Source organism: Candoia aspera, chromosome 13 (assembly GCF_035149785.1).
Source record: "Candoia aspera isolate rCanAsp1 chromosome 13, rCanAsp1.hap2, whole genome shotgun sequence".
Classification (NCBI taxonomy): domain Eukaryota; kingdom Metazoa; phylum Chordata; class Lepidosauria; order Squamata; family Boidae; genus Candoia; species Candoia aspera.
In genome coordinates, this window is record NC_086165.1 from 10704530 (window position 1) to 10848708 (window position 144179).

Consider the following 144179-nt stretch of genomic DNA (forward strand, 5'->3'; position numbering starts at 1 on the left):
CTGCAGGGTATGGTGAAAAAAGTCAAGATCCCGGGCACAACAGTGAGACTGAAGCTCTGCCTGTTGTTCATGTGTCATGTCTACAACACATATTAAAGAAATAGGGGAGCTTCGATCACGTTGCCAGGGCGCCATCTTGAATACTTTTTTCACCATATTCTATGGACGCCCATGGAATTAACCCCTTCCCGTGTGCATTTTCCCATTTTTTAAAAAATCCCATGATCGATTTGAACCACGGAAGAAGAAAACAACTTTAAGTACCAGCCCTTCTGCATCTTTCGAAGGAGTTGAATAATAGGCGAAACGGTTGAGGTTATCTCTTCTTTTGCCATTGCATTGCTTATTTATTTTTTCTATCTCTCTGCTGCTGTATTTTTTCTACTGCACAACATTTGTAACAATTTGCTACATTAACTGTGCTTCCATTGGCTTTATCTGTAACCCAATTTAAGTTTTTTTTATAGTATAAAGAAAAATAGCGTATCTGTGTTCATGCAAAACATTTACTTTGCTTACTAGATGAACCTATTTTCTGGGAGCATGCAATACACAAAATCATTATCTAGCCAAACAGGCTGAGTTTGCAAAAAGCAGTCAAGTTGCAAAAACAGCAACAAAACCCCCCACAATGCACTAGGTTAACACTAACCAAGTTTAATATCTGTATAAATGAAACTGTTAGGACTTCACCTGATCAGGTTAAGTGTTTTTGTGTATAAACAGCAAGAGACACATTTTAAAGTGTTCAACAGCATTTACTCTATGCACAACATGGTCTTGCCTCAAACACTAATAAAGTTAATAAATAAATAATGCAGAAGTTTTGGGGAGACAGAAAAGGCTGGGAGGGGGAGCCGAAAGTGTGCTGCATTGCATATAAAGAATGCCGTCTTGCTATCCTTAATCACAAAACAGCAAGTGGGGGTACTGCGATGCCATTCCGAATCTTGAGCACACCAACTTCTTCCAGTGCAAAACAGGGACACACAAAATCTTGAAAGCTGCTGTGGAAGGTATACAAGTGTTGCATGATATCAGCGTTAAAAAACGAGAGAGTCCCTTCATCGTAGTCCAGCAGGAGGCCAATCCTCTGGGGAGGAACGGTGATCTTGATGTCCGGTGTCATCCCATTATTCAGAAATTCATAGACATGGCTGCAAAGAGGAAAAGGGACCCTTTCACATCAGAAGCTTTAAAAGGTAAATTGGTATTAGCAAGAAGTGGATTGGCATCTCATGAAAAAGTAGCCCATTTCCATCAGGTCCGAGAGCCCATGTGGCTTCCCAGGCAAGGATCTAGTAATACAGATCTGTACTCACAACCTTGAGGTGTTCAACAACTAATTCTCTTTAGGAGAAAATGCGGCTGTACATACATATCTGAACATCCCATTTAGTACTGCTCCTCTGAGCTGAAAACAATTCAGGAGAAGGACTGGGAGAAAAGAACTACTGTCCTGTACTTCTTACATTGCTGAATGTGCTAAACTTTTGTCCCAAGGTAAGTTGTCTTTCAGAAGGGGATTCTACCCATCAAGTAGATCAGGCCAAGTTACGCCTGGTTCATCAGATAGAAGGCAAGTAATAATAGCCCCTGATTTCTTTTCTTAGGAGGCGGGATGATTCCTTCACTCTGAAGATGGATAGGGAACTTGGGCATCATTTGAGGTTATGGGATTTGTAGTCCCTGATGTGGCCTTCACTGCACTCAGCTGTTTAGGAAATCCATGGACAGTAAGGGTAAGCTGGTTGCAGTATAAAATCTTGCAGACTGGTTGCAATTCCATCACAATGACTAAGATTAAATTGTACCTGGAGGGAGTAATGGTATGCTTCATACACCAGGAGGAATGGCTTGCGCCCAAGTAGTTGTCTCTTGGTACATTTTCAAAAGCCACACCAATGCAATATTCAATGTTCTCCTCAACATCCACCTCCCAGTAATGTTTTCCTCGGAATGGGATCGGGTATCCCAATATACCAATGGATCTGGAAAAAGAGAGAGAGGGCGGGAGTGTGGGTCAACTTTTAAGATATTCGCTTTATTGATGGAGTTGAGTCCATCTCCTGCATCCTCTTGTTATCCCAAAAATTGGGCGTTAGTTAACATGTGGATAAGATGATTGGATCTTTGAGACTTCCAGGGAAGAAATGGCAGACTGAAGATGACTCCAAAAAACAGAGCCAATGACCACAGCAGAATGAAGAGCCAGCAAGTAGACCAACCGTTCGATAATTGAACAAGGAGAGGGCTTAAGATCCACCCACAAGTGCTCCAGACAGATGCTCCTTGCGAGGAGAATGCAAGATAGCAGTATTTGGTGGGTTTATAGCTCTGGGAGATGAGGGAATAGCCATCTTGCTCAAACTGTGATTGGCACCTTTGAAAGGACACTAAGTTCACATACTTCCTTTTCTAACTTTTGGAAATTGCTTGTTAATTGCTTTTCAGCTATTAAGATCGACAAGTTTTATAGCACCAGGTGAGTTTCCTTCAATCCTTAGCAAAAGAAGTTTTAACTACAAGTTTAAGAACTTTAAAAAAGTTTTTATTTTTGGAATAAACAGCAAAAGGGTGATCAAAACTTTGATTTTAGAAAGTTACAAATGGACTAAGGGACCAGATAAATTTGAAATAAGATTTTAGAATTAAATATAAAGAATCCTTCCAGTGGGAAAATGCTTTTGTTTTGAATTAAAAAAAACATAATAAGATACGATTTTAAAAATTGGACACTAGAGGGAACTAAAGATTACAATTAAAGGAGAAGGACACTTAAACTCAGCTTACAGAATGAAGCAAAATATTTTAACATTGGACATATTGGAGGATATTTTTGAACAATGGACCCAGAAGTTAGTTTTAATTGTGTCTGCCTTAATAGGCTGTGTCTAAAAGATGTTATGGAAGAGGAACAAGTTTTACCTGACACGATTGAGACTGAGTTGAAAGTGGATTTTAAAATGACAGGCTTCAAGAATGACATTGGAAAAGATGTTACACTGGACATACAAAAGAAACCAACTGATGTCTTAAAAATTAAAAGGGGTATACAAACAACAAACCTGGATAATTTTCCTATATGGGATTTACAAAACAGGCTTGTTAAAGTTTTGAAGAATTTTGTGAGAAGTGGCAAAATAAAAATGAAAAGAAATCAAGTTCTACGACATTATTTGAAGGGACTAAAGATTAAGATTGTTAGAAGTAAAAGGAAGGAATATGAAGTTGGATTATTTGATCAAGGTCAAAACAGATATGTTGTTATCTCTAGTAATCCTTAAATGGACTTTTGCTGACATCAGGACTGAAATGACGAGGCTTTATGGATTTGTTTATAGATAAGAGATGGGATGTGGGAAGAAGATATCATTTGTTGTATTTTGAGAGAAGGTGATAAGTTACTAAAATAGTTTATAATTGTAATGAAGGTGGGAAGTCACTTCTTTTATATATTTCTTTTCTTTTTCTTTATCATACTCTTATTTTTTCTTTCTTTTCTGTTGCCTACCTATTTTTCCCTTCTTTCATTTTTTTCTGGACCTTCTACTCTTTCTTTTTACTCTTTACTCTTATTTTTTCAGTTTCTATTAGTTTTTACTGTTGAAATTATAATCTTTAATAAAATTACAGATAGATAGATAGATAAGATGATTGGATTTTTGTGGGGTCCACAGATCTGACTCAATTGTCTTTATTATTTATTTATACTGGGCATGCTCACTCACAAAAATTAGATGAAGAAACCTGGAATTTCCCAGAAACTGGACCTCTGTGGCTTGAGACATTGTAGGTGGTCACATGCTTTGGAATGCATTATAATGGTTTATGTAGAAAATAGCTGTGGAATAGGACTTTTTCCCGTTCAAGTAGTCAATTCTTTTCCTTTTGAGAATGATCCTAACCTGGGTGTTGCCACCAAGAAGCCCTGCTCTTCAATCCCAGATTAAGATGAGAACCAGTTTGGTCTAGTGGTTAAGGCAACGGGCTAGAAACCAGGAGTCTGTGAGTTCTAGTCCCGTCTTAGGCATGAAAGCCGGCTGGGTGACCTGGGGCCAGTCACCCTCTCTCTCAGCCCAACCCACCTCACAGGGTTGTTGTGGGGAAAATAGGAAGAGGAAGGAGTATTAGGTATGTTTGCTACCTTGAGTTATTTATAAAAATAATAAAGGCTCTTTGAGTGAGATAGGTGGTGACTAAATTTGAAAAATAAATAAATAAATAAAACAAAACAAACAAATAAATAAATAAATAAATAAAATAAAATAAATAAAACCCTCCAATGGGTCACAAGCAAGGCCTTCCCAGCTGATCTTGGCCACAAGCCAGAAGGCATTTGGTGAGAAGATCTGGTATGTCATTATGAGTAGCAGTATTAATATTATTATCCACCACAGTTACTATTTGATTTATTTAGAATACATTGATGCTGCCTTTAATCTACAAATGCGATATCTTAATTCACTAGCAGAATAACAAAAGCTCCCAAACTCAGCCCCAAATGACTGTTTCCCCACTTTTGCTCTCCGCTGTTGCAAACGGTTTTAAACTGTCCAACGTGCATTTTCAGAGGACGTGGGTCCTTTTAAAAGAAAGGATAGTGACGCAATAAAATGGGATTTAAAGAATGCAGGAGAGGCATAAGGATCCCGTACCTTGTAAAGCTGTCCTCACCAAAGGATATGTCGCTTTGGGGACACTCAATTTTGTGGCAGGCCAACGTCAGCCCATCTTCCAGGATGGACAGCAAGGGGTGGGCTGTCTTTTCATGGAGGGTAAACACAGTTCCTGTAGGAGGAAGTGACACGCCGATAGTAACTATTCAATCCTATGAATCTGGAGCATGTACAGAGTACCACCTCCCTCATCCAAGCCAGCTTCTTCAGAAAATGTCTGTAGGTTAAGTCATGGCAACTGGATTTCTTTCTTTTTGGTAGAAAGGTTTCGCTGCTTGTCCAAGCAGCTTCTTCCGTCTGGGCAAAGGTTGGAGAGGGGACCCCATATATGTCTTCCAGGGTGGCTGCATTGTCCCTACACCTGAATGGCTGTTGTGCCATGGAGGCTGTTGTGCCATGGAGGTGTGGAATGCCTTTGGGATAGTTTTTCATCAGTCCCCAGGAAGATGAAGACCACCAGGAAGGCCACTCTTAACGATCCACTTGGGGATGAACAAGGGATCTAGGAATAAGACATCCCAAGGACAATCCACCCCTGCTGTACGAATCATCAACATTGACTCTAACATTGAGCCGACTTAATGCAAGGAAGAGTTGGCTGACGAATACCATTCCAACTTTCACCACCTCGTCTTCAGACTGCAAAAGAACGGGTGATTTTATTCCAAAGTGAATCTGTTTTGGAAGGGGGGATAGAAAATGGGGGTGTAATTTAACACTTGAAGATGAAGTAAATGTAACACTTCAAGAGTTGCAATCAACCCTGACATCTTAGGCAGAGACTGATTCAGCCTCAATCTCTCTTTTTTTAAATAAATTTTATTGAAAGTTTTACAAAGAAGATAAAAACCAGAGACTTTCCTTTTGGGATAATGGACAGCCATCTAGAAAAAAAATCATGGAACTCTGTTTTTATATGTCCCCCGCTTCCTTTTTTCTATGTGAGCAGCATTGGATTCCCTTCGAAGGGTGCTGAGCTGACATTATAACCCAAGCAAACTACCATTTCCCCACAGCATCTATGGAATAATGTTATATCACCATGTAGTTTCCCAAAACAGGAGGGGAAAAGGAAAAAAAAAATGGCACACCAGATGCCAGTTTATCCCATTTATAAGGACTCAATAATACCTATGGACCAGTGTTCTGCATTGTTGACTGTTTGACTAAATCAAGTACAGTATTAAATTCAACATGGAAACCATTTCTGGACTATACTTTTTAAAACTGGCTTGTATTGCATCCAAATTTAATTTTTTTCTTAATGTAAAGTTTTTAAATTTAAGCTTGTTGTGTTTGTTTAATAAGGATTGAATTTTCAGATTGGACAGAAACTATCACAATCTTTTATCTTGGCTTATAATTTATAAATTATATTATACTGCCTACTATCATTGGTTATTAAGTACTAATTCAGTTTTAATATTGATTTAAAGCTTTAGATTGATGTAAGATATCCAAGATGCTAGCAGGGAGAGATGAATCACTGTTACTTAAAAATGTTTTCTCTAGTATTTATCAATATTTGTAAATTTCTTTTATTCCTTTTTTTCTTTTTTTCTCTTGGATGATTTCTGGAAATGAAGTAAAATAAACTGTTTACAAACTGAAAACATAAAACAGGATGCCACAATTTGCAAGTGGAAATGCTAAGAGTATGTTCTTACTACCTGTGCTAAGAATGGAGGCAGGCTCACTTCTTTCACTCGATCCTCCCATATTGATGGCCTTCACAAACAGGAGGTAATTCTGTCTTGGCTCCAGCTGAATCACTGTCTCACAGTTTGGAATTCCAACAACAGATCTGGAAAAAAGTGGAAAACATGCTTAGAGTCACACTTGAATCTAGTCACACTTGAATTTAACACTTCAAGAGTTGCAATCAACCCTGACACCTTAGGCAGAGATTGATTCAGCCTCAATCTCTTTTTTAAAAAAATAAATTTTATTAGAAGTTTTACAAAGAAGATAAGTCTTTTGGGACTAATGGACAGCTATCTAGAAAAAGTCATGTAACTCTGTTTTTATATATGATAATTGCAGTGAGAGTATCCTGTGCTCAAAAGTGGAAAGGTTTGACACCACCCACAACAGAGGAATGGCTGGTGAAGATAATGGAACTTGCAGAGATGGCTAAATTAACTTCTTTGATTAGAGAAAATACAGTAACTATATTTATGGCTGACTGGAAACCCTTATAGACTTTTGCCATGAAACAGAAAAAAATGCACTCATGATTTGTGCTTCTGATGATTAGAAAAAACTGCATAATAGAAAAAAAAGAGCTCTTTTTTGCAATCACAGAGTAAGTGTTAATTTTGTAATTGAATTTATATTTGCTGCAGAAGAAATTGGAAGCTTCTTCTTTCTATTACTTTTTGTTCTCTCCGTCTGCACTTCTGCACAGACCGTCTCTCCACCTGTCTGTCTATCCATCTGTCTGTCCGGACAGACAGACGACGGACGGCCGGACTGACAGACGGACAGATGTACAAACAGATGGACAGACGGGCAGACAGAGGGACAGTCCATCCATCCATCCATCCATCCAGCCAGCCAGCCAGCCAGCCAGGATTTTGAAATTGACCAGAGAAAAGCAAAGTACCAAGGGAATGGTCAGAGGGAGATAGGACCCCGTTGTGCATCTCTGCTTTCTTTGAGGCATTGCTAGGCAGGAAATAATTTATTTCCCTTTCTTACAACAAATATGAATGAATATTCTATGAGTGTTTCCAGACAGAAAAGTAATTTTTTAAAAAAAAGTAGGAAACAGGGTCTGGAGCAGCCATGTTGTTGGTAGCCAAAAACACAAAAAAACCCCTATTCTGCTCATTGGTTGGTGTGCTTTTCCTGCCCACATTCGAGACCCATTAGATCTTGTCCTGTGCTGCTGATCCCATGCCTACTGAGCACTGCAACCTTTTGGGAAATGAGAGAGTCCTTTACATCCCCTTTGACCTGAGGTTTCAACGGTTTCAGGAGGGTTGAGTAAGCGTTTGCTTCTTGGCCTTGTGCCCAAGTGTGATTTTATGCTCTGCTAAAAAGATCCAGCGTTATCACTCAATATCCCCATAAAATCATGTTATATTTTCACAAGTATGAAACTGATAATTTGTAAAACCAACCACAAAAATTTTGGAATAGTATTGGTGCTTTACTGCATCGTTGTAGCCCTGATCATGGAAATGGAGGGTATGCCCTTTAGAGTTGGATACAATTGAAGTGGCCAGTAGGTCTGAGTAATAAAGAAAGAAATAAGTATTATCAAATCAATGCAACATGTGCATTTCAAACCCTGTGCAACTTACTCAGAAAGAATTTCTCCTCCATCTCCACCGGTCAGCCTGGATAATTCAACAGTGTAGGAATCCACAGGATTCGTATTTCCACATTCCCATCGCACCAATGCAGAGTGTTGGCAGCTCTGAATCACCTCCTCTTTGATAACAGGCGGCAAAGGAGCTAAAATCATAAACAACAGTCTTTTGAAGCACTAGTTCTAATTTCACTGAAAAAAGAAAGCTGTTTTTTGTTGAGTGAAAATCTAGACTAGAAGCCCACTGATGAAAAATTGGGCTTTGGATTCTAGGCCACCTTTCCAGCCAGGAACAGCATTCAAGCCAATAAACCACACAAAATAAATCCTAAAATAACATAATTCAAAATCTAGCAAATTCAATTTAAAAGCTATGAATAAAATGGCAGTATTGATTTAAACTCCTTCCCCACCCTTTAATATAACTAAAGTAAGACAACAATAGAGGATATATGATTGTTTTTATTATAAAATTATGGTGAAACTTAAAAAAAACCCATTATTTAAAAAATTAAAAGGTGGCATTACAAATCCCCACTTTCCTCAAAATATGAAAAATCTTCACTGTTCCTGAGTTTCTGAGAAAGATTAGTACCTCAATTCAGTGCAGTCTGGATAAACCTTCATGGATAGGATTGTGATCTTAATCTCTCTCCCATACCTTACAAAATATTAGGTTTGGATGGGTTGCTTTCCACTTGGCATATGTCAATAAAAGTTTATTGTTTTTCTAAACCAAATCATAACATTGGAAGCCATTTACCTGTCATATACACCGCTCTTTCACTTACTGAGCTGATCCCAGCTTTGTTGGCTGCCTTTACCCAAAATTCATATTGTGTATTAGGTGCCAGCTGAACAACTGTACAGTAGGTTTCTTTCACATTCAGCCTAAACTCTGCAATTGGAAAGTACAAGGTTTAAGGAGCTGTTTATAATTGCGTATTTCATTCAGGAGTATCAGCGTATTATGCTCTCGCCTTTCTTTTTAAACTAGGCTAGGACTGAACAAGCCACAGACCAGATAAACACTTTGGAAATCTCCAGATCCAGAAAACTGAATGGCCTGGGGGCAAAATAACAAGTAAAATGGTTGTATTAAACCTCCAGTAACTGGAGCAATCATGATGCTAATAAGAAATGCAGCAGGTTGCCAAGATAGAAATGCCACCTTCATTTCTATCTTGGCAGATCCACCTCAAGGCAGATGGTGCCAGTAAGAGTTTATTTAGAGCCATTTTCTTTCATTCCACCTGATCTGGCTTTGGCCTCTTTACCTTCCTGTTCCTTGTTTGATGCATCATTGCTCGCTCGTTTGTAATAGAGTTGGTAGCTTTCTACAATATCTTCAGAGAAAAAGCTCCAGCAGACTTTCACAGATGTCCCCGTAGCTGAATTGGGATCCTGAGCATTCATCACTGGTGCACAAGGAGGTGAAGGAACTGAAATCAGGAAGAGGGAAATCTGTTTTTAGATTTTGCGTAAGAGGACTGGAAACTTTCAATCTTTAGCAGTTGCTCACTGGTGAAAGCAGGTTTGCCCCAGGATGGAATTTAACTCAGGAGATGGACTTCCTTTTCTATCAAGATCCATATTACTTCCATGAGCATCTGTGAGATATGCATTTCAACAGCAAGAAATCTTATTAGCTACATTTTATTACGTTTCATCCAACTTCAGTGTAAATTAAATCAAATCATTTTTTTTTGTCTTGGCCAGACCTACTTGATTCTTCTAGACTGAGCCTACTTTTTGGAGTGTGGCTTCCAGCACATCTTCAAAGGTCTACTGTAGCTTTTAGATGAAACATATTGCACATCCCTGACATGTTCCATTGTCTACTGCATTTCCTTCCCTGACAGAATTCTGCAGCCAACTGAGCACATGGAGATTTCATTTATGGAGATCTCTTCTCTTTATTTTTTTGCAAACTGGTGGATTGTCCAAATTTGCTGATATGTTGAGACTGATATAAGCCATGGGCACATGAAGTAGGAGCATCAATAACAGAAATTCTCCAGTAGTCTCTCATGCAGAAGAAACTCTTCCAAAGGTCTAATGATATCTTTGGGCCTGTTCCTTTGCTGGAGAAGTTCTAGTATTCTAACTGTGCATTCTGAAGCACTTCCTCTAGGAAATGAAATCACAGCTTTCAACTCAACCTGCTGTTTTGTATTTGGTATCATAATGGACTTACTTGGGAAAGAATTAACAGACTCCATTAGTTCCTGAATGTCTGAGAAATCAATGACTTGGTCTTCAAACTCAGCTGGAGTTGAGAGGTGTACATTCACATCCTTTTTCAAGAAGGTGTGCAATCTGAAAATGCCACAGAAATCAGCATTAGCTGGCCTATGTTAATATTTATGCTATTTCAAAACATTTCTATTACATTATATATTTAATACAGGGGTTTCGCTCTTCTATTCAATACAGAATCAATTCACAAAAGAAATATCTGTAAAATACAGCATTAAAATCCCAAATTAAACATGATAATTAAGAACTGCAGGCTTCCAAATAATGCAACATTATTTTAAAATAGTAGTTCAATGACACATGCAAGTTCAAATGAGAATGTTTCTGGTTTCTGTTTAAAAGACTATGGGGAAAGGTTATATATAAAATATGTAAAAGATTATAGGGATAATTAGATTATAGGGATAAAGATTATAGGGAAATTGAATCTCTACAGCATCAATGACATCACCACCAAGACCACCACATCATATATGCTCAGCTGGTTGCAACAATGACATCCATGGTCATTTTAAAGCTTACGTAAGGTTGATATGGAACTAATCATCCCAAACAAAAGTCTTTTAAACTGAGCCCAGTAACCATGTTCAAAAAGTAGGACAATAGTGGAGAAGATACTCTGTTTGCTGAGCACAGATGCAGGTCTGACACCAGCATCTTGAAAGATATTCTGTTTATTTATTAATTTATGTAACCCCTGCCCCGTATCAACAGATCTCAGGATGGGATGCAATTAATAACTGAGGAACCCCACTACATTGACCCATCCCACCTGGTCAGGCAGAGAGGGCATGTTAAGGACCCTGTCCATGAGAGATTGCCAATTGACAGGGTCCAGGAGGAGGGCCTTCTCTGCCGTGGCCCCTGACCTTTGGAATAACTTACCCCCAGAGGTGAGGCTGGCCCCCACTCTCCCACCCTTTAGAAAGGGAGTTAAGACCTGGCTTTGCCACGTTGCTTGGGGCGAGAGGGGGGACAGTCAATCGTGCAGGTGGCTGGTGCCATGATGCAGCCCTGGTAAATTCCATCATGACCACCTTAGATTTTATATTTATATGTTATATTTTACATTTTACATTTTCTATTTATTTCTATTATATTGTATAATGAATTTTTATCCTTTTATTTATTGTAAGCTGCCCAGAGTCGTCACTGAATGCAAAAACAAAGAAATAAATAAATAACAGCAATTAAAAACAATCTAGAGACCCAACTGCTTGGCACTGAAATGAAAGCTGTTCAGTTCAATTTTATTACGGTCACTGACCAGTACAAGACACAATTCTGTAAAGATATACACATTAGCCTTAAAATATGAACCATCTGATTTAAAAGAATTTCTAAATTTGAATTTACAAGTTCCAATTAAATGTTAAAATACGTTTAGATCACAATGTAAATGAGCCCCTTAATCAAATTTAAAAACAATCTTATTAATTTACATTATCATGACTAATATTCTATCCCATATAAGTAGAAGTAGAAGTCTTTCCATAACTGACAACCCACATATAATATTGCTCCCAACAGTAGTATACCAAGGAAATTAACCGTAAGGCCAGATTTTAATTCTGTGACAGATATATAGAGGGATTAAGGAAATTAAGGAAAGCTCTTATATTACCTGTGAACTGTTGCAACTGCAGTCTGTTGAAGAAAGAGAGATTGATGATTACATTAATACATCACATATACACACACATACGCACACGGACATGTAATAATGATGTGCTGACTTCTCCCCAAGTCACTTCAAAATGAGACAAGTTATTAAAAATTGCTGTATTATTTTCATGGCAAAATCCTGTGCAGATTTCCTCAAAAGTATATCCTAATATGTCTAGTGAGGTAAATGCCTTAGAGAATTGCGACTGAAATCACAAACTAGAGGTTGAAATAACGTCTTCATAAACGTCACATGATGTCTGATAAAAATGGCAGAATATATCTCTCATAATTCAAAGCCAATCTTGTACTGAGGGAAGAGGAGGCAAAATAAAAATGCCGTCTCAGGAGCCTACTAGGAACAGCAAGTTATAATTTTAATACTTCCAAACTAATAATTTAATAATTACAATAATTTAATAATTACACAGCAATAGCCCCTTTAGCAGCGAATCCAGAACAGTGACTCCCGCAGAGACCCGCTGGTTTTGGTGAGGAGCTCTGGACTCACGTGATCCTTTCAGTATTGTAACTGTGGGTTCTTTTTGAGAAAATATTAGCAATTTTCTCTGGCACATACCTTGAGAATGGATGCAGTGGAAATATTTTTTGTTTTTGTACTGAAGGAGCATTTAAGAGAGGGAAAAAAAATCAAGATTTGTTGTTGTTGTTAAATCTAAAGGTAAAATAAAGAGATGGCTCCAAATAGCAAAGAAAAAAAAAATACTGGAGAATTCCAGGCAAAGATGCAAGGCATGTCCATCTCTACAATTCTTAATAAAAGTCAGACAACCCCTCCTCCATAGATAGCCCAGAGCAAAATTAGAGAAATCAGTGTAATGAAATTACCTGTAATATCCTTACTGACACCATCTGCCCACCCCTCAAAGCCTCTGCTAACACATCAGCAAGCAATTTGTTTAAACTGGACTGTTAAACCTTCTGATTTAGTACACTGCTGTGATGTCTTGTGTAATCATCTTCAAACTGTTGATAGATGAATTATTCCCCCCCCCCAGGGCATTTTATAAAGCACCTGTCACCCTGAACTTATCATAAGTTAGGGCAGTATATAAATGTTGTAATAAATAAATGAATTCAATAAGTAGATTGAGTGCATCTCCTTGAAAACACATAGCTGTTTATAAGGCATTCAGTTCTAACTTCAATACCTTTACTTACGATTGAATGCTGCAGCTTTGTTTGTAGAAAACAGATGTTATGCTGTGAAACCACAGACCTTTCCTTGAACTAGCTTCTCTAGTCGCAGACCTATTGAGCCGCAGTTAAGTTAGACATTAATGATCTGTGCTGTGTCTCAATGCCACCAAATATATTTTGGGACACCTCCCTACAGTGGTTGCCTTTATTCGGTGCTTAACAGAAAGCTCAGCCTCAAATAGATAGATAGACATTTGCTTGAGAATACCAGCTTTTCTTGCTTCAATTTTGCCATCTAATTTGTGTGTTCTTGGGTGAGAGAAATAGGGTGAAGATAAGAAATCAGATTTAATTTGCCTTGGGTCTTCATGCCATAGTTGACTGCCCATGCACATGCATCACTTTAGGCAGGACATAGGTCAGTTTTATGTGACAGAGAATCCTCTCTTGGACATGTAAGAATATTATATTGCATGCTGCCAGAGTTATCACTGGGTACAGTAACTGAGATTTTAAATTGTAGTAAGTATCTGGAGTTATCAGCTTTTTGTGTGCATAAATGATTATGTTAATTATATTGAATGGCAGCATGTCCCAATCAGAAGGACTACACAACGTGACCTCATACTATACTGAAGTTTAGATGCAATGCTATATAACTTTTGGATCTATATTCACTCTCCTGACTGAGTGTTCTCTTTTTCCCAAACAAGTGATCTCCTAACGCTAGCAGTGTTATCTTCTGAGCTTCCTTTGTATTTTTCAACAAACCCTAACGCAATGGTTTTGAGATTGAAGACCACATTTCAGCATGGCTTCTTTTTGCCCTGTACCTTTATGGCTTCCACTTTTTTTTCACCCTGGTCAAGATTTTCAATGGTTTCCATCAGATCTTTGCAAGTATCCAGGTTTTCTCCACAGTTGACCAGCTGTTTATACAAAGCTTCCAGATTCTCTTTCTTTTCCTCCCCCAAAGCTTGCATATTTTCTTCATATCTTTGCTCAAGGATCTGTATTATGTCATTGTAATGCTTCTCAAAGTTCTGCTCCTGCCTGGTAAAATCCTCCTGGAAGGAAATATTTTGGGTTCAATTGAGCATGCTTAGAGAGTTAACAACCAAACCTGGATATGGCTTTAAGAAAAGAAAAGATTTTATATACTTTTATTTATGCAACATCAATTTAACCCTCATGGATTCCTGCAAAGAATCCTTGGAACTGTACTAAGTTCTAGGAATTAGAAAATGCAGGACTGCCACACCACAGAAAAATCAGAGAATTTTTAAAAGGATATCTTAAGGTAGGAATGACCAAACAGTCTTCCAGGTATGCCATGACAGTTGGAACAATGGCAATTACACTCAAATATATATGGCTAGGTTACATAAGGCTCTAATCTGTACCCATTTACCAAAATAGATAGAAAATATCTCATTGACCAAGATTGTTTTCCATATCACTTGGTTTTGTCTGGTTCCAGTTTCTGATTATATGTACACATCTGCAATAGGGACATTCAGTCTACAATCAAATAGAGGATGAAGGAAAGGTTAATGGATCTTAGTCTGGAGGTCATAAGCTAAACAGCACGTACAGTAGTTTGCTAGACAAGCCACAAGTGAGATGCTGTAATGGCAAGTAAGTAGCCAGTTATACTTCAATAAAATATTTGTTAAGTATATCAAAAAAAGGGTGCAGATTCCTCCTTCCAGGTAGGGATGAAGCTACTTAAGCTACAGGTGACTGTGTGTAAAGAGGAATTAATAGGATAGGACAGCAACTTTGGATTCTGTAAGCCAACAATACTTGTGATGTTTTGATCTCTGATGGCAGAACAACAGATTTTGGACCGTTGGAGCATCTAAGTGTTAAGTCTTTGACTTACTAAAAAACAATCCATCATACCTTCTTCTTTATCCATGTACGACATGGCAAGACACTGATGGACCTCTATGATGGACCTTCCTTTCCACTTCACTTAGGATCATTAACTTAGCTCCTGAGAGCATCTTACCTCTACAGTAATAAAAATTTCCTCCAAGTGTCTAGAAAAACTCTCCAAGTGAGTGATTTGGTCTTCCAATCGGCCAATGTTTTTCAGAAGCTCATCCTTTCAAAACAAAAAAAACAGTTAAGGATCTTGCAATATTGCCTAGCAAAATGTTTCCCGCTTCCTATCTGGATTGGCTTACGCTATCCTCACCTTTGCAATTTCCACCACAGCAGCAAGAGACATGACTTCATGCTCCTGGTGTTCCTTACACTTGCTATTGAGGGATCTCACTGGAACACAGCAAGTAATACAGTACAGTTCTTTCTCTTGGTAGGACTGTCTGCTTGCTTTCTCATCCCCAAGAATGTCATTGCCACCTTTCTCATTATCTTCTCTTGCATTCTCTGTGAGTTGCTGATCCTGACACGCCACACAAGGTGTGGTTTGCTTCTCTGTATCTTGTGTTGCCCTGTTTTCACACACGGATAGATCTCGCCTTCGAAATGGTTCCTCTGGAAAAAAATCTAAGTCTTCAAAGGAGTCATAAAGACCCAAATGATCTTTATGCCTGGTGCTGTCTGGCTCATTCTTTGTGAATTGGGAGTCCATTGCGGAGAAGGAATATTGGGCACCAAGTCAACAGGCAAAGGAAAGGTCTTGTGTGTCGCATCCCACCTTTCCACTATTGAGCACCTGTGAGAACAACAGAGGTATAACTTGCAAGAGAATTGTACTTGACATCTCCAAAAGCTAAGAAGGATCAACTTGATTAATATCAGAAGACCATAAGGAAATCCAGTGGGATTGGAAATCCCGGGAACTGGAGAAAACATTTGGGAAGAAGGTAACGTTAACCCATTTCCTTCTCTTGCCAAGAAAAATACATAGATGTATCTTGAAGTCATCAGGATGCATGATGGAAGAACTGGATGTCTAGGATACAGATAATAAGGAACAAAAAAGGACTGTAGACCCCAGTTAATTTTCTGATAGCCAGAGGTTGCTGTGGTTGAGACTGATGTCAAGTAGGGGAGGTTGTGTCACATATGCAGGTGGACCTGATATTTTTAAGCCTTTTTCCTGTTATTTGGAGGTTGATTCCCTTTCCTGTTAAAATACATTAATTTGGGCTTCCAGTATAGTTTTTCTCTCTCAGAATGATAGGAAGTCATGTTACCAGTTTTAAGCCATTGTGGACTATGCACAACTCAGAGCTTTGTTTGCTGCCAAGGGCTGCAAGGAAGGTTTTGGCCAACCTTTCCTCATTATTGAAGTCACTGTACTAACTTATGAGAGCCAGTTTGGTGTAGTGGTTAAAGGCATCAGGCTAGAAACCAGGAGACTGTGAGTTCTAATCCTGCCTTAGGCATGAAGCCAGTTGGGTGACCTTGGGCCAGTCTCACTCAGTCTTCTTCTTCTCATGAAGAAGGAAATTGCAAACCACTTCTGAAAAACCTTGCCAAGAAAACTGCAGGGACTTGTCCAGGCAGTCTCCAAGATTTGGACACAATTGAACAGATTAAAAAAAATACTAACTTAGTGTAGCGAAGTCAGAGGCTTGGGACCTTTGAATGTGGCTCCATGGGACTCCTATCCCTGCTCAGAGGAAACCAATGAAAAGACAACAAGAGTACAGAACAGCAGCGAGGGACAGAATCCAACAATCCAGATCTCTAAAACTGATTCTAGATAGAGAGCAAAAGGATTTTCCTGGCAATTTCCCCCTTCTATTCCAAGCCTTCCATTAAAAGTTGCTCCTATCTGAGAATTGAAGGAATGCTAAACAACATTATATATATAGTATAAAGCCAAGCATTTGATTCAGTTCAATTTATAAAACATGAACAGAGTTTTCAAAATACCACTTTCAGGCATGTAGGAAAATAGGTTGTACGTGTGGTGGATTGTAAGAGAAACACTGCTGTTAAATTGCCCTTAATCGAAATTAGTTGATCAGGCGTGAGATCTTAAGTAAAGATTGTGCAGCAGGAATAACTACATGCAAACACAGAGGCAGCACTTTTAAGTAGCTTAGCTTGAAAAATGTGCTTGTGCTTTTTTAAAAAATTGAGGCATTATGTTCTTAGAAAGAATACTTGCCTTTTGTGTTAAGGATCCATAATTTCTTCTTATGGTCAAATGATCGTGAAGTACTTCTGTTCCTCCTTATCAAAACTTGATTTTCAAGATCCTTGCCATCTTTCTGCAACTGAAAACTTACTGCTGTAACATTAGACAAGGGTTTTTTCCACGAGTAGCATGCCAGCTATTAGCGAGGGAGCAAAGATAGATCAGCACCTGCTGTCATGTCACTAAATCTTCCTTAAATGTCATGGAAGAAAATGTCAAATCCAAATCCTACTAAAAACATCGAGGCCTGAAAGTTTGGAATCCCAGAGAGACCCATTTAAAAATATCTTCTTTAAATCTCTGGAAGGAAGAGCATATAGGAGCATCAATTGCCAACTGTGAGGATGAAGAGAATTAGGAACTAATACACTCCATTTTGGGGGGGAAATGTGAAATTATCAAAGTCAGATGAGTAGTTTTAGAGAATGCCATTTATGCTTTAGCAAAATGTCTACTGTAGTAGAGTTGCTGAAGAACAAAAGGAAAAAGAAGATACAAAAATAGTCAATCACACATGTCATGGAGCATTAAGGTATTTTGCACTTGTGCTTTGCTTTTGTTTTTGCTTTTACAGTTTTTGGATATAATGGCTATATTTCAGATTCTAAAAAGCCTGTCCTTTACTGGAGGAATAACACTCTCTGTGGGACCAAAATTATTCATAAGCATATTTGCTCCTGCTAGGAGATTGACTATTTGCAGCCTTACATTAAAGAAAATAAAGGATAACGACAAACTTTATTTATTGTTCTTATTGTTAGAACAATAAATAAAGTTTGTCGTTATCCTTTATTTTCTTTAATGTAAGGCTGCAAACAAAACTGGGGGAAAGAATCTGGTCCAAAGTTTCAGTATTTAATTTCCTTTTGGTTCTCTTCTCAGTTTATATCCTTGTATTCCCCCCTGCCCTCCTGTCCCGCTCTGCCCCAACTATTGAGGCAGCTTAATTCCCTCTGTTTTGGAAATTTCTGTGAATTCTGCTCACCAAAATGTCAGACCCAGGCTTCCCTCGAAAATTGTAACTGATTATATATATTCCTCTAAAATCTGTGGGCAACTAGCAAAGATCCACTTTTTTTTCTTTGGTTATATTAATACAAACTAGCACTTCCTGTGTCTGATCTTGAGCGAACACAATCCTTCCCCAGAGAGGATATAAAGTATTACAAACCTCTGAGTGAAACTATCTATAATTCCATTGGGCTTTCAAAATATACGATTGTTTGCTTATTTTCTATGCTATGTTACTAGTGTTGTTCACAAGTTACAAACCATTTGGGGGACAATATTTAAAATCCTCTAGATCAGCCTTTCTCAACCTTTTGACCCTGGAGGAACCCTTGAAATATTTTTCAGGCCTTGGGGAACCCCTGCACATTCAGGCTCAAATATAGGCCAGAAGTTACAAAATCATTATATTTGTTTCATGGGTAGGCCTGTATAATGTGCATTAACAGTGTTCCTAAACTAAAGAATGAAACTTACCTCTTGAAAGTGAAGTTGCCCAAATTTGAAATAATTTTTTGAATAAATTGTGATCTCCCAGGGAACCCCTAGTGACCTCCCATGGAACCCTGGGGTGCCACAGAACCCTGGTTGAGAAACCCTGGTCTAGGTGACCCCCAGTTTAGAAGTGGAAGAATTGGTATTTTCCAACCTTGAGGAGCTACAATCCCTGCTTGGTATTATTAACAAAATCCAAAATGAGTATTTTTATATCCAGGGTATGCACATGTGAAGTGTGAGCACATTAAAACCAAAATGTGTTTCCTTTCTGGTTTATTCAGCATTGGCTTTGCAATTATGGGTGGGTGACATATTCTTCCCAAATCCAATCCAGGACCCAGTGAAACCAAAGGTTGCTGAGCATTTCATACCAACTGATAGCAGAGAAAGAAAAATCTCTGTTTTCAAGCTCTTAACATCTTCAGTTGTCACTGAGGTCCTAGAAATCCTGTTCCTCCTAAAATCATAGCAGAAGGGGTGTGGGGAGAGACAGAGAGAGAGAATGACTGCGCAGGCTTTCTTGGCAGTCATCCTGAAGGGCAGACCTCCAAGGCTAGCCCTGAACATCCCGCGATTTGTTGACCAGAGTCGGAATCGCGCATCCCTGCGAACTCAGAGGCTGCTCGCTTCCCTCCCCCGCTTTGAAGCTTGGCAGCCAACTGAGAGTCCAGGAAGCCGCGCACGACGTCAGAGAAGGAAGCCAACAACGAGGCTTTTTTTCCCCTCTGACACTTTCTCTTTCGTTCAAAGGGAGGCGAGTTTTCTGGGCGTTTTAGAACGTTGCGGCGGCGAGGAGGCGCTTTTGAAGTTCTCGGGGCGCGCCAGGAAAATCGCCTTCCTTTCCTCCCCGGCTTAAGCGCATTCCAGGGGCCGCCATGGAGTCGGAGGAGGCGCAGCCGGACAGCCTAGAGGGTTGGGTGGCCATCAAGGAAAACCTTTTCGGCCAGCCCGAGCCGCCCCACAAGCTGCGCTTCCTTGTGGCTTGGAACGCCGTGGAGAGCAAGTTCGCGGTGACTTGTCACAACCGGACTTTGCAAGAACAAGCCGGCGGGGAGAAGGAGAAGGAGGAGGCTGGCGACGAGCAGCGGCTGAGCTGGGCCGGCTTGTACTCTCCGCAGGCCTTGCTGGGCGTCCATCGGCAGCTGGCGGCGTTGAACCAGCAGCTGGAGCCCTGCTTCCCCACGCTGCCCCCCGCGTTGGCCGGCCCCAGCGGCTTCTGGGCGCTGCTGTTCCCCAGCTGCCCGGTCTTGGGCGAGGCGGAGCTGGAGACCCTGTGCCGGCGCCTGGAAGCCTACCTCGGTTGGGCCTTGGAAGTGTGCGGGCGGAAGACGCTCCTGGACTCGCTCTTCGCCCACGACCAGGACGAGGAGGACGAGTATTTTGAAAATTTGCAGGAGTTCCGGAGGAAAAGTCTCAAGGGGCGGCTGAGCGCGACCAAGGAGACCTTGAGAGGGGTACGGCGGAGAAGGACGGGGGTGGGGGGGGAAGATAGGGTTAATCCTGACAACGCGTCAAAAGGCACGCGCAAAAAGGGCGTAAGGCTTACAATCAGCAGCTCTCGGGTGCTTTATTTCCTTACTAAAGCAGTGTTTCTCAACCTTGGCAACTTTAAGATATGTGGACTTCAACTCCCAGAATTCCCCAGCCAGCATGCTGGGAGTTGAAGTCCACATATCTTAAAGCTGCCAAGGTTGAGAAACACTACATTAAAGCAACCAACACTGAAACTAATCCAGCTGAGATGGCTGTGCAGGTTCAGCTGCATGGTAAGGTCTTTTCCTGACCTGTGAACTACAGCTCCCAGCATCCTTAGGAATATTGGGTAATGGTGAGAGGCGCCAGCAGTTGCAGTTAAGCAACCTCTGGAGTGCTACGGTTGCCCTTTCTTTGCTCTAAGGCAATGTTTCTCAACCTTAGGAATTTGGCAAGTGGGAATTAAAGTCCACCCATCTTAAAAGTTCCTAAGGTTGAGACGCACTACTATAAGCCATAAACCGTGTTTACAAAGCAGACACTAAGCTAAATCAAAGAAACCACAGGACTGTGAACCCTATCAAAGTCTGTAGGTACAGTCTGTAGGTACAGCCCAGCCTCCCTTCATTTCGAACCAGCTGTAGCTTCTGGATGGTCTTCAAGGGCAGTCCTCCAGATTCCTTTTGACTTTAATTCCCATTAACCTTCAGTCAGTATTCCCATGCATGGGGGGCAGGCATAGTATCTGGGAAGAGAGGAGGGCTGCAGGCATTAGCAGATTGCCTGACCTCGACCAAATCTGATCAAAGATTTGTGTGGGTGTGGTGGTGGTCCTCGAACAGTAACATTTCATTGGAGGTTGTTTCCTGAAGATCAAAAGAGAAGGAGGCCACATTCCCAGTTCAGGCCAAATGCCTGAGCTCTGCTGCCCCAGACATGAAGGATAGTATTGCCCTCTCTCTGTTTCCCTTGTGGCTGGAACCTGGAGATTGCAAACTACAATTTTCAGTGTGCCGTCTTTAATGGATTTAAATTTAAATTCAATTAAAGTTAAATTAAACATGTCTTGGATTCCCAAAACCTCTTCCGCGAAAGTTCCCATTGTTTATCTTACTTATTTGTCCCTGGTTAGGTTTATATCCTGTCTTCTTCGAGGAGTTCAAGGCAGCACTCGTGGTTCTCCATTTTTATCCTCAAAACCAGCCTCTAGTAGCACAGGCTGAAAGATGGTGTGCACATTATCATGATCATTATGATCCTCCACTCCAAAAGACTCTGGACGGCTCACAACGTATCAAATATACAATTAAAACAGTTAAAAGCGTAACAAAAGTAACAGCCTGGACAAGAGAACAACCATAACAGTCAAAAGCATGACAGGGCGACCCACAAATGTACTAACCTCAAACATACTAATCCCAGGCCTGAGAACAGAGCCAGGTTTAAGGACCTTTGGGAACCTTAGGAGATGGAGCACCATAGATATCTCAGGGGGATGCTATTCCAGACAGAGTAACAGAGAAGGCAGACTTCCTTGGTCCCAAAGGATGACAAGATTTAACTGAGGGAAGGAACCTGGAGTGTGCCCACTTTGCCTGAACCTATGGGGTGGGCAGGAGTGATTGGGGACAGGTGGCCCTGCAGACAACCAGGGCCTATGCCAGGAAGAGCTTAATCAGTGATGACCAGCACCTTGAATTGCACACAGAAACCAACCAATGCAGCTCACGTAGCAACAGCAACACATGGGCATAATGAGGAGTGCCTGTTACTGCCCACACAGCCTCATTTTGAACCACCTGTAGCTTCTGGATGGTCTTCAAGGGCAGCCCCAGGTAGAGCGCATTGCAGTAGTCCTGTCACATGGTAGGCAAGGGTTGAGTAACCATCTGAAGGGCCTCCTGGTTGAGAAAAGGGCAGAACTGGCAAAAATGAACCTATGCAAAGGCCCTCCTGGCCACAGTGGCCTCCCACTCATCTAAATGGCTTATTTAGTTTAGACTAACAATGTTGTACAGAGCTGATCATTGTGGTTTGAAAAATACAACTGATGGCTTGGCTCTAGATGGGAGACTACAACGTGTTCAGCAAGTCATGGTTAAAAGAAACCATGATTTAATATGGCACGTGGAAAAAAATGGGGCTGGGCGGTGCTTTGGATCTGAAGGCACAAAGTGCTCTGGAGGCTGTGGGGTGTTCATGTAGCCCCATCTGGAACTCCGTAGAAGAGCCACATGGTTTTTGCAAAAGATGTGAGCTCCAAAGAACCTTGTTGCCTTCCAACCTGAATTGCTTTCACGTACTATTTTGACATACATGCCCAAGCATACCTGCAACTTGGTGCCTGGTGATCTGCTGCTGTTGAACATGGAACCTGATAAACCAGCAACAGTCTCAGTGGACTCTCCCTTCTCTCAGTGTTCCTTGCTGGCAAACCTCCCGTCTTGCTTATGTCAAAGGAGTCTTTCTTTTAGCTGTCTGGCATCGGTTGCCAGTTTCCATCACATGAGGCTATATTCCTGGGGGCAGGGCAAGGGGGAGAGAGAGAGAAAGCTGTCTTTACTCTGTGTGTAGTTTTATTTAAGTTGCTATAATATCTTCTCCCCATAAGTTTTCCATGCCTGTGAAAAGTTAGTATGGCAGGAGGAACATTTCAGAGTACACCATCTTCTCCTTTATGGCATAGTTTTCTATGGAGCATTTAAAACACACACGCACACACACACACACACACACACACAGGAATATAACTCTAACAAATAAAACAGAAAAGCTGAACATTGAGGTTTGGTTGGAAATAGGACAGCCCCTGGAATTTGGTGTCCTGTGCAGAGAACAAGAGAGATACCATGTGCAGCATGGGAAATAGACTGCTCAGGTTCCTTACCACCTCAATTCCAATTGAGCATGAGAAACAGTTGCTGGGCCTGTTCTGAGTTGCTCTGTCCCCCATTAGTTGGGAGCTTTCACTTTTCTGAGAAATGTCCATATTTGTAGAACTTAAGCTTCTTTGGTTGAAAGCGTCTTCTGCACATCTGTGTCAGTCCACCACTGGATGAGCGTTGCACTGTGATGGAAAAAAATCAGAATTGTGATGAGTTCATCAATAGCCCTTCTTTCTTGCTGGATGTAAACCATTCTGTGGTCATGGATTCTTGTGTCTAACTGTGTGACCCCTTTGTCCTGGAATGTTCTGATATGGTCATTTGACTAATCAATAAAGTTATTCATTCCTGGAATGTTAAGAGTTGACTTTCAGACACCACTGCCGTTTTCACTTCTATAAAAACTGAAACTTAAACCTTGTGCCAGCCCCACTAGGTAGACCAGACCAGGAAATCAACTCCACCAGGGTGCTAAAACTTCTATTCCATACATTATCTGACATGAGCAGTAACTGTGCCAACTGGTGAATGATGGTTGTTGTAGTCCAACTCATTTGGAAGGCACCAGGTTGGAAAAAGATGCTATAGAGCAATTAATGCATTCAGAAATAGTATTTTAAAAAACCCATTCCCTGCCACTATCCAGCCTCTGTTGCAAAGAGTGCAACTGCTTGTTACTTCTCAAACTTTATTATTTTGGTAGGTTCTCCACAAGCACAAAGATGCTGATAAGATGGTAGATTTAATGGAGCTGTACAAGGCGGAAGATGAAGCTTATTGGGAGCTGGTTACTGTGGCAACTGAATTCTATCAATATTTATTGTTACCATTCCGAGACATGCGAGAACTGGCCACGTTATACAGACTTGAGATTCTGGTAGGTTTCTCTTTCTCCTCTTTCAAAATTCCAAGTCTTAAGGGTGTACAGATTTCAGCAGTTGTAGCTTTTTATATAAAATATCCCTCCAGAATTTCCCTCTTTTGTAACACATAATAGTGCAGGAACTTTTAAATCACTTTTTCGTCTGGCTGTCCTGCTTTTGAGTTGCTGAGTTTCTTCATCAGGCAAGAAGATTAAAAATGAAAGGTGGGTGTGGGGAAAGAACTGGGGTTAGGGTTAAGACATATCTGCACCAAATTAAAGTTTAGTCTGGGGTAGGCAGTCTATGGCCCTCCATGTTTTGCTGAACAATAATTCCCCTGGAGATTAATTTCTGGAGTTCCCACCATGCACTAACTCACCCTCTGCTGATGGAGTTAGAAATCTCGTGGGAACAAGCTCATTTGTGTGTGAGAAAGCTAAATTTTGTTTCTTGAAGACCAACATATGGGCTACTCATGTTCACTCCAAACAGTATGACCACTGCTTCATTGGGTAAACTACTCAGCTGCAATTTATGGACCGTGAGAACCTGAATAGACCTCTCAAGCTTGAAACCTGTTCCCCTTTGCACAGTGAGGAGCAGAGCTGCATTAATAGATGAATCCAGTTCTCCTCAGTGCAATCTTGAGCACCAGTTTGAACGGAGATGTTAAAATGGCTGTCTTTGCAGAAATCCTTGCAAGCTGACCGGCTTGGCCCCAAAAGGGTAGACGCTTTGCAGAAAGAGGCCAAGGAGTGGACAGATCGGGCTGAGGAAACTGTGAGCTCCATTCAAAACATCACGGTTGGCTACTTCAAGGAAACTGTGACTGCACTTGCAGGTGAGCAAGAAACAAACAAAACAGACTTTCACTGAGGAAATCTGAAGTGGTTGCCATGATGGCAGTAGTGGGCCAAGGTAGTAGCAGTAGACACAACCTGAAGTCCAAGGCTGAGTGTGGTCCCTACATTTCTGCCTTTCAGAATTTGCTTCTGGTTTATAATCTTTAATGTGAGAAATATAAAGATGTAAGCTGGTATAATGTTCCCTGTAAAGCCAACAAGATGCGAGATTCCAAACAAAAGCTCCAAATTCCAAAACTAGAGCATATTTTAAATCTTTTATAAAATATTATTTCATTATTATCTTTTGTTAATTATGCAGAACCCATTGTGAGCTAGCTTGTGTCCTTCGTTTAATATAATCACTGTTCGTTTCTATCATCCTATATTTCCAAATCATTAATTATTCCTTCTTAAATATTTTCAGTTGTTTGTCATTTAGCATAAGATGTTTCATCCTGTATTTTGAGTTGTATAAATTGAGCTTTGTTTTGGTTTTAAACCTTGTACACTGCCTAGTCACTTCAGTGAGCTGTGTGTCTGTCTGTCTATCTATCTACAGTAGCTATCTATCATCTGTCTGTCTGTCTGTCTATCATCTGCCATCCATCTATCATCTATCTACAGTATCATCTATCTACAGTATCTATCTATCTATCTATCTATCTCTATCATCTATCTATTGATCATCTATCTATCCTATCTATCTATCTACAGTATCTATCTATCTACCTATCATCTGTCTATCATCTGTCTGTCATCTATCTATCTATCTATCTATCTATCTATCTATCTATCATCTGTCTATCATCTATCTATCCTATCTATCTATCTACAGTATCTATATATCTACCTATCATCTGTCTATCATCCATCTATCTATCTATCTATCTATCTATCTATCTATCTATCTATCTATCTATCTATCTATCATCTATCTACAGATTGGGGAGCAATCATATTAAATATTTAAATATTTAATCAAATGTATCTTTTGCCTTGAAAAGTTTGCAGCCTGCCAGGCAGACAAATGCAGCACTCTTGTTTTAGAGTATTTACAGGAGACAGACAGATCTGATTCAGGAACACAGTTGTGAAAGGCATGCTTTGATGGCAAGTCCAGTTTGTCAGGTTTACTTGGGAGAATTTTGTCCCCTGTTAGAAATGAGGAAGGGCAAAAGATCATTTTGTTACTTCTACATAGCATGTACTACAACAAAAAAGGGTCTAAGGTGTGAATGGCCCAATTGAAAACGTGCGTATTGGGTGTTCATATTCTGAGTATTTAGTAGTGGATTTTAACTGTTCAAAGGGCTTCACGGATATATTATGTTTTGAAGTATTTTTAATTTGGGGGCACAGCATATAAACAAACAAAAACCACCCTATGTAATGGGTCAGCTCATTTTGGACTTGTGCCATGTTACATTTTGTGACTGACCTGATAAGTCAGGGGCTGCCCAGGGGTAAAAAAAAAAGTCTAAGCTAAGAATTTGGACACATGAACTTGTATGTTATGTTTTTACCTTTTTCCCAGAAGTTTATGTAAATTGGACTTCCAGGGCCAGAAGTTCTCTGGATGTCTTGGAATCACCCTCCCAGAATCCTCATACAATGGCTCTGTGGGCTGGAGTTAAAGGTCCGCACATCTGGAGGACAAATGTTTGGAGAAGGCTGATGTAGGTAGAGATGGGAAGGCCTAGAAAACAAATATGGAAAATTAGTGCTTTTTGAATCTGTTTGCTACTTTCTCCTAAATAAAGTCAAGAGATGCTCCATTCCTTAGCAACAACTAAGGACAACTGCATTCCTCAGCAGTTCCTAACTCCATTCATAATAAAAGTTTAAAATGTTCTAAAATAAACTCAAATTTAGAGTTACCAGGCTATACTCTTTTACATTTTATATACCTCAAACATTCTTTCCTTTTTCCGGAGGAGGAAGTGCAAGACCCTTCTTAGCCACCCCAAGAATTACTTGAACTTTGGTTTGTTTCTTACTTGTTCACCAGCAATGCACAAACAGATGGAGCAAGATCAAAAGCGATTTGGCCAAGCTGCCTGGGCGTCAGCTTCTCCAAGATTAGAAAACTTAAAGTATCTGCTAGCAAAAGAAACCCTTCAGCATATGAGAGCCAGGGAATTGTGCCTGAAGCACAAAAGAGCTGATATCAGAAAGCAAGTAAGGACATTTCTCCTACCCGCCGCCCCTCAGCCAAGTTCATCATTCATCCATGCTCTGACCTACATATCCAAGAGGCTTTGTGTGTGTGTGTGTCTGTGTGTGTGTGTGTGAGAGAGAGAGCGCGTGCATGCGTGCGTGCATGCATGAGGGTTCACTTGCTATAGTAGTGTTAAAACTGAGAAAAAATTGGCAGAAGAACATCATGATGAAATTTTTGCTGGGCTAAAGTTGATTGCAGGGGAAGAGAGCATACTCAAATGCTCTCCTGAGTATAGAGGACTCCCTGCATATACATTCAGATTTATTTATTTATGGTCATAGACCAAAATACAATATAAAACATCAACAACCTGTGAAGTAAAATATTAGAAAAGTAAATCTGGGACAATTTTTTTTTAATGTGTTCAATCGTGTCCGATTCTTGGAGGCTGCCTGGACAAGTCCTTACAGGATTTTTGGCACGATTTTCGGAAGTGGTTTGCCATTGCCTCCTTCCTAGGGCTGAGAGAGAGTGTCTGGCTGAAGGTTACCCAGCTGGCTCTGTGCCCAAGGCAGGACTAGAACTCACTGTCTCCCAGGTTTCTAGCCTGGTGCCTTAGCCACTACACCAAACTGGCTCTCGGGACAATATAACTGAGCTTAATTATACTCAAAGTTTCCTTACTGCATTCATGATTGATTAATATCTTGCCACCTTTTTTGAAATTTCTTGGGATTTATTGACAAATAAAAAGAATGTCTTCTGGAAACCCAACAAGGAGAAGGCCAACCTGATTTCCACCAGGAGACTACTTCAGAGCACCTCTCCCACAACCTGAAAGGGTGATATAAATTTGAATGTCATCAGCATACTGATGATAAGCACGCCAAACTGTCAGATAACCTCCCCCAGCAGTTTCATACAGGTGTTAAAAAGGAGGGGAGAGAAATCCAACACCTGTAGACTCCACATTTCAGGTGTTACCAGGCCAGCTTCTCTTCCCCCCCTCCCCCCCACATCTGAAGCTGATCCTGAGGAAGGAGCAGAACCATTATAAATCCCTAACCCCATAGGCATTCCAGCAAGATACTATGGTTGATGGAATCAAAAGCCATCAGGAGGTCTAAAAGGACCAGAAGAAGTGCACTACCCCCATCCAGGTCCCAACAATGTCATCTAGGAGAGCGCCCAAAGCCACCTCTTGTGAATGGAATATGAGGGTGACCTTGGAAGATGTGGAGAAGAGACGCCACCTAGGGAATGATCAGATAAAAGAGAAAGGAGCTTGCAACAGAGTAACAGCCAGAGAAAGAAACTTAAGAAGGACCCGCCCTAGGCTCCTTTCTGTTTTATCTCATCATCCGCTAGGGGGCATCTCTTCACCCCGTCTTCCAAGGTCACTCTCACATTCCATCACACCTCTGTCCCATACCTGGGCCTGAATCCTGACTGAAAAGGATCCAGATAATCCTACTTCTTCTTCTAGAGTGCTGCAAAGTTGTCCACCATCACTGTCCTAACAGCCAGGAACCACGCTGAGACAAAGAATAGGTCTCTAGTGCTTTATTACTGCTACATTAGACAGAAAATCCTAACAAACTGAAGAAGCGTGGGAAAAAACCAGACAGATAAACCGCAAAAGTCAAGGTGGGTCTGTTCTGTGTCTCTTTGAATGGCTGCTCAACTCCTCACTACTACGCATGCGTTTTCCCCCCCGGATAGAGGCCCCCTCCTGCTCGCCATCAGTGCTCACGACAATCACTGTCTCGACCATCTTCCCCCCTCCAATGCCTCATTTTGCATGTAACCTTTGTGGCCCTAATGATGCTTCTTGTTTTGTTTGGGAATTCCAAAGATGGAGACACTCGGCGAGCAGAAAAACGATGTGGCTCAAGTGGAAAAGCTGGAACTAGAATATTATGAAACCCAGTTGGAGCTGTATGAGGTACAGTTTGAAATACTGAAGAATGAAGAAATGTTGTTGGTTGCACAGCTGGAGACTTTGAGGAGGCAAATAAAAGGTGAGGACTGGAGACAGGATGAATTTCTTTTGTTTTGCATTTTAATCTGAACCAGGCTATTTCTTGTTGGCATTCAACTAAAACAGGAGGACTCTTCCATTGCTGCCTTTCTCCAAGTTCTGCAATGCAATAAAAGTATTCACTGGGGGGGAAAGCTTGCAAAAAACATGTCAGAGAAAATTGCACTGGAAAATGGGTAAAAATTTTGATGCACACCTATAATAAGTATACATTTCACGCGGAGATGTTTTAAAATTGAAAACTGATACAGAAATAGGATTAATAAACTTGTCCTTAGGAATAAAATAATGCTAAACGGAGTGGAACAGGCAGATTGTTAGGTCCCTAGTAAGGACTGGAAAATAATTTAGGTCAGGGTAAGCATCTAATTTTATATATTCTTCCTTTTCTCACCAAGCAGGCTGCAGGGAAGTCGTTCCCATCTTGTTTTAATTCTGAAAAAAGCGCCTTGTGGTTTCTCTAAATCTTTCTAGATATTTCATTTTCAAAATACAATTTTCAGTTTTGACCATATCAGCTTCACGTTTTGGTTGTTCTGTGTTATAAGGGGGAGATGGGCAGTGATATAAGTTTAATAAATAACAACAACACTTAACAACAACAACAACACTGTTTTTCCTTTATCTACATTTCGAATATTGCGACATTCATTATGAATCTGTCTTATATCATGAGTTTCTATAGTGCCATTTCAGAATTTTTAACAGAGTCATTAATTTTTTTCTGGTAGATATTTATCTGTTTTCTGAATTAATTCATCCAGCCTCTTCCCACCTCCACCCCCACCCCCACCGCCCCTTGTGTAGTATAATGGTTAAGGTCAAGGAGCTAGATTTGGACCAGGAGATTCAGGTTCCCTTCTCAGCCATGGAAAGTCACTGAGGAACTTTAGGTCAGTGATTCTTAGCCCAGCCTACCTCACAGGGTGGTTGTTGTGGGGCTGAATAAGGGGAGAGCCCCATGTAGGCTGCTTGGGCTCTCAGAAGAAAGGTAGGAATTAAATGCAAGAGTAAACTTATACATTCATTCCCTTTCCATTTACCTTACATGGACTTTAACAAAGCCTTCCCAGTCTGCTTTGTCTTCAAAAGTATCTCCTTCTCAAAATTCCTTCGCTAAAACAGTCTTGGTTATCTTTGATTTGGATCTACTTTCAGTTTTTCCTTCAGTAGAAGCCATGCCACAATACGAAGTGCCAGGAAAAAACTAGGTAGTATCCGTAGAACCAACCATTTAAATCTGACCACTCCATGTCGAAAGAATTCTAAAAAAATTCATAGTAAAGAAACTACAGAAAAAGAGGAGGTTTTTAATTTTGCAATCTGTTAATTATAGCCCAGCCCCAAAGCACTGCATTAGCTAATTCCCCAGGTACTATTAATACAATCAGAACATTGTAATCTGAAAACAAACAAAATAGAAATATCTTCCTCCAGCAGCGTGTACCGGGGAGGCTGAAATAGGCAAGATGGGGAAGGAGTGTCACAATGCAAGCCCCGCCTCTTTTGTAAATATATCAACATTGTGCTTGCCCCTTGCAGATGCCACTATCCCCACTGATAGTGCATGCATATGAAAAAATCAGTCATTACTCCTCGTATTGATCCATTAGACACTAGATACTGTACTAGTGGGTCTTAAAGACTTCTGGTTGTTCAGCATATTTGCTACTCCAGGTCTTCAGCTGCTGTTTCTGCAAGAGTGAGAGAACTGCCAGTATCAGTAAATGCCTGAATTTTCTAGCAAAGCAATAAAACTGGAAGGCTTGGGAGAGGAGTGCTGCCTATTTTACTTAACAAAACCCTCACCCCTTCTTTAGAGATTCAGGATGAAGTGATTTATTATGACACGTGTGAAAACTCTGATGAGTTAGAAGCTATGGATCAGACCCTGGAAGAAATCTGTGCATCTTCCTCTGAAGTAGCCCAGCTCAGGCAGAAGACCCAGCAGCTGGAGAAAAAACGGGGGATTATCTGCTCCAGGAGAGCTTATCTCAGGAACAAGAAGGTAACTAGTCCAGAAAGGGGAGCCTTGATGAAGGTAGCAAATCTGTTGGATCCTGGACACTTCTGCATTCTTCTTGAAAAAACAGAATTTAAGATTAACCCTGTGCTGTGGCTTTTCCCCCCATGGGAAGACAGCATCTCCTAGACCAGTGTTGCTCAACCTTAGCCATTTTAAGATAGGGCTGGAGTATTCTGGGTGGGGTATTCTGGGAGTTGAAGTCCACACATCTTAAAACGGCTGAAGTTGAGAAGCGCTGCCCTAGACCTAACGTCTCTAAACCATACATTGGGAATTTGTGCCCCTTGAGAAGTTGCTGAACTGCAACTCCTGGCACACTCATCCAGCACTGTCATTAAGGAAAGATCCTGGGAACCAAAGTTCAGTAAGATTTGGAGGATCATAGGCTGCCTTGGAAACAGGATAGCTGAATTAGGATCCCTGTGGTTCATAACTCCAAGGTTTCAGACCCTGCAGCTCCTGTGTTGTTTTTTTTAATGTGTGTAAATTAAACACCAGGACAAAGATCCATGCATTAAAAAACACACACACAAAAAATAGAGGCTTAGGTATCCAGGCAGAAATTTTGTTTCCTTTAGCATGGAATTTGTAGAACTGTAGTATGTTCTGCAAAAGAAGGCTTGTTGGAATTCTTTCAACCTGGGAATTGCAGTTTTGTGGGCCAGAACAGACTTATTCCTTCTTATTAAGCAAAGGGGAAACAATGTCTCCCTTGTGTCAGGAGAGAGGATCAAAGGCATCAAGGAGACCCTGTGTTAATGTTCTCACTGATAAACTGGGGCTAAAATATACATAACCAGTTAGCAAGCATCTGTAACCCAACCCCTTTTCCCATGCAATAGATTTGACTAATGAGAATCAGTGAGAATCTGATTCTCTTGGTTGGGAGTGGCCATTAGGAGTTCTTCGATAGAAGTTTTATTTGAAGATAAGGATGGCCCACCTAGCTCCTCCTTATCATCAGTTGGGAGGAATGCTCCAGAGTTGCAGACAGGGACCTTTCTCAGCCCTACCTGGAGATGGTAGGTCTTAGGCCTAGAACAACTTTGTCTACAAATGATGCTAAGTTATGTACCTTTCCCACAACCCTTTGCATGGGGGCTTGAGTTGTTTTTTCGAAGGTTCTGGGCAAGTAGAAAGTTGAAAAACTACAAACCCAACGTTCTGATTTGATGGGATTAATTTTTGCCTGAATGTTCAGATTTGGGCTAGTGGGATTTTTGCACTAGTTTCTTTCCTCTTAGGATCAATGTGAAGAGAGCCGGCATCTTAGGCTCCAGCAGGCACAAGAGAGCACACGCTACTTCCTACAGCATCACAGCATCCAGATCGTATGTATTAAGAAATGGAAGGTGGGGAGAGCATTGTTTCAGCTGGAGTTATAGCAGGGGTATGGATGGGTCAATTCTGTGCAAAAAAGCAGTAAATATGCAGAGTTGTTCTTCATTCCCAGAATCTGAGTTTATTTTAAAGGAAGTTCTGGCCCTCATAATAGAGGATGGCTGCTGCTGTTTCAAAACCAGAAAGGTATCCATTGGTTGGGAGCTGTGACACCCTGCAAATTGATGGGGTACACATTGGCCCCATTTGCATATGTTGCTCTAAGCTGTAGACTTTCAGTTTCATGGAATTTGGAGTTCATAATACAATTTTACTTTGTGTCTATTTGTAAGTAAGCTTCATTGTGCTCACTTTGGTTTACCCCAAGCAAATAAACATTGGGATTGCTTATGAGTGTATGAATCTCATGGGGGATTCTAACAACAACAATCATCATAATAAAATTCATTTATGGCCCAGACCAGTAAATGAGAATCTAAACAAGGTATCCAACTGTTAAGGAAAGAGATATTTACGTAGGCTCATAGTTAACTCTATGTAAATTCTAGGGCTGGGCAGAACTTGTTCCAAAAAAATGCTTCAGAGAATGCAAAAGCACAAATATAGCACCCATCTGCAACTCCATAAAGCACCTGCAACTTTTCCTGGGATTGCACATCTGCCTTCCACAGCTGCTTTAAGGTGTGGCACTCAGGGCCTGTATTTGCATTCCTACATACTCCAAAGAAGTTTTTCGAGATCAAAAAGTGCTGCACAATGATATTCCATTCCATTCCATTCATTTTTCCCCATTGCATAATTTTAGGCAATCTGTTACTAGACCCCATTTAGCAGTGCAAGTTAGAGGCAACTTAGTTGTATTGGGAACAGAGTCCTATATATGTGCATTAAGGGTTGTCATTCAAACTGCAGAAAAGAGAGAAGAGAAAAGAAGATGAGAAAAAGAAAAATGCTTGGATAAAGGAGGAGCGGCAGAAAACTCTGGAGAGGCTAAAAACTTTCAAGGAGGCAAGTATCACAATTTATCTTGTTCCTCAGCACCTGAACAGAATCTTTTGCTTTTGAAGAAAGAAACAGGGACTGATTATTAGTGGTCTGCAGTGGTCAGCAGCAAGAGCAACATCAACCATGAGAGATAACTCTGGATTTAGGAACCACAAGAATGGTATCGTTTTGCACAGAATTTAATCAGTGTCACCTTGACACAACTATGCTTCTGTGACATAGGAAGTAGAGTATTAGAATGGAAGTGGCATCATGGAGGTGGCATGGAAAATGATGAAGCTCATCTGTCTGCACAGACACTGCTGCTTTAACAGTGGTGGGGGAAAATGAGGTTTTTGCTAGTTGCTGCTGGGTTGTTGTCAAGCCCTCTGGATATAAATCAAAATAGAGACTTGCTAGAGCAGATTGAAGCTCCACCTAGTTTACAGTCAAATCCATCAAATCATAAACTAACCAGATAGGGCTGAGCTGGAAGAACATGCTAAGCCAGAGAGAAACCTCCCCAAGGTTAACATTCATCCAGCTTCGCTTGTTGAGCAGATGAAACTGTTGGGCCTTTCACTGAGCTGCCTAAGCATGTTATGTGAAGACCTCATGGGGTATGTAAAACATGTCTAAGGGTTTGATGGCCACAGTGGATTAATGCAGTCAGCTCATCTGCTGTTTTCAAATGGGGCTGCTGGTCATGGGCAGTTTTCAAATCTGATGCCTTCTCAACCTTGCAGAAATGTCCTGCTCAGTTTGTGCTGAAGACTTCCCGGTTCCAGCCTGTCAACTCCAAGCAGGCTGGACCACGACGAGCTCCAGCAGTTTCCCCCCAAGCTGGGTCAATAAGCAAGGGGCCAACTGCTAAGCAGTCCAGGAACATGCATCCAGCAAAAGTCAGAACTTCCAAAGCACCATGTCAGAAGCCTTCCAGAGATGTTCCCATCCAGATTTTTGTACCACCACGTGGCCTGGAGCCTCCCAAGGAAGGTGAGGGGGCACCACTACCCGTGCCTCCGCCCCCGCCCCCGCCCCCACCATCAAGTGTCCAAACTATTTGCTTAAAAAGCACAGGAGCCAAAGATACATCACAGCCTCTTGTGTGTGAAGGCTCTCCTAAAGGAAGTACCTCCCTGGAGAAAGCAGACCCTGCATCCAGATGCCCAACCAAGAATTACACAGGTAAAGAGATGAGGTACTTTTTTCTTCCTGGGCACAGTATTTCCATTTATACCACATACTTGTAGTAACATCGGGGGATATTACCTTCTACAAAATAGTATCAGAAAAACTTGCCCAAGAAGTCTCCATTGAAAGACAATGAAACGTTAGAAATGCTGCAGATCCAACATCTTTTATTGCATAGCAAATTACATTCAAAGGTCCAGTTGAAGCCACTGCATCGGAAGATAACACAGTGCCTTCTTCTGCCTACGATGTTCACCTAAATGGTCAACCTTGACTGGCAGAGGTTTTTCCCAGCCCTATTTAGAGACTGAACCTCTTCGCATATTAGGTATGATCTCTATTACGGGCTACAGTCCTTGTGCAGAGTTCATCCCTTTTTCTGTCATTCTTGCGCCTCCACCCCCTGATGAAAAGGAATACAGAGGACATTTTGATCAAGGCCTCTGGAAACCGGAGTGCATGCTGAAGAGCTGGGAAGAAGACATTTTCTTGGGTCACTAAGAAGTTTTTGCATTATTTTTTTCTGAAGGAAATAAAATCTCTGTGATATTACAGAAAAGGGGGCCTTTTCTGTAATAGCCCCCACCTTGCTGCCACTCTTCCCCCAGAAGTATGTGCAGGACCCTCCTTACTGCAATTCTCTAAACAGGTTAAACCATTTTATTTCAGTGTGTTTTTTGGTCCTGACTGATTGTGAGTACCTATTTAGGGCTTTATCTTTGCTTTCTCTGGTTATTGTTTTTTAAATTGTTCTGATTCAGCTATTTACATATTATTAGGGGGAGAGTTGTTTGTTTGATGTTGCATGCTGCCCAGAGTCCTTTGGGATTTCATTCATTCATTCATTCATTCATTCATTCATTCATTCATCACATTTATATAGCCACCCATCTCATGAATGTGACTCTGGGAGGCATACAATAAAAACAGCATCAAAAGAAACTAGCATTAAAAATTATTCCACAATAATTGGCCGTAAAATAAATAAAACAGAACACCTACATCTGGACAATTATAAACCAGTAGGCAGCTCTGTTTTTGTCAAAACCAGGTCTGTAAGTCAACATAAGGTTGCATTAGGCAGCCTTCTCCTTGGAATCCTTTTGTCCAAGGATGACATTGTTGTAACTTGTTCCACCACAGGGACCATGGATGAGGTCTTGGCTTCCCTCAAGCGTGGCGAAATCCTCCTCCGCAAAGTGGACCTGACCCACCAGGCACCTCCCACTGGCAACTCTCTCAATGACAGCATTCTCGCTGCCATTAGGCAGGGTGTTAAACTGAGGAAAGTCAATCAAGAGCCCAAGGCAGACATTGCGAGGGGTTCTGGCAGTGAGCTGGAGCAAAGCATCAAGGCAGCCATCCAGAGAATTAAGAATGTGTCAGCTGATTCAGATGATGATGAAAATGGCGAGTTCAACAGCGAGGAATGGAACAGTTAATGGAATGGTTGGCTGGTTGCATTTAGGAGCCCCTCAGAAGCTCGTGAGGGATTCTTTGGTGAGAAGACAGCTAACCGCAAAGGAGTGCTGAACAGGAAGCGTGGTCTGGGGCCCACAGGTTGGCTAATGTCCTGCATGAATCAGGCATCCCAGAATCCTCAGCAGCTCCTTGGAGTTCTGGGGCAGCTGAGGAAGTGTGGGAAATGTTCCTTGATCAATGTCAGAAATGTCCAAGCTGTCAAGTGAATTTGGGACAAGTCCTTTACTGACACCGAGCTTTACGCTCTGAAGTTTGCACTTTTTCTTTCTTTTTTGCAAGGGAACCAGCACCCCTTAGGGAATCGAAGTGTAGTGACAATGTTTCAGAGCTTTAAAAAGCCCTCTTGACTCCATCCCAAACTCACGTTACTGTATGGAAACACTATTCATTTGATTAAGCCTGTTCCAAAACCATGGTTAAGATTGTCCTAGGAAAATGAATTACTCCTTGGAAACTACTACTCAGGTGCATAGGAACAGAGGGAAATCATCTCCATGGGATACATTTGTAAAAACTTTTTGAGTATTCTCATACCAGTGAAAGGTGAGCTCTTTGAATACCTTGTCCTGTGAAAATATGGTCCCGGTTACACCGAATATTTGCTGACTAGAAAGGTTTTGGTTTAAGCGGAAATGGCTTCTTTCAACACTGCCAAGCCAAGGGAGACCTGAGCTGGTGGAGGGGATCTGGTGTCTTTGTCAACTACAAGGTCAACATGAGCCAGCAGCGTGATGCATCTGTTAAAAAGGACAAATGCTCATTTGTCTCAGCATAGAGTCCAGATCATGAAAAATAATAGTTCTACTCTATTCTGCCTTGGCCAGACCCCACTTGGAATACTGTGTCTAGTTCTGGATGTGGTACAAAAAGGACAGTGACAAATTGGAATAAAATCAGAGGAGTTCTGTCATTGATGAGGAGGAGTCTGGAAATCAAGCCCCATGAGGAATAGTTAAAGGACTGGGATATGTTTAGCTGCAGAGAGAGACAAATGAGGAGAGACATGACACCTGAGGGGTGGTCATATAGAAGAGGGAATGGCCTTATTTATTACTCCAGAGACCAGGACCAGTGGTTAAAACCACAAGGAGGTGTGAAAAAAATATCTGAAGTACTTACGTAGGAAGGGTAGAGCTTATGACTTCAAGAGAGGGCTGCTAATTTTTAAAAATGCTGGGCACTCCTGCTTGTTTTAACAGCTCCATCATCAACTGACTATGAAGAATTGCCAATCCACAGTGTGCTTCCCTTTTCCAGGATAATTTTGCCTCTGCAAGCTAGCTTTGTTTGGTAGATGGGGACCTCAGCTGAAGGAATAGCCCTCAAACAGCACTGGCCAGATTATTCATCTCCTTCCATCCTTTGACAATGGCAGCTTAAAAAAAAGTCAAGTTCCCATCAATATGGAATGAGTGTAATCAAGGCCCAGGACCATCTTGGGTTGTTGAGAGCAAGGCATCCTGGACTGGGAGTGTCTGTACATCATGCTTGGTTGCCTCAGTGAAGGAACAGGGTCCTGTTTGCATCATGCTTGTTGCATTTACCAGATTCCATCTTCACTACCTTCACAGCCATCCTGCCCACTAGGAATATTGGCTAAGATAAGAAATCATGTATTATTTAATGTATCCTTTGTCTGCAATGGCCAGAGTCTTGAATGAGCCTCGTCCAAAATGAACTTCAACTTCAGTCCATGTCAGAATAGATTGCATATCTCATCTCTTTTGCCATATTTTGCATTTCTGTGTATTTTTTTCTGACCGTGTCCAGGGTGCCAAGCATGAAATCTCTTCTATTTGGTTAAATATATTCCTGATTTGCATCAGACTGTTCCAAACTAATTGTATTGAGACTTTTCTCCAGTATCTGTGGTTTTCCATCTGTTTGCAATGTCAGTGTTAAGTTGTACCAGAAGGCTTAAAATGAATTCTTAATCCTTTTTAAATTAGCAGTATTTCTAATGCATCCCAAAAGCCAATGGTTGTAAAACTTTTACTAACCGTTTTCCAACAGAACATTACAACACTTGTCTGTTTTGTCTCCATCAAGTATTCTAACCTAAAGCAGGGGCTACTGAATCTCTACCCCTTGTGATGGTCTTCAGCTCCAGCTCCCACAATCTCTTATGCTAAAAACATGGGCCCAGCAATAATGGAAGAACCAGCACTCTCTTTGACCACTTTCTAAAATTCACATGGGTCTTAAAGTTAATTTTAAAGGATTTATTTTGTAATAAATATTTACCTTTTCAGGTTAACTTCGATAGAAAATCCTTTCAAATCTTTGCAGGAACCAATGTACACTTTTTTCCCATTCATAATGAAGAAGTTTATTTATTTATTTATTTATTTATTTAATTTATTAATCAAATTTATCACCACCCATCTCCCAAAAGGGACTCTGGGCGGTTTACAATAAAAGATAGATAAAAATATAAAACTATAAAGCCCTATAATACAGATAGAATAAATATAATAAAAACCTTGATGGTTAAAAGTTCTTTATGATTTGCAGGCAGAACTGGGTCCTTCTAAGAAACTAACCATCCCCAAAAATGGCTACTCTCCCTCCCGCCCCAGGCATAATTACAGAACCAGGTCTTTAGCTGTTTCCTAGCGACCACTTTCTCAACCACCTTCCCCAAAAAGGGGAGGTGGGAGACTGGGCGAAAATTGTCCAGTATAGTAGGGTCCAGCGACGGTTTCTTGAGGAGGGGGCACACCAGCGCTTCCTTAAAGGCTGCTGGGAACACCCCCTCTCTCAAGGATGTGTTTACCATTGCCTGGACCCGGCCACGTTACCTCCCGTGCTGCTTTCACCGGCCAGGAGGGGCATGGATCTAATTGGCACGTGGTAGCATTTATAGTCCAAAGGATCCTGTCCACTTCCTCGGGTTCAACAGGATCAAACTGGTCCCAGATAACCTGGTAAGTACGTTTCCTGGGTATCTCCTCCGACTCTGTCTCACGCTTGGAGTCTAACTCAGTCTGGATCCGAGCGATTTTATCCTGCAGGTGCCATGAAAATTCCTCCACATGGCCCTGTAGATGGAAATCTGACTCCCCTTTCCCTAAAAGGGATCGGGTAATTTTAAACAGGGTTGCCAGGCAGCAATCTGCGGATGCAATAAGAGCGGAGAAGTACTGGTGCTTCGCCGCTCTTACCGCCACAAGGTAGGCCTTAATTGTGGCTCTAGCTTGTGTTCGGTCAGGTTCGGCTTTTGTCTTCCTCCAGCGGTGCTCTAAGCATCTCTTAACCCCCTTCAAAACCCTGAGCTCCTCCGTAAACCACGGGGAGTGCCGGGTTTGAGTGGGCAAGAGAGGCTGCACAGGTGCGATCCTGTCCAAGGCTCCGGCTGCCTCCCTATTCCAGGCAGCAGCCAGGGCCTCTGCTGGACTCTGCAGGGGAGACTCGGGTATAACCCCCAGCTCCCTCTGAAACCCAGCTGGGTCCATCAGTCGCTGGGGGAGGACCAATGGAATGGGTCCTGCCTCCCTGCGGAGGGGGGCGGCATGAGAGAATCTCAAGGCCACCAGGGCATGATCCGACCATGACAAAGGGGAAAGCTGTAATTCTCCCCTCAGTTCATCTTGCCACTGCTCCGACAAGAAAACTAGGTCTGGGGTGAGGCCATTGTCTCTAGTTGGGTCCTGAATAATCTGGAACAGGCCCATGGCTGCCGTGGTAGCCATGAACTCCCATGAGGCCCGCCCCAAGGAAGGCAGATTGAAGTCCCCCAACACCATAAGCCTGGGGAACTCCACTGCCAAACCTGAGACGGCCTCCAGCAGCTCAGGCAGGGAGGTCGCTACGCAGCAGGGAGGCTGGTACAGTAGCAGAACTCCCAACTGTTCTCGAGAACCCAGCTTGAAGAACAGGGTCTCACACCCGGCCACTTGAGCAGGGCCCGACGGCCGCTAGGGATTCTCAGATGACAACAGCCACCCCTCCTCCCCTGCCCTGAGGTTGTGGCTGATGCCAGACTCGAAACCCAGCCGGGCATATCTCCGAAAGAGCAACACCTCCTTCAATGCCCAGCCAGGTTTCAGTAATACACGCCAGGTCTGCCCCCTCTTCTGTGATCAAGTCACATATGAGGGGGGCCTTGTTGTTTATTGACCTGGCGTTAAGAAGTTGATGTATCTCTTACTAAACTTTACAAAACATAGTATACCAATAATCACTTTTAAGACCCAATATGGTTAAACCATATTAATCTGATGCATTCTTTGTTTTCAGTTATAAACTTCCATCTCTGAACACCCTGGAATAATGCTTATTATGTTCTCAGCATGGTAGTTTTCAAACATGATGCTCAGATGGAGAAATACTTGTATGTATTTACAGGGCCGTGCAGAGGAATTTGCTGAGCATCTGCAGGACAAAATCGCTCGGATCCGCTCCAAGTTGAACTCCAGGCGTGAGGCGTGGAGAGATAGGCTTACCCAGTTATCTGGGAGCAGTTTGATCCTGTTGGACCTGAGGAAGTGGACAGGATCCTACAGACAGTAAATGCCACCACATGCCATCTAGACCCGTGTCCCTCCTGGCTAGTAAAAGCAGGCCGGGAGGTCACATGTGGTTGGGTCCATGCGATGGTTAATACATCCTTGGGAGAGGGGGTGTTTCCGGCAGCCTTTAAAGAGGTGTTGGTACACCCCCTCCTCAAGAAGCCATTGCTGGACCCTACTGTTCTGGACAATTTTCGTCCAGTCTCCCACCTCCCCTTTCTGGGGAAGGTGGTTGAGAAAGTGGTCGCTTTGCAGCTCCAGAGGGTCCTGGAGGAAACGGATTATCTAGACCCCTTTCAGTCAGGTTTCAGGACCAGTTATGGGACAGAAATGACATTGGTCGCACTTATGATCTCTGGCGGGAGCAGGATGGAAGCAGTGCATCCATCCTCGCTCTCCTTGATCTCTCAGCAGCTTTTGATACCATCGACTATGGTATCCTTTTGGGGCGGCTCAGGGAGTTGGGGGTGGGCGGCGTAGTCTTACGCTGGTTCACCTCCTTCCTCCAGGGCCGATCCCAGTCAGTGTTGATAGGGGAGGAGAGATCGGCCCCGCAGCCCCTTCTTTGTGGGGTGCCACAGGGATCAGTACTCTCCCCTCTCCTTTTTAACATCTACATGAAACTGCTGGGTGAGATCATCAGTCACCATGGGATGAGGTATCATCAGTATGCTGATGATACTCAATTGTATATCTCCATCCCGGGTGAAATAGGTGATGCCGTGACCACCCTCTCCAAGTGTCTGGGGGCTGTGGGGGCTGGATGGGGAACAACAGGCTTCAACTGAACCCTGGTAAGACCAAGTGGCTGTGGGTTAATGGTTCTTCTGTATCCGGGACATTAACAACTCTGGTTCTGGATGGGGTTGCACTGCCCCAGACAGACCCGGTGCGTAACTTGGGGGTCCTCCTGGACTCACGGCTCCTGCTCAAAGAGCAGGTGGCAGCCGTGGCCAGGAGAGCCTTTGTGCAGCTACGTGCTGTGCACCATTTACGCCCCTTCATGGACCAGGAGGCCCTTCGAACAGTAACTCATGCCCTTGTTCTCTCTCAAATAGACTATTGCAATGCGCTCTACATGGGGCTACCCTTGAAAAGTATCCAGAAACTTCAGCTGGTCCAGAATGCAGCTGCGCGAGCTGTTTTTGGTGCCCCCAGAAGGGCACATGTAACACCACTGCTGCGCAAGCTGCATTGGGTACCAGTTTGTTTCCCGGTCCAATTCAAGGTGTTGGTTATCACCTTTAAAGCCCTACATGGCATGGGACCAGGTTACCTGAGGGACCGCCTCTTCCCCATTACATCAACCCGTCCCACCCGATCGTGCAGAGAGGGCATACTACGGACCCCGTCTGTAAAAGAATTTCATCTGGCGGGGTCCAGGAAGCAGGCCTTCTCTGCAGTAGCTCCCACCCTGTGGAACATGCTGCCCCCGGAGGTGAGATTGGCCCCATCGCTCCTGGCCTTTCAGCGGAGTCTGAAGACCTGGTTCTGCCGCCTCGCTTGGGGTGGAGAGGGGAATAGAGTTACATGGGGATGGTTGTTATAGACCACTCCTCCCACACTTGGACTGTTTTAGATGTTTCATCGCTTGGATTTTTATTCTTTATTTTTATTTCTATTTATAGTATTTTTATAGTATTTTATTATTCTGATGGTTTTAATCATTTGTTGTAAACCGCCCAGAGGCCTCCGACGGGAGGAGATGGGTGGGGATAAATTAGATAAATAAATGTATCTACTCAAAAGTAAGTCCCACTGAACTCAGTGGGAATTATTGGCAGCTGGGTAGTCTTTTTGCGTTTTACTTATATGTAGAAAGCAGGCCCAGGGATATCACTCAATGAATGATACGTTTCATGGTGACTTAGCTTCATTAGGGATCAGTCCAAAGATTGTAGGTAAGCAGAAAAACAGGGCTGGGGTGCTTGTGTAAGGGTTTGGGTAGGTTGGCAAGGCATTCCCTGGCTTTTCAAAGCAGGTGGATGATATGACTGGCAGTTTTAGGGCATCTCCTGAGTGGGTGGATAAACACATGATGAAACTCATGCCAGTTCATTTCCAGGTAGAAAAGAAAACCTGGTTTTATAGTCCATTTTATTTTGTAAGCAAATGACAAAGAGACACCTCTGTATGGGTAGTCCTCAGCTTTTATTGTACGCTGCCCAGAGTCACTTTGGGTGAGATGGGTGGTGATAAAAATTTAACAAATAAATAAATTTCTCGCACTAAGCAATGTGGTCATAAAGCTTGAGGTCATAGGACCGCATTGCTTAGCAACGGCAATCCTGGCAGTCCCAGTTGCCGTCATAACCTAGAGGCCACATGGGTTGTTAAGAGAGGACTTCACGTGATCAGAGTCCTAGGCAAGCAGGTTGGTGGATGAGAACTGAGGGCAGGTGGGTGAGTGTGGTGGGCAGGCACTACTGAGCACGGGCAGGCCAGTGGAGGCTGCTACAGAGCCTAGGCAGGCAGAAGGGTGCTACGGAGTACAAGATCCCTGGGATATTGTACTCTGTAGTGTGGCTCCTCTGGAGAAAAAGCGGTGGGAATGACTTATGACTTGCTACCTTCCCTACTGGCTTTCCCATTGGCTTTGCTTGCGGGAAGCCAGCAGGGAAGATTGCAAGCAGCAATCGTGGGAGTCCCCCTTTGCGGGAGACGGGTGGTGGTATAAATTTAATAAATAAATAAAAATAAGGCGGTGGGACGCTGCAACATTGTAATTGTGAGCCTGTTGCCAAGCACCCAAATGGCAATTGTGACCGCGGGGACTCTGTGACGGCCGCAACTGTGCGGACCGGCCATAAGTCCCCCTCGCCCAGCACCGTTGTAACTTCGGTCACTGAATGAGTGGTCATAACCCGAGGACTACCTGTAAGCAGCAAGAACAAACTGGTTTTGTGACTATGTGTGTGTGTGTGTGTGTGTGTGTGTGTACACCTATTTTTTGATTAGGCCATGGGCATCCCTGATTACGAAGTTAAAGACACTTCAGAAAGCCCCGGTGTCTAGCTAGCATCATTACATATATGAAAAAGAGGCCTTGTTTTGTTCCAAAGGGAGCAACGTTGCAAATCTTTCCTCTGTATTCACAAAGCTGCTGCTGGTTGCTGCTTTTAAACTTTAGAGCAAAAAGATGGAGTACTCCTGAGAACATTTTATTCACTCCCTTTGGCGAGTTTGGTGAATCATTCGCAAGATTTCCCCTCCGCTGCTGTGGGTCTGTATCTCTCCATTCTTCTTGCTTTGCTTGTCTCTGATTTTGGTTCAGACAAATTAGTGCCTAATACAGTTTTCCCGAAGAGGGATAGCAGTAACAGAAGGAAGTGCTAAGCTTATTTAAGTTGAGGGTTTAAAATAGAAATGAGACAGCATGTTAAAAGTCGTTGGTAGAAACCCAGTATGGGGTTGACACTCCAGCAACAGTTTAGAGAAAACGCCATTTCCATATAAAAAGCCATTTTACCATAGAAAGTTGTTTCCTTCTTCCTCCACTTTGGCATCCTCAAAAACTCTGCAGAGGCACAATAAGTAAATCATCACAATGCCTTGCTGTAAGATAGGGGCCGTTTTAGAATTCAGTGGCAATGTTGGGAGAGCACTTACGGGGGTGCAGTCATTTCTCCAACTCAGAGGGAAAAACAGCCCAATTTGTTAGGAAACCCATCATAGCTGAAACGGGGGATACAGAAGACACCATCGCCTTATTTAACCTCCTGCCAACAGATACCAGGCAAAGGTACTAAACTAATTGTGCAGGAGACAGACAAAAGAATGTGAGCATTAGACAATTAAAAAAAGCAACTTTGTTCCATACTTTCTGGATGATCCCCAGGATTTCCACCCCACCATTTCCCTAAATATACATTTAGTCAAGAAATACTTATCTGGAGCTCTTAATGAGAGAAGTAGTAGTAGTTTAAAAATGCTGTAATCCCCAGATCAGTGTCACTTGAAGTAAAACAGATGACTGTATGTATGCCAGTGTTAGGTTATTGTTTCTGTGATTTCATGCAACTTCATGCCCGTTCTGGGCTCCAAGTCTTGGCTTCAGATGTGGCTTCTGAGTAATAGGTACAGTAATACTAGAGTAAAGTATGGGGAATCCAAGTTTAAAACTGAAGAATGAAAATAGTTCTGAAAGAGAAAACCACTGGCAGAATGCTATGCAAACGTTTGACTAAACTGGAATGTCTTCATCTATCTTCTAGAACCTAGCAGTGTGTCTACTAAAGGTGGCTCTACAGGCAGAGATTTCCACAGCTCTTGCTCCAGATAACCATCTGCCAATTGCATGGGAGTCTGCAGCAAAACACAAGGCCAAAAAGACATTGAAGGCTTGTTCCTGCTGCATGTCTTAGAAATAGCTAAGGCAGGATTAGAAATAGCTCCTCACAGTGAGAATGGATTAGCAATGAAAGAGCCTGTCTTAAGAGGAAGAAGAAGATGTCTCCTTCCTGCAAATGGAGGCTAAGTAATATCTGCCAAGTCAAAGTAGCATATCGACTTAGAAAAGAGACTACCGTTTTCAAGGGTAAACTGGATTAACTCTTAACACTCCTTCCAGATTGAAACTTGTGAATTCAGCGAACGCTTAAGATCCGCACAGACAGCGACAGGAATCTGACATAACAACAATGAGCCTCTTTCCTGCAGGAAAACAAGCCATCTGATGAAATGTTCGTCACAAAAGCTCTAACAAAGGCGGTTAATCTTGAAGGTGCTACCAGATTTGGTGCTGAACAAAGAAAAAAAGTATTACCCAAATCATCAAGCAGGCTCAGGGAACTGCATTTGAGCTCCACAGTGGGAGGAAGAGATTTTGAGTCTTGTCAGGTAGGGAACCAATCTTTCCTGCTCTTCATTACAAAGCTACAGCTGGAGCTGGTTTCAATCAATATTATTAAAGGATGAGTCATGACAGGCTTGTCTTCCTCCCCAGGCCAGACTCCAATAACTGTGCCCAAGAGCAGTAGAGGAAGCAACCGCAAATTATCAGCTTCTCTGCTCTTCTCACCTACACAGACTCTTCCACCTCCTCTTCCCAATAAGCCAATTATAATTAGCATCAAAGTACACAGTGAGAAGCATTTTCTAAAGAGCCACAGATTGATTGAGAGGCACAGAGCAACCTGAATGTCTTTTGGTTTGCAGTCCTTTTTTTCTAAGCACTCGCATACAAACCAGGGGTTATGTGAACTCTGGCATCAGGATGTGACTTGATGACAGCAGCAGACCGAATTCAATTTTTAGACCTCACCCTGTGGCTAGCATAGGCCCACCTCTTCTGTGTCACCACAGCTTTTGGATCTTCTCCAAATGCTGCATACCTCTGTTGCAGGGATTAAAAGCACATGCCCACTTCAGGTAGGAAAAGCAGCCCCTGTGTGTAGTTTTGCAAACCACGTGTCTGGCCATGTGGCTGTTGGGTCTCATCAAATGACAAGTCCATCTAATCAACCATGTGCGTGTTCTGAAGAGCAGGACTTCTGCCTTCCAGGCTGTTTAGCATCTCAAAGGGAGAGACTTCTGTCAAACTTACTGAGTGACTGTTGTTCTGAGGGGGTGACTTGGTATCCTATAATTAGGAGTCCGTTTCAGAACTGCTCCTGAGGCCTACACCATCGCCCAGTAGTGTGTAGCCATAGCAACAGTGGTTGTCTGGGTTCCTCCGGGAACACTCTCCAATTTGAACACTTTAGGGGGTTCTTCCTGATGCAGCGTTTCTCCCCAAGGTGATTCCTGACTCAATGACAGCAGCAGGAAGATGCTTGCAAGAAGAGAGGCCAGCAGGCAGCAAGGAAAAAAATACTTCCAATTCTCCTTTCCCGTCACACCTGGGTAAGTGATGTGCAAGCCCCACCAGTTCTTTCAGGTGTGCATGCAGCACTTAGGGATGCTAAGATGCAACTCTTGACCAAGCAACATTTGGCAGGGAGAAATGGCAGAGAATGGCTTCAAGGATGTGCTAAGGGCCACCACAATATTCACACTGAAGCCTTGTGAACGTAGACAACCACACATGGCTGACTTAAGGTTGAAGAGTAGCCTGTTACACCACATTGACCTTTCCAGCCTTAGTACTGGAGAAAAGTTTAACTAGTGAGACAACCCTCTGTTGTGAAACAGACATAATTGCCTTGCGTGGAATGAATGGAATGAAATTTGGAGGCACAACACGTTGAAGGCACAACGTGCTGAAGGTACAACATCACATTGGCAACTGTTTTATAATGCTGGAAGAACTATCCTGAGCTACATTTTAAGGTATGGGGGCACATTGCAGTCCCCCCTTCCCCAACACTGCTGAAGAACACAACTTTCAGTGACCATAGCCAGCAGGGCTGATAATGCCAGATGCTGGGAGATGTAGTTCAACAACCTTTGAAGGGCCCCGGGATATGACTGGTCATCTTTCCCAGGCACAAGTGAAGCTATGTCAAATCAAATTTCTGTTTTCAAATCAAGACTAGGCAATCAGATCCCAACCCACTCAACTTTTGGGAGTACATTTGGTTTATGCCATGGAATGTTTCTACTAAAAAAAAAAATGGCAGTCGGGATGAGGAGAGATTATGAAATTAGAAGGAAAGGCAGCTAATAGTTAATAAGTCACTGATCTTGTCCACTGAAATATGCCACCTTACTAACTCATAACTATTTTACCAATGATTACAAAAACTGATAGACATGCTTTCAGCTTTGTTGATAAATGAAAAAAAATGTAATTCAGGTTATGAAAATCTTTTGCCTGCATGTACAAGTGCAAACATTTATTATGGATTTAGATATAATAAACCTAATAAAAACACCCTCAATTAAAAAAAGCAACAAGTATAATGTCAAAGAGCAGCAACTTAGCCAATCAGTTGTGTACTTTTTCACAAAAGCCCTTGGATTGTAGATATCCACACAATGAGCCGTTTCAGACACTAAAAACATGTGCACATATATGCATTTACACTGCTGATCAAAACTTGACACAAGAGCTCAACACAAGACATCTTCATATATCTATGATACAAGAAGATACAACGTGTTTGGACAGCCCCAAAACTCACTGGAGATCTGGATCCCTATTGTAACCTAACCAGTCTTGCAAAAGATTGTGAAATATGGTGGAATTGTGCCTGTGGCCCTGAGGTTTTGGGAAGAAGGGTGGGATCAGAATGAAATTTTAGCCAATAGAACATGGTACTTACCACACACAATCCAAGCTCTCTCTTGAGAACCATTTTTCTGTAAACCTAAATTCCAGCCATTTCTCTGTCTTCGGTGCACAGCCCACATGCCATGATATCAAAGTCTTGAATGACATCTTCATTTACTTGGAAACTCCAGGAACAAATAGGAAGGAGAACTAAAAGATTTTATGCCATAATTAATTAAAACAATGCTTTCAGCCTCAGCCCAGAGCATTCCCTGCACAAGAAAGCAGCCTGCTACAATAGTTTGGCCCAAGAAAAGCAGAGGACTGCTTGATAGTTTTAAAAAATTGCCATGCTAAACATGTAACATAATTGATTGTTTCTGAGTGGTAGGCTGGTCTCAAAGGAAGTGATTGACCTAAAGTCACTTCATAGGCTTCCAAGTTGAGGATGGACTTGAACCTTGTCCTCCCAGGTCTTAGTCCAATCTCTAAATCACTCCATCATGCTGGATACACTGGTAGAGAAGCACTGGCTGTATCGACTTAAGGTCCTTGAGATTTCACATTGGCCCTATCTAGATACCATAACGTCCAATTGCCTGTATGGACTTACCTGACATCGTTGTCCATCACCCACTGCAACCTGACATCAATATCTTACATCTCCTTGAGGCACCTGGTTTATCTCAGGTTTCTGAACCTGTCCTACAACCCCATTGTCACCATTGAAGGGTCCATGCTTTATGACCTACTCAGGCTTCAGGAGATACAGCTGGTTGGTAGTCAGCTCACCGTGGTGGAACCATATTTATTTATTTGTTTGTTTGTTTTTCATGTTTCTATTACCGCCCATCTCCCCTGAAGAGGGGGACTCTGGGCGGGTTACAATAAAATTCTCCTTAAAACCTCAACATCTTAAAATCACCAAATCAACACCTACAATACTAAAATAATAAATATAAATATGGAATCCAAGTGGCAAATTTCCATTTGGTAGGGAGAACTCTACATCACCAGTCACCCCTGGAAGAGCTGTTGCCTTTCAAGTTGCCTGAACTACTTGCAAATCTTGAATGTTTCAGGGAACCCATTGAACACTCTGGAAGAGTTAGTCTTCCACTCTGTGGGGAATCTGGAAACCCTTATAGTAGATAATCATCCTTTGGCCTGTGACTGCCGACTTCTCTAGACCTTCCAACATTGCTGGAGACTAAACGTCAATAAGTGGCAACCCACATGTGCAACTCCTGAATTTGTCCAGGGGAAACAGTTCAAGGATTTCTCTGAGGCGGTCCTGCCAAACTACTCCATTTATCATCAGTCCTGGATAACTGCAAACCCCAGCTGATCTTTGTGGATGTGGGCCACACAGTGCAGTTCATCTGCCGCACAGATGGAGACCCACCTCCTGTCATGATGTGGCTCTTGCCAAGGAAGCACCTCATCTCTACCAAAACCAATAGGCAGCTCACCGTCTTCCCCGATGGCACTCTGGAGGTGTGCTATGCCCAGATTCAGGACAATGGTACCTACCTGGAGGCAATGACACCATGCTGGCACACCTGCATATCCGCAGTTATTCCCCAGACTGGCCCCATCAACCGAATAAGACCTTTGCTTTCATCTCCAACCAGCCTAATGAGAGTGATGCCAACAGCACATGTGCCACTGTGCCTTTCCCACTGACATCAAGACCCTCATCATTGCCACCACCATGGGGTTCATCTCCTTCCTGGGAGTAGTGCTCTTCTGCCTGGTGCTCCTCTTTCTCTGGAGTAGGGGCAAAGGTAACACCAAGCACAGTATCAAAATTGAGTATGTCCCACGTAAATCAGATGCAGGCATCAGTTTCACTGCTGATGCACCACACAAGTTCAATATGAAAATGATCTGAGGATGGAGAACAGAAAACAAAAACCAACAAAACTAATGAGGGGCAGTGTTCTTTTTTAAAAAAAATGCTGCTGCTGATGATGACAAAAACAGTGCAACACATATGCCAACATCTCTTCTCTCCACTCAGCTCCCCCAGCTCCCCTTCTCTCCCCAAAATCCTGCATCACTCCCTCCTTGTCCTTCTTTCTGAAAATGTTCTGCTGACATCTCCAGAATTTCCCATGTTTATAGGACATAACTCTGATGGACTCTTGTGTCGATCTTAAAGACAGCAGTGAACTGAAAAAAAAAATCAAAACAGCAAGCTATTAGAAGTTACACACTTCCTCTGTAACTTTTGATTTCAATAATTATGGATTTTTATGAAAACTTAGCTAGTTAGAATGCAGAATCTTGACTTTTTGATCTGTGCACTTCCTTTTTGGTCCTTTCTTTAAAACCAGGAAGTGCTTTTGGTCCTTTCTTTAAAACCAGGAAGTGCTTTTGGTCCTTTCTTTAAAATCAGGAAGTGCTTTCCGATATAGTTCAAATTGAAAGAGGGTTGCCCATTGGGGACAAAGGAAGCTACACTCAAGGGGATATAATTGATGGTCTTCTGTCTCTCTCGAACCATTGGGTTTTGATTTTGGATTCTTGAATTGAATTCTTTCAGTGGTTTGCTAAGGCACAGTATGGGCATCCAAGAAGAAAGGATGATATTATGGCCGTATTTTATACCTGGAACCAGTTGCATTCCAGATGTTGTTGCAATAGAATCCCAGCAACTTCATCCAATATGGCAAGAGACGTTGCAGGCTGCAGCTCAGCATATATGGGCCTACTCAGATTTCAGTAGGCTAGAGCAAATTTCTTGGAAAGGTGCTATAGGAATAGAACATCTGTTTTGTATGGTCAATGGTATTAGGCTCAGCAATATTTGAAGAACCACAGATTCCTTGTCCTTGTTATTCAGAATGGTGTTTCTCCTCCCTTGCCAAGGAATTCTTGATCCCGATGCAGATCATCTTCAACCTATTCCTATTCTAGTTCTGGTTCTGGTTCTGGTTCTGGTTCTGGTTCTAGCTCTGGTTCTAGTTCCAGTTCTAGCTCTGGTTCTAGTTCCAGTTCCGGTTCTGGTTCTAGCTCCAGCTCTAGTTCTAGTTCTGGATCTGGATTTGTATCTGGTTCAAGTTCTGGTTCTAGTTTTAGCTCTGGCTCCGGCTCTAGTTCCAGCTTCTATCCATGGCTTCTTGTCCTACCCTCAGGTGCTATGCAGAATAGATCGACACCCTCTTCCCTGTGGCAGCCCTTCAAGTATTGGAAGACTTCTATCATGTCTCCCCTCAGTCTTCTCTTCATTAAGCTAAACACACCTAGTTCCTTTAGCCGTTCTTCCTAGGATTTAGCCTCCAGACCCCTTATCATTGCTGTTGCTCTTCTCTGCACTCTTTCTAGGGCCTCAGCATCTTATCGATGCTGAAGTTGGTGTAGAAGTAGGAAATGGTACGTAAGAAAGAATGCATTCTCTGCATACAAAATGGGGAAATTGTAAACAATGATCAAAGATTCCTAACATGACTCCTTGCTGGAACCAGGAGGCAGTAAATAGAAGTTCCAGACAGGAAGGATCGCTCTTTCAGTGTGTGATCAGGTGAGTGGGATGAATCCCACCTCCAGGCAACCAACATGCTAATAAATCCCTTGCTGTGACTTTCCTTTGCATGTATATCCATCACTGCTTGAGGTCCAGGTGCCCACCAGCAAGAGCTGGCCAGATTCTGCTCAGAGAGCAGCTCAGAGAGCACCAAGGACTCCACAGGTTCCCAGAGCTTGGCAAAGACTGGCTTTCAGCCCCGCACCCATTCTGTTAACCTTTAAACAGAGATCGTCTAGCAAGATGGGACCACTTTTCCTCTTGGATCTCCTGTAGCCTCCTCCGTTGAGCACTGCTTGCCTCCTGAGGCCTCTATTCTGGCTCTCATTTGCTCCACTAGGGCTTAAGAACTGCTTCCTTGGTAACTGTCAAGCTACACCATCTTCAGAGGAGCACAGAGATTACATTGCAGAAGGAAAGCAAAGACCGTGAGCAAAACATCTCAGTCTGGGAAAACAGGAAAGTGTGAGAAAGCAGCTCAAAATTACCCTGCCTTGGCTCTTTTAGAGTGACCTGGAACCTGGTCTCCCCAGGGGTGGTCCAACTCCTTAACCACTACTCCATACTGGCTCTCTGCCATAAAACACAGGGTGACCCAAAAATCTTAGTGGCACCCTGTACATACCTCAAATCTGCTCCACAGTGTCCCTGTCCTCTCCAGTGTCCCCTATCCTCCTGAGCAAATATAGGGGATAAAAAAGGGGGATGAATTCACCGTCAGTAGATCCTCTTTCAGACCATTAGATAAAGTTCTTAACAGTTGAAGAACTACAACTTGACCATGCTTCCTAGGGCTGCAGAGCTATCTAAAGTTGCCTTCTCTTGGACTATAGCTTTCATCATCAGTACACAATTATGCTTTTGGGAATCAGAATCCGACTCTGCATTTCTGCTGATACCATTGAAAGTTTTCAGGCTGAAGGTACAGTAAAGTCTTTTATTTGCAGCAAGAAATATTATTTATTTATTCTGCATGTATTCACTTATTAGACATATATCCTACTTTTAATTCAGGAATTCAAGTTGACATATATACCCCTTTCTCCCCCTCCAACAAGAACCGTGTGAGGTAGGGTTGAGCTGAGAGGGAGCAAAGGCATTCCATGTCCATGGTTGAAGATGGATTAGAACCTGGGTCTCCCTGTGTAATGGTATGTGAGAAAGACCTTGAGAAATGGGGCAAAGAGATGGTGCCTAGGGAACGGTCAGATAAGAGAGGGCATAGCCCACAGCTGCATAATGGGTGGAGAAAGAGACTCAGAAGGGATCCTCCCTAAGTTATCAGGCTGTAAGAAGAGATGGCAGGAGATCTGTACTTTCAACTTGCAAGGTTCTATTACTATAGTCTTACAATAAAGTAGGATTAGCTCATCTGGTCATGTTCCAGTCTGGCCTGCCTGGGAAGGCTGAAACCCTGCTGCTCATTCAGTATCTTCACCGCTACCCCAACCTAGCTTTGGGGATGAGAACAAGCCTAAAGTCATCCTGGATTTTCTGTAGCTAAGGGGGGACTAGAACCTGGGACTCTTTGCTCCTAGTCCAACACCTCCATCACTACACCACCCTGTTTGTGGGATAGGAGAGAGAGCAACTCTCACTCAGGGAGCTTCCATGACTGACAGTAGACTAGAACCTAGAATCCACAGCCTGGATGAAGCACACAGGTCTCTTTATAACTCCCCTGTAAAAGCTCATTCCCCCAAATGTTATTTTCCTGCTACAGCAAAGAGCATTTCCAGGGGGAAAAAATGCAGCAGTCATATCTAATTAAGATGTGTTCTGTATTATGGCAACTATTTAAATCCTAGTTTAGCTTTTCTAGTTAAAAAGAAGAAGAAGAATCCCCCAGCTTGTGTTAATACAAGAACATGTAATTCAGGAAACTAAAAGGTGATCAAGCCAGGACAGAACAAATACGCGGGTTTCGTTTTTTAACTTAAACTATATAGATATATATTTACATAAACAACTCTATAATACAATAAAATCAGATAAAAATCACAAAAGGTAATTTTTTTCTTAAATTTTGCTTTTTCAAATATATAAAACCCCAGGATTTACTGCTACCATAGGAAATTCAGAGATCAGTCTTCAAAATTAATCAACATGGAAGAGGAAAAATAAAACTTGCTCACAGCAAACAGATACCAAGGTAAGACAATTTCACTCCGATGAACCTGACATAATTTGTCCAGGTTGATTAACCATATCTTATATATCTGCATAAAAATACACTTTACTCACTGTAGTATTTCTCCTTATAATCAGTTAATTTGCCATTTACTGAACTTTATTCTGAACAATAAAAAGTAAAGCATGTTGCAAATTGGTTCCTAATGTTGTATAATAACTCTTAAACATTTGGGCTCATGTGAAAATATTCCCATATTTGTGAATTACTAGGCAGGGATATAGTACTTTCTTAAGTTGATGTGCCATATATGAAAATGCAATTTCAAAATATACAAAAGGATTGAAGTAAGTGTCCCCCCCATCCCAGGATTGTGACTGCCCTCTCTGTCACACACAAAACTTACTCAAGACAATTGTGCAGGACTGAGAAATCAGTTTGCATCTTCTTTTTTCTGACAATCTCATTTTCTTGGTTAGAATATGGCTAAATAAAATTATTGCTAACCAGTATTAGAAAATAAGATAATTAAGTCGCTCAAGTGCCTCAACCATAGAAGCAGCCTAACAGTTTAAGCACGAGACTTGCTTTAGGCCTAATCCAATATACTGTTTGGATTAGCCAAGCTAAAGAGTAATATGGATCAATACTCCACAGATGCATATTTCTAGACATATTTCTAAGAATCTGTGTTCCTCTGATTTCTCTGCTTGTACAGAAAGTCTGGCTTAGCCTCCTTAAAACAAGGGAAGGTTCTACGTTACCAAAGCAAGGAACAACCTAGGGAATAAGAAAAAGGAACAGCAAATGCAAACACACATATAAACAATTTTGAATTATTAGGCACCTTGTTGTTTTTAAAAGCTGCTTTCTCTACATTTTGAAAGTGTCAAACCATAAAATTATTCCGTGATCTATGAAGATACTTAAATAAGCAGCTTGGATGCTATCTTTCCTTCCACAGACTGACTATTATTAGCTGCATATTCCTAATGCTCTTTATCAGATATTGTCCCATTTCTCACACAGGGTATCTTATTACTGCTGAATGTATCATAAATCTTTAAGCCAACCTGATAAATAATCTGCCCAAGATTGCAAGCCCATAAAGCAAATAAATGTGACAAGCACCAGCCTCATACAGAAAGAGCCTATATTTCCATTGTAAGTCCAGATAGAAAGCCCACAAGGGCTGAGACAGCTGAGAAAGTTTTTAAAAAGAAACAACTTTTTAAAAAACTTCCTTTGGCTTCAGCTGAACCTGATTTATAATTGCATTCAAAGGAACATGCCTAGCTGACATTTTCAAAGCAAAAAAAAAAAAAGCCTACATTGGTTTCAAACACCTCCACAAAAGTGCTTTCAATACAGGTTGTTTCAAGAAGAACTGGGAATCATTCCAAGGAAAAGCAAATGGGTAAGAAGCAAAAATAAAACCCTGGTAGGAAGACTAAAGGGCAATATGTTATTTCCCAAAGAGGTCACAAGCCACACCACCATCCTCAGCTACCACTTCTGCATCAGTTGATGGGCCCTCAAAGCTACTGCAGGACCTGCCCATTTGCCACTTCAATAGACTTTCAGAGTTTTTCAAGCAAGTTCACCTACTGGTGCTCTCTTCAGATGGAAAGAGGTCTCCTCTTGAAGAAATTCTCTGCATATGAGAATCTCCTCAAGCCAAGGGGAAGCACTTGGAAGACAGAATTGCTCTGTTGATGAACTTGGAAATCGTGCAGTTGCAAGAGGACCAGGTTGGGAAGGTCTGCCCTCCAAAGGGCAAAATATCGTTCCCCCTATCATTTATAATTTGTTTTTTTTTAAAGGAAAGATGCGAGGAATTGAATCTTAAATGTTAAATGCTGAAAACATGTGTTCCATCAACAAACTTTCATTTCCTGCTGTAGCTGAGCACAGCTGCTATACTTTACAGTTACTCTGTGCAGGGAACAAGATTAGCAATTGCCATGTTGGAATGTTCTAGTAACTGCTAGGACAAATCTAGACTTTGTGAAAGAAGGGTAGCCCGCTTATCAGTTAGTATATTCTGCCGGCAGTTTCTTTTGGGCAGCTGGGCCTAAACAAAGAGCAAAGTTAAATGTTGCACTTTGCCAGACAACAGAGCACACACAGGCTACAGAAGGGCTAAAAACAGAGCACCTTTAAAAAAACCTTTAGAAAACTGAAACAGTAAGGCAGCCTGGATGTTAATTATGGCAGAGAATGCTTGACATAGCCTCCTGGCTTTTAGGTTTAAAATGTCAAGGAGATTGCTACTTGCAATTCACTGCTTTGATACTTCAACTGCTGACATGGAAGGGAAAGCAAAGAACACCAGACCATTCACGGGTCAAATGGGACAAAGGACCTCTCATGTGCCCTGATTCATGCTACTTACATTCCCTCATTTCAGTCTCATTAAGGCTGGGCTTCCTGTTGACAAAGATAAGCAAGCAAGCCTACTTGAAATGCGTACCCCCCAATCAACATGTCTGAAGAACACTGAGGATGGGTAACCTTGGACCTTCTGTATATTGCTAACTACAGCTCCAGTCAGCCCCAGCCTGTATGACGAATGACAAGTGAGTGTTGTAGTGGAGCAGAAGGCTTTGCTTTGGCCATTCTGCAACCAAGCTTCTTTTTGAAATCCAAGCCTGGTTTTAAGCAGCTCCATCATCAGCCACCACATCCTTCAGTGCATTGCAGAGCAAAACTAGCTGTTTTGGAAGGAAGAATGGAAGTGTTTTGATCAGTAGGAAGCCATCACAGGCTTTTGCAACAAGGAGTTGTGACTTCTGCAGAACTAGTTCTTCTAGCAAGAATGGAAGCCAGTAAGAATGGAAGGCCACAATTTAAAGAAACTTTTCTTTCTTTCTTTCTTTCTTCTCATTCATTCATTCATTCATTGGAAAATGAGGAAACAGGACAGCTGACTTGCAGCTTAAAAAGAACATGGTTTGGTGGTCAACCCTCCACTTCTTAAAAAACGAAGGTGTTTAAACATCATATTCAGAACAATGGAAGCATTCCACACTTATGGAATCATATGCATGCATGCATGCGCAAAATGACCCTGCTGGGACCCAACTGCAACTTTAACAAGCAGTTAGGAGCATAAGGTGCAAGCCATAAAATCGAAGGAGACATGGCTCATCTAGGAAACCGAACACATTCATGGACCCTCTATTCTCTGCATAAAGGGCCCAAGAGCTAAGTCCATAGATTTGGCAGTATGAAGTAAAGACTTCATGGCTGTCGATCCCTGTATACTGCCAAAACCAGGGAAATACTTCATAAATCTCTTTCAGTAGCACAGAGATCTTTGTGTAGTTCTTAGTCTGAGAATGGACTCTACATGGGATTTTTTTTCCCTTCAACTGTTTTTGTAAGATGAAGAGCACTTCTGAACAGGTGAAGAAAGCTTTTTTCCCCCACTCCACTATGAGTCCCCACTCATTTGGATTTATGGAGCAGGGTTTGCAAACACAGAGCCAGGGGCTTCAAGATAAGTTGGCACCCTTCCTTTGGACTTCCTTTCTTTGATGGTCATCTAGGACAATATAGATTTATGCTTACTTCCAAGGATACTGTCTGATTTTGCTGGCAGTAGGACTAGGTTTTAAGAATGCCTGGATGAAACCTGGCTCTAGAATCTGAATAGAGCCAGTTTACTCTTTGCTCAATATTCATCATAGCCATCAAATCCTGCATGCTTATACTATTCTACCTGCAAATGTTCAAGTCTAGCATCTTCACACGCCACCAATAGACCACCAAATAAAGCCCAATAACCATTTAAAAAAACCCATCCAGAATTATGGTAGCACTTGAACCATTTGAACTATTTGTGCTCAGTTTTCCACCTTATTTTGTCTGGCTCCTATCAATTTGTTGCTGGGATGTTTATTACATGTTTTAGATCATTATGAGTAAACACACTTGTTACAAGCCAGGCAGGTCATACATGTGTTTTAAAATAAATGCATTTATCCTGAATACATCAATTCTGCTCCAACCCCTCGTGATAGACAGTGGCTGCTGGGCCACTCCTGAAGACCGTCTATTGACCCTGCCGCCATCAGTTTGGGGGCTGAGTTAAAAGGACTCCAATTTCCCCATACTGTAATAGCTAACGTATCGTCCACAATTCCAGAAAAAAACCACCAAGGGCATCATAAAGTGCCCATTCATTCTGCCGAAAGTGACAGGGGAACCTTCACTTAATACGCTGCAATCTAAAAAATGGGTTTTAAGTGCACATTATTGAACATGGCAAATCCTCTAGAAAAAGGCCTCACAGGTATTTCAAGGAGGAGGAGGAGGAAGAAAGAGAGAGGGTGTGCAATACAGACATTTTCTGAATGTGGCTTTTCCAATTTGTTCCTTAAGGCTAGGAAGATCTACTCCAGTAGCTACTCCATGGCTGCTCCCAGGAATTCTGTTCCATCCTCGCTGCTGTCTGCACTACAGAACAAGGCATAAATCTGCAGCAGCTGAGCACAGGGGGAAATGTCTCCATTCTACAGTTGCAGCAGGCCTTAAATCTAAGTTTCCCTGAAACACCTACTGTAACTGCAAATTCATGTTAAGGTAGGTTGAGGTTCAGGTCTCCTGAGAAAAGAGACCTCCCTTGCCTGTTCACAAACCCACAAAGGGCTAGTGCAGTAAGAGTTTAAAAAACTGTCATCTCTTTCTTGAAGAAAGGAAGGAAGGAAGAAGCAAAGAGAAATTTTTAGAACGGGAAAAAAAAAGAAGTGAAAAAAAATTAAAATCTTTAGCCTTTATGTACAAATCACATTGCAAGGAAGAACACCCATCTTTTCACTTTTTGTAGAAACATATACCTAGGTTTCGAACACACACACACACACACACACACCGAATATTATTTTGGGATGGGGGAAAGTTGCTGTCCCCTAATTGTCGACACCCAATTTCGAGAGTCCTTGCCGAAAATCCTGCAATTCGTCAATTTTTCCATCTAGTACATCTAAAAATGTCTGCAACTCTGTCTTCAAGTTGTTCTGCCTGTGTTTGCTCTCTTCCACCTCCGTCCTTAGAGATCTGACTTTCTCTTCAAGGTCTTTATTCCTTTTCTCAGCAGCCTGCAAAACAGAAAGGAAGTTTGAAGAACCGTCTGATCAGCAGGCAAATAGTCCAATATTCCACCCTTTCTGCATTTCTAACACAATGTCCTTCCTAAACCAATCTGCAATCAAATTCTCCCAATTCATTTTAATCTGAGTAGAGCATAGCAACATGGAGATTTCATCAGTGAAACTAATCTTTTTGCGGTGAATTACTGTATACCACTCTGGCTGGATTTTTTTCAGTTGGTTAGAATTTTGTGCGATGCACTCTGCATGCGTCATAGGCATCATTAGCATTTCCAGAATTTGTTCTACACATCATTTGAGGCAATTAAATTGGCCTTCCCAATTCAGGCAGCCTCCAGATGTGCTTTGGGACTGCTTAGTGGGAACTTGGGGAGCTGCTCAACAACATCTGGACCCTCCAGATTGGGGAAGGTACATTTTCTCTTACTTCATTTGCAAATGCCACATGGTGGCTATGAGTTAATGCTATCTTATTTGTGAATTCAATTTTTAAAATTAAAAATAGATATACCCAAAGTTTGGCTAATATGTACACAGGCAGTACATGAGGAGGAAGTCTTAAAGCTCTCCATCAAGACAAACCAGCACTCAAGCACTTTGCTTCTGAGGGTGGATTCCTACACTGTCCAACTCCATCCCAATTTGTAAGGTGGGGTGAAATGAAATATGTACTCATGAAGTCATTTCAAAATTGAAAAACAAGTTGTGCCTTCTACAGAATGTAATATTCTGGAATCGAAATCATCAGCTTTCAGTCAATGAATGCTAACAGTATGAAGTTGGAATGAAGGTATATCATTTTATTGGTATTTTTTAACACAATGAACAAATAAACCAACAAAAAGATACCTCCAGGATAACTTAGGCCTCTCTCTGAATGCACATCAATTTGAGATAGATAGATAGATAGATAGATAGATAGATAGATAGATAGATAGATAGATAGATAGATAGATAGATAGATAGATAGAGCGAGCCTTTGACTGGGAAAAAAATATCTCTAGGGATTTTTTTCCCCCTCATGGTAGTAATATAAGAGGAAATATACAGGAACCAATCAAAAGGATGAAAGTAAAGTGCTCTAAATAAACTCATAACAAACAAGGACAAGACTGAACACATTATCCTATGTTGGTTTTGCACAGCTGAGCTAAAACAGGCCACTGATGAGTAGACAAGATAGCCTTATGGTCTTGTGATTTTATCAGTGGGAGTGGTTTGTATGATTTCCATTCACAAATAGGAAGGACATTTTCAAATCATAAACGGGAAGAATGATTTCCATTTATAAATGAGATGAACATACTGTAGCTATACCTTCTTATAGACATGAGGAATCTGCAGCCCTCTAGATACAGCTGAACTACAAACAACCAGTAGGGCTAATGGTGGGGGATGCTAAGAATTATAGTTCAGCAATGTCTGGAGGGCCAACTATTCCCACCCCTTACCCTTTTGAATTGGCCCACACTAAGAGCCAATTTCACTCTCCTGACTTGTATGAGACATGAATCATACACTTTGGCCCTGTCTCCTGCCAGTAAGAAAAATATATTGGCTCTAGATTTGAAGCAATATTTTATTTAAAAAGCAAACTGTTCTACTGAAGACTAATAACTATTCATACCTGCAATTTCTGAGAAACAGTTTCACATTCTGTCATGAGCTGAGGTATAATTTCACCCTGTTTCCGAAGATCCTCCAATTCCTAGAGAAATATGCATGCAATGAAAATATAATCATGTACATCCTCACCTTTACACTTTGTTAAATATACATTTTAAACATTAGAAAAAAAGAATTAACAGCTAAATGTTAAGGGAAGTTTCCACTGTCAAAGGAAAGGAATCATTAAAATATTAACTTGGGGGGAAAACATGTCTTATTGCTATGCTTTAGTGCAAACTTAGCAATTATTTCAGTGATACTTTCCCCTTTAATAAATAGCCCAAACACATAGATATGTTTATACATTAAAATGTTCTGCTACACTTGGTGTGTGTGGAGGGGGAGAGAATGTATTAAAATAGCAACATCCACTGCAACAAAGACTTTGACATAAAATAAGGTGATTCTTAGCCTCCAAGGGAATATCTTGAAGAAGTACACCGGAAATGTTGGGGAAGGGACTTCATTGAGAAAGGTGCTCCATCACCAGTGCCCTTACCCAACCTGTGACAGGGCTTGGATGGACTGGCTCCAGAGAAACTCTTTCCAAAAATAGCAAATCAGCACTGGCCAAATGGACAGCACCAACTAGCTGATTGGGGAGTCAAGCGCATTGGATAGAAGACAACATTTTTAGACTGCTGGGGGCTACCTTTGGTATTCCTTTGAGTGGCCACTGTGGGAGGGGAATAATAAAGCAAACTGGGCAGAGCAAGGATTTCCTGATTTAGGGAAGGGAGTATTTTTTAAGCCTACGCTGCTGCTTATTAATCCCAAAAGGCAAAGTCTGCTTCCTGTAAGGGGTGGTTCTGGGTGTAAAAGGGGGACTCAGAAGCCACCAGTTTGTTGCCCATTCTGTCTGTGAGCGATATGCATTCTGCTATAGCAGTGTTTCTCAACCTTGGCAACTTTAAGATGTATGGACAACATGCTGGCTGGGGAATTCTGGGAGTTGAAGTCCTCACAACCTAAGGTTGCCAAGGTTGAGAAACACTGCGCTATAGTATACGAAAAGTCTGCCACCGAGGATGAAAAGCACTGTTTTCTCTCCTTCCTGCTGCCCCCTCCTTTCTGGCCTTGCCTCCCCACTCAGAAAGTGAGGATTTCAAAGGTGCTCCTTTTACCCTGTCACACTTTCTGAGCGGAGTTCACACTGGGTTTGTTTCGCAAAGGCAAAATTAGCTTTTTGTCTGGCACTAACTGGGGCCCGCTAATGCAAGGGCACTGCTTGAGAAGCAAACCCAGGGCAAACTCTCGTCAGTAAATGGAAAGGCAGCCTGTCATATTCATGAGTCTTGAAAGTCACAGAATACTATTATGAATACTATTACCCATGGAGAAGGCTGGGGCGGGGGGGCGGGGGGAGTCTGACTCTTTTTTTTTCTTTGAAGCTTTTTGGCAGAAGATGCTTGAAACCGGGCATCAACAACTATCAGTCTGAACTGACTGTGTGTATCTGAAGTTCTTTTAACAGGCCGCTGTTGTTAAAAGCATTAGTGTACCAAAGCTAGAAGACTCCTGGTACATGCATTTGTTCAGCGCAACCCAGAATATAAAAGGCAAACTTGAACAGAGATGATGTGGAAAAAAGCTCAGTCCTTTCTACAGCCATGATAGAAAAGAGGAAAATCCTGCCTCCCAATCTGGAAGAGATACAGACCCACTTCGGATGCCACTGCCAAACATCAAGACAACATTCCATTATACGGAGAAAATGGCTTTTCTATGTAGTTATTGTATAATTAATGTGTTTTATTGTTGCTGAATGCATTTGGAACTATTAGGTTTTCAGTAAATTTGCAATCTCTGCAGAATGTTTATTGGGAAAATTAGAAATGGTAAGGAAGAGGAGGAGGAGCAAAATAAGTAATTCAACACAAGGGTGTCCTCAAATAACTCCCATCAGCCACTCTAGCATGGCTAATAATGAGGAATGTTGGGAAGAGTAATTCAGCAGTAGCTGGAGGGCCTCACATCTCCAACTCCTACCTCCAAGCCTTCAAGCTTATATGTGTTCTCTTCCTCATGTCTGGTTTGTCTTAAACTACAGTTTACTGCAATTTACCATTATTAAAAAGGCTTAACAGGACCCACTTAGCCAATCCTGGATGGGAACACCTGGAAGTAACCTGATTTATCTCTTGCTGCAGTCAGCTACCTCAAAAAATTAATTTGCTGACTTAAAACACAAGAAATCTTCTTTCTCATCTTCTGTTGTTGTTTATTCGTTTAGTCGCTTCCGACTCTTCGTGACTTCATGGACCAGCCCACGCCAGAGCTTCCTGTCAGTCGTCAACACCCCCAGCTCCCCCAGGGACGAGTCCGTCACCTCTAGAATATCATCCATCCACCTTGCCCTTGGTCGGCCCCTCTTCCTTTTGCCCTCCACTCTCCCTAGCATCAGCATCTTCTCCAGGGTGTCCTGCCTTCTCATTATGTGGCCAAAGTATTTCAGTTTTGCCTTGAATATCATTCCCTCAAGTGAGCAGTCTGGCATTATTTCCTGGAGGAGGACCGGTTTGATCTTCTTGCAGTCCAAGGCACTCTCAGAATTTTCCTCCCAACACCACAGTTCAAAAGCATCGATCTTCCTTCTCTCAGCCTTCCTTATGGTCCAGCTCTCGCAGCCATATGTTACTACGGGGAACACCATTGCTTTAACTATGCGGGCCTTTGTTGTCAGTGTGATGTCTCTGCTCTTAACTATTTTATCGAGATTTGTCATTGCTCTTCTCCCAAGGATTAAGCGTCTTCTGATTTCCTGACTGCAGTCAGCATCTGCAGTAATCTTCGCACCTAGGAATACAAAGTCTTTCACTGCTGCTACATTTTCTCCCTCTATCTCATCTTCTAAAGCTTACTATTATAGTAGAACTACCTTCAACGTCTTATTGCTACCTTAAAAAAGTCTAGAGCCATGAAGTTTAAAAGAAATAATACAGAATACAAAAGCCTTTCCCTTTCTCTCTCTCTGACTGGGAGACTGTGAGCCAGGAATTCACTCTCAACCCAGGCTACTTCACAGGATTGTTGATGTGGGGATAAAACTGGGGAAGAGAATAAGCCTACTGTGAGCTTCTGGGGATAAAGTAAAACAGATCATGAGCGAATGAATGCCTGAATGAGAATTACTCAAATTATAAATCCAAATTAAATCTTCCCCAGCAAATCTTATTTGCACATCTTTACATTGCCAAAGACTCATTTTGACTAAGTGTACAACTCTAGTATGTCTTCATTCCCATTCACAGCTCTACGTACCAACTCTTTATCCTGAAGTTCGGTTTCCAGTTCCTGAAGGCGCCTGCTAAGCTGTGCATTTCGATCCCTCTCCTTATCAATTTCATTGCACTGCTCTTCCAGTTCCTCAATCTTAAAGAAGGAAAACACACCACCTGTTTAACTTCGTACTTGAAATTAAGTTTTATAGCATGAGCTCTACACAATCTGTAGAGGCCACCCATCTGTTGTTGTCTTGGGAAAATTGAAAACCCATCCAATTTTCGTGGACACCTTAACAAAAACAATCCCCATCTTATAGGAGTTTTAAACTCATCACCCTCAACAGGTTTATGGAGTATTATCTTATTAATAATAGCAAAAGCTGATGCTTTCATTTGTGGCATCCAATACCTTACTCCGAAGTTGATCATTTTCGTCTTTGCAAATGGAAAACTGCTTTTTCCAATGTTCTATGCTAGCAGCGGATTCTTGGAGAGCAGACGTGAGCCTTGCATTGCTCTCCCTAAGCGTTTGCAATTCTGTTTCCCACTTCTTTACGTTGGAAGTACTAAAGAAAGGAAAATACACATAGGAACTCTTGAAATTTGTCAGTACAAGTCTAAATGTGATTTATTTTTTCTCAAAAGTAACAAATAAAAGAGCCATGCCCCTGTATCACCTTTATAATTAACATATTTTTCAGAGTATACAAAGTAAATTAGTGTTTATATAACACTCCTATACCTCTGCAAATTAAATGAGGACATAACACTGATTATTTAACATTGTTTAGTCCCCTCAACTTGAAAAAAAAAATCAGCATTATCCAAACATGTCTACAATTTGCTTTGTGCAAGGTAAATTGTTTTACAAACTTCTGGTTGAAAAGAGTTGTTGTAAAAGAGGCACATAAATACTCTAACTTGTGTGAATCTGGTATGGAAACAAAATTTGTGAATCTCCTCAGTATATAAGATACTACTCTTCCACAGGGACAAAAATTGAAAACACTTTGCAATGTTGGGTTTGTCTAGCACCATATGTGGACACCAGATGCTGGATGTTCTTTGGTCCTCAAAAATTCTTGGAACAGGCAGACACTTTTACAATTGAGAACATGGTTACATCATATTGCTAGGGTTATAATCCATCTCCCTAGAATTATGGCATCAGAAGCCAAAAATGGTTATATTCCAATTGGGCCGTTTTGTTTGGTTTTAGGATCACGCCATCAATCAATCCCCACCGGAGGAAATGCACGCTCCCCACCACTGAGGAGTGGATCATGAAGATAGCAGAACTTGCAGAAATGGCTCAACTGACTTGTTTGATTAGGGAGGGAACAACAACTACTTTTATAAAAGGCTGGAAACCCTTTATGGACTTTTTGCTGAAAATGGATAAAAATGAACTGATGATTTCTGAATTTACCAATTAAAAGGGGATATATATGGGGAGAAGGGAACTTAATGTAATTTTGAATGAGGGAAATGGTATTAAGTATGTCTGTAACTGCTATAAGGAAAACTGGAAGTCGCTTATCCTTTTCCCTTTTCCTTTGCTTTCTATTGTTTTCAGCACTTTTTTCTTTCCCTCCCTCCCTCCCTCCCTCCCTTCCTTCCTTCCTTCCTTCCTTCCTTCCTTCCTTCCTTCCTTCCTTCCTTCCTTCCTTCCTTCCTTTTCTTCTATATTTCTTCATGTCTATCTTTTAACTTTGCAAAAGATTTCTTTAATAAAAATTATATACATATAAAAAAGAAGGAAATGTACTCTTGTTCAGTAAAAATCAGAGGCATGTACTCTCAGCCAAGAAGGAATAACTACAATGAGGTCAACAATGAAAAACCCCATATAATCATTCCTTTCATCACCCCTAGTTTACATAACAGAAAAGAACTCTTTAAATGTTAAGAGGGCATGTTTGCTGGCACAAAGAACAGGAGCTCCCCCCCACACACTTTTTTTTTTCACGCTGCAACATTTTGTCCCAAGAGCCATTCATAGTCAGTCATGACATGAAAGCTGCTTCACCTCTGGGCAAGGGCAATCTTGAGTTTGTCATTTTCCATTTTTAGCTGTGCATCAGCAGGACCACCATGTGATGCTTTTTCATCATCTGTTCCATTCACACTGGATGCTCGGGTAGAACATGGAGTTTCACGCCCTGATTCCTGCACAAGAGGGCAAGAAGAACAATGAAACTCACAGCATTAATTTCTTGACATTTTAGGATATGTTGCAAAACATCCAATATCCCTGCAATCATCTGAGTGAGCCGATGCCAACCATCAAGCCTGACACCCTCCCGCAATTCTGGAAAATCTTGGGTATGTAATTCAAAGAACATTTTTTGCACTCACAGATTTCTTAATTGAAACCTTTTTCTCCAGCGTTCAGAGTCGATACAATACATTCAAGAAATAATTTTGTCAGTGCAGACCAATCCCTTAGCAAAATCATGGGTTGTATTCATACCAGCTCAGACCCGAAGAGAAAGAGTGACAATTAAAAAAAATCCTTGTACATCAAAAAATGTAATTGACAAGGCAAGAAAAGGCAAAGTTGAAACTCTTTCTCATGAGATGTTAACTTTTTAAAGACGGAGTTAATTCTGAGGTGGGAGGATTGAAACAGTTAAACGTGATCCCCTATTGATAGTCAAAAGGAACCATTTTCTTCCTGTGATTTTTAAATAATTTGTAGGCTCACCTTCAGTTCAGACAACCATTACATGAGCCACTAGTCAATGGATGCATTCACAAACAGAGCAGTAAGTCAGGATTTGCTGCTGTTTGGCTGATGCTTCACTTTGTCCAACATCAAAACTCAGATTCATAATTAAAAGAAACAATGGCTTACCCCAATGTTTGAACTCAGCCAATGTACAGGGAATCATTTTTTCTTTGCCAATGCTTATTTTAAGTTATTAAAGTTTATTTTAAGACCTCAAAGCTTGCAGTCAAAAACCAGTCTTGCCTTTTGTAAGCCTGACCTTGCAAATCACTCGTTTCCCCATCCTTGAACAGAGAACAGATCATGGCTTACTTGGGAATGGTTACTGGAAGTTTCCATTTTTTCTTGTGACCGGTCTCTGGCCAGACGGGCAGCTTCTTTCACCTCCTGAAACTTCTCAGCAAACTAAGTGGGAACACAAGGACCAAAACGTCACCTTAATTTTTGGATTCTAGAACTATGTAAGAGAAGAATGCATTTTATATCTTGGAGTCATAGGCAGCTGCTCACTGACTGCAATAAAGTTAGGCATACTGAGACCTAAGACTTTAGACATATTAGCTTGGTCCAATTTATTCAGAATTCATCTACATAAATAGGGAGATGTAGAGAAAGAATAAAATAATCAGACATTGAAAGAAGATAGATAAATGCATTTTCTGTTTCTGTATAACAAAGTGTCCTAAGGCACCTTAAAGTCGAACTATTTTGATATACGTAGCTTTTGCTAGCTGTTAAGAATTCACCCAACAAGCTAATCCATCATTCAGTTTTGCTTAGCACGGGGCTTGCAAACCATGGTTTATGGTTTATTACATGCAAATACAGGTGTGGTTATGCAACAAATTCTTATTTCCTCCACCACCCCCAAACCTCACCTTCAGTTATATTCTAAGGCAGCCTTTCTCAACCTTTTGACCCTGGAGGAACCCTTGAAATATTTTTCATGCCTCGGGGAATCCCTGCACATTCAGGCTCAAATATAGGCCAGAAGCTACCAAATTATTCTATTCGTTTCACGCATAGGCCTGCATTAACAGTGTTCTTAAACTGAAAATAAAGAATGAAACTTACCTCTTTAATGTGAAGTTGCCCGAATTTGAAACAATTTTTTAAATAAATCATGATCTCTCAGGGAACCCCTAATGACCTCTCACGGAACCCGAGGGTTCCAGAGAACCCTGGTTGAGGAACCCTGTTCTAATGGATACCAGTGGATCTCCTTTTTGCCATAATATTGGCTAATTCTAATTTTAAGAATATTAAGAAAGACAAAACAAGTGGGTAGTTGAACTGAATTCCAAGCTTCTTTAAAAAAGGAGGAGGCTTAGGAGAGGAAGGGGAAGGAAAAGGAAGAAGAGGAAGAGGAAGAGGAAGAAAAAGAAGAAGAAGAGGAGGAGGAGGAGGAGGAGGAGGAAGAGGAAGAAGAGAGGGGGAGGGAAGAGATGAAGGTGAAAATGAAGGGGAGGAGGAGCAAAGAGAGGAAGGAGAAGGGGAAGGAGAAGGAGAAGTACATAGAGCAAATATGATGGGAACAATATTTAATCCTTTCCCCATCATTTTATGATCACCCACATGCTAACCTACAATTAACAAGCGAATGACAAAGGAGGGGAAGAAGGAAGAACAGTAAAGGAACAGATAAAATGCAGAAAGGAAAAGAAAGAAGTTTCTGTTTCAACTGAAGTAGAGACATTTATTATCATAATTTTTTTTCTTTCTTAGGTTGTGCCCCCCTTCCACCCCTCCGATTCTCCAGCAAAGCATCATTTTACTGGCTATAACAGGACAGGATGAAAATGGGAATAAATATTCATTTGAGAGCAAAGTTATAAATCCTGACTGTGAATATAATTTGTCAGTTAGCCCTCTAGTTACCCTGTGGCTGAGATCTCATTTAAAACTTAGATTTTTTGTAATCCATCACTAAAAGGTATTGCTGGATTTGAGGAGGGAAAAGGAAACAAATGTCCTATTTTACCACCACCATAATCTCTCCAAAACCTGACTGACAACAAATGGAGGATCAAAATTAGTGGCCTTCTTTATTGTTTCCATGCAGTTAAAATTAAATGAAATTAGTTCATTACGGACATTATTATACTTCCCTATGTTTGATCATTTTCCTCCTGTATCATCTTAAACATTCATTTAGTGGCAACTTTTGACAAGTGTGGGAGAACATGTTTTGGGGTCCACATGCAGTCCTGGATCTCCCTACTATTACCTGAGGTATCTTACAGCAATCTTCCTCAAAAAGATGTTCTCCAGATCCATCAGGAGATGCTTGCTAGGAATTTGGGAAGCTGTCTCAAGATCTCTAGAGGTCCTCAAGTTCTCTAGAGGTCCTCAAGTTCCAGCTTCTGGTATCTGCCTTATTACAGTCTTAACTTCCAGATGTTTTTTTTAAAAATTCTCATTGCTCTCCCACTAAATGCAAGGTGGGAAAGAATCCAAGAATGACCCCTCTCCATCAACACCACCAAAACCACCCTTTGCTCTTTTATTAGGTCTTCCACAGACCTTGAAGATTCAAGGGATGCCTTTTAGATGACGAACTTGTGCAGGAAACAATCCTTACAAATCCTCTAACACCACTTATTAGCTGTGTCCGCAAACAGTGGCAAGCCCCAATTAGCAGTCATTGCTCCAATCTATGCTTTCCCTCTCATTCCTAAGGACCAGCATGTCATTACCAATGAAATTCATCTCCTTCCAGATGAGAAGCCAGCTCTCAACAGGAGAATACAAGAAGTTGGCTGCTGGCTGGCAGCAAAGCTTAGCATAATCAAGGCAGACTGACTCCTTGCTCTGCTGGAAGTATGAACACTGTACCCCTCAATTACTGTAGCAACTGGGGTTCTCCCCAGCTCTAAAAAGTATCAATTGTATTTCATTCACAGCAAAGTACATTTGTGTGTTAATTTTGGGTTGTGGCCCTTCCATTTGGTCATTGCTGGACTAAGGAAGGCAGTGCCCACAAACCACAGGAGTAAAAGCTCCTTAAAAGAATCAGACGCTTTGTTCTAGTATACAGATATCTTATAAGCTACTATTTCAAAATAGAAAATAAAGCCATCCACTCTGATGTGTTACCTTTATTTTAAATTTTATTTGTTTGTTAGATTTATAATCTGATCCTCCTGGAGCTCGAGATGCTGTACACAGCACTCTTTCCTCCACCCCCGCCCCCAAAATAATAATTTGGTGAGGCTGGGCTGATTGGCAACTTCAGCAAAAGGCAACAGGTCTACCCAGTCATCCTGTTGGTAACTTACATAACATCTCAGGAATTGTTCTAGGGTGGCGTTCAATCGTTCACACCCTCCGTCCAATTCCAGATGTCGCAACAAGGAGAGGGCTTGGGGCGCTCCAATCAATTTTAAAAATGATGTCCAAAATTTGGAGGTATACTGGACCCCACGATCACTCACCACCCTATTTGGTACCCCCTGAAATTTATAGATATGTTGAATAAAAAGCTTCGCAAGTTGACTGGCAGTGGGCATGCCTGCACATGGGATGAAATGTGCTTGTTTAGAAAAAAGATCTGTCACAACCCAGATTGCTGTCTTTTTCTTACCATCTGGTAATTCCCCTATAAAGTCCATAGCAATTTCTTTCCAGGGCTGGGTTGGGTTAACTACTGGCTGTAGTAATCCTTGAGGCTTTCCCTCTTTCATTTCTGAGATGGCACAAACCAGGCAGCTAGCCACATACAGTAGTCTTTCACATCTTGTCTCAGGCATGGCCACCAAATTGGCACCAAAGTTTTCATGGTTCAGGATGGATTTGAACCTGGGTCTCACTGATCTTAGTCCAGCACCTTAACCACAACAGTACATTTGCTTTCTGTAGTATAATGTTAAGGGGTTGGACTAAGAGCAGAAAGACTTAAATTCAAGTGCACTCACAGCCTGGAAGCTGACTAGGTGGTTAGATGCTAAATCAGGACTAGAGATACTCAGGTTCACATCTACTTTCAACCATGGAAGTTGGCTAAGTGACTTTTGGCTGCTCCCTGTTCCTCAGCCCAACTTATTATACAGGGAGATTGTCCTGGGGGAAAAAGTAGAAGAGAGAGTATTCTAAGCTTCTGGGTAAAAACAAGAATGTAATCCTAACAAGTCATCACCAAAAATGGCAACCACCTAAGTCACCAGTGTATCACTTTTGGAGACTAATGTCTGCTCTTGAATTCTGAATGTCATAATAGGATCTGCACTCTAAAAACTGGATGGATCCAGGACACCTATATATATTGTCTATGTCTAGAGGGAGAAAATGTAGAGGCAGTGACAGACTTTGTATTTCTAGGTGCAAAGATTACTGCAGACACTGACTGCAGCCAGGAAATCAGAAGACATTTAATTCTTGGGAGGAGAGCAATGACAAATCTCGATAAAATAGTGAAGAGCAGAGACATCACACTGACAACAAAGGTCTGCATAATTAAAGCAATGGTGTTCCAAGTAGTAACATATGGCTGTGAGAGCTGGACCATAAGGAAGGCTGAGCAAAGGAAGATAGATGTTTTGGAACTGTGGTGTTGGGAGGAAAATTCTGAGAGTGCCTTGGACTGCAAGAAGATCAAACCAGTCCATCCTCCAGGAAATAAAGCCAGACTGCTCATTGGAGGGGATGATATTAAAGGCGAAACTGAAGTACTCTGGCCACCTAATGAGAAGACGGGACACCCTGGAGAAGATGCTGATGCTAGGGAGAGTGGAGGGCAAAAGGAAGAGGGGCCGACCAAGAACAAGATGGATGGATGATATTCTAGAGGTGATGGACTTGTCCCTGGGGGAGCTGGGGTTGTTGACGGCTGATAGGAAGCTCTGGCGTGGGCTGGTCCATGAAGTCACGAAGAGTCAGAAGCGACTGAATGAATAAACAACAAAACTGCATCTACATCTATACATTTTATTATAATTAATTAACTGTAGTTAGAATTATTGCTCTCTACGTGATTAATCAGTTTCTCCTTGCATTACCTTGAAAATGAAAATTTGGCAGCAACTTTTGAAGGCACCCTGGGGCCACACCCAAAAGTTCGTAATGAGAGACAAGATGGTGGATGAATTCAATTACAATTCAATTAGATGAATTGTAAAGCTTTGTTAAAGCTTTTCAAAGGAAAAACAAAACCTGAAGCAGTTATTTATCTATCTTATCAGTCTTGGGTAGGGGAGAATGATGAAAAAAAAATCTAGCAGTGCTGGTTAAGGGCCTAAGAAGAATTAGTTGCCAATAGTTACACTCCTTAAAGTTACAAACTGGAAAAGTCATATACCGCAATGAAAAAATTGAAAGAATGTTGCACTGCAGTCCAAACTGGCTTGTAAATATGCACATGCACGCCCATCCCAGAATCACAGGCCTGCATTTCAATGACCCCAAGGGACTCTCTGACAGGCAGCCAATTAGAAAGAGTCATCAACTCCGCTCCTTAGGAGAACATCCAAGACCTTGCAGTTCTGTCCGCAACCTCTAAATAGCCAACTACAAAATTATACAACAGCCTTCTCCAAACTGATATATTGGAGCACTCATCTTCATTATCGGGGCTGATGGGAGTTGCAGTCCAACATCCTGAGACAGTATTATCAGGGGAAGAATACCCTGAAGAAAATCTCTGCTTTTCAGCCACTTTTAAGAGTTGTAACTTTTCCTATGAAATTCTGGAAGCTGCTCCTTCTCAATGGTTCTGAGAATTCTCCGTTAGACATTCCCAGTCCCCCCAATTCAGCAGGACTAAAGCAGACACAGCCAGAAAGTAAACATGGATTCTCCTGGTCAATATTTTTGCAATCAAAAGTTGCTTCCGGGGTTTTGGACTTCCAGCTGTTTGGAACTGCACAGAGCAGGGTCTTCAGAAAACTATCACCAAATTGCCATGCCTCACATGTTGGAAGGGGAAAATAATTAAATACGTGACTATTGACTATATTTCATGGATTTAATGATTACTTAAACCAAAACAAGAAGTGTAAATGTGAATGAAATCAAATATAGTTTTAAGATAAGGTCACCAGCCCCTCCCACCGGCTGAAGGTGGAGAAACATTGCCTGGGAAATGTTGTACGTTCAGCCACAAAACAACTCCCCTGTCCCCAATTAGAAAAAGAAGGAAAAGAAGGAAATCTGGGGCAAGCAGGGGTTGATTTGGATGCAGGAAGGCTGAAAACTCCATAAAGATTTGGTCTGGGCAACAACAAGGTCCCCCTTAAGTATGGGAGGTTGCAGCTGAACTGCCAGCACCGTGGCCTCTGCTCTAATATTTCATGGCCTTTCAAGCTTTCAAGGTTGAGAGAGGCATGATTAACGGGGAATTCTTGGAACGCTCAAGGGCATTCCATCGAGGGAGCCAATACAATCTGAAGCCATTAATGGCTGAATGCTTTGCATTTTTTACAGAACCTGTTCGCTTTGTGTCAAGATAAGTGCCTCTTTTAGAGCAGGGACAAACACTGTGATTATTTACCCTGAGCTTTGTCTCAATGCATAAGGGACACATTGGGTAATGCTGATTCTTCATTATCAAACTACTGCTGTTCAATTTCTTGGCTCTGTTACAGCACCCTTTCCTTTACACCTTTTGTCAACACTTAAAAGGCTACAGTCACATAATCACCAACACAGTTTACTTTCCATGGCATGGTCTTGTCTCCTCCTGCTTAAGCAACAGAGAGAAGGTTGGGCACTTCTCTCCTCTTGTCAATTTACTTGTCACTTGTTGCCTCATCCAAACCCCACAGATGATGATTAATGTTAATTCTCATCTGTTTCAACATGTCATCTTTAAACTGTGGTGTGTGAAGCTAAGCCCTGAGATTCTTTTGAGCTTTGGTGTCTTGAGATGTTCAGGTTTGCATGGTGTCTGGTGGAGACCAGCCAGTTGTGGTTTATGCAAAACAAAGCATGGCTAAACAGCACATACATCCAGGGAGAATGTCCCAGTCCAATCTATTTCACAGGGTTGGCATTCAGAAGATAAACATAGCAGAGGAAGCATCTGAGTTCCTGGAGGAAAGATGGAGTAGGGACCTAAGTAAAAGAATGAATAAAATAACACCTCCTTCTGTTGGTGAGTAACACTGCTTGGCAGTTTTCTATTGGCTGTCACTGCAGGGAGAGGAATTAAGAAATCAAGTTCACCCCAATGGAACCTTCCTGAGATGGAATAGAGAAATAAGGAGAGCCACATACAGGGATTTGCAAGGATGGATTATCCCAAGGCAGGGATAGAGTGTTAGGCATCCCCAATATAATTAAAATAGAAAAAGGTAATTAGCACCACCCACAAGCAACATCCCACTTGCTAATTAAGGGAAATTAATTACCTGCCCAGGGAGAAGACACTTGTTAATTAAGAAAAAATGGAAGAAGTTCCAATTTATCAGCAAGACTCCCACTAGATCCATATGTCTGTTCTTTTAATTTGGGGAGATTACTGCAGAGTTTACCCAAAAAAAAAAAACCACCAGCAACCCCCAAAAACATACACAGAGCCAAACAAAACAGAAAAAAATCCAATTTACTTACCTTTGTCAGCTGCTGCTCCGAAGAAAAACCCAGGCCGAACACAGTATTGGCTCTGCTATCAGCCCACTGGCCAAACTTCTGGGATGTTTTCGTGAAAGTCATGTTAGGTGTGATGGTGCTATTTATAATCACCTGAAAAGGCACACACATACACATACAAAGAACATGTCATTAGAATGAGAACTGCATGGGAACACCTGAGCAGTAACTCCCCAAACAGTTGATCGCATAGCAGAAATATTCAGATGAATTTTGAACACGACCCTTGATTAGGGACAGTGTGATTTTCCGATCCTGAATTACAAAGATGGACATTCCTTGCATCCAGCTGGACCCCAAATTCACAGCCACTTGATCCTGCTACAGTTAAGCTGGAATCTATTTTCCTCCATCCCAATTCCCCCAGCCTTCAGGCGACGAGACAGGACTTCAGTATCGTCATTTGGATAGCCAGAGGTTGAGATGTACTCTACGACTGGGTATTATCAACATACTGATGATACCCACCCCTGTGCCAACAAAAGCAGTAAAGCTGCCTGTCCCTCAAGAGAAGAGGGGAAGAAAGGAGGGTGGAAAAACATGATTAACACTCTGTTGCAATTGCACCTTTGACAGCTCACTAAAAATAGATCGTTACCTGATGTGGTTCAGCGTGTTGTGTGGACAGAGCTACCCTATCAACTGTCCAGCAGCTGCTCTCTAGCAAGTCAGATGGGAATGTTTTGCACCCCTCTTGCAACAGAGATGAGAAAGGCTGTATATGTTCCAACCTGAGCTACAGTCCTTGGATATAACCCAGGCAGTATGGTTCTCCCAATCGGCAGAGTTGGGGGACCACAGGAAGGGGGATCCTGTAACAGTCCCTTGGGTACAGTATAACTAAGTCACAGAAATTAGCTTTGGATGTTTCTGACTCTCCCTTCCCATTTTGCAGGCCCCAGATAAGCAGGGCAAAGAGGAACTTTATCTGAAGAAGTTCTGCAAACTATCCCTGGAGCTGCCAGTGTAAATAAAGGACAGTTCTGATCAGAAACACAAGCCAGCCATTTCAAACACAACTCTGCGATGTTTCATCATTTGCCTTCAAAATCCCAAGGGGTAGATTCGTACATGATGTGAAGCCATACATAGTTTGAACTATTTTGGTTTGGCCTGATGTCCTCAGTCAATGCTGGATTATTCAGTAAATAATGCTTCAACAAACTATGGTTTAGCATGAGGTACAAGCCAGCACATTATCTTTCCAATACTTGACACCTTTATACTATACAAGCAAAAAAGCATCTTTCACATATTGGAGGGGATTCCCTCTGTGTGTGTTTGTGGGAAATAAAGAGTCATAAAGTTTATTTTAGCCAGTTTGCAAGACTCAGCACCCTCAAGGTAGCTGACTAAGAGCTGCCATTTTCAGTCTGTCACAACAGCAGAACAGCTAAGGTTGCAGTGTTCAGGGGCATTGTGGGAAATGTGTAACAGAGGCCCAGATGCCATCAGAGGAAAGCTAAAAATGCAAGTCAGAAGGTCAGGCCAATGGCACCCCGTCTCTCCCAGCAAAAACACATGTTAAAACATTCTACAGCAGCCAACGCTGAAAATGGGAAAACATGTTGCACAACAAACCAAGGCTTACAATGAATGTGGTTCAAACTAGGCAGCAATTAAGGCAAAGAGCAGGGACTCAGTTTGAACCTGAACAGGAGAGATACTCAATTCTGTCAATCAGACATTGAAAAGAGCTTTTTCTTTTGTCATACACACAATAAAGCAACAAAATGCTGAAAGGGCCAGAACAGGAGCTAGTATAGAAACTCAGGATGTGTAATGGTATATGGGAATGACCTTGGGAGACCGGGCAAAGAGACGCAGCCAAGGGAACAGTTGATAAAAGGCAACTTAGCCCACAGCAGGAATGTGGGTAGGGCAAGAGGCTCAGAAGGAACCCTTCATAGTTTCTTGGGCTATAAAGGTGACGGGAGAACTGTACTTTCAGACTTGCAAGATTCTGTTAGTGTAACCTTACAATAAAGTAGAATTAGTTCATCTGAGCTTGCTTCCTATCTGGACTACCTCACAAGACTGACAGGATGCCTGGCTATTTGGGAAAACTTAGCTTAATCCCTCTGCAGTCATGCATTAGCATAACTTGAAAGTGGGGTCCTAAAACGTATTTCTTGATATATAGTTTTACAAACTATACATGGGAATATACGGCCATGGATGGTGGAAAAAGGTACTGCTCTCATTCCCTCTAACCCAGATTTGTTATACAATTAAAAGAGGGGTTATTTCCTGATTTGCAAAAATATCAACTGTTCCTTTTAAATGTACACAGATTTTCCCAGGGGGGCTAACGCACACTGTAAAATCACAACTATTGAAAGCAGGGCTTAGAATATAAATTACATGAAGGAGAACAACACTGGTGGAAATATTCTCACGAGCACTTTCTGTCACAACCTCTGTTTTATAACATTTTATAATGCTAGAGTATTAGCACATTAAAAGGCCTGGGTGGGGGTGAGGGACACAGGGAGAAGAATAACAAAATCAGCTTCAGGTGTGATTCACTAAGTGACAGCCCTTCGAGGTAGCCCACACAAGAAGCACAAACCATGGTAGTAACTCTACTTTATTGTAGGGTTACAGTATCAGAATCTTGCAAGTCTGAAAGAAATTCTCCCCTCCTTTCCTTTTACTCTCCAGAAAACTAGAGAGGGTCCCTTCTGAGATGCTTCCCATGCCCCTTTTGCTTCTGCGGGCTGAGATCCCTTTTGCAAGACCATTGTCTAATCTGTGGCTCTTCCTCTTGTCTCCCAAGGTCATTCCCACATACCATAACACTAAGGAACTGGGAAGGGGCACCATTGAGAAGTCCTCCTACAATTGCCATTGGCTGTCCTCCTACAATAGGGAAACATCTGGAGCAGGACATCCAATGGCACATCCATCTAGCTCAAGCTAGCTCCCTCTAACTCAACTAATTCCCTATAAACTAGCTCCTAACTAACACCAATTCTCTTTACCACAACCAATCAGAGAAGGAATAACTGCTGCAAGCCATTCTGCAGACCTGCCAGGAAATAATTCTCTTTAATGAACCGCCCAGGTTACCAGCAGATGTGCAAAGCTTGAATTGGTATCAATATCCAGGAAGACATTAAAAAAAACTGTATTAAGCATACTACACATCCCAGCTGCTATAATAATTTCTGTATTTCTCCTGATGTGTCTCAAATGACTGCTGGATGTTTTTCAGTTTCCTGAAAACCAAGGCAACTGGTTTCTGGCTTTCTGGATTCTACAGATACATGCTTCTTTGGTTGGTGTATGGTTTTTTTCTTACAGTGTTTTTAACATTGTGTAGAAATTAGATTTTTTATGTCTTTTTCTCCTTCTTTCACTCTTTATCAAAGGAGACTAAAATAATTTGAAATGGAGAATAAAATACAGAAATCATTATACAGCGAAATTTAAATTGGATGACCCAAAATAGAGGGAAGAAAAGTCTTGAATGTCCATTAAACACAATTTTTTTATCACCTTTATGTAAGGTTTATGTAAATTACATCAGATATATGAATTCAGATCTGGCCTGTTCCATCTGAAGTCTGCTGAACATTTGTGTGTGTGTGTGTGATAAAATCAAGGTTTTACTATAGTAGCTGTTGTGTTTCTGTTTTGAACTGATAACTAAGAGAAAGTCTAATAAGGTTCCAAGGCATTCTTCCCCAGCTAGAACACCTGTCAGCCTTCAAGGTAGGCCAGGTTAGGAAACAGATACTGCAAGGATTCCAGCTTTATTATTGTAGGGTGTAATAACGGAACCTTGAAAGCCAGTCCCATTTTATACCAGAAGCAAGGCAAGTTTATTTTGAGTTTCTTTCTCATGATTTTCACTTTTCCAGAAGTTGCCATTACACCTCTCTTAACCATTCACCCATTCCTTCTCTAAGGTAATCTCTACATTCCTTTAGGATACTCTTCACGGGTGTTGATCTCAACTCAAAGAACTTCCCAACCAGCATTGCCCTTGTTGAGAATTCTGGGAATTGTCTACACAACTGGAGAGTGTCACAGATGGGAAAGGTTATTCTAGAGGCTTCAGCAAAGGATCGTTACCTTGTCGTGGTGCTGGAGCTTGAGCACCTCAATGATGCCATGAGCTAAACCGTGAAGGGCCACCCAAGACGGGAAGGTCATGACAGAGAGGTCAGACTAAATGCGATCCCTGGGGAAGGTAATGGCAACCCACCCCAGTATTCTTGCCGTGAAAACTAAATGGATCAGTACAACCAGAGATATGTCGGTATACCATCGGAAGGTGAGACCCCCAGGTCGGAAGATGGTCAAAATGCTACTGGGGAGGAACAGAGGATGAGCTCAACTAGCCCCAGACGTGATGACGCAGCTAGCTCAAAGCCGAAAGGACGGCTAGCGGCCGACGGTGCTGGTGGTGAACGGCGAATCCGATGTTCTAAGGATCAACACACCATTGGAACCTGGAATGTAAGATCTATGAGCCAGGGCAAATTGGATGTGGTTATTGGTGAGATGTCAAGATTAAAGATAGACATTCTGGGCGTCAGTGAACTGAAATGGACTGGAATGGGCCACTTCACATCAAATGACCACCAGATCTACTACTGTGGACAAGAGGACCACAGAAGAAATGGAGTAGCCTTCATAATTAATAGTAAAGTGGCTAAAGCAGTGCTTGGATACAACCCAAAAAACGACAGAATGATCTCAATTCGAATTCAGGGCAAGCCATCTAACATCACAGTGATCCAAATATACGCCCCAACCACAAATGCTGAAGAAGCTGAAGTAGAGCAGTTCTATGAGGATCTGCAGCACCTACTGGACAACACGCCTAAAAGAGATGTTATTTTCATCACAGGAGACTGGAATGCTAAGGTGGGCAGTCAAATGACACCTGGAATTACAGGTAAGTATGGCCTGGGAGAACAAAATGAAGCAGGACATAGGCTGATAGAATTTTGCCAAGACAATTCACTCTGCATAACAAACACTCTCTTCCAACAACCTAAGAGACGGCTTTATACATGGACTTCACCAGATGGACAACACCGAAATCAGATTGATTACATCCTTTGCAGCCAAAGGTGGCGGACATCTGTACAGTCGGTAAAAACAAGGCCTGGAGCTGACTGTAGTTCAGATCACGAACTTCTTCTTGCACAATTTAGGATCAGACTAAAGAGATTAGGGAAGACCCACAGATCAGCTAGATATGAGCTCACTAATATTCCTAAGGAATATGCAGTGGAGGTGAAGAATAGATTTAAGGGACTGGACTTAGTAGATAGGGTCCCGGAAGAACTCTGGACAGAAGTTGGCAGCATTGTTCAGGAGGCAGCAACAAAATACATCCCAAAGAAAGAGAAAACCAAGAAGGCAAAATGGCTGTCTGCTGAGACACTAGAAGTAGCCCAAGAAAGAAGGAAAGCAAAAGGCAACAGTGATAGGGGGAGATATGCCCAATTAAATGCAAAATTCCAGAGGTTAGCCAGAAGAGATAAGGAATTATTTTTAAACAAGCAATGCGCGGAAGTGGAAGAAGACAATAGAATAGGAAGGACAAGAGACCTCTTCCAGAAAATTAGAAACATTGGAGGTAAATTCCAAGCAAAAATGGGTATGATCAAAAACAAAGATGGCAAGGACCTAACAGAAGAAGAAGAGATCAAGAAAAGGTGGCAAGAATATACAGAAGACCTGTATAGGAAGGATAACAATATCGGGGATAGCTTTGACGGTGTGGTCAGTGAGCTAGAGCCAGACATCCTGAAGAGTGAGGTTGAGTGGGCCTTAAGAAGCATTGCTAATAACAAGGCAGCAGGAGACGACGGCATCCCAGCTGAACTGTTCAAAATCTTGCAAGATGATGCTGTCAAGGTAATGCATGCTATATGCCAGCAAATTTGGAAAACACAAGAATGGCCATCAGACTGGAAAAAATCAACTTATATCCCCATACCAAAAAAGGGAAACACTAAAGAATGTTCAAACTATCGAACAGTGGCACTCATTTCACATGCCAGTAAGGTAATGCTCAAGATCCTGCAAGGTAGACTTCAGCAGTTCATGGAGCGAGAATTGCCAGATGTACAAGCTGGGTTTAGAAAAGGCAGAGGAACTAGAGACCAAATTGCCAATATCCGCTGGATAATGGAAAAAGCCAGGGAGTTTCAGAAAAACATCTATTTCTGTTTTATTGACTATTCTAAAGCCTTTGACTGTGTGGACCATAACAAATTGTGGCAAGTTCTTAGTGGTATGGGGATACCAAGTCATCTTGTCTGCCTCCTGAAGAATCTGTATAACGACCAAGTAGCAACAGTAAGAACAGATCACGGAACAACAGACTGGTTTACGATTGGGAAAGGAGTACGGCAGGGCTGTATCCTCTCACCCTACCTATTCAACTTGTATGCAGAACACATCATGCGACAAGCTGGCCTTGAGGAATCCAAGGCTGGAGTTAAAATCTCTGGAAGAAACATTAACAATCTCAGATATGCAGATGATACCACTTTGATGGCTGAAAGCGAAGAGGAACTGAGGAGCCTTATGATGAAGGTGAAAGAAGAAAGTGCAAAAGCTGGTTTGCAGCTAAACCTCAAAAAAACCAAGATTATGGCAACCAGCTTGATTGATAACTGGCAAATAGAGGGAGAAAATGTAGAAGCAGTGAAAGACTTTGTATTCCTAGGTGCGAAGATTACTGCAGATGCTGACTGCAGTCAGGAAATCAGAAGACGCTTAATCCTTGGAAGAAGAGCAATGACAAATCTCGATAAAATAGTTAAGAGCAGAGACATCACACTGACAACAAAGGCCCGCATAGTTAAAGCAATGGTGTTCCCCGTAGTAACATATGGCTGCGAGAGCTGGACCATAAGGAAGGCTGAGCGAAGGAAGATCGATGCTTTTGAACTGTGGTGTTGGAGGAAAATTCTGAGAGTGCCTTGGACTGCACGAAGATCAAACCAGTCCATCCTCCAGGAAATAAAGCCAGACTGCTCACTTGAGGGAATGATATTAAAGGCCAAACTGAAATACTTTGGCCACATAATGAGAAGACAGGACACCTTGGAGAAGATGCTGATGCTCGGGAGAGTGGAGGGCAAAAGGAAGAGGGGCCGACCAAGGGCAAGGTGGATGGATGATATTCTAGAGGTGACGGACTCGTCCCTGAGGGAGCTGGGGGTGTTGACGACCGACAGGAAGCTCTGGCGTGGGCTGGTCCATGAAGTCACGAAGAGTCGGAAGCGACTAAACGAATAAACAACAACAAAATTCTAGAGGAGTATTTCTCAAACTTGGCAATTTTAAGATGTGTGGACTTCAACTCCCAGAATTCCCCAGCCAGCACATTCCAGAGCCTAGAAGAGAAATCTTATGCAGATATAAAATCTCTGGCCCATTTAATACAGAGATATTTCACGGAAAACATCCACCAGGCTTCCAAATGATGGACCTTCTCCTTATTAAAGGTTGCCGAGCTAATGACTAGTTTTATGTGCAGAAAAACCTCACATCCTTGCTGACAGTTATGTGAAATTCCAGATTGGGTCTTTTATATATTACCTGCATGAGTATCAAAAGGAATGGTATATTTTTATTCATTGCCAAAGGAAAGCACCAATAGATCTCTTCCAGAATGAATTGCAGAGACACATTTCCAGGAAGAATTGGTCTTTTGGAAACCCACACTATACTCAGCAAAGCAGAAACCCTTCACCTCCCACCTACTCCAGGGCTTAATACAGTTGATAAATGAGAGGAGAGTTCAGAGCAGACATTATTGGATTTTGACTTCTACCTCCTGTTTCCCAGATGCATTGCCAGTTATTGCTCTTGGAGCGACTGGCACAGTGGAGCTCCAATTGTCAAGGAAATATTTAGCAAGATTTGTTCTGCTTTTGGTATCTTGGTATCTTCTTACAAATGGGAGCTTAGTCCAAAAGTGAAACATGGACTTTCAAAGGCACAAAATGATCACCATGACTATGATATGGTTTCAGATTTCATAATCCCCAGGATTTTTTTAAATCTGTGGGTGAATTGTAAATTATTCCTTTATCAGTGTAGATGATGCCTTCCTACTTTGAGTGCTAATGTCAGCTGAAATAAAAGAATATATAATTCAATAGAGGAAAGCATATCATTTTCACCACATCAATGAAGAAACAGCATTAGCAGTTCAAAAGCTAGTTCAGCAAGAAATATGCATTAAAGGCCAAAATCCCTCCTGAATAAATACCTCTTTGTTTGACAAAAGAAGGACAAGCAAAAATGAAATTAGCTAGGCATCCCCTGGCAGAGAGTTCCGAAACCTGGGAACAGCCACTGGAAAAATTTAAGTTGTCCCAATTCAAATTTCACTCCAGCTATTCTCTCATGAACTGACCTTTGGTAAGGACCTATTTTTAGTAGTATGACCTGTAATACATATAAAACACCAGCCTTCTTTGCAAGTTTGTATGTCATCTATGCAAACACTCACCATTATACAAAGAACAATTATTACTAGCGAAGAATCGAAGAATTATTCTCTTTGATTGGCAATTATTACTAGCGAAGAATCAGCAGTGAGGAGAACAGAAGTTATAGCTGAAAGGAATATAGTAGTAGTATCTACAGCAACTTGAACGTGAAAGAGAGATACCAACTTCCACAACTCTGCTAAAATGGAAGAAAAAGAAATCACTGTACTTATAGTGCAGGATCCTCAGCAGAAGATCTTGTATTTACAGCATCAGATCTGTAGCGCAAGACCCACAAATGCCAAGATGGTCTACTGAAGTATGACATGAAGACGGAACAAATTAAAAACTGAATAATAAACTAGATGCAAAATTTGAGAGAAGTAATTACAATGGATCGATGGGAAGAGCTATGGGGGGGAAAAATCAATAAAATTTACTCCAAGCTACAGTCTAAGGGAAACTTGGTACAAAATGTTTTACAAATAGTTCATAACTCTGTCTATGATTGATAAGATAGACAAGCATATAACAACAAATGTTGGAAATGCCATAACGAAGATGGAACATTTTACTACAAGTAGCGGTCATGCCAAAAATATATATATATATGTAAAAGTATTGGAAAAAAATACAACCAAAAAAATCCAAAAAATAAAATTTGAACTGAAGACTAAGTTGATCTGGAGCAGGTTTAGAGAGCCAATTTCTTTTTAAGGAGGCAATATTGGGAACTTGGACACATGGATTTCAGTGTTGGGACCATATTGACTACTGCATGCAAGGCAAACCATTTTCACATTTTTTTCCAATACTACTAAGGGGCAGCGCTGAGCCACCCACATTAATGGTCAAGATGTTCAGCTTTCCTGATCAACCATTTCTTCCTCAGGAGAAAGTAGGGGAAGGAAGTCAGGTTAGCAGATGGCTAACCAACAACATCTGCTGCTTTTTCCTGAATGCCATCTTAAGACTGTAATTATACATAGTGCCTAAAAATCAAGCCAGCTTCCCACCCACACCAACATGCTTAATATCTGACCTGAAGAGTTCTGGAGAAGTTGGAAATTTTGTTCTTCTACTTCATGACACTTGTGTTGGCTCCAGTGAAATACATTGCCCAATCATTAAACCTGGAGATCAAGTCATTCTTACTCATCTAGCCAAGCCAAAACTACAGAGGCCCTGACTGTGTTACACCCAAAGAACAGTCCATGTAAGCAACCAAATAAGCTGCCGGAAAGGAGAAAGTGTTCCTGTCTTGACCTTTGAAGTTTAACTAATACACAGAAAATCCCATGTGTTCTTCCTGACATCCTTCTGTGAAAGTGAGTGGAGGCAAAGGAAGTTGAAAGTTACAAGTGGCAGTCATCCCTATGAGATAGACATTGACAGTGGCCTGGCACCAAGCCAACCAGGATGCATCTATTTGGCCAGACTTCAGCACCTGCTTGGTTAGAACATATGTTCATTGCTCAACAGACTTCCCACAATTTGGGCTGAGAAAATGCAAAGCTGCAGTCAAAAATACACCCATTTCCCAGAAGGCAAACTGGTGAGGCTTGCTCTCTGTCACCCATATTTACCTCTGTTACCGTTTTTCTTTCTTCGGCTGGGAGCACACTTCTGCACTGCAGCCGGCTATCTTAGTTACTTTCTAAAATCACCTATGGGGCTTAAGCAGAGCTCAAGAGGTGTTCTTGGAAAGAGCTGCTCCTTGTAACATGCTAGCTTTCCATTTTATCTGTTTGTTATAAAATTTAATGACCATTAAAAAATGAAAGTCAAATGAGGCAGGAAGCCAGGCTCTTGCTCTGTTTTATAGTATAAATATTTTAGGTCTTGTGAATGATGGCATGACAAGGGGATATGATTAGTTTGAGAAACAGTTTGCTTAACCACAATTTATTAAATGCAGTAGGCCCCAAATGATTGGGTTTGCATAATAAATTAAGCCACAAACTATGGTTTACCAACCAAATTGGTCAAGTTCGCATACTGCATTAAGCTGCAAAAAGCAGATGATGATCAGATCAACCCACAACTTAGAGCAGTATTTCTCAGCCTCAGCAACTTTAAGATGTGTGGACTTCAAGTCCCAGAATTCCCCAGCCAGCATACTTTATTGTAGTTATCTAGCCTGGATTTATTCTAGTTATCTGGAAAATAAGCTTCTGTGTGGTAAGGAAGCAGGTAAATATATGAATGGCCTACTTCTGAACTTTTCTTTGGACGAAACAACAGTCGGAGGGGAAGAGCCTTAATTAGATCACCAACTCTAAATGGCTTAACAAAGGAGATGAATGGATTGATTTAGAAATTAAGTCTGTTTTAAAAGTCAAACCTTGCTTTGTTTTCATATGAACTGATGAAGATCTTATTATCCTCATGTGTTCTTCATGAAACTACCAATCTGAGCTACTCCACAGCAAACGTTCACTTTATTATTACTTATGGCATTGTTTTTCAGCACGTTCATAAAACGTTGTCTTATTTGCTTGCTGCAGCTGAGCACTCTTGGGGCAGAAGGAAAACTGGTAATTTTAACCAGTAATAATCTTGTTGTTCAGTTAATACCTAGGAAATTCATTACTGCAGCAGCATTCAAAATTTAAGAGCACTGCAGGATTCTCCATTTATTTTATATTGTATTTTACTGTGAGGGATTGATTCAGCAACTCTCCAAAAATCCAGCTGGACAGGCCAGTGAGAAATACACAACATAACCAGAAATAGACAGCATTGCATCGGGCTGCATGAACATAAGAGGCCACCTTTGTTCCTGTAAAGCAGACCCTCAGGCCACAGCACAATATTAGGATCGTTCATTGCAAATCTCATGAGCCAGCCTGACCGGCACTCGTTCCCTATTCTTTCTTTTGTCACCAATAACTAACCAGGATCAATCTTTCTGGTACAATCTTAGTAGGTCACTAAGGAGAACAAAATGTTATCTATCTGATTCAATGCAAGGAATCGCCTCTTGAAGTCAACTCAAGAGTTGTATGGTGGTGGGTTTTGCTTAAGAAGACTTGAATTCTGGAATAAATCTTTAGACCTGAATTCTGGAAATCACTGTCTCTGCAGAGCAGCAGCAAAACATCAAAGCAAAGGAACTGGAGAAGCAGCACTCCAAGAAGGGAAGCCCATTATTTGCCCCACCACACCTTTTTCCTGCTACTTCTCCCACTTTCTTCCAAAGGAGGACTCAAACTTTCCAAGTTTGCAAAAGTATCTGGGCCAAGCCAATGTAGATAGAAAAAATGGGGCATAAAATAAGGTATCTCCTGGCCCACTGGAAAAGCTACCATCTACTTCCTGCTCCATTTAACCTTCATTAAACTTGCATTAAAACAAAGAGGGTCCTTGTTCACTTGCATAGATTTCAAATGACAATGACACTATAGTACAAAACAAACAAGAACTCCCCAGTCTAAATCTAATGCATTAGCATCAATTTATTACTAAATATAGAACAGAGACAGGGATTTTTTTTTTTTTACAGTTAAGAGCTGCACTTTATATGTTCAGGGTTTGTTTTCAACTGCAGAAGGCCAGAGGGGACGGCCAGGAACGAGTGACACGTGGGGAGTGAGGCTAGCCTGTGCCTTGCTTTGCAGGTTGATGAAAAAGGCATTTAAGGGTTGGAAGTGGTGCATTAAGATTTTGTTCTTTATTTTGCCACCACCTCCCAATAAGAACACTGATGCCATCCAAACTGCCTATTGCTGACATTATCCATCCTTGTAATCTAAAGTATCTATCAAGGAATTTGTTGTTGTTTTTGTTCAGTTGTTAAGTTGTGTCCCATGGACCAGAGCATGCCAGGGCTTCCTGTCCTCCACTGTCTCCTGGAGTTTACTCAGATTCATGTTCATTGCATTGGTGATGCTGTCTAACCATCTCATCCTCTGCCGTCCCCTTCTCCTTCTGCCTTCAGTCTTTCCCAGCATCAGGGTCTTTTCCAGTGAGTCCTCTCTTCCCATTAGGTGGCCAAAGTGTTTGGGCTTCAGCTTCGCTATCTGTCCTTCCAATGAACAGTCAGGGTTGATTTCCTGTAGGATTGACTGATTTGACCTCCTTGCAGTTCAAGGGACTCTTAAGATTCTTCTCCAGCACCACAGTTCAAAAGCATCGATTCTTCAGCGCTCAGTCTTCCTTATGGTCCAACTCTCACAGCCATACATTATTACTGGGAAAACTATAGCTTTGATTATACAGAATACACAGCTTCATAAAATTAGATCAGATGGTTTCAGAAGTCTTTCAGATCCTCACAAGCTTAGCTTCTCAAATCATGGAGTTTCACCCTATAGAGTTCTTGATTCTCTTTGCTCCTGGTGAAAACAAAACACACAAATCCAGCCATGGTGCTGACCAAGTTGAGACACTTAGGTATGTTTTGCATGGCGGCCAGGTGAGCTGAAGAAGCCACCATCGGCTCTTCCGAAATTCCCCCTTCAAGTTGCTTCAAAGTGGTTTGCCCAAGTAGCAGAAGGAGCTTTTAAAAGCTTTCCTGTGGGCTGCAGAAGGAAGAAATTCAGAGATTCATGGCAGGAGAAACAAATTTAGCAAGTTAAAAAAACAAACAGTGGAAGCAAAATCAACACCAGTTCCCGTAATCATGTGCAATAGCTGCAGACAGTAGTGAAAAGCAGCCACAGGGTTTAAACTCAAAGGGGAAGAAACCAGGTTTCCTAAGGATTGGTGATAATGGAAGGGGCAACAACAGATTGAATTTGGAGTGAATACCTTCTCAGTGACCAGGGGCCACACATATCTTTTTTTTTGAAGGCCACAGTGGATAAGTCATGCCAAATAGGTGGGCCAAGTTACAAATAGATCAATTTTTTGCTTATTTTTCTGGATGGGTGGGCAGCTGTATCTTTGTTAACTTGGTTAAATGTATTTTAGGACATGCCACAGCTTGCCTGTGATTCAAATCCTCAAATGAGAGATCATGCTGATTATGGCCATTGTGATTGGAGGAGAATCCAGAGGGCATAAAAGCAGAGAGAAGGAGGCCATGGCCATCCCTAAAGCTTAGGCTCCTAGCATTTTATTAGTGCTGGTTGATTAAGCAAACTGCATGGATTAGAAGCAATATTCCTGGACATAAGGTTTAGCTGGCTTCCAGAAGTCATGATGACTTTTCCCCATGTGGGTCTAGGGAAAACAATAACAAAAGGAGGTGGGTTCAGACAACGTGCTAAATATCAGTGTGACTTATCCGGACTGGTTTTGGCTTAGCATGTTGTGTGAATGCAGCTGCTGTAACTAAAAAAACATGGTTTATTGAACAAACCTCTGCCACTATGTCAATAAACCATAGTTAAAGCAAATCAAGGCTTAGTGCAGTGGGTGAATTCAACCAGTGTTAATGGCAAGGAAGTTACACAAAGTGTTCTTTTTGCAGCTTGAGGTGTGGGGATAACTGTTTACCCATGGGACCTTTGGAGACCAAAGTTGGAAGGCACTAATGGAGGGGGATCTGATCCAATCAGCCACTTGCATTGGAATCTGTTAGAACTCAATGCTGAGATATTTTTTTTAAGAAACTGTCCACTTAAGTTAAAATTATTAAAATGAATCCCTCCCGGAAATAGATGCCAGCTATTTACTTTATCAGTGCTGATACCTTTAACCAATCTTTCCTCTTTGACCAAAGTATAGCTCTTCCAATTAATCTGCTGGGCTAAGTGTTAGGAAAAAGCAGAACCTTTCAAACTAGGTCTAAAAGGAAGTTCCCATACCATCAAATTCTGGAATGAAAAATGCATGCACCTTCCCCACACCAATGAAGTCATGTAAAAGAGGAAAAAGGACTATATACATATATATGTATATATTAAAAATACATCTATCAATATCTCGCTCTTCTCCAGCACCACTGGACTAGTGCATGTTCCTAAACACTCAGCAACTATCTATTTATATCCACATTTTAAGCACATCTGTTCTTCGATTATGAAAGCACGTGCTGCATGCTGAGTGCCCAACATAAAACCTGAGATAAACCATTTGAGGATTTGACAGATTTTTTTTTAAAGTTGCACTAGGGATCTCTTCCAAGAATCATCCTCCAGACGCTGTAACAACCGCTTTAATGTGCTAATATAATGATTAGGTTTGATTAATTTCTGATTCCATTCAACCTACGGGGAGCAGATCAACTTCTAAGTTGGTGGCTTTGCCAACTGGCCATGCTGACTGGGGATGATGGGGGTTGCAGTCCAGCATGCCTGAAGAGCATCAGGGTAAGAAAGACTGAACTGGGGATCTATGGTTGTGCATACTTTTTTAAAACCCTTAAAAAGCAACAGTGGAGAACAAATTAAAGACAACATAAGAGCAGGACTGAAGCAGGACTCTAGCCAAATAGAGTAATTAACAGAAATAAGATAAAATTTAATTTAAAAAAAACCCTATTGCTAGAATATATACACAGAGCAAGATTGTGTTTCCTCTTTAGGAACAGGCTGTAAATTGGTAGAAGAAAAAGAACAGAAGCCTCACAGCCCTAAGGAACCTGTTCATGACACAGATAAATGCCATGAAGTCATTAAAAGCCAAGGAAGCCTGGTGATAATGTCACCGCTGGTGCCTGGGGTAGATGTTCATGGCTACCTGAAGGAAGAATACACATAACCGCATCAAGCAAGCCAAGCTGCAGAACTGTGGGTGTTCCATTAAGACCTGCTTTGGAAAGGAATAAAATATACAGCTCTCCTGAGTCTTCACACGCTTGCCATGAGTCAAACAGCCCAGAATTCACAGATGTACAGGCATTAGTATGCTGGCCTCTAGCAAGGGCCTTTATTGGTTGAAAGTCAGGTGACCTTTCCCACAGCACAATGCCAATGAATTGTAACAGTGAACAATGAACGGTGAATGTCTTCCCAGAAGAAAAGAAGATTCCAGAGCTTCTTCCATCATCTGGAGAAAAGAGACACTGTGGCTGGTATAAAAAGTGAAAGGTAGAAGGGGGGAAGAAGAGTAAGAGCTCACAAGAACAAAATCAACCTAGGAGGTGGTGAACCTTTCATTTGATCCATCAGAGGTCTTCATGCACTCTCACTTGGCACATTCTAGGCCCACCAAGTCAACATCCTCTATCCACTGGAACTGTGCAACAGAGTACAAATGCTCTACTCCATTGGATGTGAGTTTGCACAGATGTATACTGTGCATGCTTTTTAAAACACTTCAATGCAAACCAGAAACCAGCCAATGCATCCTCCCCACAACCCTCAGCTTTGCAGGTGCTTATTTCAACAAAAAGAGAAGCTTATGCAGTCCCACCCTTGCATTTCTCCCCAGAGAAAAGAAGAGAACTGCTGATGCTCTGTCAAACCATCCTTCTTTTGGGTCATCGTTATTCCAGAGGGATACCAATCTAGGTTAATTGTAATGAGCTGATCTGTAGTTTTTTCTTAACATTGTGTAATAATTTTCATGATTGGGTACCTCCACACCTAACACAATTTCCCTGATAACTTTTCCTTTAATGCACACATATATAGACCTTTTATCTGGCTATTGTTGTTGAAATCCTACCAGGAGTAAGACATTCAGAAGGTTCTTTACTTGTGTAAACATGGCTTTGCATCTTGCACTACTGATGTGTATTTCTAACGAACTACCTGGGGATAAGATTATTAAAGGCAACATGCAAATAAGTCCTGTAGAGGTTTTTTTCTTCTTCTTCTCTGAGGCTAATGAGACAAGGGCAGAAATGCTTCATTCAGGACTACAGCTGGTGAAGGAAGGATTAAACCTCCCTTTTCTGAGTGTGACATCCCCAATGAAAATCCAGATGGTATTCGTGTATTTATTTAGCAGATTTCTAGACCACCTAACAGCCACGGTTTCCTGGTGGGTAAATGAATTCATTAAAAATAAACACGATAACACCAAACATTATAAACAATAAAAGCAGCAGCGTGGGAGAGATTAAAAAACCACCATCTACAGTCTTGATAACAAATATAGCAGATATAATTATAATAAAATGGGCAGCAGAGACAACATTTATTTGTTCTGCAATGGCTTCCTAGTATGTTTGGAGAAACAGAGAAGTCTTTACTTGGGGCTGGAAAGCCCTCAATGTACAGTAAGGATCAAGTAAGCCTCTTGGGGGTTGGCAGTCCCCAAATAGGCCAATCCCACCACAAAGGACCATTTTCTTGGAGCTATCCACCTTGCCTGGTTGGATGGGAGAAGTTGGAGAAGGCCTTCAAGATTCTAGCTCCAGTGACAGAAGAGTTAACAGTGCCATAGCTGAGTTTTTAACTATGGTGCTGTATCTCATATATACAGAATGCAGGAAGGGGGCTTTCAAATCAGCCCCTACCCCCTGTTTGTCTTCATCTATCTTCATTCTCAGTTGCCTTACTCAATATGGGCACATACACACATTTGTTCATTGGACATCTTTTTACATGGCTTCCTTCACTATTCCATATTTCTCTGTTGAAGCCATAGAACTGCTCATAAAAAGAAAATGCCATTCATTTCTCTGCAACAGTAGGAAGCTGCTCTGCAGCCACTAAAATTAAATATAACTTTATTAGGGTTTTCCTTACATCCAGAAACCAATGTTACATACCTATAGCAACGATATACAACTCTGTTCTCCATAGGCAAGAAAGCAGGATTCTTATTTCATCCCTTCCTATTCTACTCCTTATACCAGACACATTCTGGTTGCCAAAATACCCTGAATAATTATTTTGCATTAAGAGATTGCCTACCTGTTGCATCACTTGGTTAGCAAAAGGTAACCTAGAAACTGATTCTCAGTATACTTGCTTCCGAGATTGGATGTAAACCACTTGGAAAACAAAATTGTACAAAGAACTGAGATAACTATTGTCCAAAATATGAACATCCTACAATAAAAAGGTCAGCTGGTGAGCTGTTCTGTGGAGTGTTCCACACTTACACAGGTTTCTCCCTAAATCCCATAATACCGGTATCACTAAATTCAGCAGTGGGCAAACTATGGTTTTGTTTTTCAAAATCTACCCAGAGATCTTCCCAAGCACCATTGCCCAAAATTGTTGGCATTGTATTTTCTTGCATCAATTTATCACATGTGTTTATTTGTCAATTTGATATACCACCATGTTCACACAAGACTCCCAACAAAAATCTAACATTAAAAAACCCACCCCAACACATAAATACTATAAAACCCATCACACACAATACAGTGATAGCCTAATCTAACAAATCAAGGATGCCCACTTCCTTCATTCCCTGAACAACTGTACCTTTATCCACTTTCAGAAAACCTCCAGAGTAAGTGCCAACTTTACAGGGGAAATTATAATGTTTCTTTCAAGATGAACAACTTTTAGTGACTGCAGGTATGTATCTGTGTAGTTTTCTTGGCAACAATACAGAAGTGGCTCACCATTGTCTCCTTATGGGATGCTGTTTTGACTTCCCAGTCTAGTCTATAATTCTGGGATTCCTGAAGTCTCCCATCTCCTAATCAAGCTCTGTTCTATTTAGCTTTCAAGCCCAACCAAGTTTGTCTAGGTACTACCATCTGCTGAAACTAGCAAGCTGCAAATCAAAGCATCAGCTCAAGCATCAATTTTATTTACAAGAATGTTTCTGGGCCTCATAGAGACCCCTTGGAAAATAAAAATGGTTGGAGACTGCAGCACAGGATTTTATTCGAAGACAAAGGTACCGTGGATAGCCACATGTAAGTCACAGAAAAGATGTGTGAGTTCTTCTAGGGTCACTGATTGGCATCTCATCAGTTTGGGTTTTGGTAAACAGATGTGCTATGACTGCCACATCCCTTATGGTAGCCATTTTTTGACAGTGCTCATAACATGCTCTCAGAATTTCAGATGTGTTCACCAGCCCTCAAAGGTTGAGGAAGCTTGATGCAATAAGACCACAAGTAGAACTAAGTTGCCTCAACCCTGGAACATGTCCCTCAATATTGCAATGAATAAATAAAACCAAAACCAACTCTCAGACAGATTCACAGGAGGAGACTCCAGGCTGCTTGAATTGTTCATCTGATTGCTCCTTGATTCCAAACAAATTAAGATTTTTGTACTGAGAACAGAGAAAAAAGGGCAAACTAATAAGCTCCAATTATCCCATTTAAAGAGGACAGAAGAGACCTTTACTTTCAAGCACAATCAAACACAGAGACATCACTGAAATATCATCGGTCAAGCACAAAACCAACTATAGATCACTGTTTTGAGCAATAGGTTATCTGTGTTATATTACATTATTTTCCTGAGCTTTGGTGTTAACTAGGTAGACCTCATTCAGTGGTTTTCATTGGGGTGCTTCCTAGCCATCCTTTACCTCTGTCTCATTATCTCCCTCTCTCTTCACCAAATACAAGTGTGTTTTCAGTTATGCAACATCCAGGGATGTGGAATATGGATAAACCTACTAATGGTTCAAAACAAATCCAGGTACAGTATGCGACCTCCATTATGTAAGTGTGGCCCCAACCAAATGGCATCCCCAGTTCTACAAGCATGCCAGATGTTATCTGGTTACCTTGGTTCCATCCACACTGATTATTCGATAGCTGTTCCTTGTGCTGTCATAGAAGTAGGAAACAGTTACAGCTTGTTTGCTTGCAGGGACCCAGTTCTTCTTGGTGGTGGGGTCAATTTGGAAGACATGTGCTCTGGTGGTGAAGATGGGCTGTTCTCTGGAAGAGGGAGGGACAGGAGAAATGGAATGTATAATGAGTTTGTGACAGATGAAAATGCCTGCAGTCCTACCCCTGAACAAGGAATGTGGATCAAGTCAACCCTAAAAGATGGGAGGGAGAAAACAGTTCCAGATAAGATCTCGGGAATAAAAGCAAAACAGCAAATGCTGCCATCTGAGACATCATCAAAGACTTCGGCTGCTCCCAGGCAATGGCCCTGGGACCTGCCTACAACTGATGGTTCTAGTTTTTAACATTTCCCATGAGATTATGAAAAAGCAAAGGCCATAGACAAATATGTTAGCTCTTTCTCCTATTTCAGTAGGAGAAGGAACATCCCAGCTGTTTATGAACTCCCAACATCTTTGAACTACAGGTGTCCTCGCTCCTTCCTTACTTGTATAAGTTTATCCTAATTAATTTCTAAGGCTTAGGATGCATCTTTTCTCTTATTTTAGCTTTCATAATGCAAATAAACTCACACATCCAGCTAGCCAAACAGTGTTTTTCCAAGTGTTTATCTTTAGAATCTGTCCACTAAATACGTGCTACTGCCATACTGTAAATCTCACTATGCAACTCCTGGGAATGTCACAGTGCCCAGAATTCATGCTTTTTACCACCAGCTTTTTTAAGTCTCTGTACCAGCTGCGTGTACATTCCGGAATGCATCCAAAGTTCCTGTGTAAGGCTGCCAATGAGGTCTTCCATGAAAATAGCATCAGGATTATCTTCTTGCAGGAGGAAAACTTGAGACTCCCCAAACACACTAACGATTGGCTTCACACCTGCTTACTAGACCTGGATGGACCTTTGATCAAGCCACAGAGGAAACTTTCATATATCACCCTAATCAATAATGAATGATTTACATCAGATGCCATATCAAAAACAAACAAGCCACATTCTGCTTTTACATAATGTGTAAGCCACGCCATCTTGAACACCACTGCCCCAGTATGCCAAAGGGACAGGAGTTCACCTTTGAGCACCCAAAGAAGAAATAAGTTCCCCTAAATCTGCACAGAAAGGAGGGAGATAGAAAATTCTGAAAATAGCAGCCAAATATGGAAAAAATGAAAATTATATTTCTTCACAGTGAGATATATAGCAGCCCGGACTACAACACTAAGCACCAGCCACAATGAGGAGACTCCAGTAGTTACAAATTCTCTCTGGATGACTCCCTAAGCCAGACACGTTTGTCAGCCTAGACTAAGTCATTGTGTGGCAGTTAGCAAAAAAAATAATAAAATGAGACTCACAGAGCTCCTTGGAAGGATGGCAGTATAATAAATATGTCAAAAACATTTAGGATCAAAAGGGAAAGCCTTCTACATTTCTTTTTCAGGACGGACACTTGAGAGACAGGAGGAATTTTAGAAGAGTTTAAAAACCACCAACTGCGGATACGTCAACAGCCAAAGTGTATTTTTTTGACTGGAAACCATTGCATGGGAATACCCGATCCAGGTCCCCAAGGTCACATATGGCCAAAAGGATCTGGAGGTAGCCCCCGCCAAGCTCTTCCACTGAAGTTGCCACGGAATTACAGTCTGGGGACAACTTTTGAATGTGGCAGAAGAAGGAGATTACTTCTAGAGGCACTGTAGGAAGTGTCCCTGTTAACCGCAGTTAATTCATGTAATTTAATTCAATCTAAATGCAAATTAAACTACACCCATGGTCCTTTCTGAGCACAAGCCTTGGCAAGCTGTTCAGAGATAACTGGACCCTTGGCCCAAAAGATGTGACTACAGAAGCAGCTAGCAGGCTTCTGCAGAGACAAGTAAAACCAAACCATTCAGAAGTAAGGGAAACCTGTGTTTATTAGCCCCAGATGTTTCTGAGCAGGTAGCTGTATCCAATGGGATACAGCAAGATGCCAAATTATTTCAAAGGCCAAGCACCTCACCATTTGGCATCAGGATGGGTTCATCACTCACACCCAGTTTCTTCTGCCTTCAAATGAGCCAACTCCAAGTTGCATGTGCATACAATGCCCTGACCTGTTACCTTGGGCCACTAAAAACCATTCATTCACAAAATGCAGGTCTTTCCACCACAAAAGCCAATCTGTACATACTACATCAATTTCATATAGCATATTTGTTGGCAGAGTGCTAGAAAGCATTTGGCCCAGGAGAGATCAGAAAAGTCACACACCAGGCATTTCTATAAAAATAATTTTATTTACAGAAAACAAACATATTTAAAGGCTCTTTGCTGAGAGGAGAGATTTCTCTCAGCTGCATATTCTCTGCAAGCCTACACAGAAGGGAAACTGAAACTAAAACAAGTCCAGGCAAGTTCCTCCCCTTAGGCAATGCAACCATGTGAAAAGGGGACAATTAAATTCAACCTCTTCACCAGGCCAAAATGATTAGTTACCATAGTAACCTTAATCTGTAGTAGAAAACATATATTAACACTCCCCTTTTTATACTACAGAATAAGACACAAACTAGTTTTCTTTGACAACTCTGTATGTCTTTCCATTCACATTATTTGAACATTATTGCCCCTTTGGTTTAACAGAAAGCTACCATCCTTCTTCCTGTGTATTTCCAAACCTAGGTAATTTGTTACAGTTCCAAGGCTTTTTAATGTGAAATGGCTTTTCATGCAGGCTTCAAAATCAAGCCTTTGTTTTTCTGTTGTGAACAGCAGCAAATCATCAACATAAATGCACAGATACATACAGCCTTGTTTGTCTTTCTTCATATATACACAGGGATCTGCTTTTCCTTTTTCAAAACCAAAATTCTGCAGTTTTTCATCTAATTTTTGGTTCCAGGATCTAGCAGCTTGTTTTAACCCATAGATTGACTTCTGCAGTTCACAAACTAGATTCTCCCCTTTTTCATAGCCAGGGGGTTGCTGCATGTATAATTTATGGTCTAAATCACCATAGAGAAATGCAGTTTGAATGTCATAGTGGTGAACTGACATTCCTTTCAGTGCAGCAACTTTTAACAGTAATCTAATTGATTCACCTTTAGTAACTGGTGCAAAAGTCTTGTCAAAGTCTAAATCTTTCCTTTGAGTGAACCCTTTTGCAACCAACCTTGCTTTATATTTTTGGATTTTGCCATCAGCATCCCTTTTCAGTTTGAAAACCCACCTGCAACCTAGACAGCATTCATTGGGAGGTAGATTTACCAGTTGCCATGTTTTATTTTCTTTCAAGGATGCTAACTCCTGTTGCATGGCAGAATGCCAATTTTGTGCAATCTCAGGTGGTAAAGCATTCACTTGTTCTAAAGACTCAGGTTCTGTGAATATGTGAAAAGCCTTTACTGTTTCAGCCTGAAAACGTGATGGAGGAATGCCTTTATTACTCCTCTGAGATCTGCGAGGTAATACAGGGCTTAAATTTTGACTCTTATCACTTTCCTGAGAAGCATCTGTCTCATTAGACAGATCTTCAGTTTGCTTTTCTGGTTTAATGTCCTCATCAGGCAAAAGATCACCATCAGCAAATCCTTGCTGTTCTCTTGTGGTGGTCAGATCAACTGGAGAGCTAGAATTTAATCTCCCCCAGTTTTGTTCAGCAAAAGAAGCGCTTTTGCTAATTATCAATTTCTCTCCCACTATGAACCTGTAGCTCCTCTGGCTTTGTTCATAGCCAACAAAAATGGCTTTCTTTGTTGTGGGGCCTCCTTTCCTTCTCTGTTGTTTTGGAATATGAACCCATGCAGTGCTACCAAACACTCTAAGATGGTTTACCTTTGGTTTCACACCATAAAACAAATGGAATGGAGTGTCCTGAATCACAGAGTTATACAATCTATTTTGTACATAACAGGCAGTAGATATTGCCTCTCCCCAATACTTAAAAGACAAATGTGAATCTTTAAGCATGCATTCCATCACATTTTGCAAGGTTCTGCCCTTTCTTTCAGCAACACCATTTTGCTGAGGGGTGTAAGGGTTAGAAAGAACTTGTTCTATCCCCTTTTCCGCTAGGAACCTTTTGAATTTGTGAGAAAGGTACTCTCCTCCTCTATCACATTGGAGTGCAGGTACAGGCCTAGGGAATTTTCCATTTGCCCATGTCACAAAACCTTTAAATTTCTCAAATGCCTCATCTTCATGTTTTAAGATGTAGATAAATGTGTATCTTGAGAAATCATCAATGATGGTCATTGCATACCTTGCTTGTCCAAGACTTGGAGCAAAAGGACCAATAATGTCAGAGTGTACAATTTCCAAAGGTCTAGTTGTAACTCTGTCACTGTGCTTACTCACAGGAGCTTTTAGTGTTTTGCATTCTTTGCAAACTACACAATCTAAGTGTTTGTCACAGGGCTTTATCTTTAGGTCAGCACACAGCTGTGGCATTTGTGCTATATATTTGAAATTAGCATGACCAAATCTCCTGTGCATCAGGTGTACACATTGGTCATGATATGGCGTGTTGCCAACTGCAGCCTTGCAGCTTGACTTCCTTGCATTTTGCACAATGTACAAGGAGTCTTTTAATATACCAGTAGCGCACAATTTCCCATTTTTATGTATCTCACAACCATTTTTCTTAAATGTTATGATATACCCTGTTGCAGCTAATTGTGCCACAGATAAAAGGTTTGATTGTAAATTTGGCACATACAACACACCTTTTACAGTTTCTCCCAAGCAGGATAAATACAAGTCACCTTGTCCCAGAATTTTGGTCACAGACCCATCAGCCAAAGATACACTTTGTCTTTCAGTTTTAGACAGTGACACAAAAGAGCTTTTACAATTACATAAATGACAATTGGCCCCAGAATCTAATACCCATACATCAGAATTACCCTTCTCAGCAACCTGTACAATTTGGGTTGTCTGAAGAGCCTTCTTCTGTGTTGCCCTTGTGTTCTTCTTCTCTGTCTTTCTACTCTTGGGTCTGAAGGCACAATCTTTCTGCAAATGTCCAGCTGAACCACAAGTGAAGCATCGCTGGCTGGCTAGCACTGTGGCCTCAGCTTCCTTTCCCTTCTTTTCCCTTGTTTTCTGGTACTGCAGCTTTCCAGAAGAAATGGGGGGGATCTTTCCTCTCTCTTCTCCCATTCAGCAAGTAAGCGCTGTGTAACATATGATGGGGTGAGGTCTGCTTCAGGCATAGCCTCCAGGGTACAAATCAGTGTGACCCACGTTTCATTCAGTGAGGACAGGAGGATATAGGATTTTGTGAGAGGTGTAAATTCCATTCCTCTCTCCTGCAACTCAACAAACAGCTGCTGAATATAATGCGGGTGCTCAGGAAGGCTATCTCCTTCTGCAAGGTAGGCTTTGTACAGCTTTTTTGTCAGAGTAACTTTACTCCTTGCTGTTGTCTTTACATACAAGTCTCTCAAAGCATCCCAAAGTTGCTTTGCAGACTGCATACCTCACACATGGACTAGCTGATTGTCCTCAACTCCCAGGATAATGGTGGCTCTAGCCCGCTTATCCTGCATAAGCCATTCAGCACTGGGATTTTGGGGGGTTTGCTCACCAATTGGCAGCCAAAGATTCTCTCCGCAAAGATACATCTCCATCTTCAGGGCCCAATTCAAACAGTTGGTCTCTGATAGGCACTCCAGAGGCATCGCTGAGGGCTGGAAGGTAGCCATGGCTTCTTCCTTCTTTTGCAAGTCACCTCAGCTCGCTTCTTTGTCCTGTAGACTGGCAGTTGCTGGAAAATCTCCAGGTGGCTCCAAAGAAAATCTTCACAGGTCTTTGCTACCTGCCTTTAAATTGTGCATGAGGTGTGGAGCTGATATCTCTATTCTCTCTGGGGTTTTACTGGGCTTCTTACTGGGTTTACTGGGCTGCTTACTGGGCCCATTACCTGTTGGCAGAGTGCTAGAAAGCATTTGGCCCAGGAGAGATCAGAAACACCAGGCATTTCTATAAAAATAATTTTATTTACAGAAAACAAACATATTTAAAGGCTCTTTGCTGAGAGGAGAGATTTCTCTCAGCTGCATATTCTCTGCAAGCCTACACAGAAGGGAAACTGAAACTAAAACAAGTCCAGGCAAGTTCCTCCCCTTAGGCAATGCAACCATTAACATGTGAAAAGGGAACAATTAAATTCAACCTCTTCACCAGGCCAAAATGATTAGTTACCATAGTAACCTTAATCTGTAGTAGAAAACATATATTAACAATATTATCAGGTGTCCATGCCTTTTCAGAATGCACCTTTTATGGTATTATTGCTTCATGACATTATGCAAACCACTCTGGGATAAATATTGCTAAACAAAATAAATAAAAGCACATTCTAAGCTGCATGCTAACACTGGGGAGAGTTTTTACTCAAAGGCATCTTATGAAGAGGAAAAAAAATACTTTGGGCTATTGACATAGGCAAACTACTAATACAAAGTCTGCAGCTGATCCGTGTAATTGTCCTATACAAGCCTGGGAAGAAAGGGGGAAAAGAAAAAAAATGTTTACCTTCTACCAAAAGGACAAAGTGAAGAAGCTCATTAATTAAAGTTAATTAACTACATATTTCTTTGGTGGCCTTTGTGATCTCACAGTCAAATATTTCACCCATTGATGGAATCCATTTGGTCCTGCTCAATTAATAGAAGGCTCTCATCAATGGAGCAGGAAGGCTACAATTTATCCCCTTTGCACCCAAGCATTGTGCTTTCGACCCTCTACCTTTCCATAGAGATCTCTGTAATTGTGATGTTTATGAACCCAGGAAGCTGCTTTCAAGAAAGCTAGGCTTCCTATATTTCTGTGAAGCAACCTACCACCCATATGGCTCTCAGCTTAAATTCACAAAAAGTAAGCGGTTCCTTGAGTCAAGCTCAACTCCTGGGTAGCTTCTCATGCCCAACCTTCCTTAGCTTGTTTTTTTTTTTTTTTTAAAAACAGCCCAGTTCAGCTAGTCAAGTAGGGGCTGCCTCTTGCTAATGACAAGAAGCTTTTGTGAACACCAATTTAGATCTGGAAAAAGGAATCTGCTCTACTCCTTCCCGGAACCTTTTTTCACACAACATATTTACTCTTCTTTGTGAATGAGCCCGTTTTCTGAGTTTGCACAATGCACTAAACCATAAATTAATCATATGGGACAGCTTCATTCAATAGGCTAAGCCACCCAAAACTAACAAAGATTGATACTACCCAAGCCCAGCATTTTTGTAGGCATGCAACTCCTAAGACTTTCAGTGATCTGATTAAATTGTTGTACGAATGCAGTCAGAGAGAAGTAAGAGTGTCAGAAAGAACTGATTGTCCTGTCCCAGGCATCCGTTAGCATCCAGGAGGACATCAAATGACAATATCTGAACAACATGCAAATGATGGTTAGGAAATCTGCAACAGTGGCAAGATGCTGTTCTGATGCAAATATGCCATGTAAATAATTTACATGATGACTTCACAATACACTGGAGTCATTTGCTCCCCCATGTACACCTATAGTCCTGCTCATTTTTAACTCTTGACCCCCTCACTGCTTGTGTTAACTCACCAGGACCATCCTGACATCCCAAAAGACTATCCCCAAGAGACCGAGACAAGTGAAAAAAATCTCTCTACTCTTGATTTACATGACTGGTAAGTGCTCCCCAGGGTGTCTGGATTTCATTGTTCTGTTCTTCCCTGGAGAGGCCAGAGAGTGAATCTGTGACCTTCAACAAGCAAACTGCACCTCTGAACTATCACCTTCTCCCCATGTTTAGCCATGGAACAAGAGGCTAAATTTAGAACAGTTTGCCCATTATGAAGCTGTGAAAACACATAAAGACCTACACACCGTCCTGCAACTCTTGATTTAGAGCAGCCAAGAATGCCTTCGATAAATGATAGACATCTAATGGGTCAATCTTAGGCTTTGATTCGGGCATAGCAAACTTCTCATTCATCAGACTAGAACGAAGGGCTAAAGAGTAGCTTTTTTATTGGCTTGGGTTGGTTTGGCTTCTTTCACTGAAATATTGATCCTTACAGGTAAAGATAGGCAGACTTATTCAACCCTTCTTCCTACCAGCAAGACACCACCCCCAGGGATGCAAATAATGCCACTCATAGATTGATACGCACACCAGGGAAACTAATGGCAATTCAAACTCTCAGCACATCACACAATGATTTCCCACAGCCCTGAAGGAAAGGTTCAGCTCAGCAGCCTCAAGAAAAGCCTACTAAGAAAAATTTGTGGAGAACCTGGCCAAAGACCAACTGACCCACTGAGAGTGTCCCTCTTTCTCCTTCCCCAAACCCTTTTTCAGCATTAGTCCTACAGCCAAATGGGATCAATCTGCTACCATAGATGTAGGACATCTGTAGCACACCACACTTTTCATTGTAGCAACAGGTTTCAGACCACTCGTGATCACCTGTTTGCTTGCTTCAATGCTGCAGACCATCTAAAGCTGGGACATAGCCCACTGCAGGAAGACAGGCACCCTGTTTGTCCAACCAGCCAGGCAGAAACACCTACTGGGAGGGGTTTCCTCTACAGTAGAAACCATGTGGGATCTGGCTATCTATTCATCTTACACAGAGTGGAGTGGAACTCTGAGATGTTCTGGTAGGGGAAACAGGAAGCTGCAGAAATAATCAGTCATATCCCTCCTCCCCTATCTCATCTGCTCAAAAGAGGACCACCTTCCAATTTTTTTAAAAAAGTGAAAAACTGCTTATATTGATTTGCAGGTAGCTGCAGAGCTGGGGGCAGGTAGCTGCTTCTTCAGTCCTTAGACTGGGAGGCAAAGAGGCAGGGGAAGCAGTACTTTTCCATTGCTAACTAGCCCCTTTGCAATAATGCCACCCTCCAAATCCAGTTGGTCTCTCCCTCAGTCATCTTCCGGAAAACTGCTAAAACATGGCTGTTCCAACAAGCCTTGGAGGTTCTATCTGCGCTTTGTCTGCCATCTGTTTGGCAGCATGCTTCTTTAATTTTCTGTTCTTTGTAACAAGCATCATGATGTGGATTTGTGGTTTGGCTCTTTTATGACTTAGGCTTGTGAACTGCTCTGAGGTGCACAATCAGGGCGCTAAGAATGTGATGGAAATTAGATAACATATCCACTCCCTAAATGCCCAGCCAGCTGCAACCTCAACACATCTGGAAACACATCAAGACTGAGAGGAGGCTGGGATTTGCATTCATCCCATTTCTCTGGTCAAGTAAGGCTGGGAAGTGCTTTAAAATATGCTCAAACCGGTTTGACTGGAGAAGAGGATAGAATACTGTAAGAAAAATCTGTACACTCTACAGGAGAGACTCAAAAGTTGTTTAACTTCCAGCAGTTAAACATTTAACTTCCACTATCGTCCCAAGTGATCTGAAAGCCCAAGGGGAAGCAGCCAGGTTCAGGAACTACTACCACCTATTCTCCTCCTCCTCCTCCTAATGGGAAATCTGGAAATTTTAGGGATTGCTGAAAAGTAAACCCTATAAAATGAGTTCATTTGAAAGGAAATACTCTTAAGATAAAGTTTTACTCTAAGAGGATCAGTGTGAAGATTTTTACATCAGAAAATTTATACACTATAGATCCCTTACTTGGGAAAGCAATAATACATGGAACATGGGTGGAAACAAAAGGTGGGTGGGGCAAAAGAGAATGTGAGCGTGGAGTCAACCCAGAAACAGTAAAACCTACATTGCTCTTCAACTTTGCCCAACTGCTGTTCTAATCTGATCCCAATCCACTCTTTCCCATCTTATCTAGCCTTAACAGCACTAAATTTTAATTCTAATTTGCTGAACTGAAATTGGAAGCAGCTGAAGAGTGGGTTGGGAGAATGCACAAAAACGCTTGGAGGGCTGGATCTGATTCTCAGACTACAGATTGTGTATCAGGGCTCAGTGTATCATTAGAAAATGAGAATTCCTGCATATGCTGTAGAGTTCACAAGTCTTACCAGGTTTAACTTGACATTTAAATGTGCCACAAATTCTTCATGCTTTTATTTTTTTTTCCTCTACATTTTTTTTACTACAAAATTAGTAGCGTGGATTAGGTATTCAATCCTCCACATGTAGACTCTCTAAATGAAGAACACCTGTTCTTTATTATTTATGGATGAATCCTGATGACAGGAGCAAAATTGAAAAAATAATTAGAATGGCAAAATGTTTCTTTATGGAGAGCTGCCTAGGTTCCATGTTCTACCTTCTGCGCAAAGGTGATTTCAGGATATGCCATTTGTGGCTCAATTTCATCTTTGATTAACTGGTGAGGTTTCACATGTTTCATGACAGTGAAAATGCTTTGTGGAGAGATCAAAGTGAAACTGTTAGCTTTAAGGAGAGTCCTTCAAAGAAATACAAAAAAGCGTCATTTCTAACAACGCCTACCTGAGGTTTCTGCAAAAACAAGTTTTGTAACTGAAGAACTGTAAAAGAAATGCTGGAGGAATGCTGACTATGTATTAAACTTGGAAGGTTTCATTGCATTTATGCTATATGCAAGGCTTGAGGTCTTTTATTTATAACTCGGTGCTCTTTCTGTTTAATGCCATGATCACCTCATCTTCACCCACTTTTCCTATTTGAATATAGACAAAGTATGAATGCAACATTGGACTAAGAACCAGGCAAGATGCCAAAAATGCTAACCAGTGCATTTGCATTTCCATGGCAACACTTCACATGAAGAATGTACAGAACTGAAGTTTTTAAAAATAACTCTGCACTCCGCCCAAATATGCATATACATTTTTTAAAAATGAATTAACATGAACAATCCTTCCTGTCCTATTCTTCTGTTACTCTTATTCCAACCAACAATCATCAAGACAATAAGGCATGTCCAGGACCAACTGTGTGAGGCCAGAATGGGAACAACTGCATGAGTAGGAGAAGGAGTGGATGTATCCTTGAGATGCCATTGGCCTTGAAGAAAGGGTTGGTGCACCCCTTCAAGAGGCCAGGCTGATTTATACAATTATTGTTCAGTGTTCAATCTGCCTTGTGTAGGTAAGGTTGTAGAGATATATTGGGTTACAATTATGGAGGGAACGGGAAGAAACAGATTATCTAGATCGGTGTTTCTCAACCTCAACGACCTTAAGATGTGTGGAATTCCCCAGCCAGCCCCACACCTTAAAGTTGCTGAGGTTGATCTAGATCTCCTTCAGTTGAGGTCTGGACCTGGACATGGGACAGGTATCACACACCATTTCTCTTCTTCCCAAAAGTGCTTTTAGAACATCAAAAGGGCATTCAGAAGAAAATGGGAGCTGTAATGAGCAGTCCATTGAATAAACAGAAAAGAATTATTTATTCAATTAAAGAAATAAAAGAAAAAACAGACTGTTTACTTGGGCATTGGGAAATAGCATGAGAATTAGCTAAACCATAGCCTGACTCTGGAATCATTTCCTTTGCCCTTAGGACACTCTCAGCTCTTCATACGGAATGGACATCCCACCTCTCATCTAGACATGCCATAGGCACTGATATCCTAGTGAAAGACATGGACAAGCAGGAGGATTCACAATAGAAGAAGGGAATCTAAAGAAGTTCTAATCCCAATAAGTTGATTGGTAGGTTAAAACTTACACTTGTAACTTGGTTTAATTCATTGAACGAGTAAGGGAGACCAATTCCATGCAACTCTGGGCAGCATACAGTGTTAGAAACAGATAAAGCAGCAACAATTATCACAAGATGAAGCAATACAGAAGATGTGACAAAGTACTGCTAAGGACCCCACCATCAATTGGTCCAAAACATGGGAGAAAAACCAGCTTTCAAGGCTGTTTTAAAGACAGACAGGGTGGGGGGCCTACGAATCTCAGGGGAATGTTGCTCCAGAGGGGCACAGCACTGACAGAGGAGGTTGTCTTATGCCAGAGAGTGAGTTATATCTCAGGGCCTTGCCTATGAAACTGTCAACTTTTAATCAATGTCCCACATCCCTGGTCACTTTCATGGAACACCAACTTGACAAGAGGCATGCATGACTCTTGTAAACAAATCTCTGTGCACCATCCCTCCACAACCTCAACTTTGCTAACTAGGAGTTATGGGAGTTGTAACACGACCCAGCCTGAGGGCTGTAGGAGGCTTCCATATGCTCCTCTTCTCCAGCAAGGACCACATAGCCAAGGTCAGTAGGGGCCCCAAGAACACAATGCAGAAACATTTCTGGCACCAGAGTTGTGAGACTGCCTCTGGCTGAGAGAGAGCATGCAAAGGCATATTTATAATTCACAGGAAAAATCTCTTAGGGCTCTTTGTAGAGCAGATATGTAACACAAAATCCCTGTTAAGGCACCAGCCGCACCTGAGACCCAAGAGAAAGATAATACGAGGGGGAAAGGCAGAAGTCTGCACTACCAGCAAGGATTAGAAACAAGCTGCTCATCGGAAAGATGCTTCATCTTCTTTGCTCTTCCTCTCATAGCCATGCCAGGAAGAAAGATTGCCCTTTCTTGCTTATTTTGGAATGAATGTAACACTGAACAGTGTGGAGACTGGGAATAAATCATGTAAGCATCAGATCATAAAACCCACTAAGACAGGCAGCTGTTGTTTGGAGCATCAGTGTATGGTTAATGTGGCATGGTTAAGGGACTGAACTGGGAACAAGAAAAAGGGTTCAGGAGAAATAACATTTCAGCCTTGGCTGATCAGTAGATCTATGGGTACATGACTGTTCTTTCTATTCCACCCATCACCATACTTCTCCTGCTAGGGTGTAATAACATTCATTTACTTTGTCAGGCTGATACACACATCAGTCAATGGCTGGGTTCATACACTTTGCTAAGGCACAGTCTGCTCCAGGTACAGTTTGTTGAGCATGCTACAGCTGGCTGAGTTCATGCATGATGCTAAGACAGGAACTGCAGTTGATAAACCACAAGAGTACATACATCATGCTAACACAAAGTCATCCATCCCATTGCAGTGAGCCTTCAAATAAGAACCATGATGGCTATTGAAATCTATCTGGCAATTTCACAAGGTTGCCAAATCTTGTGAAGTTTCAGCATCCTTCTATGAGGTCTCCTGGGATTTCACAGCAAAATCACTGAAATCTGAGAATCTCAAGAAATTTCAGGACATTTAGGAGAAAAAGCAGAAAAGTCCCCCACCCCCACTTTACTGAAAACCTATCTTGGTTACTTCTGGCTGTCTCCTTTGCTTCTGCTGCCATGCAGTAAATCTTCTGAACTTCTCCAAAATACTACTGAATCTTATGAAAGGTTCTTCATCATCTTAATTCCTGAATGATCGACCATTCAGGAACTTGCCTTAAAGATTAATAAATATTGTTTTGCCCACTCAATATGTGTCATTGGAAAGGGGAATGCAGTGCTTTGAAATTATAAACTCCCTTACACATCTCCATTTAGGAAGAGACAATCTCATTCTTGAAATACTGGAAAGTGACTCTAATCCAACTGCCAAAGGAAAATGTCATGAGGAAGTCATCCTGATTGTCATCCTGCCACTTTCCTTTGGCACAAAGTTCTGCCTTTGAGCTACCTCCTTTGGCTCAACACACTTAGCTGGGTTATTTTCCAGAGGACAGAACTGGCAAGATTAAGGACATATGTTGAACAGCATTCCAAACCAAAGGATGCATGGGAGCAGTGGTAGAGATTCACTTTGCACAGAAAAGATCTAACCAGTCCCCAGCATCTTCAGCCTTCCTAAAACCCTGGAGAACCAAAGTGGCTCATTTGATTTGGATTAGAATGTTTTATGAACCCGGCCACTATACAGGTAGTCCTTGTTTAGTGACTGCAATGGGGACCGACAACTTGGTCGTTAAGCAAAGCAGTCGCTAAGTGAAAAATCACATGACCATGACTGTGCTTATGATTTTTCAGTTTTCCTTTGTTTCTAGCTACTTCCTTCAGCTGAACTGAGGTTCTTTCTGTTTCTCTTTGAGGGTATCTTGGTATGGGGTAAATAAGCAAGTGAAAAAAAGAGCAGAGATGCTGCGAAGGCTATAAATGCAAGGATTGGTTGCTAAGTTGGTTTTTTATCACAACTTTGGTCACTAAATGAGGGAGTCACTAAGCGAGGGCTACCTGTAGTTCATCAGTCTTTGTTTACAGTTCAGTAGGTTGAACAGGTTTACTTATTCATTTATTATTGCATTTATTTCCCACCTTCAAGCTGGCTTACAGGGATGAAAAAACTACAAAGTGAAAAACAAAACAAAATTAAAACCATTAAAATCAGAGCTAAAGTTATAAGCAGTCATTCAAATAGTTATTGGGCAATGTTCTTACCAACTTCCTAAATATTGGGAGCCAACCTCAGCTTCTTAGGGAGCACACTCCATAACCAAGGAGCCACCCAGGAGAAAGCTAGGGGTGTCTGCAGGAAGGGAGGGGGTCCAAATCTGCAAGGTGATAGGTGTTGTGCTGAAGCCATGTACTTTTTATACATGTCTGCATGTCATATGCATGTATAAAAGGGGCGGGGCTTTGATCACAATGCTGCACCCACCATCTTAAAGATTTTGACTCCCTCCCATAAACATCTTGGGGGAAGATCTTCTCCCATGCAACAGTCAAGCTTCTGGCAGCCTAGACATGTTCAAAAGTGCCTCTCCTGCTGATTTCAGTCACCAGGTAAGTTCACAGCAGGAGAGATGGTCCCACAGATAATCAAATGTCAATCCCAGCATCTCAACATGTGCCCAGCAGGCATCTGGTAGCCACTGTAGATCTTTCAGTAAAGGCAACACATGATTTCAGGTACTTGCACTGGCCTGTAGTCTGGCAGTCACAGTTCACACCAGTTACAATTCTGGGTCCCTTTGCTGCAGCTACCTAACTTCCACTTAAATATAAGGACAAGCTGTCTGAAGGTAAGTCCTATGCAAGAGTGGAATAGTCTAATTATGGAGTTGTGGGTTATCTACCTCTTCAGGATAGTTTCATGGTTTTCTTGCACACTGCATCAGACCCAATGGTCTTTTCACCTATCCACAGTTCATTTCCATTGACCTCCGAATCATGCGCACAACCAGTGAGGTGATCCACCAATATATCTTAAGTCAGCCTCCGAAGTCAAACTCTGAAGAACAGTGAAGTAAAGATGCTTTCCCTTCCAATGTGCCAACCGAAAAAAACTCCAGAAGAATTTCAGTACAGGAAAAAGAATGTCAATTGTAATTATAGCTCTTAAGAATTATCTCTAGAGTTAACATAATCTTTTTTATGTAGCCTTCATAAAGCCGGTTCTCCCCTGAGTTCGGAAAGGCCTATTCTTGATGCAAAAATGGAGAAGCCACCTTAGGTTTATAATGGAGAGTGTATTCTCACAACACATTCAATTATGTCAGATGATGATTTAGTAGAGGCATTTGTACAACTTGAGCAGCTTAGTTAGGTTAAACTTGGCTAGTGCCAGGGCAGGAAACAGGCTACACAAGGGCAACAGGAACGCTGCTTTATTACTGTAGGGTGTAATATCAGAACCTGGAAAGACTGACAGAGTTGCTCTCTCTCTCCTCTTATGCCAAAGAGAATAAAGGTAGGGCAATCTGAAGTTTCTTTCTCATGCTCCCTTCTCTATCAGAGCTAAACTGGTGTTTATGTAGCCACCTTGCATTCCTTCTTCAAAGTTCAGCCCATACTCCTCTACAGCAAGATTGTGTTGAACCAAACCAGCCTCTGTAGTTCAATTTCAGGGTGGCTGTATTGTGGGAAGAGAAGTAAACTCCCTGTTCTCTTATCTTGGAGGACACTGTTGGACTGCTGAACTTGCCTGGTACCCCAAATGCTATAAAGAAGCCACTCCATCACCAGGGTGAATGTAAGACTGAAGTCAGTTGTGAAATCAGGTACAGTATAGGCAGTCCTCGTTTAGTGACTGCAATTGGTTCTGGTGAAGTGGTCACTAAGTGACATGGTGGCTGTGATGGTATGTGGGAAACACCTTAGGAGATGGGGCGAAGAGATGCTGCCTAGGAAACTGTCATGAGTGAGGATGGCAAGCAGGGGGCTCCCATCCAGGCTGTAAAGCGCATGCGTAGTACTGAGGAATTAGGTGGCCATTCAAAGAGACACAGATCGGGCCTGCCTTAGTCTTTGGGGTTTATATGTCTGGGTTTTCCCACGCTTCTTCAGTTTGTTAGGATTCTCTGTTATGTAGCAGTAATAAAACACTAGAGACCTATTCCTTGTCTCAGCGTGGTTCCTGGCTGTTAGGACAGAAACAATCAGATAAGAGAGGGCATAACCAGCAGCTCTGAAGGGACCCTCCCTAGCTCCTCAGGCTGTAAAGGAAGCAATGGGAGATTTGTACTTCAGACTTGTAAGATTCTGTTAATGTAGCCTTACAATAAAGTAGAATTGGCTCACCTGGTCATGTTTCTTGTCTGGTCTCCCTGGAAGGCTGACAGTCACTGAGCAAACCAGGTGACTGACAGAGAGAGAGAGAGAAACTGCAAAGATCGCTGGTTGCTGCCATCTCATTCAGATAAAGTTCTCTTATACAGTGTCCTGTGCCTGACCCACTTTTTGCCCCCCTCACAGGGCAGAGAGATTGCTTAAACAAGTGACCTCTTCCTGAGCTGCTTTGCTCTGCAGTCCAGCACTTCCCTAAAAAGTGCTAATGGCAAGTTAACAAGCTCACCCTGTGATCTTAATACTGTCTTGATTAGGCCCCTCCCCCAGCTCACAGTTGCTGCCTGAAACTGACCAGACCTTATTCAGTTTCACACTGAAGGCTTTTGTTATCCTAAATGTGGGCATGGTAAGAAAATGAATTTTGTATTACTGTTTATTACCACTGTATTTGCAAATGGTCGCTATCAAAGGCAGTTGCTAAATGAGGACTACCTGTAATATCTTACAAGAGTTCTGGGAAAGCCTCATCTTCTGTTTAAAAAAAAATGTTCTAAGCTCTAGTATTAACCCATTAACCAGCTTTCTCCCTGATGTCTCCATTTACTTCGCTCTGAAAATGCCACATTACCAAGGCTTTGCAAATATCATGGGCATTACAGTCCCCACTCACTTTTTGTGCATTAAGACTCATTTCCCTCAAATACCGTGAGCTAAAAGCTTTTTGTCCTAGTTGGAAGCCAAAGTCACTTGTCCTGCCACATTCAGAAATTTAATTACAGGCTGAACTATTTCAGGGTAATAGCATTTCAACTATTGGAGAGAAGCAAATTATAAGGTTCCTCTTTCCCATACCTTTAGCAGATCCATCACACTTGCAACCTAACAAAACATTTGCAAAATGCTACTTTAGGGGATACCCTTGTTTTGTGTTTAACATGAAGACACCCAGGTGGGTGGGGAACACACATGTAGACATTCAAAGCCACAGGAATGGGATGGAAAACAGAACTAACCCTTTATGCAGAAACCTCAAAGTCAAACCAGGCTGCTGACCTCATACACCGGGCAGCAAAAACACCTTTTGCCTTTTCAACCAGTTCAAATCGAATCAAACCTTTATTACGATCAAAAACCAAAAGTTATTCAAGATACAGGTAATATACAAATGCAATCAATTTCAGCTGATGTGAGATAACTTGCAAGGAGGACAGTTTAACTTATAAAGTAAAATTGCTCTGAGAAATCAGTTCTAAATTCTTGCAGAACTAAAGCCGGGTCAGTTTTATTTCTAGCACTGCAGTGAGATTTCCAAGACAGTTTGAAAGGGAAAGCAAGCTAAAGCTTTGCTTATCAAAGTTAAAGATAAAGGTTTCTTATTTGTTGTGCTTCAACATAAAGAAAGGCAAACAATCTCACAGCCTTTCCTGTTAAGCTATGTGTGGAACCCATGGGGAACAAGTTCCAGGCAGGGCATCTGGCTTGGAGCTTGTGTTTATCACAGTAGACCCCCCTCCCTGCAAAAACTAGCCTTTATTTGTTCAAGATGTTTTTCACCTAGGTTGACTCTGGCTGTGGTATTTAACTGGTCAACCGACGCATTTTTTAAAATCAGATATTCAGTTTCAATTCAACACTCTTCAATCTCTCCTTCCTTCAAATATGGGGATGCAACTTCTCTGCTCAGCAACTAGGATAAGAGTTTCAATGTCTGCATCTAAGACGTTATATAGAATTACATTCCTCAGAGATAAACAGGAGAGGAACACACTGCCAACCCTGTGTTTCCAGCTGGCATTCCTGAAGTTACAAATCTGCTGGTCACACGTTTATAGCTCCTTAGGAGCAGGATTAATGGCGTTTGTGCTACACATGTCCACAAAACACTGTGTGAAAGATGGAAGAGGATAGTGCTGTTGAACATACTGTCCTGGAAGCTAGTTTTGTTGCCTTGAGTGGAACTTAATTCCAAGTAAAACCAATTAAGCTTGAAGCTTGCCTAAAGACCTCAGGCTAAAAAAATACCTGAAAAATGCAAATCTGGACTCTGATTACTTAAATGCAAAGAACTCTTGCAACAAACTGTCTAAATGCAACAATTAATTAACGTGAATTAACTAATTGAAGCACAGAGAGAATTGGAAATAAATCCGTAGCTCCCAAGCGGCTTTTAAATATTCAGAAGGATTATCCCTGTATCACATCTTACATTATCAGCTTGTCAAGAAGTGTGTGCACGTGGGCTTTAAAAAACCCATCATCTCACAGACACAAGTTAATAAAATCAGGAGTGTTGTTTAAAGATTTACCCACCTGAAGTAAGGTTATATTTATTCAGCTTAATATCAATGTACTTGGATGGTGACATACACACATCAAACTTCTCATTAAGGGTGCTTTGAGCTTTACAGATTACTTTTAATCCCTATGCTTACCATGGAAGAAGTCTAAGAATAGATTGATGTACAAACACGGGGTAAAACTTGCATTTAACAGACAATTTGGGAGAAAGGGGCATCCATGAAACCCCAAAGTCAATTAACTTGCAAAGTTTGCCCTTCTTTTCTTCCTTTCTCTTCCCAGACATTGACTACAGGGACATCGTTCTTGGTGCCAGCTTCATTCAACAGTCCCTAAAGGACCCTTTTTTGACCAATTGCTCTATCATTTCTCAGGACAGGTGAGAGATCGAGGGGAGGCTGGGAAGGAATGGAGGGAGAGGAGACATAAATAATTAAGGAATAAAAGGTGAGTCTGCCAGCAGCTTATCTCATAAACAGCAGCTTAGCCCGGGTGACAAAAAAGCCATGAAGAAGCATTTCAGATCGTAAAGAAACTCTGAGGGACTTACTATAAAGGAGGGCTGGACATTCCTCTGGCACTTTCCAGGATTCTGAATTTATCCCAGGCCAGCGTTAAAGATATTTCACTGTGGAGTCCTTGGTGCTTTCTGAGCCTTGTTGTTTTCTTGCAGACGTTTCACTGCCAGTCTAGGCAACATCTTCAGTGTGAAGAGGGAGTGGGCCTTGCTCACGCACTAGAGCAAGGCCCACTCCCTCTTCGCACTGAAGATGTTGCCTAGTCTGGCAGTGAAACGTCTGCAAGAAAACAACAAGGCTCAGAGAGCACCAAGGACTCCACACTTCAACCCTGAGCTACAAATATTCACTTCGATTGATTTTTCACTGTATAATCATTGCTTCCTTGATCCTGCCCACCTGTGTGGGGCTTTACAAAGCAAAAGCCAGGATGGTAGAAAGAAATCCCCAGGACAGAGCTACTGACCACCCACCCAACCAGCCTTGCCAGCATCTTCCCAGCTTCCCTCACTTGAGCAGCCAAGCTTCCACCCCTTCCACCATCAGCACCCCAGCTGCCCAACCTTCCCAGTGCCCAACTGAACTGAAACACGAGCCACACGTATAGCCCACTGGGTCTTCCTATCACCTTCCCTCCCTCACCCAGAACTCAACCAGCATATGCTGAAATATACTGGCTTGGCATTCCGAACACAGCTATGATGGGCTGCGGGGGAGAGATCCTGGCTTTCCTTTAGTTTATGGAGGGGAAGACTGCAGATTTTCTTCATTTTTAAAACTATTTTCAGGCTTACATCACAGTTGTCATGAACTTGTGGTCTGAAGATGATGAGAAGAAATTGGGCTGCTGATTCTGAAGAAAAACTGGGGTCAGGCTTGTAAAAAACACATATTCACAGTTGGGGCTTGTATATGGCCCCACAGTGTCAAACTGTTTGGTCTTGATTTATCATTACAGTGTTTATAACTTCAGGACTTGTAATTATTTAGCAGAATGACTATGGGGCAGCTTTGGGTGAAATGCTGAGAATCCATGCGAGCTCTAACTGCTGTGATGTGCCACTAACATGAACCCAGTTCAGTAACCACATTATTCTGAGACATAAGTACCGTCCACAACACCACAACCAGTCACTCCACAGGAATAATGTCTTTTCACAAGAGTGTCTGAAACAGTCCCCTCACAAGTTAATTACACACAACTGGAATGGCCAAATATTAAAAAGCAAATTGTTTATTTTTAAAGTAAATGCAGAAAAAAAGTAAAATACAAGCCTTTGGAGGTAGGCCAGGTCTAGAAACAGGCATGGCAGGGCTTCCAGAAATGTTTTTCATTGGATTAAGCTAAAACAACAGAATTTTGAAAGCCTGTTCAAGGGTTTCTCTGTCCCATCTTATTTATTTATTCATTCATTCATTCATTCATTCATTCAATTTATATTGCCACCCATCTCAAACCAGAGACTCTTACACTAAGCAAAATCAAGTGGGGCTATTTTGAGTTTCTTTCTCACATTTTCCTCTCTCAGGACTTGTAATCTTTTCTCCAAATCCCAAGGTCAGATCTATACTCTTTCACATAAAAAGTGGGGAAAAGGAAAAGTGTGGGGGAGGGGAGACAAGAAACCCTTGCAAAACCACTGTCACCCCTCAAATACAAATATTGTTTTTAGCAATGTGCAAAATGTTGGAAATCAAACTGTCCCAAATTCAAAACACCCATCTCCATTGCAAAATTCCTGCTAAATGAAGCATTTCCAACTTGGGCGGTTTCACCCTCAAAAATCTTCATTTGAACTGTTCTGCTTGTTTCAAGGGCAGGAAGAATCTTCCTGATTCTGCATCACCCTGCCTTTGAAAGCACAGTTATAGGAATCAGCTAAGTAACTACAAATCCCAAGGGCCTCTTAGGATCCCCAATAACAATGCATTCAACTGGCTGGGGCTGGCTGAGTCAAGCAATCCAATTATCTGAAAAGCCATTGACATCCACATGCTTGGAGTGTTTAGTGAGGCCTCTTCTCCTAAGATTTCATCAGCAAGGATTCACTGCATCTAAATCCTTTCAAATTCAGGAGCCAACTTTTAGCCCTGGGTACCAATTCAGCACCAATGCAGACACAGGCATGCACTTGACAAAACAACACAACTGACCAGTCATTTTTTGTTGCATATAGTGATCAAGAGCCATATATTGGCAACAGTAGAAAATCTTCCATAAAAGAGAAGATTATTGCATTATCCTGATGGGTTAGTCTGAACCAAATAAAAGTGGAAATGCAAGCAGCGGGATCCATATATTTATGAGCTACATGACTTATGGAGAGATTAATAGGTTTCTGTTATAAAAATTGGTGTTTGATGGGGGGATTGGAATGGAGTGATCTCCCTGCAACTGGACAGAACTTAGATGAAAAGTATTAAAATCACTCAAGGCAAATTACCAAAAGTTTTCTTTGATTTAATACTTTTTTTTGGAGAAAAGTATTAAAATCACTCAAGGCAAATTACCAAAAGTTTTCTTTGATTTAATGGACAATGTAGGGCTGGTTGATATATGGAGACAGAAAAATGGCAATTCAAGAGAGTCCACCTACTTTTCTGAAAGACATAGATCCTTTTCAAGAATAGTTATGATTTGGACTTCAAAGAACTTGGCTACTAAGGTTTCTAAAGTAGAGATATTTTGGATCATAATCCTGTGAGTTTGATTTATAAAACAAAATCTAATTCTTTTAGATGTAGACTAAACAAACTGTTGCTACAGAAGGAGCAATAGTAGAGGAGTGTAAAAAGAAACTAAAAGAATTGTTTGAAAGTAATTTAAATGCGCTGATTTAAGAATGGTTTGGGATGCAAGTAAAACTTTTATTAGAGGTTATTTTATACAATAGTTAACATAAAAAGAAGTGTCAAGAGAAAAGAATTAAAGAAATTTCCAGAGGAGATTACAGATTAAGCTTCTACAATGACAATTATCTATGTTAACAGTAAGGGAAATAAAAATGAATTATGTGAAGCAAAAAAAATTTGAGTTTGCAAATAAAGTGGCTAGCATATGAAGCAAAGCAAAGCAAAGAAAAGAAAAGCAAAGAAAATGATATTGAAATTACAAGAGGGAGATACTGTATTAATGGACAATGTGGTCATACAAAAAGCATTTCATCAATATTATTCCAATTTGTATAAAGGAAGTGACATCTCTCTAGAGAAAATAGATATCTAAAGAAACAAAATTTACCAAGGATTAAAGAGGAACAGAGACAGATTATGAATGGACCTATAACAATAAGTGAAGTTTCTCAACCTAAAAAAGATTAAACTAGGAAAGGTGTCTGGACCAGATGGATTATCAGGTTCTTATTATAAACGTTTTGAGGATGAACTTTTACAACCTTTACAAAACATGATGAACTCTATTCTATGGGGGGGGGGGGGTAAAGATGCCAGAGAGTTGGAAAGAGGCTGATAAAGCATTATTACTTAAAGAGGGTCAAGATTAGACTTTAACAAGAAACTATAGACGGATATCATTATTGAATAATGACTACAAGTTGTTTGCAATGATTCTAGCTGATAGGCTGAAAATAACTTTAAAAGAATTTATTCGTGAGGCTCAGTGTGGGTTTTTACCTAAAAGACAGTTAAAAGACAATGTTAGAAATGTGCTGGATATTTTCAAACATTTGGAGCAACTAATGAAAAACAAATTGATTTTCTTAGACACAGAAAAGGCCTTTGACAATTTGAACTGGGCTTTCTTGTTCAAGGTGTTGGAAGATACAAATTTTGGAGAGAACTTTATAAAATGGGTAAGATCAATTTACATTTCACAGGAAGCACAGATAATTGTTAATGGAGATCTAGCAAAACCTTAAGATACAAAAAAGGAGCAAGACAGGGATGCCTGCTGTCTCTTCTCTTGTTTATTTTGGTTCTTGAAATACTGAATAGAGATACAAGACGAGAGGATTGGGGGAGTAAAGATTAAAGAAGAAACTTATAAATTAAGGGCCTTTGCAGAGGACTTGGTGTTGGTACTGGAAGATCCTTTAAAGGGAATTGAAATATTAATGGGCAATTAAAAGGAATTTGGTGCATTAGCAGCTTTCAGATTAATAAACTGAAGACAAAGACGTTAACAAAAATATGAAAATAGAAGATCAAACAGAATTGATGAATAAAATGGGTTTTAAGATTGAGAAGAAGTCAAAAAATCTGGGTAGAAGAAAGTAAAATATCACTATGACAAATATGAATTGTATGTTATTTCAAAATAACTTTGTTAAGACATGGAATGAAGTTAAAAAAGATATATTAAGATGGGATAAACTGCAACTGTCATTGCTGGGGAGAATTTAGGTGATAAAAATGAATGTCTTGCCTAGAATGGTATTTTTGTTTCAGGCAATAGTTGTTTTGACAACTGATGCACCATTTAAGCAGTGGTAGAATGATATATCTAAATTTGTCTGGCAGGAGAAAAAACCACAAGTTAAATATAAGGTGTTACAAGATGCAAAGGAAAGAAGAGGATTGGATATACCTGATTTGAGATTGTATTTTGTAGCTTGCTGTTTGATTTGGATGAAAGAGTGGGTGTTGCTGAGAAATAGAAGGCTTTTGAAGTTAGAAGGACATGATCTGAGATTTGGGTGGCATGGATAGTTGAGGTACAATAAAGTCAAGGTTAATATGGATTTTAAAAATCATCATGTTAGACTGCCATATTGAGAATATGGAATAGATACAAATCCAGGTTGTGCCCTTTGTGGATCTCAACACAAGAAGCATTTTAGCATTTTATGGATGAGAAACAAAAGGCAAACACAAATGGCTGACTTATCATGAGATACTAGAATTTTGTCAAGAGGAATGTAGAATAAAATCAAAAAAATAACTGATAGCAGAGGGATATAGTTGTCAATGGTTCTCTTATTTACAATTATTAGAAAGATTTAAAGTAGACAAAAAAAATTATGGTTTTAAACATTGTAAGACTGAGTTTGAAACAGAAGACTGAGTTTGAAATTGAATAGATCAACATGTAATTGCTAAAATGTATCAACTTTTATCAAAATTTGAAACAGAAGAAGAACCAAGTGAAAGAATGTATGATAAAGTAGGCTAAACATTTTGGTTATAATATACAGATGGAACAGTGGGAAAATATGTGGCTGAAAGGATTGAAATTTATACCAAGTTATAATCTTAAAGAGAATTTTTATAAAACAATGTACCTTTGGTATATGTCACCAGAAAAATTGTCTAGAATGTATAAAGGCACTTCAAATTTGTGTTGGACATGTGAAGAACAAGATTTTATCATTGGTGGACATGTAAAAAAGCTAGAAAATTCTGGATTCAAATACATACACTGATTCAGAGGATTTTAAAGATCAATATACAGTTGAGACCAGAGGTTTTTCTTTTGGAATTGATGGACAAAGAGTTGGAAAAAAAGTCATGGAATTCTGTTTTTGTACATGATTAACTGCAGCAAGATCATTGTATGCACAAAGACGGAAAGATTCGGCACTACCCACAATGGAGGAATGGTTGAAGATGATGGAACTTGCTGAGATGGCCAAATTGACTTCTTTGATCAGAGAAAAGACAATATTTATTTTTATTGCTGACTGGAAATCCCTTATAGACTTTTTGTGTGAAACAGAAAAAATGAACTTATGATTTATGGTTTTGATGATTAGACAGAATAGATTATAGAAAGAAGAGAGTTATGTTGTAACCACAGAGTAAGGGGTAAATTTATAATTGTACTTATAGCTGCTGTAAAGAGGACTGGAAGCTACTTTTTTATATCTTTTTTCTCTCTTTTCTATTTTTCTTTTACTTTTTTCCCCTTTCTTGCACCTTTAGCTTTCTTTTTAATTTGTTTTTCTTTTCTTTTCCTTACTTTATATTAGTTTGTATTAGTTTTTATCTTCCTTTTTTTTTAAAAAAAATCTTTAATAAAAATTATATTTTAAAAAATCATATGCCTGTTTATTTGCAAGCAAACCAAATTATATTCAAGGGTTACTCCGGGTCAAATGGTCTTAGGAGCCTTTAACAAGCTGGCATTGTAAAATGACATTGGGACTCACAACTCCCATAATTCATAGCCCGCACTGCAAATCCTGGCTTGCACTACTGGAATTTACAGTGAGATCCCACAAACTCAGTATATATTGGAACTTGGAGAAAGACATTGCCCCAAATGAGATACCAACCTTTGGGTGGGGTGGGGTGGGGTGGACAAAGGACGGATTCAGTCAACCCTGCCAGGACAGAGTTGATGTGGGCTCTCCAAATCCACTTCTGCTGTAAAACTCACACGGTGAATTCAGACGAGTGGTGGGTTCTCCACCTAGTCTACTTTACAAAGGCTTGCAAGAACAACCTATGCTCAGGAACGAAAGGAGGGAGAACAATGTAAGCCAATACATCAATATAATGAGAGGTTCCAGATGATGCTCCCTGCCCCAATCTGGCCAAACAACTCAGTCTTGTTCCCTTCCCACCTCTCTCTTATTTAAATCATATCCACAAGGACTGGATCACTGCATAAACCTAGCAGATTTTAGCACTGTTTCCACTGCTGACTTGCCTGGGATACAACTAAAGGAATTCAATCTGATGATGCCTATTATCTGGGGGAGGGGAGGGAAGGCGAGGGGAGGATACATCCCGGCATTTCAGTTGCACAGTCTTTTCTCTATACTCGCTCCACTTTTAGGGAAAGCGCCTGCTCTTTCCAAGCCCTAAGCAAGAACGCACCCGGGGTTTAAGGGAGCCCTGTTGTAACCCGTGAGAGGGTCGCTCGTTGAAATCCGCTGCCGGCGGCGAGAGAGAGGCGCACGCAGCGCAAGCTACCCCAGAGACGGAGCCTGAACTCCTTTTGGCCAACGTAATGGAGCCCAACCTCAGCCTCGCCAGAGCTGGGGGCCTGAACGGCAGCTCGCAAACACGACAAAACATCTTAAAGTTTTTCCTTTGCTAAACGCCGCACCCAGATCGTAGCCTCAGGAATCAGGACGCCTTACTTCTTCGGAAAAGGCTTCAGAACCAAGGACTACAGGCGAGGGGTCTGCGCCCTCCTCCAGATGTTGATGAACTTCAATCCCCAGCGTCTATTCCGGGGGTTACTCGGGATGGGGGTACAACATCTGGGGGGCCGCAGCTGCCCTACCCGCCCACCCCTCTCCCGGGATCCGGTTGGGTCCTTCGGGGGCGACCCAAGACGCGCCCTTCAACTGAACGGAGGACGGAGTACTTTCCGGGCGGGATGGTGGGGGTTGCAGTCGACGGGGCCTGGGAAGCAGCAGGCTGGGGAGGTCCGCCGGCTGAGCGCGACGGGAATGGCATTCTAACCGAGCAGGGAGGAAGGATGGCAAGGGGCGCACCCAGGGTCTCCGGAGGGCACCGGGTTGGGGAAGGCAGCCCCCGGTCAACTCCGGCGGAACTCCCCCGGGCGCAGGGACAGCCACGCGAGCACTCCTGCCCGCCACCCCGGCAGGACTCCTCCAGGGTCTCCGCCCCAAGCCGGGCGCCCCCCGCCGACGCGCTCCCACTCCACTCACCCCATCTCCCGGCACTTGTCTCCGGCCGCGAAGCTGGGCGGCGAGAGCGCGCTGGCCGGCGGGGTCTCCCCGCCCCCTCGCTCGCCGGCGGCCAGTGCGGGGCGCGTCCCGACCTCGCACATCCAGCTGTCCGAGGAGAGCGTCCTCCTCGCCTGGGCCCCCGGGGATCGCCGCGGCGGCCGCCGGCCTGACCGGACTCTGCCCTGCGCGCTTCCCTCCGAGGCGCCTCGGGGTCGCCGGCAGTGGAGACCCGGGGGTGCGGGGGCGGGGCGCGCTCGGAAAGGGCCGGCCGGGCGAGGGAAAGCAGGCAGCGGCTGCAGCGACGGCGAGTCCCACCTGCTTCGCCCGCAGCCGCCTCCCACTCGCGGGGCGGAGAGAAGCCGGCAGCACGAGGCGGGCGGGGCGAGGGGCGGGCTGTCCACTCGAAGCGCCGGGCGCCGCCGCCCCACCGAGCGCTCTCGCCGCGCGCCATCCTGAGCCCGCGCCGTGGAGCTGCTCGGAAGTTCCCGGGGGTGGGGATGGCGGCGCTGCGTGGGATCGGGAGAGTTTCTTCTCCGCGCCGTTTCGCGAGAGCGGAATCGGGCCAGGCGTCCTTCTCGTAGGAAGGAAACGGGCTTAACGGCTAATTATGCAATAATAAATTTTGTTATCTAAGACGAATTTTCAACAATGAATGGGGGACGTATTTTCATCTGGCTTTTTCTCCCCCCCCCCTCCACTTTTTTTTGTGCATATTGAAAGCGGTATCTTAAAGCCACAAGAATCATAGCAGGGTAGCTGAGCGCAAAGCTCTCCATCTTCCCCAGAACTCCGCTCCCAAGATCGCTGTAAGCTGAACTCCCAGGACTGGCTGGGCTGGACTCCTGGCCAGGAGGATTCGGGCCGGGTGCCCACAGCGCAGCCAACTGGGCTTGGTCGCCAGCGTTGTCCTTGCTTGGCTATGAAAGCTCTTGAATGGTTGACTCGGAATCAGGATTTATTTATTATATTGGCTTTCTGGTTCGTGACTGTAATGATGCTTAGTTTCTGTATTAAACCCAACCCAACTGCATTATGGCTTAGAGCATTGTTTCTCAACCTTGGCGACTTTAAAATGTGTGGACTTCAACTCCCAGAATTCCCCAGCCAGCACTGGTGGCTGGGGAATTCTGGGAGTTGAAGTCCACACATCTTAAAGTCGCCAAGGTTGAGAAACACTGCCTTAGAGCATTGAAAGACCCACAAAGGGTGCTGATGGCCAGCAAGCCTCTTCTAGTCATTCTAGTAGAAGTTTAAATGAGTGGGGATGCCTGCAAAGATTCATCTTCTTTCTTCCCATAGGCTAACAGGAACAGTGAGATTCAGATGGTGGAAATGGGGCAGCTGGTTTGGTTCTTTGAGAAATCTTAGAAGAGTTGGGGATTCTGCTAGGAATGCTCCAAGGCATTCAACACCCAGAGGTGTAGGGGAAATGAAACATGGTTGATCTTGTTTAGGCTTGGAAGCTAAGCAGGACTGGGCTTGATTAGAACTTGGATGGGAGTTTATCAGGAAACCCCACTGCTGTAGGCTAGATTGGAAAGCCAACAGAAACAAAGCTGACAATAAAGCATTCCCATGCTGTGCCAAGAAAACTGCACTGACTTGTCAGTGAGGTCAGCAGGAATCCGGCTTGACTTGCAGGAGACTTTAAAGAGGCGTTTTGACAAAAATATCACCAGCTTCTAAAGTTTTTTTTCCTCTGAGGAATCTAAACTACAGTGCAGTGCATTCCTGGCACTCCAAAATGTCTCCCACTTCAGAAGTTGGGTGCAGGGATGTACCAAGGACAGCATTAGGAGCAGAAACCAGCTTTCAAAGAGAAGCATATTTGTCAGCAAATCACATCTTATAAGTAAGATTTCATTGAATTCAGTTGTCAGTAGGAATCAGATGCAATCAGAAGAATCTCTCATGGTGACATATAGTGAAAACACAAGGCAAAATCAATACAAAATCATGCCATAGTAAACAATACACCAACATGTAGTTAAAGGCAGCCACTGCACAAGGAAAATCTAGAAACACCACAGCCATGTAAAGCTGTTTAAAATATGACATCTCAGAAGGAAAAAAGTGTGAGAGACCAAAATTATCTTTGGGTATGAGGAAACTACAACCTACAAGGCCAAAAGGCATTTGGCTAAATTGGTGTATCTCAACCTCAACAACTTTAAAATATGTGGACTTCAACTCCCAGAATTCCCCAGCCAGCTAAATTATGGCTTGGTATATTGTACTAACCCAATTCTAACCCAATTGGTACTAACCCAATTCCCCTGGATCAAGTCATTAAACCACAGTCAAGTGTCAAGTCATTAAACCACAGTCAAGTGTACTGTGGCTTAAGTATTCTGCAAACACAACCTGGGTAAAATATTTTACTTGTTGGCTTTTTAGTGAAAAAGCTCAGTGACCCTTGCATTTGAGAGCATTTGAGGCAGGGCCTTAACTGCTAATTTCAGGGTTCAGAAAGGGTCATTAGGATTAAGCTTGTGAAGAATGCAGACCATCACACAGCTGCTGGAGCAGACTCTAGTGCAGAAAAACTTCAAGTGCTGAGTCCTTAAGGACCTCCAAGATTTTCTCTTGGTTGTGCGGTAACAAAGACAGAGTTCATGCATGATGCTTAGTCATGATGCAGTTTGTCCGGTTTTGGAATTATGTGCAATGTGAACCCAACCAATGAAATATTCGGTTTGAGAATGGAAGAATTACAGTTTCAGTTCTGCAAAAACAAAGCTCTGAAAATGAGGATTAACCAGGAAAGTGTGTTTAGGATTGCAGACACAGTTCACTGTCTCTCATTGGTTTTCACTTCTCTTTAAGCAATGCAATTAAAAAGAGGCAGCTTTAGGGAGTTTTGTAGCAAGTCAATTAGTCAAATAGCTAGGAGGGGGCAAATTTAAGTGATGCCATCAGAAGGATCCTCAAACACAGCAGAACTGGTTTTTTTCCATTATGACCATCCAAAGAACTGTCTTCTACCTCCCAGCAAAATCTTTTTATGGCTTCTAAAAGCATAAAATTACACTACTGGCCATCAGACCCATGATGCCTTAACTAGAAAGATTACAAATATTCTGCTTACAGTGCAACTTAAAGCTGAAATTCCATCCCAGGCATGATACCACAGACTACTCAAGGGAGTTCAAGCATGTTTCACATCACCAGGGCCACAGTTGTAATTACATCCTCTACTCTGGTTACGAAATGTTTAGAAGTTTCAAGCATCACTGTGAAGTGTAACATGGAACTAGAATACCTAGCTGAAACTGTGAAAAACATCTAAGACAAGCAGTTGCATCAATTCTAATGTTCGGGGCAAATGTAGTTGAGTAGATTTTCTCTCCTAAGGATTGTGAGACCCTCCACAATCTGATGGCTTTCCATTCCACATGTATTTGTAAAGACTTGCTTATCTAGCCACCCATTCTGCCTGAAGGAGATTGGAAGGCCATGATCCTCAAACCATATTTCTCCTTCTTTCTAGAAGTCTTGCATTTTTTCTGAGCCTCCATCCCACACAAAAGGCAATCTCTTGCCTTGCAGTGTAACCCTAGGTAACATCTTCTCACAAGACTCAATCAAAAAGGAATCAAACTTTAGAATTTTCTACCACCAGATGTGGTGGCTACCAGCTTGGCTGGCTCCAAAAAAAAAAAAAAAAAAGAATTGGACCATTTCATGGAAGTCATGGGGATTCATGGTTATTAGCCTTGATGGCTGTGGGACTGTCTCTGAAAGCCATCTGTGGGAGACTAGCAGGCTTCCTTGGACAGCTGATTGGCCCCTGTGAGAACAGCCTGCTGGACTACATGGGTCTGGGATCTGATCCAGCAGAGCACTGATAATGTTCTTCTGAGGTTCTTACAATTCTGCAGGCTGTGCTTGCACATAACATTAAGTCAAGACTTGTTTTAGCCATGATTTTTTGAATAAGTTAAGCTAGGCTCATACGCTGCACTGAGCCACCAACTGTTTAATCACACTTCATTCAGTAGGCTAGATTCAGCAACTCAGTTGCAAACAAGGCCAGGATTCACATATCATGCTAAACCTAAATCAGACAAATTACACTACAGTTTACTGAACCAGTTTCAACCCGAGTTGATGCATTATACTAAGTCATAGTTTATTTAACCATGATTTATTGAAGAAACCTATTTGGTGGGATTCATATAATATGCCAAATTGCAAACAAGGAAATCATATTGTAACTTAGCTGTGCAAACTCAGTAGGTGGCAACACAGGATGACATTCTTTAAGTGGCCTTCCAACCTCTCAGGCCTATATATTATCTGGAATGTTTTGATAGACAAAGCAACAAACTGTAAAAGAACAAAACAGGGTATATAAAGGAAACACAATGCTGTGCAGTTTTGGAAGAAACCAACCTCATTTTCAAGCTAATTAAATAACAAAATCATTTCATTCTGCAAAGTATTCTTCTCACATATGCCTGTAATTTGGGTGTTTTGAAATCTCAGGCTCTTGTCACTCAAATCCCCATGCCTTAGAAAAATTGCAGACATCTGCTTAAAATATCCATCTCTGTGTCATCAGAGATTCATAATCCAAATTCATGTAATGAACACAGGCCTATATTTCAAACCAACTAGACAGTTTAACATTTTAATGCTTCCTTTTTTCAATTCTGGCAGACATCATCCTGCATGTGATAAAGCCTGTGTACTGCAAATTGAAATGCTACAGATAAATTTTTAATCAATTAATTAATTATCTCGATCCATTTATATAGCTGCCCTAAGCATATGACTCAGGATGATGTGCATTATCCATAACAGTAATAAATCAATAAAGACCACATAATAAAACAAAACAAAAAAACATTATCCAGAAGAAGAATACAGAAACACAGAGGTGCCAGGAGAAAAACCCATCTCAGACCAAATGCCTGAGAAAAACAACAACTGGTCTTTAATGCTTTCCAAAACAGGTTATGCAAGGGCAGGGCTAACTAAATCTTGGGGTGATGCTATTCCAAACCATGAGAACAGCAACAGAGAAAGCCTACTTCCTGAGTCCTGCCAGATGACATGGATCCAAACAGCAGCATCCAAATCACTTTGATCTTGTCTGATCTTACTGGATGGACTGATGTCATTGGAGATAGATTGTCTCACCTGGAACACATTTGGAGCCTGGAACACATTTGGAGCCTGGAACACATTTGGAATACTCTGTCCAGTTCTGGTCATCACAAAACAAAAAAGATGCTGAGGCCCTAGAAAGAGTGCAGAAGAAGAGCAACAAATATGATAAGGGGTCTAGAGGCTAAATCCGATGAAGAACAGCTAAAGGAACTAAGTACGTTTAGCTTAAGGAAGAGAAGACTGAGGGGAGCCAAGATAGCAGTCTTCCAGTTCTTGAAGGGCTGCCACAGGGAAGAGGGTGTCGATCTATTCTCCATAGCACCTGAGGGTATAGAACAAGAAGCAATGGGTGGAAGCTCATCAGAGGGAGATCCAACCTGGAAACAAGGAGGAATTTCCTGACAATGAGAACTATTAAGCTTGCCTCCTGGAGTTGTGGGTGTTCCATCACTGGAGGTTTTCAAGAAAAGATTGGACAACCATTTGTCTGAGATAGTATGAGGATTCCTGCCTTGGGCAGGGGGTTGGACTAGAAGACCTCCAAAGTCCCTTCCAACCCTACGATTCTATGATTCTATGATCCTGCACTATGAAGGACTTCATAGGTAAGAATAAACATCTTGAATTGCACCCAGAAATGCATTGGTGCAGCTTGCAGAGGAGATGTGTCATCTGGACATACCAAGGTACATCCATAACTACCCATGCTGTTGTATTCTGGATCAGCTGAAGCTTTGGTCATCAAGGGTAGTCCCATTTAAACTACACTGCAGTAATCCAAACACAAGATGACTACAGCATGAGTGACTGTGAGCAAGAGGCAACTGCGGAAATCACCACTTCAGGAACTGGGAAATGCAAAGTTAGGCTTCCATTTCTAAATCACGTCGGTTAATTTGTATATTCCATTTATTAAACAAACTCTGTAGGCAACAGGCTGAAGAAAATCCTAGGTTTGATTGGTTTGGCAGTGAGCGAAGATAAGTGTCGTAATTTGAATCACATGTCCTTACCAAATCAAGAGTTGTAGCAAGCTCTGTTATTAATTTCTGCAACTGTTTTTCACACTGGAAAACGTCCATATTTCTTCCTTAAAGAGCAATAAAAGAGCCATGCTGGATTAGACCAAGGGCCTATTCAGTACCACATCCATGTTCTATAACTAGCCGCTGCTTTTGGGAGACAATAGGCAGGCAAAGGTCCTTTGTTTGGAAAACAGATCTGGGCCTAGAAAGGAGGAGGAGACATAATACCAGGACTCTGATCCTCTGCTAGCACTACAATATAAGGCATATTGCATGCTGGCTTATGCTAGCTCAGACCAATGGTTCATCTGGTTTAGTATTATCTAGATATGATGGCTAGACTTGGAATAAGTGATTGGTTAGAATCTGTCTAGCAATGGATTCCTAGTCTTTCAGACTAGGAGATTTTTTCCTGTTCTGTTTCAAAATGATACAGAATATATCTGAGATTTCTGCAAGCAAATAATTCACATTACCTTCTCAAAACCTGCATATTATAATTAAAGGTCGTGTGAATTGCCGTGATGCACAGCCTGTTATTTATTTGCCATGCAGCCAATTTTCACAACTCTATTTTAAAACAATCTGAATCTGCCCTTAACATATAAGGATCCTATTGTGACTCTACCTTGTATCTCCACGTGTTCTTTGTGCTCACCACCCCCCGCAATGCCATTGTATGGTGTTTTTTTAAAAAATTTGGTTGAGGGTAAGCTGTATTGATTTTTGTTCCCCTAGTAGGAAACTAATGTTCACCCAACTCTTTAAATACATCCATGTCCATCTGGCATGTACTTGACTCAGCTTTCCTGTTGCTTTGTCCATCTGTTTTAAATTGACTTCCAAAATGCCCCATGACTTTTCTCCTTATATGCACAGTCAACATAAGTTATGTTCAACCTGTCACTTTCCAGATATGTCTGGGCAGCAATGCTGAGAAATTATTGTTCCAATATATCGAAAGGACATCAGGTTAGAGACAGTTGTTCTTTGTGGGGGGGGGGAAAAGCCACACATTTGGCACAGTCTGATGCTTATGCATCTCCAGAGCCAGGATGAGGTTCTGGAGGGATTCTGCAGTGGCCTCTATCCTCTCTGTGCCTGTCATCATGCCAAGGAAGCAGAGGTAAAGCATAGACACACACAATTTCTGATAGGTCATGGCATGGCCCTCATCAACTTTCCTCCCGCTGCATCCCCCAACTGGGCAGTCCCTTAGCTACATTTATATTTTCACATCCTTCCATCTACAGTACAAACAGTTGTACAGTTATGGAAATGTAATCTGGGCTACTCTGTGGCTTACAAAATGACCTCCTTTTAGGTGACAGTGTGTGTCATATGATGGGAGTTTCTTAAAGTTATAACCTTGCTTATTTCATTTACCTTCATATTTCTATTAATGGGGCACAGATGTTTGTCCCACAATCTCACCATGATGGTGCCATGAAAAGTAGAACCGAGTAGCAGGAGAAGTGAGGGGCCCTTCATGGGATGCATTCAACTGGAATGCTTTAATTTGGATTCCTGCATTGAGCGACGGGACTTGGGTGGGACTTGGTGGCCAGAATGGTCCCTTCTATGATTCTCTAACCACATCTGCTTTGCATACATAGAACACTGAATTTAGTAGCCTGTATTATTAAATGTGTTAATTTTTTTAAAAAAAATTACCAATTAAGGTTTGAAGATTTTCATGCAACTCTGTCATGTGTGAGATGTTTGCCACTTTGCAACACTATGGGGTTGATACAGATCCTGAATATGCTGCAAGTATTTCAGCCCTAATTCCAACCAATCAATTAATCCAAGTCTAGCCATCATATCTAGATGTGGGGGCATAGTGATGCCAAAGTTCTTATGACACACTTTGTATTCGTGAGTGGTGTTGTCAGGCTGAGCTTATGTACCCCTGACACTGTGCTCTTCTTTTAACTGTGCTCTTTAAATGTTAACTGCCTATATGAAAAGTTCTTTTCATATATACTGAAAGAGGGTGGGGGAAATCCTTCTGTTTCCAGCACATTTTCTGGTATTTGACTTAGGGTGTGTGTGTATCTTGTTTTTTTTAAAAAAAGAAGAAAGGTTTTGTGAAATTGCCCAGTTTGGTACTAATATATGAGATCTCTTTATAATACATCCAAAGCAAGAATAAAAAAAAAATTGTTAAGGGCATCCTGTGTTTAGTAGAACCTGCCCAGAATACTCTGGGCCCTGAGCCCACATTTAGAAATCAAACACATTGTTGCATTCATCATTCTTAAGCTGTGGACCAGGGCTTGGACTGACAGGCATCAATCCTTTGTTACAGAGCATCATCTGTTTAGGGAAGCATCCATGTTCCATTTAAACATTGAAGAGCCCTATGAAATCAGAGCAGGATCCTTGGAATTAGCATCCGGACAGCAGATGAACAGGCACACAGCTCACTTACTTAAATCTTTCCCTCTATGGTGAGATGATACATATTTCTATTTAATCCTGGGGTCTAAAACTGTAGGCTGGAACCCTGTAGAGGAACCCGGTCAAAATTCACCTTGGGCTTTGCTCCCCATCCTGCCTGTGGGCTTGCCCAGGCAGATGCAAGTTTTGATGCCATTCCTGGTTTGCCTGTACAGGCAAAGCAGGAGAACTGTCAAAACTCACTTTGGGCTTTGTTCCTTTCTTTGTCTGGGCAAGCCCCAAGGGGTGGCTTCAAGACCAGAAAGGTGATATTAATTGAATTATTAAAAGCGGATGGCATATTTATTTCTTGCTGTATCCTAATTCCAACGAAATCATTAGTGTCATTCACGGAGGTGTCGTTCAATTCAAATTTCATTTGAAGAGGGCCTTGGGCAGCCCCAGATGAAAATGATATTAACAATGTATCCATTTGCACTGATGGATATAATTTAACATATGCACACTGTATGCCTGTTTCTATTTTGGTAACATCCCATATAGGATAAGAGAGCCAGTTTGGTATGTAGTGGTTAAGGCACCAGGCTAGAAACCGGGAGACCGTGAGTTCTAGTCCCGCCTTAGGCACAAAGCCAGCTGGGGTGACCGTGGGCCAGTCAGTCTCTCAGCCCCAGGAAGGAGGCAACGGCAACCCACTTCCAAAAAACCTTGCCAAGAAAATTGCAGAGACTTGTCCAGGCAGTCTGTGAGAATCAGACATGACTGAACAGATCAAAAGAAAAAAAAAATTGGGATAATTGCTTAAGTCGCCTATGACCCCAAATATGGGCCAAAAAAAAGGATGCTGCCATTTTTTTTTCTCTTCTCAGTCCATTGTTCTGCTTTCTCTCTTATCGGCCTCTGGGTATACGTATCAACCAAGCAGTTATAACTATAGAATTCAGCCATTCTTGTTGCAGAGCTACAGAATCACGTGAGCCTCCCTTTCAGAAGACACTTTTCACTGCTTCTTAGAATGCATCACAGCCTGGGTTGGCTTTTTCCATTTCTGAAGCTAATACCTTTTCAGGTCCAAGAGCAAAGGACATCTCCAACCATAATCCAGAAGAAAAGTATACTTCGATTGACATAAGTTTTAAAAAACCGGGCTTTATCATGGCCTGTGGAGTCCTTGGTGGTCTCTGAGTTTGGGCGTTGGCTTGCAGACGTTTCATTACCAACCAGGTAACAACATCAGTGCTAGTGCGGGTGGCGTTTGCTCCCTGCTTATATACAGTAGCTTGCCCTGCCAGTGTGGGTGGGGGTGTGGCTTTCTCCTTGGTAGTTCCTTGATTAGGGCATTGTTTTCTGCTTTGTTGTTTGCCTGCTTGATTGTTTGTCTCTTTTGTAGTTCCTTGATCTGGGTATTGTTTTCTGCTTGTTTGTCTGGTCTTAATCCTTGTTTATCTGGTGTTGGTTGCTGGAGGGGACATGTTCTGGTCTTTCTGTGTCCTTCTTAGCTTTTTTTATTGTTTCTTTTGAATGGTGTGTAAATGTGGTTTATCTCTATTTGTCTATTGATGGCTGATTTGTCTGAATGCCACACTTCCAGAAATTCCCTGGCATTTTTGGATTTAGCTTTATCATGGCATAACTTACACACATCAGTAATAGCAAGAGTATTGCAATCTAGAGTGATCTGTGAGGTAGACCTCTTGGGCAATGCATAGGTTCTCTGTGTTTCATAGTTCAAAGCACTACATGGGGGAACAATATGCCAACTTAATAATATTGTCCCCAGTGGGAGATCATTATCAGTATAAGGGAGGAAATTGGTAGTATTAGAAAGGAGGGGGGAAAGAATTATATGCTTACCTAAGAGTTAGTCCCATCTCTAAAAAGAAAGGTTCTGGAAATGCACTTTAAAAATGTCTCACAGAAAAATAACTTTAAAAAAAACCACAGGCAGTTAACATTTAAAGGTCAGCATTAAGAAGGGCTCTTTTAATAAGCATTGTTTTGGAAATTCAGTACAACAGGGACTGGGAATTGTTTCTTTGTTCTAAGGTGTCTATTTAAAAGATATTGTAACCACCCGCAGTCTCTACACATGATGTTGATTGAAGATGAATCCTGATTCCAGAGAGACCTACTTTGGTGAGGGGAACACTGAAGGTTGCTGTCTAAAGCTGTTCTGGGAGAATAACTTAATATGGAGCCAAGACTACAAAGGAAGGAAGGAAGGAAGGAAGGAAGGAAGGAAGGAAGGAAGGAAGGAAGGAAGGAAGGAAGGAAGGAAGGAAGGAAGGAAGGAAGGGAAGGAAGGTTTTTGATGTGGTCACTGACCAAAATTGCAAACAAATGTATTAAAAATAAAAACAAAAACAAAAAAAGATAAAATATTACAATTGGTGTTGGGGTCGTCAGTGGATAATCAAAGCCTGCCTAATTTTACAGGCAATCTAACAAAATTTAGCTACATTCAAGGAGACTGAATCATGTTTATCTGACAACAACAACTGTACATTAAAAAGATCAGAATTTCCTGGGTGTTTTACCAGGTAAGGAGTTATAAGGCAGATCCTTGAATCCTTATAGAGCAGGATTTCTCAGCCAGGGTTCCATGGCACCCTAGGGTTCTGCGAGAGGTCACTAGGGGTTCCCTGGGAGATCATGATTTATTTAAAAAATTATTTCAAATTCAGGCAACTTCACATTAAAGAAGTAAGTTTCATTTTTAATTCTAGTTTAAGAACACTGTTGATGCATATATACAGGCCTACCCATGGAATGAATATGATTTGGTAACTTCTGGCTTATATTTGAGCCTGAATGTGTTCCCCAAGGCCTGAAAAATATTTCAAAGTTTCCTCCAGGGACAAAAAGTTGAGAAAGGCTGTTATGGGGGTACAGTATAACAGGACATGAGCCATAGTTTCAACAGCCCCTTGTCCACAGGGGCACAGTCTCAGCTTATAGAGGACTTTTTTCCATCAGCCCTCCAAAACTGCTGTGGGGTAAGTGTTGAAGCCTGTTAAATTTAGTGCTCTTCAAGAATTTATCCTACCAAGGATTTATCCCCAGATTTTATTGGCATTTTTAGTATACACAGTGTCCAGTCCTAGGACATAATTATGAATTTAAACCAGACAATATAAGGTGCTAAGTGTATAGCAATGCAACAACACTCAGCTTTTCAAAGCACCTGGTGTCTCGCAATCACATCTTCTGATGCCAAAGCTCTTTGCATACTTTTTGGGTCACTTTGTGGGGAGGAAAATGTGCTGGGCATATATCCAGAAGTACATCTGCCAGTGCTGTTGACAGTTGAAAGAAGAGTGAGAGCTAAGCTCTTCCTTCCGATCAAGGCATGGATCAGCTGGGATGTCCTTTTCATTCTTATATTGTACTGATGGGAGTGGGGGAAAGACGGATTCAGAACTGTCTTTCCATCTGCCCATTTTTCTGTCAATGGGATACCTCTCTGAACATTGAACAGAATCAGGGCTTTATGGTGCTGAACTAGAAAAGGAATATGAGAAATTAATTTTGTATATGGTAACTGTGATAAGATTATTGTATGCACAAAGGTGGAAGAATAACAAAATACCCACAGTAGAAGATTGGGTTATAAAATTGACGGAGCTTGAAGAAATGGCAAAGCCGACCAGTTTGGTCAGGAAAAAAACGATTAAGACTTCTTTAAAAGACTGGAAGCCTTATATGGACTTTTTGCTGAAAGAAGAAAAGACTGAATTGATGATTTATGGATCTGGGGGTTAGAAAGGGTTAAAGAGGGAGGGGAAAAAGTAAGATGGCAATTACTTGATAGAAACAAGGGCAGAAGTCCTAATTCTATGTTTTCTTTCTTTTGTTACTTCTTTTTCTTTTCATTGTTTATACTTTTATTGTATTGTAAAATTCTAATTTAAAAAAATGAGTATTGAACAGAATAAACCAAATTTGTGCGGGAGACAGGAGAAAACAGCAAAAGAAAGATTGAGTTCAAGAGTGGGCCAAAGCAGTCTAGAGTCTCTGGAGAAAAAAAATTCCAGGAAAATTTTGTTTTCCTGGAAAAAAAAGCACACACCCCAATTGAAGAGAGTTGGGCTGTTGTTTGGAACGCTGCCAATTATGCCATTCTAAGCCTGCCTCCCTCCTGGTCATGTGACCCAAGGGGTGCTATTATTAAGGGTTACAAAGACCCCAGAAGCCCTTCTCTGCAAGGTAATTTCCTCCCTTATTTCCTATTTAAATAGAAAAGCCTGGTCCAAAAGACGGTTCCAGGTGATGAGGATCACCCAGTGTCATGCACTTGAACAGCGCCTTCATGCTAGTCAGCCCAGTCCACCCCACCCAGCTCTCAAGGGAGGGACAACAATAAAAAGTGTTGAAATATCTGGGCCTTATTGTCCATATATAGTACAGAGAAGGGTGGAGTCCAAACATTTTAGGGGGTCAACACGGGGGAGACAAGTGACATCACACAAATTATGGAACTTGCACCAGTTACACAATGATGTCGTTACTCATAACACAAGGGCTTCTGCTGGATGCCTATCTCTGTCGTAGACCCCCACAAGGAGATTGGAGCCAGCAGGGACGTTCTATTTTGATGCTTACCTGACACTGAGCATCAGACCTTTTCCTTCAGCTTTAATATGAATATTTATATACAGGCCCCTTCAGCAAAGGATTGTTACCTTGTTGTGGTGCTGGAGCTTGAGCACCTCAGTGATGCCATGAGCTAAACCGTGAAGGGCCACCCGAGACGGGAAGGTCGTGACAGAGAGGTCAGACTAAATGCGATCCCTGGGGAAGGTAATGGCAACCCACCCCAGTATTCTTGCCGTGAAAACTAAATGGATCAGTACAACCAGAGATATGTCGGTATACCATCGGAAGATGAGACCCCCAGGTCGGAAGATGGTCAAAATGCTACTGGGGAGGAACAGAGGATGAGTTCAACTGACCCAGACGTGATGACGCAGCTAGCTCAAAGCCGAAAGGACGGCTAGTGGCCGACAGTGCTGGTGGTGAACAGCGAATCCGATGTTCTAAGGATCAACACACCATTGGAAGCTGGAATGTAAGATCTATGAGCCAGGGCAAAGTGGATGTGGTTATTGGTGAGATGTCAAGATTAAAGATAGACATTTTGGGCGTCAGTGAACTGAAATGGACTGGAATGGGCCACTTCACATCAAATGACCACCATCTACTACTGTGGACAAGAGGACCACAGAAGAAATGGAGTAGCCTTCATAATTAATAGTAAAGTGGCTAAAGCAGTGCTTGGATACAATCCAAAAAACGATAGAATGATCTCAGTTTGAATTCAGGGCAAGCCATCTAACATCACAGTGATCCAAATATACGCCCCAACCACACATGCTGAAGAAACTGAAGTAGAGCAGTTCTATGAGGATCTGCAGCACCTACTGGACAACACGCCTAAAAGAGATGTTATTTTCATCACAGGAGACTGGAATGCTAAGGTGGGCAGTCAAATGACACCTGGAATTACAGGTAAACATGGCCTGGGAGAACAAAATGAAGCAGGACATAGGCTGATAGAATTTTCCAAGACAACTCACTCTGCATAACGAACACTCTCTTCCAGCAACCTAAGAGACGGCTTTATACATGGACTTCACCAGATGGACAACACCGAAATCAGATTGACTACATCCTTTGCAGCCAAAGGTGGCGGACATCTATACAGTCAGTAAAAACAAGACCTGGAGCTAACTGTAGTTCAGATCACGAACTTCTTCTTGGACAATTTAGGATCAGACTAAAGAGATTACGGAAGACCCACAGATCAGCTAGATATGAGCTCATTAATATTCCTAAGGAATATGCAGTGGAGGTGAAGAATAGATTTAAGGGACTGGACTTAGTAGATAAGGTCCCAGAAGAACTATGGACAGAAGTTCGCAACATTGTTCAGGAGGCAGCAACAAAATACATCCCAAAGAAAGAGAAAACCAAGAAGGCAAAATGGCTGTCTGCTGAGACACTAGAAGTAGCCCAAGAAAGAAGGAAAGCAAAAGGCAACAGTGATAGGGGGAGATATGCCCAATTAAATGCAAAATTCCAGAGGTTAGCCAGAAGAGATAAGGAATTATTTTTAAACAAGCAGTGCGCGGAAGTGGAAGAAGACAATAGAATAGGAAAGACAAGAGACCTCTTCCAGAAAATTAGAAACATTGGAGGTAAATTCCAGGCAAAAATGGGTATGATCAAAAACAAAGATGGCAAGGACCTAACAGAAGAAGAAGAGATCAAGAAAAGGTGGCAAGAATATACAGAAGACCTGTATAGGAAGGATAACAATATCGGGGATAACTTTGACGGTGTGGTCAGTGAGCTAGAGCCAGACATCCTGAAGAGTGAGGTTAAATGGACCTTAAGAAGCATTGCTAATAACAAGGCAGCAGGAGACGACGGCATCCCAGCTGAACTGTTCAAAATCTTGCAAGATGATGCTGTCAAGGTAATGCATGCTATATGCCAGCAAATTTGGAAAACACAAGAATGGCCATCTGATTGGAAAAAATCAACTTATATCCCCATACCAAAAAAGGGAAACACTAAAGAATGTTCAAACTATCGAACAGTGGCACTCATTTCACATGCCAGTAAGGTAATGCTCAAGATCCTGCAAGGTAGACTTCAGCAATTCATGGAGCGAGAATTGCCAGATGTACAAGCTGGGTTTAGAAAAGGCAGAGGAACTAGGGACCAAATTGCCAATATCCGCTGGATAATGGAAAAAGCCAGGGAGTTTCAGAAAAACATCTATTTCTGTTTTATTGACTATTCTAAAGCCTTTGAGTGTGTGGACCATAACAAATTGTGGCAAGTTCTTACTGGTATGGGGATACCAAGTCATCTTGTATGCATCCTGAAGAATCTGTATAACGACCAAGTAGCAACAGTAAGAACAGAACACGGAACAACGGACTGGTTTAAGATTGGGAAAGGAGTACGGCAGGGCTGTATACTCTCACCCTACCTATTCAACTTGTACGCAGAACACATCATGCGACATGCTGGGCTTGAGGAATCCAAGGCTGGGGTTAAAATCACTGGAAGAAACATTAACAATCTCAGATATGCAGATGATACCACTTTGATAGCTGAAAGCGAAGAGGAACTGAGGAGCCTTATGATGGTGAAAGAAGAAAGTGCAAAAGCTGGCTTGCAGCTAAACCTCAAAAAACCAAGATTATGGCAACCAGCTTGATTGATAACTGGCAAATAGAGGGAGAAAATGTAGAAGCAGTGAAAGACTTTGTATTTCTAGGTGCGAAGATTACTGCAGATGCTGACTGCAGTCAGGAAATCAGAAGACGCTTAATCCTTGGGAGAAGAGCAATGACAAATCTCGATAAAATAGTTAAGAGCAGAGACATCACACTGACAACAAAGGTCCACATAGTTAAAGCAATGGTGTTCCCCGTAGTAACATATGGCTGCGAGAGCTGAACCATAAGGAAGGCTGAGAGAAGGAAGATCAATGCTTTTGAACTGTGGTGTTGGAGGAAAATTCTGAGAGTGCTTTGGACTGCAAGAAGATCCAACCAGTCCATCCTCCAGGAAATAAAGCCAGACTGCTCACTTGAGGGAATATTAAAGGCCAAACTGAAATACTTTGGCCACATAATGAGAAGACAGGACACCCTGGAGAAGATGCTAATGCTAGGGAGAGTGGAAGGCAAAAGGAAGAGGGGCCAACCAAGGGCAAGATGGATAGATGATATTCTAGAGGTGATGGATTCATCCCTGGGGGAGCTGGGGCTGTTGACAACCGACAGGAAGCTCTGGCGTGGGCTGGTCCATGAAGTCACGAAGAGTCGGAAGCGACTAAACGAATAAACAACATACAGGCCCAGCTGAGCTGTGTGATGCTGCAGACAGCATAGCATACCTTTGATACTTAGTCTACAGTCTTACAGCAATTTTGAGCTCAGCAGCTTTCTCCAGGCAGCATCTAAGTCATCACCTGGTCTGGCATTCGCATTGCATTTTGTGAGCTGGGGAACACAGCTAGGGCTTGTTTTCATGTATCGGGTGAAGCTGGCCAGTCCTCTAATTTGATGCTGGTTCTTTGCAAACTGCCCTTGGCGTGGTTATTCAACACAGAGGGTCAAACAAGGCAACCCAGCAAACAGGTCTGGTTCTGGACATTTTGGCACCCTAGGGGAAGTCATATTCTGGGAGCCATTTGGATTGGCCCATTTTGTTAGGGATTTCAAAAAAGTGCCCCCTTTTTTTCTTTGAGTTTTTGAGCTTTATACTTCGGATTTTCAGCCCCGGACAATTTCTTTTCTTCTCCTTTCACCCTAGTTACACAGTAAGTAATTTTAATGACATCGCCAAAATTGTACTTAACCCTGGAGTGGGTGTGCTGGCTCATAACGTGCACCGTTACTGTTCTCCGCTTTTTCATTGTGCTTTTGTGACGTCTTTTCAATTTTAGCACCCCCTGAACTTTGGCACCCCTAGGAAGGGGCCAGCGCAGCCTTAGCTGGCCCTGCCAGGGAGTCTTCTCAGGGCGCTGCTCTCCTGTATAGAAGATATACCTTCCTTCAGCCGCATGGCTGTGTTCTGGTAGTTTAAGGGAGGCTTAGGGCGAACTCCAGGCACCAACGCTGCAATCAGGAAGACAATTCCTTTAACTTTCAGGGGCCAACTGCTCAATGGGCTGAGGAATTTACTTCTCGGTTGCCAAAATAGGAACCTGCTCCCATTTCCCCGCTGGGCCTGAGACTCTCGCCTTCAGGTTAAAAAAACAAAGCAACAACTCTGTCGGGGGCGGCAGGCTAGCAGCGACCACCACCACCACCACCACAGGACCATCTCAAACAAGCAGCCAAGCCCCGCCTCCAAGCCAGTCTTTTCTAAAGCGTTCAGGCCCCGCCCAGTGGCCCGCCCCCACGCGTCGAAACCGGCCTCCGGTGGGCGGGGCGAAGCGGAACCGGAAGTCCAAGATTGAGCGGGCGGAAGGGAGGAGGTTCCCGGTGTCGGATCGAGGGTGAAGGGTTCTTTTTCTTCTCTTTGCTTCGCTGTTGGTGGGTAATAAGAACAAGCACCGTAATAATAGTAGTAGTAGTAGTAGTAATAATTGGTTATTTTAAAGCCTGGGGGCTTTAAAATCTGCCATCCGGGTGTTCACTGGCGTCTCTCTTTCCCCCTGGGTTGTTTTGGTTTTTGCGCCAAGGAGCTAGTCCTCCGGGTCTTGCAAGGATTCTGCAGCTCATCCCCAGGAGCGCGTGGAGGGGGAGGGGCCGGCTGGACCGGAGTACCGCTCAGATCAGGGTGGCTTTCTTTTCCGGCTCTCTGCTCCCTCTGGCCCCCGCCCCCGTGGTGACTCGTTGTGTAGTTTTGTGCTTACAGACCCGTTGTGTAATTTCTAGACCCGCAGCAGGTAGCTAGAGGTCTGGGACAAGCAGGACAGGAAGGCAACAACGTGCTCCCGTTTCTCTTCCTCTGCAGCTGGTAGAGAGCCTGCTTGCCGCTGATAGCAGAAGTTATAATATATATCCCTAACGTTTACTAGCCATCATAGCTTTTCCCAGAATTACACTTGCAACAGGGAAGGCTTTTTTTTTAAAAAAGATTGTATGGATAGAGACTCCATAGATTGTGTGTGCGTGCACGAACTTGTGCAGCTTTGGGTCTTTTTTTTTGGCTCCTGGCGACCGCCTGGACACGACCCTGCAGTTTTCTTGTCAAGGCTTTGTTTGCCCTTGCCTTTTATTTCCTAGGGCTGAGAGAGAATGACTGGCCCAGGGTCATCCAGCTGGCTTCATGCCCAAGGCGGGACTAGAACTCATGTCCTTTCTAGGCTGATGCCTTGACCACTAGGTGAAACTGGCCCTCCCGTGGATCAATGCAGCCTTTTAAAATAGATGCTGGATATCTGCAATGGGGTGGTGGTGGTGGTGGTTAGACTTCCTGCTCTCTTGTGAGCAACTGTAAACATCTCTCCCCCTTTTGAAGTTTAGTCCTGAGCACATTTACACGGAAATGAATGTGCTTCCAGTGAACTCATCGGGAAGGGCAAGAGAGCTCAAGAATTTTCTGCATGGCTATAGTTGAAGGGAAAGTGAAGTATTTTGCTCTTGCTCAAAAGTTTTTTGAGCCTGGGTATTCTATCCAACTTCTGTGCTCTGATGCAAATCCTTTTCCTGGGCCGACTGTTACTTTCACTTTTGTCAGACAGCAATGACAATCTGATAATTACCTTTTAAAAATGCCTCTTACGTTGTCCTGGCATCTGCTTGCAACAATGTGTCTTTGAAGATTATGTACAACAAACAAACAATACTTTTTGTTTTGCTGTTTTTCAAAGCAAAGTTGCATGTCCCAGTATGTCCATTAGTTATTCTTTCAGGGTATGTACATATTTTATGTGCCCACAGTCCTTAAAGGACAGCTATCACTTCATAAAGGAAAGAGAAACTTACTCATGTTAAACTGGTTTTGTATAGCCAGATTGTCAACAATATCAAGTTAATAATTCACACAAGTGTTTGATTTTCAGAAAATAACAAGGTGTTTTTTTTAAATATTTCCAGGAATTCCAGAATGACTTCTACCACTGACACTGTTCAGAATGATCAAAGCATGTCTGCTGATCGATATACTGCAGAGGATAAGGAATATCAAAAGGATCTCCAGTGTTCTGCCAGTCCACCTCCTAAGGTTGAAGACTGGATGAACAGGTCTGGTCTGGCTGTTACATTTCCCTTATCTTAATATTCGTTGGATGGCTGTGGGAAGGCATAATTGTGCAGTGTATGCTGTAAAGGCAGAACTCAAACCAAGATAGCAAAATGGAAAACAAGCCATAAAGCCTAAATATAGATAACCCTGCAATGGTTAAGGTCCGTTTATTTTAAATGATTGTGTTTGCATTGGTATGTTTCTGGATTAAGAATATTCATTTTTGTCTACACCACCCTGAAATAGTTTTGTAGATCAAAATGTGGAATGCAAATTCCTTCCACATTTCCTTGATAAAAATGTGGCTATGTTCTGCTACCTATGCTAGTGGTTTACAGAAGTGGCATAGTGAGACCCATAAAAGATTATCTGCCCACTTTATTCTGTTTGCTCAAGTGCATAAAGATAAAACAGAAAATGCAAGAAGAGTCATGGCAAGAGACCAAATACCGTGTCTTAAGATTAAGAGACAATTCCCAGTAAAGGAATTGGCTGCTGTAGAGTATTTGCTACATTCTGACCTGTATAAGGGGTAAAACAACAACTTGATTTACTTATAGTACTTTAAATGTGATATTTAATATTTACTATAATGGCTAGTGCTTTCCTGTTCCTGTTTGGACATTTTAGTTGCATTTTAAAAACCTAATTTTAAATGTAAGCTGCTTGGCAAATACTGTAATTTTAAGAGCATGGGGTTTCCATACAGGAAAATCAGAAAACCTCTAAAGTGGTATATAAATGGTAATGAGAATAACATTGTAAACAGCTGTGGAGCTTCATGCATGCCCTACTAATCTGTGGCTTATTTACCCATAGTTTCTGAATAAACTAAAATTGCCTAGCTTTGCAAACACATTAATGGCTTAAGATCAAAGTAGCTAAGTTCATACAATATATGGGCAAAACCAAACAAGCAACATTAGGCCTATATGTCTTGAAGGAGGGGATATGCATGCAGTAAATATACATGCATGGATACCAGTAAAAATATATTAGAAATTTATTATTAACTTAGCTTAGAAATTTATTATGAGGATAAGTTTGTAAGGTCACAAAGAGCTAGAAACAACTGAATGATCAAACCACACTTTAGAAATTACCTAGGGATTATAACCTGGTTGGTCACAAATTGGGACAGTAGCCTTGTTTTCTAGAAACATTTCTCTACAGTAGTTGTGTAAGTAGCCTGCCCACAATTGCTGAAATTCTTTCACATTGTTGAAAGCTGCAAATGATTAAATGTCAAACATGTCACCACCTCCCTGTGACTGGAAGCACAGAAAAACATTTAAGATTGTGTCTCTCTTTTTTTATCCCAGTACTACTGAGTACTACTCAGTTAGGCTTTCAGGAGGTTGAAACACAGTGACTTCTTGCAAAGCCTGCTTTACTACAGCAAAATCACAATTGTATACTGTTTATTGTCTGTATACATTCCTTCCTAAAGGAGATAAAATACCCAGAAGGTTGACAGAATGAGCTACCATAAATGGCTGGGGAGAGCTTTATTCAACCTAACGGTTCAGAGGCGGTACAGTTTTTATTCCATATGATCTTAGAAGTTATTTCCAACTTCAAAATAAGCAGTTCCTCAGCCAAGTCTATGAGAGCCATTCTCCTCAACTATATATGCTTATTTATTGCATTTCTATCCCCTTTTTCCATAAAAATGTCCTCTATTAAAAAGGACATCTTGCAAGTCCAGTTTGTCAGTAACTTTAATTTCTTAACTTTTACAGACATTTTACAAGATACTTTTTGAACTTGCAGAGAACCAAGTGTGCCTTCTGTGTCTGAGATCCTCCAGAATTATGAAAGTAAGTTTGCACATCGATACACTTCAGCAGATGAGGAGTATCAGAAGTATGTTCAACGCCCGGCTGATCCACCTCCTTTGATAGAAGACTGGCAGAACAGATCGGGTGGCAACCAGCGAAACAGAGATCGGTATTACATCTGCTTTTTTTAAAAAAAGTTTTTGTTGTATAGCTAGGAAAAAAATGTGGACACCATATTAGTGCTTTTTGTGGTTGAATGTACACAATGCAGAGAGTGGCTGGGCTGATTTTGGTTTAGCATGATGTGTGAGCTCATCAAATTGTGCCTTCGTCAACAAACCACCGTTTAGTAACAGTGGAGTAGGGTGGTGTACAAATCAGGACATGATGTCTCTTTTGGCAAAGGTTAGTTTGACTTTAGAACCGGTAGCTGAAAAGGATTGTGGCTGAGTTCAAACACTGCACTAAACTAAAACCCAGTGTGGATCAGAAGTGTGTGTGAATCCAGCCAGTGGGCAGGGCCAAGATCTAACTCTTCCTCCTTGAAAAACAGACTCCTGGTTAGACTGGCTGAAGGGACAGCTCTTGGTGGGCAATTCTGGGTTGCTGGTGCTTTGAGGAAGCTTTTGATGCTGTTTTTTTCTCCAGGCCAAGTGACTGGGAAAACCTAGAGCCTTTCTTCAACAGACACAACTTGCAGTGTCACAATTGGTGCAAAGCAAAGAGCTTTTTAGGTGAAGAGGAATAAACTGAAACTTTTGAGAGCACTGCCTGTGGCACCAATTGCTTACTGGTTGTGAAGTGGGATTTTTTGGGGCAGAGAAGAGAACTTCAGGCTATTTCTGACCAGCCAAATGGCTTGTCTTCCGTTGCATGGTTATTTACAAAAAACGGTAATTGTACTAAGCAACAGACGATTTCTTCTTTTTTCCTGGTGGTCAAAAAAAAATCATACTCATTTTTAAATAATAGTGCTCAATCTTTATTTCTTGTGATTCTTGGTAACTGCTGAATATGCATCCTTCTGCTCCCTCCCCCCAGTCCACTATTCAGCACTTGAGATTTTACACCCAACAGACATTTCTGGATTCTGTTCCTCAGCTCTTGGCCTTACATTCTGCCTCTGTCCTTAGCGTGATCTTCATGTTGGCGGTTCGCACTTGGAAAAGGGGAGAGGATGTTGTGCATTAGGCTGCCTGCTGTGCTGCTCATATGGAATTTCAGGGTCAGTGGTGGGACCAGGCAAAAAAAACTAGGACAAGCAGGGAGAGACAAACACAGAAAGGGCAAAATATCCTTGGTGAGTGAACGGTGTCCTGCATCTTAGAATAAGTGAGGCAGAAATAGTGTGTTTTACCTTAAGTTTAAAAGGTACATAAGTGGGGGTGACAGGAAGGCAAACTACAGGGATGTTGCTCATTCTGGAGCCATTCCTGTATGTATGTGAGAAGAGAAGTGTGAAGGATCCATTCTGAAATGAAAAAGAAAAATTCTGTATGAAATATGTTATATAGTCAGATTGCTTAGAGTTCTCCAACCACCTTGGAGAGAGGCCTTTCTCAACTCAGCTACTAATCTGAGAGACTGAGCCCACAATCTTCTGTATATAGCTGTGGTCTTGCCATGCCTCGGCCTCCTTTACATTTTACACATATGTTCTTAAAATATTATTTAGACAGCAGTCCTCGGGAAAAATCATGTCAACTGATGAGAAACTTTACTTGGTTGGTTGCAGCTTTCATCTCATTCTTTATCAGTTACTAGAGAGCAGAAGTGGCTAATAAAGATCAAGGTGTTCTGTCTTTAAAGCTAAAAACAAATGTCACAAGAGTTAGTTTTCAACATCAAGTGACCAAAGGCAAAGCAGCCAGATGAAAAGAGAAGCCAAGCGGTTAATTGCTCATGATTTGGATTCCAAATTCCCAAGCATTGCTCTCCCATGGGGGAAAGATGGGCAGTGAATAAATTTATAAAATAAAATCAGTTGGGGTATTTTGAAGAGAAGTTTAAAGAAACCTTGAAATAAAAACCATCCCTCTTTCCAATCACCTTCCTTCCTTAAAAAAAGAAAAAAGGATGTATCTCTGATTATCTGATAAAGATGGAAGAGAATTACTTCCCTTTGGAAAACTGTTCTGTTGTGCTTCTGAATGTAGTATCGTAAGGATATTTTAGATTGACATTCAGAAGTGAATTGTTGGCTTCTTCCTCTTTGTGTCACCCCACCCACCGAGGAGAGGGGATGACGTCAACCAAGGAAGGCATCTTCGGAACATCTTGCCTCTTGGCTTTGCTTCTCTAGGACAAGGATGGACGAGGTGTGGCCCTTCAGAAGCTGCTAGGCTTTATCAATCAATCTTTTATTATTACGACCATAATAATAATAATATTTATTATTTATTTATATTATTTATTATGACAGTAATAATAAAGATAGTGCTTTCTATCATCTCTGTTGACCAGGCTGGCTTCGCTTGTGAAGAGAGCTGGGATGTCGGGAAGGCCTCGCAAGTTGTGATCTGCCAGTTAGTGCATCAGCCCTGCCCAGCAACGCCTCCAAAGCGTGTTTGAATTTCCTGCTTTTTTCTGCCTGTCTCAGAAGGCAAGAACCAGGAAAGAGGGGTTACCCAATTTTGTCCCACCACTGCTTGTGCTAATGGCCTGGGTTTGCTTTACTGCTCCTTTCCTTCCTTAACTGAACTCCTCTGTGGGTAGAGAACACTAGGTGCCCTCAACACCAGATGGGAGAGAGAAGAATTATAGTTGAATGTACCCAGAGAAACACCAGGTTAAATTGGCGATAGATAGATAGACAGACAGACAGACAGACAGGATTGACGGGATAGATGGATAGATAGATAGATAGGATAGACAGAATGGGGGGGAGGGAGAAACTCAAAGTTCTAAATTCATAGCTCTTCATACACTTCCTAAATGACAGAAGTCCAACATCTTCAAATAGAGGAGAATGCAAATATTTGACAAGTCATCCAATTCTTCATGTACACAGATAAGCCCCATTTCACTCAGTATAACTGTAATAGTATCTTTCTTCTTCAAAATGCATACGCTCTGCTGGGGTAATGCCAGTGGTCTACTCTAAATCTGTGTTTCAGCATGCCATGTTTCCCTTTTGCAGATTTAGAGACAGCAGGCACTTCCGAGGCAGGGGACACAGATACGACCAGCCAGGAGGCCGCAGATCTGATCGTTCGCACGAGAAAGCCTGGGGCACCAACTATCAGCAGCCTCAACACGGACACCCTTCCTTCCCTCAACATGGCTGGCCACAGCGTGGCTATGGATCTCATTCCCAGGGGCTGCCTTACGACCGCTACTAGCACACTAGCTGGCATTGGCATTTCAGTATAACTGTGAGCAGTTGCAGGGTTCCAACGGGAATGCTTGCTTTACTCCGTTTCCAACGTTCATACATCATGTAGAAATCTTTATGTATTTATATGCAATATGTTTAACCCAGGAGACAGAGACAGTGACACTGAAGTGCAACAGCTAAACTGAGTTTGTTACTCCACTGTTTTTTATCTTGACACATAAAATTTGCGAAAAAGGAACTGGGGCTGTCAGGAGGACCTGACTTTTGCCTAGGGGAGCTGATCTT

General features: G+C 41.8%; 4 protein-coding genes and 1 pseudogene across 4 annotated transcripts in view; 3 read left to right on the forward strand and 2 right to left on the reverse strand.

Moving 5' to 3' along the window:
- Positions 1-829: 829 nt before the first annotated feature.
- Positions 830-15762, reverse strand: FSD2 (fibronectin type III and SPRY domain containing 2). Its single transcript, XM_063314241.1, has 12 exons — positions 15284-15762; positions 15095-15190; positions 13914-14147; positions 11879-11901; positions 10193-10314; positions 9273-9437; positions 8759-8893; positions 7988-8141; positions 6350-6483; positions 4659-4791; positions 1815-1991; positions 830-1157 (listed from the first exon to the last, which is right to left on the reverse strand). The coding sequence occupies exons 1-12, from the start codon at positions 15680-15682 to the stop codon at positions 908-910; spliced, it is 2022 nt and encodes a 673-aa protein (XP_063170311.1). The 5' UTR covers positions 15683-15762; the 3' UTR covers positions 830-907.
- A 3483-nt stretch (positions 15763-19245) lies between these two features.
- On the forward strand, positions 19246-38030 carry WHAMM (WASP homolog associated with actin, golgi membranes and microtubules). The gene is made up of 10 exons (XM_063313930.1): positions 19246-20163; positions 23771-23944; positions 24621-24771; positions 26784-26953; positions 28792-28957; positions 30798-30985; positions 32248-32334; positions 33257-33352; positions 34075-34516; positions 35666-38030. The coding sequence occupies exons 1-10, from the start codon at positions 19585-19587 to the stop codon at positions 35962-35964; spliced, it is 2352 nt and encodes a 783-aa protein (XP_063170000.1). The 5' UTR covers positions 19246-19584; the 3' UTR covers positions 35965-38030.
- A 10176-nt stretch (positions 38031-48206) lies between these two features.
- Positions 48207-49562, forward strand: LOC134504795 (leucine-rich repeat and immunoglobulin-like domain-containing nogo receptor-interacting protein 1; annotated as a pseudogene).
- A 7728-nt stretch (positions 49563-57290) lies between these two features.
- HOMER2 (homer scaffold protein 2) lies at positions 57291-119782 on the reverse strand. The gene is made up of 9 exons (XM_063313914.1): positions 119497-119782; positions 92669-92825; positions 73611-73742; positions 66378-66470; positions 65364-65503; positions 63744-63900; positions 63372-63482; positions 60070-60150; positions 57291-58430 (listed from the first exon to the last, which is right to left on the reverse strand). Exons 1-9 carry the CDS (start codon positions 119616-119618, stop codon positions 58242-58244), a joined length of 1182 nt encoding a protein of 393 aa, XP_063169984.1. The 5' UTR covers positions 119619-119782; the 3' UTR covers positions 57291-58241.
- A 17278-nt stretch (positions 119783-137060) lies between these two features.
- Positions 137061-144179, forward strand: part of RAMAC (RNA guanine-7 methyltransferase activating subunit) — a 7410-nt gene continuing 291 nt past the window's right edge. Inside the window, exons 1-4 of the mRNA XM_063314058.1 lie at positions 137061-137119; positions 138629-138775; positions 140550-140726; positions 143697-144179. The exon at positions 143697-144179 is cut by the window's right edge and continues 291 nt beyond it. Coding sequence (XP_063170128.1) covers positions 138639-138775; positions 140550-140726; positions 143697-143898 — 516 coding nt within the window. The 5' untranslated portion in view covers positions 137061-137119; positions 138629-138638 and the 3' untranslated portion in view covers positions 143899-144179. The remainder of the gene's footprint in view (positions 137120-138628; positions 138776-140549; positions 140727-143696) is intronic.

What these genes read in the sequence shown, in the direction of transcription:
- FSD2 (XM_063314241.1), bottom strand. Translation starts at nt 15,682, where the DNA reads ATGGACTCCCAATTCACAAAGAATGAGCCAGACAGCACCAGGCATAAA. An exon ending in AAATTTTTATTACTGTAGAG is followed by an intron (nt 14,148 to 15,094) that starts GTAAGATGCTCT and finishes ATTTCCTTCCAG; the next exon opens with GAGGATTTTACCAGGCAGGA. An exon ending in AAAAAGTGGAAGCCATAAAG is followed by an intron (nt 11,902 to 13,913) that starts GTACAGGGCAAA and finishes TTTCTTCAACAG; the next exon opens with ACTGCAGTTGCAACAGTTCA.
- WHAMM (XM_063313930.1), top strand. Translation starts at nt 19,585, where the DNA reads ATGGAGTCGGAGGAGGCGCAGCCGGACAGCCTAGAGGGTTGGGTGGCC. An exon ending in AACTGTGACTGCACTTGCAG is followed by an intron (nt 24,772 to 26,783) that starts GTGAGCAAGAAA and finishes CTTGTTCACCAG; the next exon opens with CAATGCACAAACAGATGGAG. An exon ending in GGCTAAAAACTTTCAAGGAG is followed by an intron (nt 33,353 to 34,074) that starts GCAAGTATCACA and finishes TCAACCTTGCAG; the next exon opens with AAATGTCCTGCTCAGTTTGT.
- HOMER2 (XM_063313914.1), bottom strand. Translation starts at nt 119,618, where the DNA reads ATGTGCGAGGTCGGGACGCGCCCCGCACTGGCCGCCGGCGAGCGAGGG. An exon ending in CTTCCAGTAACCATTCCCAA is followed by an intron (nt 65,504 to 66,377) that starts GTAAGCCATGAT and finishes CCTCTTGTGCAG; the next exon opens with GAATCAGGGCGTGAAACTCC. An exon ending in AACTTCAGGATAAAGAGTTG is followed by an intron (nt 60,151 to 63,371) that starts GTACGTAGAGCT and finishes ATATTTCTCTAG; the next exon opens with GAATTGGAGGATCTTCGGAA.